Source organism: Catharus ustulatus, chromosome 4 (assembly GCF_009819885.2).
Source record: "Catharus ustulatus isolate bCatUst1 chromosome 4, bCatUst1.pri.v2, whole genome shotgun sequence".
Taxonomy (NCBI): domain Eukaryota; kingdom Metazoa; phylum Chordata; class Aves; order Passeriformes; family Turdidae; genus Catharus; species Catharus ustulatus.
In genome coordinates, this window is record NC_046224.1 from 76582695 (window position 1) to 76704590 (window position 121896).

The 121896-nt window shown below is 52.5% G+C and overlaps 9 protein-coding genes and 1 long non-coding RNA gene across 16 annotated transcripts; 8 read left to right on the forward strand and 2 right to left on the reverse strand.

Annotated features, from left to right (window-relative positions):
* Nucleotides 1-18643: 18643 nt before the first annotated feature.
* LOC116994871 (adenosine deaminase 2-like) lies at nucleotides 18644-39917 on the forward strand. Of its 3 annotated transcripts, none has more exons than XM_033056817.1 (11): nucleotides 18644-18785; nucleotides 19738-20063; nucleotides 22315-22537; nucleotides 28957-29167; nucleotides 33036-33163; nucleotides 34176-34266; nucleotides 34567-34675; nucleotides 35625-35782; nucleotides 36440-36642; nucleotides 37299-38140; nucleotides 39054-39917. In XM_033056817.1, exons 2-10 carry the CDS (start codon nucleotides 19751-19753, stop codon nucleotides 37405-37407), a joined length of 1545 nt encoding a protein of 514 aa, XP_032912708.1. In that variant the 5' UTR covers nucleotides 18644-18785; nucleotides 19738-19750; the 3' UTR covers nucleotides 37408-38140; nucleotides 39054-39917. The 3 variants fall into 3 exon arrangements, with proteins under 3 accessions (XP_032912708.1, XP_032912707.1, XP_032912709.1); XM_033056816.1 differs by having other exon boundaries at nucleotides 18644-18781; XM_033056818.1 differs by having other exon boundaries at nucleotides 18644-18781; nucleotides 19825-20063.
* A 3407-nt stretch (nucleotides 39918-43324) lies between these two features.
* LOC116995644 (haloacid dehalogenase-like hydrolase domain-containing 5) lies at nucleotides 43325-52031 on the forward strand. The gene is made up of 8 exons (XM_033058500.1): nucleotides 43325-43405; nucleotides 43487-43687; nucleotides 43843-43955; nucleotides 44530-44623; nucleotides 45091-45124; nucleotides 45484-45658; nucleotides 45949-46137; nucleotides 46696-52031. The coding sequence occupies exons 1-8, from the start codon at nucleotides 43325-43327 to the stop codon at nucleotides 47051-47053; spliced, it is 1245 nt and encodes a 414-aa protein (XP_032914391.1). The 3' UTR covers nucleotides 47054-52031.
* Nucleotides 52032-55142: 3111 nt separating this feature from the next.
* Nucleotides 55143-58719, forward strand: LOC116995645 (transmembrane protein 121B-like). The gene is made up of 2 exons (XM_033058501.2): nucleotides 55143-55304; nucleotides 55599-58719. The coding sequence occupies exons 1-2, from the start codon at nucleotides 55143-55145 to the stop codon at nucleotides 56664-56666; spliced, it is 1230 nt and encodes a 409-aa protein (XP_032914392.1). The 3' UTR covers nucleotides 56667-58719.
* A 6861-nt stretch (nucleotides 58720-65580) lies between these two features.
* LOC116996010 lies at nucleotides 65581-69970 on the reverse strand. Of its 3 annotated transcripts, none has more exons than XR_004417853.2 (3): nucleotides 69881-69970; nucleotides 66499-66607; nucleotides 65581-65820 (listed from the first exon to the last, which is right to left on the reverse strand). It is a non-coding gene; the product is annotated as an uncharacterized LOC116996010 (long non-coding RNA). The 3 variants fall into 3 exon arrangements; XR_004417852.2 differs by lacking the exon at nucleotides 69881-69970 and adding an exon at nucleotides 68233-68374; XR_004417854.2 differs by lacking the exon at nucleotides 69881-69970 and adding an exon at nucleotides 68032-68207.
* A 275-nt stretch (nucleotides 69971-70245) lies between these two features.
* Nucleotides 70246-73020, reverse strand: LOC116995647 (mutS protein homolog 4-like). The gene is made up of 3 exons (XM_033058502.1): nucleotides 72897-73020; nucleotides 71929-72059; nucleotides 70246-70954 (listed from the first exon to the last, which is right to left on the reverse strand). The coding sequence occupies exons 1-3, from the start codon at nucleotides 73018-73020 to the stop codon at nucleotides 70814-70816; spliced, it is 396 nt and encodes a 131-aa protein (XP_032914393.1). The 3' UTR covers nucleotides 70246-70813.
* An 11541-nt stretch (nucleotides 73021-84561) lies between these two features.
* Nucleotides 84562-87126, forward strand: LOC116994932 (serine/threonine-protein kinase pim-1-like). The gene is given in 10 exon segments (XM_033056932.1): nucleotides 84562-84675; nucleotides 84801-85022; nucleotides 85123-85226; nucleotides 85321-85371; nucleotides 85704-85763; nucleotides 85766-85870; nucleotides 85872-85913; nucleotides 85915-86074; nucleotides 86480-86656; nucleotides 86945-87126. Coding segments are annotated over 10 exon segments (1116 nt in total). The 5' UTR covers nucleotides 84562-84584; the 3' UTR covers nucleotides 87049-87126.
* A 2701-nt stretch (nucleotides 87127-89827) lies between these two features.
* On the forward strand, nucleotides 89828-93588 carry LOC116995508 (calcium-dependent protein kinase 27-like). 2 transcript variants are annotated; one of them, XM_033058299.1, is made up of 7 exons: nucleotides 89828-90921; nucleotides 91051-91272; nucleotides 91373-91476; nucleotides 91590-91640; nucleotides 91961-92327; nucleotides 92734-92910; nucleotides 93200-93588. In XM_033058299.1, exons 1-7 carry the CDS (start codon nucleotides 89943-89945, stop codon nucleotides 93301-93303), a joined length of 2004 nt encoding a protein of 667 aa, XP_032914190.1. In that variant the 5' UTR covers nucleotides 89828-89942; the 3' UTR covers nucleotides 93304-93588. The 2 variants fall into 2 exon arrangements, with proteins under 2 accessions (XP_032914190.1, XP_032914191.1); XM_033058300.1 differs by lacking the exon at nucleotides 91590-91640.
* Nucleotides 93589-94348: 760 nt separating this feature from the next.
* Nucleotides 94349-100034, forward strand: LOC116995648 (serine/threonine-protein kinase pim-1-like). Its single transcript, XM_033058503.1, has 9 exons — nucleotides 94349-94669; nucleotides 95329-95382; nucleotides 95535-95634; nucleotides 97330-97551; nucleotides 97652-97755; nucleotides 97869-97919; nucleotides 98241-98607; nucleotides 99013-99189; nucleotides 99478-100034. Exons 1-9 carry the CDS (start codon nucleotides 94349-94351, stop codon nucleotides 99579-99581), a joined length of 1500 nt encoding a protein of 499 aa, XP_032914394.1. The 3' UTR covers nucleotides 99582-100034.
* A 2486-nt stretch (nucleotides 100035-102520) lies between these two features.
* LOC116995649 (calcium-dependent protein kinase 27-like) lies at nucleotides 102521-112498 on the forward strand. Its single transcript, XM_033058504.1, is given in 11 exon segments — nucleotides 102521-103481; nucleotides 103611-103832; nucleotides 103933-104036; nucleotides 104150-104200; nucleotides 104535-104594; nucleotides 104596-104772; nucleotides 104774-104857; nucleotides 104859-104907; nucleotides 105315-105361; nucleotides 105363-105492; nucleotides 111918-112498. Coding segments are annotated over 11 exon segments (1989 nt in total). The 3' UTR covers nucleotides 112022-112498.
* Nucleotides 112499-115302: 2804 nt separating this feature from the next.
* On the forward strand, nucleotides 115303-119715 carry LOC116994925 (serine/threonine-protein kinase pim-1-like). 2 transcript variants are annotated; one of them, XM_033056910.1, is made up of 7 exons: nucleotides 115303-115743; nucleotides 115869-116090; nucleotides 116192-116295; nucleotides 116388-116438; nucleotides 116763-117129; nucleotides 117517-117693; nucleotides 117982-119715. In XM_033056910.1, exons 1-7 carry the CDS (start codon nucleotides 115506-115508, stop codon nucleotides 118083-118085), a joined length of 1263 nt encoding a protein of 420 aa, XP_032912801.1. In that variant the 5' UTR covers nucleotides 115303-115505; the 3' UTR covers nucleotides 118086-119715. The 2 variants fall into 2 exon arrangements, with proteins under 2 accessions (XP_032912801.1, XP_032912800.1); XM_033056909.1 differs by lacking the exons at nucleotides 117517-117693; nucleotides 117982-119715 and having other exon boundaries at nucleotides 116763-117500.
* The last annotated feature ends 2181 nt before the right edge of the window (nucleotides 119716-121896 follow it).

Consider the following 121896-nt stretch of genomic DNA (forward strand, 5'->3'; position numbering starts at 1 on the left):
GGTCATCCATGCTCACAGCTGCTGCTGGGTACATCTGGCAGAGAGATGACTCAAACACAGGCTGGCTTGGGCAGCCACAAAATAAGATGAGGAGCCAGTGATCTGCCCTGGAAACCTCGCTGGGAAGCAGAGTGGAGACACACAAACCCATCTACTTCCATGCCTCTCCAGCTCTGTTATCTCTGCTGCTGCTGTCCACAGCTATTCCACAGGCAGGCAGCAGTATTTCGGCACAAACAAAGAAATGTTTAATTGTTTCCAGACCAGCAGTGGTGTTGATATGTGTGCTGTGTGCTCCAGGAGTGGTTCCTGGAGACAGAGGCTCATTGGATTCACCCCTGAGCCTGAGCTGGGGGCTCAGGTGCCGTGTGCTGGGGAGTAAAACACTCCCAGCCAGAGAGAAGAGCCTCAGACAAAATGCAGGGGATGCTGCACAGCAGGGTAGTGCTCCATGCATAGAGGGTCCTCATCAGTCACTCCAGGAGAGATAGACTAGGTGCCTAGAGGGGAATTAAAACACCATTTTGCTTACAAGCCATGACAATTCAGTTCTCTGTTCAACACCACCTTAGATGGTGATTAGTGGTGTCTGAGCAGAGTGGCTGAAAGTTTCTTTGCTGTAACCAGCATTCTGTAGTCTGGACCTGAAGATGTGATGTGAGGGAAAGCTGTATTTCTCATCTTAAGCTGATCTCACACCCTGTGAGAAGTGCTGAGCACCGACTGCACAGAGCAAGATGATTGCTATTCAGTGCTGGGGGCCGTGCTGTGCTCCCCACCGAGGCTCCTGGGCCAGATGCAGTGTTGGTGTAAGCCACTAAGCCCCTACAGATTAAAAATACTCTGGCTGTGTGCACACCAATTCCTGCAGCTGTGGCAGGGTTGGAAAGGCAAAACCTTGGCGGTTTCAGCCAACACAGCCTCTCCAAAGCTTCACTTGACACCCACCTGCCAGTTGCTTTTCCTGCTCTGCTGCTCCCCACTTCTGTGGAGAGTGCAGCTCTCCAGTGCTAACTTGCTGTGACTTCACCAGCTCCTGTTTCCAACATCACCAATACCTCTGTTCCTTGCTGCTGCATTTGGCCAGAGAGGTATTCAAATCCCATTCCTAACACAGCAGCCAGAAGAAATTGAAAGTGATTGATCTCTAAATCCTGCAAAGAATGGGATACCAGGTTGTGCTGATGCATGGATATAGAAACAAGGCAGAGTCTCACAGAGGGCTGAGCAGCCACCAGTCATTAGCAGGATTGAGTCATGGTTCTAGCTCTTTCACTGAATTGCTCTATGACTGTGAGTAAATCAATTCATATTTTTCTCATCTATAAAATGGGAACAGTCATATTAAGATACCTCAGGGAAGTCGCAAGGCTTAATTAGTTAATGCTAGTGCCTTGTCAATTCTCATTACCACAGTATCCCTATGTTTATTGCTCTGAAATTGTAAAATGCTGCTTACATGCTAAACATTATTATTCTAGATGAGGTGGAGCAACTTAATCCAATTCCTCTGTAAATACCAAGGGCAGGGAGTTGACATTCCTAGTATTGGCTTTAGTGTGAGGTCTGCCTCACGTGTAGAAAAACCTTCCTGACATACAACAGAAATTATTTATTTCCAGATTCCTAATGTAGTTGCTCTTGAAACAATTAAGCTGCACTTTTACTGGTTTACTTAATTCAGTTTGTGTAATTAAACTCACCTGGGATAAACATAATTTAAACTGGTTTAGACACAGTGTTGCTTCCAGTGTAAGGGAAGCAGAACAAGGTCCATGAAAAACTTGTAAAACCTGGCAACTCACTTGGAGAAAAGCAACTGTAGGCAGCTTGAAATGGGGGATGGCTGGCAGATTCATGGACTAAAGGAATTTTAGGTGCCCAGCCTCAAAAAAAAAAAAAAAAAACCAAACCAAAAAACAACCCAAAAAAACCCCCAAACAAACAAAAAAAACCCCTAGTGACTAATGCAGTGAGTCATCTCCAGACCTTCCCTAGGGTGTTTTGAGATACTCAGCTTTTTCTCTCATGGGTTAAGAGAGATCCTAAACTCCCACAGAAGCCCAGCCTTGAGGTTAGGGGCTGCTAGAAAAGACATGAGATGCTCAAAGTGGGATGGGGGGCTGCCTGCCCCACTTCTCATCCTAGCCTCTCCAGCAACTGTGCCAGCTCAGGTGGGGGCCTGGAAAGCCAAGGTTCACTTTGAGCAGCTCTAACCAAACACCTGAGGCTCAGCTCCAGAGGTTCCCATGCTAGCAGGATATCAATACAAGCTGCTAGTGCTCCTTACAGTTAGGCAGGAAGGATGCTTCAGGCTCCTGAACAGAGATCTGATAAACAGATCACAGTCTTGGCCAGAAGAACATCTAGGTTCCTGTTGCCAGCTCCCCAAAGAGCTCTGCCAATGCACTTCTGCTTTCCCCAGAGTTCAAGATGAGCATCCTGCTGCAAACCACCTGCCTGTGGTGCAACGGTTGTGCCTGTGGAAGCACTGACTTGTTTTAAACCTGTGACCCAGTGAAAATACAAGTAAATAGGCAACAGAGAAAGGAGAAATTGGCAAGGAGAAGGGCCAGCTGATTTATTGCCTCTTCTGCACTTAATAGCTTTCAAGGTCTGGGTTTCCCACACCCAGCCTTCCTGGTTCACCTTGATGTCTAAGGCTCATTTTCCTGCTGGGAAGAGGGGGATGCATGCCAGCAGCTCTGTCTCTATGCCCCAGTCCCTAAGATATTGTCTGCCCTGCTAGATGGTGGCACCAGAAAAACCAACCACTCTGAGTTAATTGCCCAGACCAACAATTTGCCAAACTTGCCAAGTTCCCAGCACCCAACCAGCCTGCCAGTTATCTCAGTGGCCATCTTCCCCTTGCCTGTTCCCAGGGGCCACTCCCAGCAGGGCAGACAAAATGGGGTGACTTTGCTGGCAGCTGGATGATCCCACTTTATCCTCTCATGAGGCCACAATCTGCCCCCAAGCCCCAAAATGTGGCAGGAAGGCTTTGATTTATACATCCAGACAAAGCCCCATAGGGAATAGCCCAATGGAAATAAAACCAATTATGCTTTACAATTAGAGAGGGGAAAAACCTTAGGGTTAAAATATGAAGTGGCCAAGCTATTAACCTTCTCATTTGGAATGAATGGTCACTAAATTACAGGGCACATCTCCTCCCTCCTCCAAAGAACAGCCTCATGAGGCTGAGGGTGTTCAGCCTGGAGAAAAGGAGACTCAGTGGGGATCTTACCACTCTCTACAGCTACAGAAATGAAGTCATAGCAAGGTGAATGTTGGTCTCTTTTTCCAGGTAACAAATGATATAACAAGAGGAAATGGCCCCAAGTTGCACCTCAAGAGATTTAGATTGGATATTAGGAAAAATTCTTCACCAAAAGGGTTGTCAAACACTGGAACAGGCTGCCCAGAGGAGCGGCTGTGCCACCAGCACTGAAGATATTTAAGACATGTAGATGTGGCACTAGGGACATGGCTTGGAATGCTGGGAAATGCTTGGGCTTGATAATCATAAAGGTCTTTTCCAAAGAAAATCATACTGGTCTGTTACATGAACAAGCAATAAAGCATAATCAATCCTGCTCTGAAAATATGAACAAATACTAGCAGTGAGCCACAGCTGAGCCTGAGGGGGCTAAGAAACTTAAATCAGGGAACCAGCATATGGGGCAAATAGCAAATCCTCCCACCACCTCCTGTCACCACAAACACCCAGCTAGTGTTTGTGTTCCTACCAGTGACACAACATGTGCAACTTTACCTAGACTCCACGGGGGAAAGTTCATTTCTCACAGGACAAATATGTGTTTGGGGAGGGAAGGGAATGGTGTTTCCAGGGATCCTATCTTTTTCCTGTTTTTAGAAATGTTGTACACAGATTTTAGCCAGTCCTGGTGGTTAAAAACCTCCCTGGTAGTGGTTGGCACAGATGCTCCAGGATGTGTAACATGGTAGAGAAGTGCTCTCTCACCCACCCTGAGTGGGAGATTCATGGTGCAGGATTTATCAGTTCTCTTTCTGATGCAGAGTCTCTGAACAAACATCACAACTCCACCCTCATCTTTCCAAAGCAAGTGCTTTGTTAAACTGATTTTTCTTTCCCATGAGAGAGGGCTACCATTTGTCTGAAGCAGCATCACAGAAATCAAGTTGAAAGCAAAACCAAGCAAAAATTCACATAGCAAAACATCCAGGTACTGTTACAACAGTGCTATTAAATACAAATCAAACTGACAACCCAAATTCCCCTGCAGCCTTTCCAACCCCAACCTTGAAGACCATTCTGGGGAAGATGAACAAACAGAAAGAAAAGCAAAGATGATGTGAAATAAAAGAGAAACCAGCCAAACCAATTCCTTTCATGCAGCTGAGAAAAAAATACAGGCGGGAAAGAACTAGTAAGAAAAAAAAGTTGTTGTTTTTTTAGTGCTGTTAGTATCAGTGATCATTCTGCCTCAAGATGCCACTTCTGACAGGGGTGTCCTTCAAGCCAGGTTCCACCACTGGCCTTCTCTGCTCCCAGTTTCCTCTCACCCGTGGGGTGGGGGACACAGGAAAGCAGAACTCCGCAGCCCCAATATTCAATTGCAATCAATAAGTATTTTAGGCACTTCCCATCCTTTTCCTGATGCTGGGTGCTCTGCCCTGTGCTATTTCTTTGTATCAGAGAGGTAGATTTTCTTTTCAGGACTTACCACCACTCAGTGTTCTTCACCATCTCCTATCTCCAGGCAGAGCAGTTATTCCCATCCTTCTCTTGTCCTTTCCTAAGTGAAGGCCATCTATGGTTTAGCACCATAGATGAAAATCTACAAAAATAATGAAGAACTTACAGTAATTTCATGAACATAAGGCACACCGGACTATAAGGCGCACCCCCCCGAATTCGGCAAAATTCGCAACTTTGTAGATCAGATTAGGCGCACCGGACTATAAGGTGCACTTTTTTTTGCAGCGAGGCTCCGCCCCCAGGTCACCCCGCATGGTTGCTGGCTGAGGCCCTGCCTCAACCCGGCAGCCATTGGCCCCCCGGCCCGCCTCCACCCGGCAGGGGCAGTGCCGCGAGCCACTGGGCCACCCTGGACCCGGCAGCCATGGGCCCCGGGGACTGCCTGGACCCAGGAAGGGGGGTGCCACGGACCCCTGGACGGCATTCACCCGGCAGCCATGGGCTCCTGGGACTGCCTGGACCGGAGAGGGGCGGTGCTGCGGGCCCCCAGGCCCGCCTCCACGCGGCAGGGGTGGTGCCATGGGCCACCGGGCCCGCCCCCAGCCGGCTGCCGTGGCACTACCGGCTCCCCCCACAGCTCACACTTCTGGTTTGGCAAATTTCGCAGCTTTGTACATCAGATAAGGCGCACTGGACTATAAGGCGCACTTCCAGGTTCGAGGGAAAATTTTAGTCAAAAGGGTGCACCTTATAGTCGTGAAATTACTGTAAATAATAAAGAACTAAAATAATAAAGAACTTAATTGAACAAGGAAGAGCCAAACCATTACTTCTACGTTAAAACTTACTCCACTGGCCCATTTTGGGTAAATCCAGCCTGTAAGAGCCTTTACTTAAAGGCTACAAACAGTCTGATTGATTTGTGTCACATGTATGTGTTTTACCCATCACCTTGGGCTCTACACTGGGGTTTGATGCACAACCACAGCTGAAAAAAGAACCAGCTGATCTGAGAAAAACCTTGATCTGGAAGGACAGAAATAGCTGTGTGGTAGCACAGGGAATAGTTTTGGCATTCATTTACCCCTCTTACACCATAACATCAGAAAAAATATACAACAAATTTTTAAAATTAAGCTAGCAGCTGGATTTGCTTAGCTGTTTCTGAAATTATGGCTGTTAAACAGCAGATGAGTGTCAAGCCAAACTCTGTCACTGCAGCCATTCCCACCATGCCAGAGCCTCCCTCTCTCCCCACAGAGATCTACCCTAGAACACACCACCAGCAAGGCACTCACAGCACAAGGACAGCTAATATTGCAGCAAATTAAAAAATATTTGACCCTCCAAATCTGAGCTGACAGCACCTCCCCAGCAGACTGGGCTCTGCAGCAGAGCAGTATCAGCACTGTCACCCTCCCTGCAGGACATCCCTGCCAGCACCACCACTGTCACCACCCAAAGGCACTCAGGGCCAGGCAGGCTGGCACAGGGAAAAAAAAAAAAAAAGAGCATTTCCCCAGTTTATTCTGGAGCCATGTGGGGGTTAAGGCTCCCTTTCCCACTTGCAGAGTGACCCAGGTGGAGCTAATGAGTGCTTGCCTTGCTTGGCTAATTAGAGGCACTGAGAGCAGCAGGCTGCAGTTATGGGCTGGGGCACTTGCAGAGGAAATATAGAGAGTGTGGGGTTTATTCCTTGCTTTTTCCCCCCGTTATGGTCAAGTTAAAAACCTCTGGCAGGATAGCACAGCACAGATGGGACAGAGCAGAGGGAGAAACTCCAACAGTGCCCTTCTCACCCACCCTCTTCTAATCTACATTGTTCTGTGCTATGAGAAGGAGTTAGGAGTACAGGATAAGGCTGAACCATTTATTCCCATTCAAAGACAGATTTTCAATGTGTGATCTAAACCCTCCAAAGGCCAGCCTCAGCCTCCCCTGTTCCACACCTCACCCCTCTGAAGCTGCCCACGATCTCAGTGGAGGGTAGCAGTACACCCTGCCCAGGGGCATGTGGAGCTCACATTCTGTGGGACACTTATAGACCCCAAAGCCCGCTGCAGGGACTTCACACTCCCTCCCCATGCATCTTCCTCACCAGTGGGGCTGCCCAAGGAGAGCCTTCCCCTGTTGCAGTTAATATGTAGAGAGGGACACTGCTGGTATCACCACCAGGCCTTTAGTAGCAAACTGTCCTGGTTTGGAGGACAGGTGTTTGCTAAGAAGAGCAGGACCCTTTTTTGAAATGGGGAATGTAAACCCCCTCTCTCCAAATTACTATAATTTAGAAACTAAGGGGCTTTCAGGCAAACACACAGGAAATAGGAATAACAGTTCTTTATTAGGAAAATTAAGAGAAATACAGTATTACAAAGAGCAGACCCAAAAGCACTCACAGAGTCAGAAAACAACCTGACACCCCATCAGTCAGGGTGTTGGTAGCAGTTCCCCTGGCTAGAGCATCTCCCAATGGATTGATGTAGCTTTATCAGTCCTGCAGTGGGACTCAACAGCTATTAACAGCCAATAGTTTCCTGGAGAAAGGATGGGTTGTGGAAAAGATAAAGATCACTACCCCACCTGGATTTTAGCAGATAGTGATAGAATACATACTTCAGGTCGCATGCTGCATTACAACCTAAGACACCAACTCTACACACCTTTTTCTCTTACCTGACTTTTTTCCTCTTAACTCTCACTCCTTCTTTCATAGGCTTCTCTCAGGTAACTCTGACTCCTTTTCTTAAAGGCAGCTCCTCACAGCATAGACTCCTCTCTTCCCTCCATGACTGGCTAAACCCAACCTATCCCTTACCCAGCCACCTAACCCTGTCTATCCCTCACACAACATCTTCTTACCTTGTGTGTCCCTTGCACAACCACCTAGCCTTCATCTTCACAGCACAGCCAGCAGATTCCATCCCAAACAGTAGCACACTCTAAATCTCAAGCTCCAACTCAGACTATAAGTGTCCTGCTAACCCACTCTTTTATATCCCCCAAACTGATTGGGCAGGCACAGATGTTTCCACTCTTCAGTGATCAGTACAGCTGTAATTCATTGGGAAAGATTCCCTCCTGCACTATCCTTTCAGCCTAGTTACCCACATTCCCCAGCAGAAATATTGATAGAAACTGAGGAAGCCCAATTATGGCTGCAGGGCTGGGCAGTGTTGCCCTGGCCCCTCCAGTTTGCACATCCCTGAGGTTTTTTGCCATTGGGGCACAAGACTACAGACAGACAGATTGACATCATGCATTGCCTGCTCTTCCCACCCAGCAGCAGCAGGGCAGAAACTGGGAGTGGGTGGCAGCACTGGTGGGAGGTTCTGAGGATGGACCCTGCCTCCCAAAGCTGAAATCACCTCCTTGGGAAAGTTTGGGGTGCAGCAGCCCAGGTTAGGGGTGATGCCTGTCAGGGAGGGGATGGCCAGAGCTGCTCAGGCTGCTCCTAGCTGTCCCACGTGTGGCAGTGGGCTGGCCAGCACGACAACTCCAAGGGATCTGGGTTTTATTACATCACATCTATCATAACACACCCAAAGAAGCCTCTCAGCTGCTCTGTGCTTGCAGGCTTGACCTCAAAAAGTTGTGGTCTGAGCTCTCTTTTCCTTGCCTGCCCAGCCCTTTATGTACAAATTTCAGCTGCTGCCGGAAGGTGCTTCTTTTTTCACCTCACTCTTGCAAGCTGCATTTCCCTTGCTGCTTTCTAGCTGTTATTTAGTTCCCTTCATGTTGTTTTCCCCTGGCTTTTTCTTTGTTTCTTTCATAGGAAGCAGCACATCATTATGGCTGGTCTTTCTCTAGAGCTCTCCTAGCCGAGGTCATTACTTAGCTGGGGAGATCCAAGGAGGTGGTTGTTTGTGTGGCTGTGAGACCTGTGAAAAAGCAGCTAATCAATTCAGAAAATCATCTGGGTGGTAACCCCACTGTCAGCTTATTTTCTTCCCTTCCACTTAGACATCAAACTGGCTGAAGAGGACTCTGGGGAATGAGGCAGGCACTGAGAGCTCCTCCTCTGCAGACACATCTGTGTCTTTCATCAGCAGGGCTCAGGGAATACCACTAACTGGAGAGGGGAAAAATCTCTTTGGTGCTGTGAGGCTCTCAGTCTCCATCTCCTTGCTCTGAAGAGACCCTGCCCAATGGGGAAGCAATCATTTGAAAAGTGGCTGATGCACTGTTTGGCAGAAGCTGTCACCTAACAGGCAGAACTGGGGAAGGACAGAGACAAAACACAGCAAAGAGGCTGACTGGTTAAGCTGTGCCAGTGAGCAGACCCTGGTAGTCACAACAGCCTGCAGTGGCCAAGGGGATCAGCAATTGCAATAGGACATTCAAATGACCTTCTGGTCAATGATCTTACTGACTGCTGCACTTTGCTTTCACTCAGTCTTCTTCTGGTTTCTGTCTTTGGGGACTGTATCAGAACAGGGAGCACTCAGAGCCATAAATCCTTTACCCTGGCCAGTTTTAGTCATTAGAAATAGAGGTGCACAGCACCTCGTACTCTGGGACTCTGTGGAGTCCTTCAGGAAACGTAAGTCATATCAGAAGGGCATTATCTATCAGGGCAGCTAGCCCTCTGAAGGGGGAGAGTGCATGTGCTTGCACGTGTCATAGAGTCACAGAATGGTTTGAGCTGGGAGGGACCTTTAAAGGTTTTTAGCGCCAAATCTCTATTTAGCTCCAAATAGCATTGCACTGCCCTGCAGTGAGAAGGGAGACCTTCAGCTACATCATATTTAGAGCACATTGCTCTGAATGTTTGCAGAGATGGGGAATCCACAACTTCTATGTGCAACCTGTTCCAGTGTTTCACCACCCTTACCATAAAAAATTTGTCCTTATTATCTAGTCTAAATCTAGTCTCTCTTAGTTTAAAACCAGCACTGCTTATCCTATCACAACATACCCCACTAAAAAATGTGTCCTGTCTTTATCTTTCTTATAAAAACCTATTTCAGCATTAAAAGGCTATAATAACTTCTTCCCAGAGCCTTCTCCAGGCTGAATAATCCCACTTCAGTCTTTCCTCAGAGGAGGGGAGTTCTGTCCTGCTGGTCATCTTAATCTCAGGGTATGGGACTCATTCCCCAAGTCTCACTGCCATCAATAGCCCCACTCTGGGAATGGCCAAAATTTCCATCCCAAGGCATTGCCAACCACAGCACCCATCAGCCACCCCCAGCCCCCCAAATATTTTCCATCCTAAGGGGGATTGGGGAGGGTGTTGGGGGCAGAGTGGGACAAATTCCATCCTGGGGGACCCCAATCAGAGGGCCAGAACCAGCACCCTCAGAGTCCTTAGCAGATGTCATAAGGTCCAATCCTCCATTGTGTATCCACAAGGATTTTGTCCCCACATCCTAAGAAAGGTGGGGAGGGAAGAATGGGATTTTATACTCCTTTGGACTGAAATAATTGTAATCAGGTTGTTGTTCTGTTTTACTTACATGCAAGATGTCATTTAAGCAAATGTCTTTTCCATAAAGCAAGGAACACTCACACATAGCCAGGCTTCCCCTATTTTCCATGCACAATACAGTGGTTCTGTACTTACTTAGCAACATTACTGAGCTCTCTGCAAAGGTTTTGGTGAAAGTTCAGAATGGAAGGACAGCCTGAATTTGAGATGTCCTTCCTTTCTGCAAGGTTAAGTCACATCCTTAGGTCTCCTTTTAGAAAGCTAACAAAGCATGTTAGAAGAAAGAGAAAAATCTTTAATGGAGAAGCCTTGCACTCAAAAGAACACACAACATTGACCCAGGCCACAGTTCAGTTCTTGGGTTCATTTTCTGCAGTGACACAGACAAGACAACTGCACTTTTTTCCTGTTAGAAGCAAACTCTGGTGCTCTTCACAGGCAGACAACTTTGTCAAAGGATCTCAGAGATAAATGAAAGGCTTTAATGTTTGTGAAGAGTGAATTAGTGAAAATTTCTTGAAACCATTGAATTTAAAAAACCCACCTCAAATAGAGAGAAAAGGCAGGAAGCTCAACTACCTTTAAAGACAATGCCTTCCTACAGAGCAACTCTGTATAAAATCTAGATGTGTATTTGATTCCTTTGGTGTCTCCAGCACTTAAAATAAAATAAAGCTTTTATCCTATTATATTTTGAACCATGACTGACAGCAGAAAAACAGTTTCTTGCCTTATTTCCTCTATTTTACCAACATGAAATGTTCTACCCATGGATTTGGCCAGCAGTCTGGAAAATGTCAAGGTTAGGAAAGGCTGAGCTTCATTTGCTTTTCACAGATCTGAGTAATGAATTCTTCATTTCAAAGTATTGTTCTAACTTGAAAAGCAAGTCTGTAGTGCTGGCATCATAGGGTTCCACATCTGTCTCTCAGTTCCTCTGGACTATGTTTGCTCAATTTATTAAATGGGGAGGAGTTTTTTATGTTTTGCAGCCCTGCAAACTAAACAGGAGGCCTCAGGCTTTTCCTCTAGTGGGGTTTTCCTCTTTATATGCACTTATCAACCTGGCAGATTTTGCTTGCTACCACTTTAGATCAATCTCCTACATTGATGTTGCTATTGCAAGAAAACTGGGCAAACCCAAAGCGCAGGAAAGGTAAGAGCATCAAGAACTTGCTTTTGACACTAGACAGAGTACTTGCTTATAATTCTGAATGCAAATAGGAAGCAGAACCCCACAGTAAAAACAAAAGCAGAATCCCCAGACAGAGTTCAGTGAAAGTCATTGTGGTTGCAGCTTGATAAAACTCTATGAAAGAATGAGCAGCTCAAAAAGATTCACTGGAAACTCATCTCTGTGTTCCATTGTGTGAAAACCAGAGATATTCAATTACATTAGAAATCATATGAGGGCAATTGGAGGCAATCCCTTTTCACACTGTGCACATTTACCTATGGAATGTGCTTCTGCCATGTGTGATGGAGCCCAGGGGTCTCAGCAGTATTCAGAAAAGATTTCAGCAGGTCTCAAACATTTTTATAGGCAATATTAAAAGCTATAATTAAAGTAACAAAGGCTGCTAGTGATGTAAGTCCCGCTTACCAAAGCTGAATTCAACCTTTCCTAGTGGAGTTTGGGAAGTGTTTCATCAGCAGGGATGTTCTGCTTGAACCTACTGAAGATTTTTGTGTTCCTGGGAGTTTTGAGCTTCCTGTGCTTTCTGGCACTGACCCGCAAAAGAACACTGCTTTTGACTTGAGGCCTTGGAGAAGGCTTCCAAATTTGGGTGATGGAGTTAGAGACACAGGTGTGCAGTTCAAATAGAAGTGTGTGATTTCATATGGTGAAGGATTTGGAATTTTAGGTTTTTAGTATATAGTAATAGGTATGGGACAATATGGAGGTTTTTGGGTGTTGTCCCTCTGTCTTCTTCCTTCTTCTTCACGATTTCAGGTAGTGATTTTTGGTTGGATGGTTAGTGCTGCACTGCAGGTCATAGGAGTTTGGTTATTGGGTCAAAAGGATAAATAATATAGGTGTTAATTCTCTGCTGGACTGTTTAGCTTTAAAACACCTTGTAAGTAGCAAAATTCAGCTCCATTTTGCTCGCTTTTAGATGGTAGCTAGAAGTGTTGCAGAACTCTCTGTGCTTTAGATAAGATCTAATAAACAACCAAGTCAGAACACGAGAAAATTCATCTTCTTCGTGTTTTTAATCCTGACTCTGAATGAAGACAGAAGAAAATGAAGACAAGCCACTAATTAGGTGGTACAGTTAACCCATTTACAACTGCACACAGCTCGAGTGGCTGCTGTGGGGCTGGAGCCTTGCAGAAGGCGGGTGCAGCATCCCTGGGGAGACTGTGCCTGGGATTTGCAGGGGGATGTGTTGGAGGTGGGGAGCAGGTGGCACAGTGCTGAGCTGCTCAGCTGTCGTATGGCTGGGTGAGGGAAGGGAAGAGCTCAAGGTCTGGCAGTCTTTCTGCTTTACAGGTCTGCAGCAGGCAAAGGAGCAGCAGAAAGCAATGCAGCTGGGATGCAGAGCCCTGTGAGGTTTTGATCCCGGGAGGGGTAGTGCCACGCAGCCCCCTGGAAGGTGAGATGTGTGCACACAGGGTCTGTGACAGCCTCACACTGCTTTGTGCTGGGGTGATACCCTGCTGGCACACAGCAGGGGCCTTGGCAGTGCTCTCTGGGGCATAGATTTATATCTGCTCATGCAAATAACCTGGAAGTGTCCCCCGGAGTGGGACAGCTGGTCCCCGGCAGCGCTTCTGGGAGCGTTCTTTATGTGCCCACGTAAGTACCCTGGCAATCTCTTTTGGGGCTCGCCAGCAGGGGCCCTGGCAGAGGCCAGGAGGCAGAGTCTCTGTGGCTGAAGCCATGCCAGCTGAAGCTTTCCAGCAGCACTTTCTTCTGCTCCGAACAAAGAACCAATGTGGCCAGCGTCATTGATTGGTTTCGTGACTCGCTGCTTTCAGCGTGGCAGGAAAAGACCAAGAGGAGTTTCAATTTGTCCAAATGGTTTTAGACAAGGTTAATAAAACTCATCAATAAATGGCGCTTTTCATTAAGTTTTAATTACAGTGTCACTTCAACAGGCTGGACGTGCATAGTGGTGGTGTTTGGTTTTTTAATTTAAGGTGCCTCCTAAGCAAAAGCTTGTTTTTTTCATTTAAAGCGCACTTCCCTGAGTTCAGTGGTTAATCTCTTGGGGAGATGCAGCAATTTAGCCAAAGGTGAGATTGTACCTACCACTACCTGCAGGGCAGGGTTGGGAGGTGCCAGAGGACAAAGTGTGTTGGGCCGAAATGCCTCTGAGGAACAGGATGAACAAGTCTAGGCATGCCAGAAATGCCCTGAGCTTTGTCTGTGATGATCAAAAGTGGCTGGGCTCAGCTGCTCGGTGTGTACCCTGGGTAGGTGCCTGGTGCTGGGATGAGCACCCTTCACCTCGCTTTAAACCCTGTTGCTCAGGTGTTGCCAGAGCTGAGAGCAATACAAATCCCTGCAGAGCACAGCTCTGCCTAAGGAGCTTAGGGGAATGAGGTTTTGCTGGCAGGGCTGCTAGTGCTGACTGGCTTGAAGCCAGTGTCTGCATTTGCAGCATGGTATATGGAGGTACCTCTAAAGGGAACTGTGCAGAAGCCTTGTTTTGACATCTCAAGGCTTTAATAAAATTTGGAGGTTTGCCTAGGCAGGATGAAGCTTGGCTACAACACAGGCACTTTTGGCCAGTCATGTTTTAACCCAAATGCTCCTCACTACTGTTAATTTTTTTGGTATAAACCCATTCTAAATGCTGACTTGCTTGTCTCATGCACAGAAGGAAAAGAAGCCATACAGAGTGGAGTGACTTCTGAGCAGCTGAAGGTCAGGTGTATCTGCTGATGTGCTCCCCAGCCTTTGCTATCCTCTCTTCCAAAGCATTCCTGGAGCCTTCGAGTCCATAGCTCTGGGATGCAGTGTAGGATGTCTCTTCTGGTGAGACTTCCATGAGAAGCTGTGGTCAGAGGGAGAGAGAAACAGTGTCACTGCAAGGCCTCGTCATTTTTACTGTTTGGATTTGAGGTCTGTGTGATGGTGGAGCTGTGTGCACACAGAAATGGAGGGGCAGTGAGATGGGGAGGTGGTTGACTTGGAGACACAGGATGTCCTGGCAGAGGTCACAGCTGCAGAGTGACCATGGATGAACTCAGATCCTCTGTGTCAAGGTATGATGGACCCCAGGGGCAGAGGTGGAAGGATTTGGACAGAGACATAGTTGGCTTTTGGTTCTATTTGGGGAAATCAGGTGGGTGGAGTAGGAGGCTGGGAGTGGGGAGGATGTTTGTATGGAATACAGCTCCTAGGGACAGGAATTTTGCCTGCTTTCATGCTAGGACAAATCCTTCCAAAACCACACTAACCCCTGTGAGTCAGCACAGCCTAGGGATGGATAGACACCATAGGTCGTGCAGGAAACCCGTCATGACTAATGCAAAAAGCAAAACATGGTAGCACTGGGCTTCTACCCTCCCTAAAGCCATCCCCAGAGAGAGACAGTCAAGTACACTTGCTAATCCAGGATGTTTTGGTTGCCTAGTTTGCTCTCATTTTTGTCGCTGTGCATAGGAGAGGAAGAGAATACAAGAATACAAATAATAAACTTGAGGTTCTGGGAGTCTTTGCACAGAAGGCTTGGTGACAGCTTGGGACCTGCCCTGGATGGCACTGAGCCCCTTTCCCAAACACCCAAGGCTCTCAGCTCATGCCCCAGGAGCCCTTGGCAGGCTGCTGTTTGCTCCCAAAGCAATGGCGTGTTAATACACACCGGCTCCCTTGGTTTTGTACTTCCCCCTCCCAGACCTCCAGGGTGAGGTGACAGCAGCAGGGAATTGGGGTGGGCACGGGTGAAGGATTGCCAGGGAGTGATGCAGTTTCACTTCTTTATTTGCATGTTAAGCTCCAGCAGCGGGGCAGTGACAGCTGGGTGTGTGTGCTGGCTGCTGAGACCCTCTTGTTAGAATGCTGATGGAGTTTGGCTCCTGGAGCTCCAAGCCCTGCTACTATGAGCAAGATTTGAACTTTTGCAGGTGTGCTGGGAATAGCCCAAAGCACCTTGTCTCGGTTGCTGGTCAGAGGAATTCATGGCTATTATATTTGGGAACCAGGCAATGATTACAAATCAATGACTCCACTCACAGAGTGATTCATCATTAACCTGGGAATTTAGCCCTTTCCCTGGCTCTCTCCATCAGCAGCTCCCCCTCCTGTAGCATCTCAAGTATCTTATTTATTTTAAATCATTGGATAGTTACGGAGGTAGCTGAGGAGGAGTGGAAGGACAGAAGCACTGAGACATGGTCAGGCAGCTGAGGGAAGGGAGGGTTTTGGAGGGGCATGGGGCACCTTGAGGGTGAGCGGAGCTTGGCTGTAATGTGGGGAGCTATGTTGCCAGCAAGACCCAGGGCACACCAATGTTCTCTCTGCTGCAGGGCTCCCACTGAAGTCCCTGTTGGGCTGGGAAATGGTCCATGTTTTTGCCTGGCTGGGAACAAAGTGGGATGGAAAGAAATAAAAATACCAACCTATGCCCAGCCAGACCAAAGCAGGGGCTATGTAGCGGTCCAGTGGGGAGTTTAATGGTCCCAAACATCCCAGAACAGTCTATTCTTAATAATAATTTATAGCACTTAGCGCTGTTACGTGTTCTTAGCATTTTGTAGGCATTAACCAGAGACTGGGACTGCTTCAGAGCAGGGACTGGCACTGTGGTCTCACCTGGGCCAAGCAGAGAGGCAGGGACTCACAGCCTGCCCTAACTCACCTGTGCACCTGCCCACCTCTGGCTGTTTTCTTGTCCCACCTCATGGTTTCCCTCTCCAAACTAGACTATATCTCTTATGCAGACTTGCTTTACAACAGCTCCTGGCCCAGGGACCATGACTATTGCACCAGCAAATACAGCAAATAACCATCACAGCTAGGCAGGGAATTGGTTCAATTTCACAAATGAGGCAGCTGGCACAGAAAGAATAGTTAACTGGTGAGCTAGGAACACATTTCCCAGTTCCAGTCTTCTCTTCCCAGCCTTACAGTGATATTTCCAGAGAACAGTTTGGATTATAACATGTTCAGAGAGGCTAGGAATCTAAAAGGCATCCCTACCCTCTGTGCTCTCAGAAATGCTCCTTGGTTTGAGTTTGGCTTACACAAAAAAGAAACAGAAAACACAGCCAGGTCTGCATCACCCCTAAGTCTTACCTCTGCTGGATTTATCACTGTAGCTTTTGCTGTCACCTACATAGGTTTTAACTGGGGCTGGGAGCTGCAGTGGCCCATGGCAAGCTGACCCTCCACACAGCAGGATGGGCTCTGCAGGATGCTGAGCTGAAACATGGAGTGAGGAACACCCATCTGCAAGCCTGCTGCTGCTGCCTGTGTGGTTCTTCCCCCTTCCTGCACCTCCAGAGCTGCCCACTGTGCAAGGACCAGGGTGCTGGGAACTGGCACAGCTGTGGCCACAGCGCGGGAGGTGCAGGAGAGAGAGGTGGGGAAACCTTCTGGGAACGGTATCCAGAAGGTCAAAAGGTTTGAAGGAAAGCAGTTCACATATGGAACTGAAACTGAAGCAGGGGGAACTCGCTGTGAGCACTCAGTGCTGGTCACCAGCTATTTAAAGATTCAGTTGAGTCTGAGGTGCAGCTGGGCACAGAGAAGTGGCACATCCAGGACAGGGGCTTTGGAACACTGCTAGGAACCACCCCAGAAAACAAGGAAAAGCTGGGCTGTTTGATGCAGGAGCAGGGCATGCCTGGTGCCCCTATCACCTTTGGGACCAGAGCCAGGGAGATGAAGACTATTCCAGGGGCCACACAAGACTGGACAGGAACTGCAATCATGCTCCTGTGGACAGACACAGAGCTATTGCAAAACCTCCAAACAGGCTGCTTGGTTCTCAAGAAGAATTCAAACAAGCTGGGAGATGTGTTGGTGTAGAAATGACAACTGTAACATTCCTTGTTAGTCCTTGAGACAGGGCAAGGCTTCCTACACCATGCCTCAGTTTCCAGGGAAGGCTGAAGCCCAGATGGGGCTCCTGGTTGTCCTCTTCTCCCCCTTTCCACCTTTCATATCCAGACAGATCCCACCTAAAAGCAGATGTGGTCCTATTTCACGGGGATTTTTTATTTTCAGAGCATGCACCACATTTTAATAGAGAGCAAAGCATCTCAAACACCTGCTTATTTCCTGGTCCAACCCTTGCAACATCTGTACAAAACTCCCCTGCCAATGTCTGCAATTGTTTATATGGAAAAGTCCCATCAAAGAAGTGTTTGAGCACTGGACTTTGGTTTTGTTTTTCAAATGTGATTTGAAAGGATGAACCACTACAAATCTCTGAGGCCCTCTGACAGGCATTTCCAAGACCCCTGCTTGGCTGTGAGCTATTTGAGATCCCTCAAACAGCATTTTAACCCCCTTCAGTGCTCCACAGTGGGAACCTGTCTCTAGCACCCAATTGCTCACTACAGAGCCAGTTTTCCAACTGCCTGGGCTGAATTTGGTTTTATGGAACTAATGCTAGGCTTTACTACTACAAGAAAATTAAAGCAATTCCCTTCCTTCACTGATATTGTTCCCTTGAAGGTATTTGGAGGCGGAATTTTTGTTCCTACTGAACCATCCTTTTTCACTCCATGCACTTCCCTCCTCACACCTCCCATTCTCATGTTGCTTTCATCAACCAAGAGCTGCTTCTGAGCATATTTGGGTCATCTTTGCACTTCACTTTTTGGGAGCAGGATCATCTAGAGACTCAAGGAATACTCATCCTGCTGAGGAGCAGGCAAGGGGACACAGCACATGCTGCCCTGGACAGGGGCTAAGGATATTTGGGATCCCTGACTGATCCCTGCATGGATGCTGGGACTGATCTTAGTGACAGCAGAGAGTGAAGGGACCAGGAGAGGAGGAAAAACTGGCAGGTGTAGTGCCAGCTAATGAAATTTAACGTATTATTGATCAGACCTTATTGTCTCTGCCTCAAAAACAATCTTTGTGACTGCTGTGGGTTGTTTTCAACAGTTCTTAACTTACAATTTTTTTTTTTTTTAGTATTTAAAGTGATTAAATTTTTGGACTTAATTTAAACCAAATGGACTTTGTTCTCCCCTGGAAGCTGTTTATGCAACATCTGTTTTAAGTAGCTTGAAACTCAGCCTGTTGAACCGTGTGAAATAAAATGCTGAAATTACTGCATTTATCATGATTTTTTTGTTTTGTTTTGTTTTTTAAATAAGTCCACCTCCCCTCCACCTGACTTGTTCCCAGGCTGGAGCTTAGCCCTGCGTGTCTCAGAGATGCCTGTGCAGGACCATCTCAAGGAGCTCGTACAAATTGCTGTTTTCTTTGTGAAAAGAGAAAAAAAGCTTCCCCACAACCTCCCCTGCCTCCTCCTCCTCCTTATATATTCATGAAGCTGTGCAGCTGGGGTGAAATAAAAGCTGGGTGAGCAGCACAGGAAGAGGAACTCCGTGTGCCTCGCTCTGCACTGCCGGACCCTGCTGTTTATCTTTATTTTTATCTCTGTCCGTGCTGGGACAGAGCTGGAGACAGAGGCGCTTCCCGCTCTCTCGGGCAGCAGCTGCGTGAGCTCTGGATGCCAGGAGGAGCAGAGTTAACAGTAAGTGAGTCAGTCTCCCCACAGATGAGATAACACTTTCTTTGGGATGTTTTCTAAGCTCAGAGCCAGGCCTGGTATGGCGCTGCATCCAACCCTGCTCTGTTTGCTCCCCCTGGGACCCACTAAAGGGACTGGGCAGCCTTCCTGGACCCACAGGTGGAGGAGAGGCTGGAAGCAGAAGTCTTTCTATGTCATTCACATTGGCTTATTTCAAAATATCGAGCCCTTCTCCAGCCTGTTCTGCTCTGGAGAGATTGGCACGGAGGGCTCACTAAGCCTGGTGTTGAAGGATTATATTGCAGTTGTGCTTTTTGGGGAGAGGGAGAGCTCTCGGAGTTCACATGTGCCTGTCTCCTGTGATACTCCCATGGTCTTACTTCCACCCCCTTTCTTCTGGGATTGCAAGGAAAGGACACACCTCTGTTAGTGCAGAGGAATCCTCGGGGTTTCCTGCCCATAAATTAACTCCAGATAGCTAAAAGGGTGCAACAAGATCTTCTCTCAACTGGAGAGAATCAGGATCTGCTTAGCTCAAGCCAAGCCCCTTACCTGGACATTATTAGCACAGCCAGCACCTTGGCACCCCTTATTCAATGAGGGCTCCATCCCAGCTTGCAAGCAGCATCCTGATTCCACCAATCCCTCATTCCAGGGCTGGGTTTTGGCTACCTGCAGGCACTGGATGAACCCTCTGCCTTACTGTGTGGTGTGCTGCCAATCTGATCCAAGAAGCAATATCTCTTTGCCCTGCCCAGCCTTGCTGTGTGCAATCAGCAGCCATAGGGAGTGTGCTGATCCATTAGCCCCTAAATTTAGGCAATATCTGGTGCTCCTGCCAGTACTGAGCATCCCATTACCCCACTGCTCCTGCAGGGTGGGCCAACAACTTCACATCCCATTGCTGAGGTGCCACCTTCTGACCTCTGCTAATGCTTCAGCCTTTTCTCCCTGTCAAGGTGCAGCTCTGAGATGAAACCTCCATGTGGGCAAGGCTTAAGGCTGGCACACCTTCTCCTGAGTCTGGCTTCCCTCTGCCTTCCCAGCCCTCTCTGGAAGGACCGGGACTCCCTGATGCAGGAGGAGAAATCCCATCAGACAGGAGGCAACTTGGTGCTGAGCAGGCAGGAGCAGCAGCTCAGCACAAAGCTGGTAAACCTCAAGAAGAAGGAAGTGGAAAGAGCCATAACTACAGGACAGTTTCCTCCAAGCATGCATTTCTTCCGGGCAAAAAGCCTCATTGATCAGAGCGCGGTGTTCAGCATCTTAAAGCGCATGCCAAAAGGTAGGCTTGGCTTACGGAGTCTCATCTTACTCATCCTTTCTCATCTTTTGCTTTCTGAGCTGGGACAAAACACAGGATGTGGGAGACAAGCTTATGAGAGCTGAAAATTGTGCTCATTGGGTTCCAGGAAAAGCCCTGACTGAGCTCAGGGATGGGGCAGGGGAGAGAGGAAGAGGGGGATGGATTGGATGAACACACATTTCCAGCAATTGTGGCATTTGGTTTAACTTACAATATGGATCCTTAAGTCTTTCAAGACTGGAGAAGGGGCTAAAGGAAGCAAAGACAACAAGAAGTAACAGACCTCCCCATTTTCTCAGCATGCTCCAGCCAGGGCCTCTCTTTTTCCCACATACACATTCCAGAAACAGGCTACCAACCTTGTCTTACTCTGCATCTTAGCCAAAAGCATTGCATCCCCCAAAAAGTGTTTTTGCAGGTGGTTCAATAGCAGACCTGGAAGTCTGCTGGAAAGTCTGGGGCACTAGAGGAGGAAGGGGATACCTCTAACACTGAAATCTTGTTTTTCTTTGTTTGTTATGTACAAGTCAAAGCCTGTGCATTTCCAGCACTTAAAGTGAGCGAGAGCAACTTTTTACACGGGCAGCTAGTGACAGGATCAGGGGGAACAGTATTGAATTAAAAGAGGAGAGATTTAGATTAGATATTAGTAAAAGTCTTTACTCAGAGGGTAGTGAGGCACTGGAACAGGTTTTCCAGAGAAGTTGTGGCTGCCCCATCCCTGGAAGTGTTCATGGCCAGATGGGATGTGGCCCTGAGCAATCTTCCCAACTTCTCTCCTCCCAATCTCCACTGTGGGATGTGGATCCCAGTCTTGCAGCATCCTAATCTGGTACCATAAACAATTAGTATGTCAGAAATGTCATTATCCTTTCATGGCTGAATTGAACAGTTAGGAATTTAAAGTACTCCCCTCTTCACCTCCAGTATCATTAATACTGAGTGGGAGTCAAATAATTAACACTTTTCAATTCAGGCCATGTTTAAATGGGTTCTTGGAATCTTTGCAAGGGCTGTAAGCTTTTAGGGACAAGATCACATCCTTGTAGCTGTTTGAGTAGGACTTGATCAGAGCCCCTGGGAGTTCCTGTTGTTTCAAGCACTGTTGCAATGTCTCACATAGGAAAGAAGGTGACATTGCCGGCCAGAGGAGGGTCAGACAGATGAAGCATGCCCACTCTGGTGCCCCAGCTCTGCTGAGAGCAGCAGCCACAGCTCCTCAGCATCTTTACAGCCAGACCCTCTGAAGTGGCAGATCTTAGGCATTAAAGTCTGTATTAGGTTAGTCCATATAAATTGTAGTCTGGAACTTAATCTAATGTCAGAAACATGCCAGTCTTGTGTCTTGTTCTTGCTACTCATGTTCTCCCTTTACCCTTAATGGCATCAAAGCTACTTTGACTGAGAGGTCTCCCCTAGACTAATAAAATACATATCAAAGACTTCAGCTCTCACAGGATCTTCCCTTTACAAAGATGAGGCTTGATTCAAGTACCAATAACACCAGGAGTCTTTGGAAAACGAGAGATTTCAGCAGAATGAAATGATAAGGAAGGTGAGCATACAGAGGATGCTTCCTGTGCCAGAAAGACTGGCATTTGCCAACATACTGCACAATAACAGAGTGCCCCAGAGGCCCTTCGTGCTGGCCAGCAGCAGATGTACAGTGTAAGCAAGCATGCTTTTGATAAGGCATAGAAGTAAATTGTACGTCTGCATCTGAGTGCAATTCCCCAGAGTAATGTGGTCTGGGATTTTGGTTCTACAGAGCTGAAAGAAGAGACATGGACTACACAAAAAAATTGAAGCTGGGATCCAAACAGCTTAGACACTGAGCTTTGCTTCAAGTGTGCTTCAGCTAGCATGCCTTGTAAACTGCTGCCTCCTGTGCGAGTTTCTCTTTAAATCAGTGGGGCCTGAGCCAGCTCACAGCAAAGTCTGTCTGAAAGACCTTTAATAACTCGGAGCATTTTCCATCCCAGTGGAGAAGCAGAGCTCCCTATTGATTTCCCTCCTCCCTGTGCTCCCAGGGAGCTGTCACGCTCTGCCTGCCCAGTGTCTGATGTGGAGGGGGCACATCCTCCAGCCTGGGGGAGGCAGAGTAGCTGGGAGAATTCACCCTCAGCCTTCTAGAAGCATTTCCAGACACCCTTGGACAGACAAACAAACTGTTATCACATTAAACCTCCTACCCAGCTGAGCTCATCAGGATGTCCTTATCCCCCACCAGGTGCTGTGCTCCACCTGCATGACTTTGCCATGCTGAGTGTAGGCTGGCTAGTATACAATGCCTCCTACTTGCCCGACTGCTACATCTGCTTCACCCACACGGGCTCCGTCCGCTTCCGCTTCTCCCGCCCGCGCCCTTCCCACCTGCCAGCCCAGTGCTCTCAGTGGGAGCTGCTGGAGACCTACCGGGGACGGCTGAGCGACGTGGCCGAGTTTGACAGAGGGTGAGTGAAGATATGAACCTGTTGGTGCTCCTGTTGGCAGTGTTGTGTAGCCAGCAGTGTTGTTTCTGGTGCAGCTTTCCAGTTTGCTCGCTGCTCTGGAAGTGAGGAGCTCCATTTAGGGCTGTGGAAAAGAAAATAGCAATATAAGTGCTTGAAGGCAGGTGCATAAGCTAGAATGAGGGATCATAAAAATTGAATTTTCTGTGCAGACATGCTGAGGACAGTAGCTGAAGTAGTTTTATCAGACCTCTCCTCAGCACCCAGGCTGAATGGGCACTCCATGTGGGACAGGGCTGCATGGTGCCTCATCCAGTGAGGTATTCAAAAACTGGATGAGGAAGCCAGGTAGCTGATGAACAGGCTCTCCCCAACAGCAGAAAAGTCCTTTGTGAAGTCATCGTTTTGATTCAGAGCAAGAAGTTGGGCAAACTATTTATGTTAATTATTGAACTAGCAAAAACCCTTAAACTTCCCAAAATAAAACCTAACCAAACTCTCCAAACACCAGACTTGTTTTCTGAGGCCTGAACCTCCATAAGAGAGAGATGGTGGATGCCCTGGAGAGTCAGACCCCTCTACCTCATTGCTGGTTTTGGGGAGGGAAGACATGCCACGAATCTGGCATCCACCTGGAAGCATGAGCTGCTTGTTCCCAACAAGCCCCTCAGGCACCAGGAGTGTGGCTCACTGTTCTGGGCACTGGCTGAGCCAAGGAAGGCCACACCCAGAAGCCCTGCCTGATTTTGGGGCTCCTTCCCCTCAAACACCCTCCTGCTAGCAGAGCTTCTGTTCTTATAGGCAAGGCTCCTGCAGCTGTCCAGCTGCTCACACCTGAGCTGGCTCCCCAGGGCATCACACCCTCCTGCAGGAGCTTCCCTCCCTGCAGGCAACTCCTGCCTTTACTGCTGGCAGCCTTCTATCAGGTCAGGGCTGCTCTGAACCACTTGGCATTTATTCACTTAGAGGTGGCTGGGAAGAGCCTGGCTCCCCCTCCAGCCAGTGGTGATGGCAAGACAGAATCCTATCTCCCCATCCAGGGGCTATTGATCCCGGGACAAAGCCCTGCTGAAAAGGCCAAGAGGAAGCATGCAGTTCTGCTGTGGTGTGTGGGGGGCTGGAGAGAGCACGCTAAATAATGCATGAAGTCAGACACTGAGCGATGAGGACAAAGGAAAATATTGAGTAGCCATCCATTCAGAGGGCACTGCTGTCCCTGGCGTTCCAGGGGCTGGGGTCTGCAGGAAAAAAAAGAGTGTGGGGTGTCATGTAATGACAGACAGTATTGCCATGCCAACACACAAGGAGAGGGATGGATTAAGGCAATGCTGATGACCCTAATTCCAGCATTTCCAAAGTGAAACTTGGTGGGTGTTAACTGCAGTGCTCGACAGTGAGGTTGTGTGCTCTTAAATAGAGACCTTTTAACTCTTAGTGAGCTGGTATCCCCTCCACGTGGAAGCTGTCTGGGCTCTGTGCCCTGCAGATCTGGAAAGGAAGTCAGGTTGGGAAGCTGAGGAGCTCCCAGACTTGTGGCATGGCATTGCCTTCCCTCCCCAAAACCAGTAATGGGCAGAGGGGTCTGACTCTCCAGAGCATCCACCATCCCTCTCTTATGGAGAAGGGAAGGAGAAAGTGATGCCAGACCCTGGGTTCTTGACCTTTTATATTCTGAGGCTCAACTGCCCTGACAGGATGGACGAAATAAGATCCAGTGAGAAATCACTTATCTCTGCCTTCCAGAGAGAAAACTGGTTCCCCATTAGCTCCTTTCCATTTCTGCTGGGAGTGATGAGGAAGGAAAGATGACAGCACCACCCCTCTTCAACCACACGAGGACACCCACAAATAATGTGCAAGGGATTGGATTTTAAAACAGTTTCACTTCCTTAAAGACTAAGCAATTGCACTGGGCATTTAGAAGTGCCTCAGGAGCAACAAGCACTGGACTTGTTTTTAGTTGTGTTTCCAAGGCATGATGCCACTTTCTGGCAGAGGTTAAAGGGCAGGGCATTCTGTACACCCTGTACACCTGGGTTACTGGGGCTGTGCATTGTGTAGTTCCCCCTGTTCCTGTGTGGAAACAGTTTTCTTCAGAGGCACTATTGCCACATTTCTCTTCTTTTGCGTTGGTCTGACAGTGTTTAGTGGCCACAAGTCAGAGCAGGACTTCAGAGTAGCAAGCACTGCACAGGGACACAATACAGAGTCTTGCTGCAAGGGTCTCCCCAAAAGTGGAGGGGAAACCGAGGCAGAGGCCACTGAAGTGATTTTCCTCAGCAAACACGTGCCTGAGCCAAGGACAAACTTGCATCTCTGGCATCCTGGGTGCTCACTTATCCATTTGAGTATGTTGTCCTTCATTTCTTGCCTTTCCATGCTCATCGCCACAAAATCACAGAGGAGTCGTTATGCATAATGTGCAAACACACCAACAACAGCCACATTGAGGCACTTCCCCTTCTATTTTCATCTAATCCCTGGGCACTAGTCTAGGGGTTAGGAATGTTTTTGGCCGTCTGGAAATAGGTCTCTAGCCAGAAATAGGCCCCAATCTGTTCTGCTTCTCAGTTTCTGGAAACTCTCCCAGTCTCTTGAACATGTGCATCCCAGGCTACCTCTCTCCTGCACTCCTCTTTGCCCTTGAGCACTGACAAGCTGAGAGAAAGCAGATGTCAGAGGAAAGAACGGATGGATAGTTGGGTGGTTTCAAGGAAGTGTCCAGGGATTATGGCAGCAAGGAAGGGCTCTCATGCAAGACAGGGTGGATCAGCAAATGTGAAGGAACAATGGAAATGTTTCTGACAAGCTGCACCTCTTTCACCATACAGCATTTCAGACCAGGAAGGTGTGAAAGAAAGGGGAATCTGCTTGATTTTTGTGGTTTGCATTTTCAGGCATATATACCTGTGTGTGTGTGTGTGTGTGTGTGTGTGTGTGCGCGCTCTTTGGAAGGGACTCCTTTTGTTTCCCTCAAGAGAAGGTCTAATCATTCCTATTCAAAACACACATCTCCTGAGCCAAGACCCCTGAGTATTGTGTTGCTGGTAAGCTTCCAAAAGGATGCTGTTGGGAGAGCCAGGAGACCATGGGCCAAGGGACAGTGAAAGGAAGGGAATTTTGCTTTCATACTTGAAAGGAAAAACAATCCTCGCTTATTTTCTTCACAATCAACTGTGATACAGGAGAATGTCGTTCTTTCCCTCATGGCTGCCATCTCCGAGGCAAGAGCATGCCCCCAGATATTTAGGGAAGGAGCATTGACATTCCAGATATTTGTAAAATACCACACACCCCCCCAGCAGCAGCCCAAGGATTGAGGCTGTGCCCAGCAGAGCTCTCTATCACCAGGATGAAGTCATTTGTGAGGGAGCTGACACCACGGCTGAGGCTTCAGGGACAACTCCCCTGGGTGCTGGCGGCTGCCCGGGCTGCCATCACCTTCCTCTCCCTGTCCTCTGACTGCCTTATCTCACAGAAAAATAGGGCAGCATGGGGGGGGGAAAGGAATAAAAATCCACTACAGAAACAAAGCACTCTGCTCCCTCTACAAGTCTCCCCTTGGGGAGAAGAGGGGATGAGAGAGAGCGAGAGAAAGGGAATGAACCACATGTGACAGATGTTAGTCACACTATTTAATGCACCACTGGAAGACATTTAGATACTACAGTGAGCAGAGGGGCATAATTACCCATCAAGAACAGAAAAAGGAGCAGGAAAAAGAACCCCTTTAAAAACAAGGCAACAAAACCTTTCACTTCTATATTATATAGCACAGGGAAGGAAAATGGGGAAAAAACCTGGGGAAAGAGAAAGCAAACCCACAGTTGAAAATAAATAATCCTTGGCTGGTCATTTTAGCTGTGCCCCTTTGGGCATATGCATTGCAATAGCATTGTTCAGTGCATATATGACATGACATGGAAGGCTATTTGTAGTCTGCACCTGATCACTGGCCAAAGTCCATTCCAGAAAAGAAGCAAAAAAAAAAAGTATTTATGAATGTATTTGCTTCATCTGCATGAGCTACTGACAGCAAAAGCCTGAAACCCTTAGGAGATTATCTGGTTATCAAGCATGGATCACTATTATGCAATAAATCTTCAACAGTTGTAAGGATCAATAATCAGTCTCAAAGGGGAGGGGGATTATAAAGAGAAGTACAATTTGATTTATGTGCTTTTAGGAGCAGGGTGGTGTGGGGATTTATTGCCGTTCCTAGCACAAGAGCACAGGCTAAATAAACAACCATGAGTTTGCACAGCCAGATTTAAAGGCAGCGAGCAGAGCCCCGCGTGTGCGCTCATCGCCGGAGGAGCCGAGTTCTCACAGGGCAGGGGGAGAAAGTGCTGGGAGCCCGAATATCATCCATCCTTATCTGAACCAGAGTGGCGAGATGGGGCTTGCACAGCTTTTTTGATCCATGGGGAGGTTTTTCCCTGGGCGCTGGGAACAGCCGTGCTCGGCTCCCGGCTCCGGGCAGGTGCCGAGCTGGAGGGGAGCTGCCTTCGGCCACGAGAAAAGGGGGAAAGTCTCTTTTCCCCAGCTCTTCCCACATAAAACCTCCTTGCTGAGCAGCAGCACACTCCTTCTGCCGGCGGATCCTCCCTGGAGCAGGTGGATCAGCGCCTTCAGGATGCTCCAGACTCCTGCATCCCTGGTTCCGACATCCCTGGTGTCTCCCGCTGCTGCCTGTGGTCCAGCTCGGTCTCCTCTGCTCGCATGGACTCTGCTCGCATGGTTTGCTGAACAGTAGCTGGGGTTGCCCAGTGTCCTGTGATAATGGCACCAGGGCCCCTATTGTAATGCATGGGAGGGCAGAGCCCAAGTTGCTGTGGAAACCTTAACTCTGAATTTTCCTGGCTATTGAGCATTGAAAGTCTCATCCTTAACAGTAGTAGCATCTCTTTTACCCACAGGTTTGCTCCTAAAATTGTTTCTGGCAAAGAAATTACCAGAGTGAGGAAGAAATGAAACTGCAGCCCCTGGAAGAGAATCCTTAGAGAGTGAACCATCAGGCAAATCCCAGGGGAACAGGCTATGTTTCATGGGCAGGATGAAGGGATTCAAAAGGCATATCTGTCTGGGATGTCTTAGCTGATGAATTTGGACCAGATCACATTTTACATCTGTAGGGGTGCTGTGGGAGTTTAATTCCATCCACAGAAGTGTCCTGGATGAAGATAATAAGATCACAAATCAAAGCCACGCCTCCCATATAACAGAGCAGAGCACTGCATGAGGATGGGGACCAAGACATCAAACATTGCTAAAGATCAGTAGCTAGTTATTGAGGGGAAACAATATACTCAGATGAAAGCTGGAGCATAGCTGAAGGTATTTCTGTCTGAAACTACTTAGCCCCTGGCACAAGATGAGCACTGGGCCAGCACGGAAAGATCTGTAGGTTTTTGTGATTGCTTCCATTTGTCCACCCAGGAATAAAGTTACTCACCCTTGCATCCCCATTTAGACTTTGCCCACTGGTAGGAGAAATTTATTATGAACGACTCTTCAGGTGGAAGAAGGAGGGCTGTTTGCCAGAGCCAGGGTTTCAGGTGGGATGAAGGCTATCAGCTTGGCAGAGGATGGTGGTGTGGCACAGATGCTCACCCTGTCCTAAATGCAAGCTGTCACCCACAATTAGATAATCTTGCAATTTACTGGCTCCCTTAAACTCTGATAAAACTACCCACTGTCTCTCTGGATTTCTGAAAGAGGCTTACATGCCAGCTGAGTGTATGGAGGAAATAAATACATTTCCATCACACAAAGGAAAAGCCAGGACTTTTCATTTGTAGCAGATTCTTATCAGCTGTTTCTCTGAAGTAGATATCAGCAAGACAGGCAGGGCATTAGGTTTGTTCTCAATGGTGAGGAAAAATTATTTCTGAGTCAGAATTTTCTTCCCCTTGCATTTTTTTTTAAGATGGCATATTTTGACAATACAAAGGCACCAGGAAAACTTAGAGGCTCAGCAAGGAGGTTGGTGGTGGCCAGTACATGGCATCTCTGAGACTCAGTCTGCTTTTTAAGTGCTGAACAGAGGGCCAAGTGTTGTGGCCCCTGATGTGTGCTGAAGATCCTTGGGAAAACATATTGTCTGCAGGAGTAATGTGCATGCCTACTTTCAGATTAGGAATACCCTGGGTAGCAGAGTACAATTGATATAAAAGCACCGTGCTTGCTTTCATGAATCTGCTCCTTGAAAAAGGGAGGGGCAGGTTTTAAGCACCTACTCCTACCCTTCTTACAAATGTATCACACAAAATCTGTGCCAGACATTAGAGAAGTAAATCCAGGTGGCAGAAAAATGACCTGAATGCTTCCTAGCTGCAGCAGTTGCTGTTATGCCTGTTGTACTGCAGTGCCAACAGGCTCTGTTTGTTCTCCTCATTCCTTCTCTTCTCCCTTTTCTATAGCTTGCTGAGAAACCTGACCCTGGTGACAGATGCCCCTGAGCTGGCCTACCCCTCTCAGACTTTCATTTGGAAAAGATTTGAAGAAATCTTTCTCACTGCCTCTGGACTTATCTGCTATGCACCTGTGTTCAAGGCCTATTTCTACCAGGGGCTGCTGGAGCTCTATGAAGATAACATACAGTATGTTGAGATAAGAGCTATCCTGCCTGCGGTACGTGGGGTTTGGCTTCTCTACTAGTCTTTTAAATCCTTATTTCTCCATTACTTTTCTCAAGCCCTATCTTGAATTTAGTTTTTGGGTGTGTGCATACCTGTCCTTCTAAGGATGCAGGAAAACCTTGATCATATTCAAATGTCTTTCTTGGAGATTTGCATAGGCAAGAGCTTGAAAGTGAAAGATTCTTTGTTCTTAATGGCCAAGGGAGATACCTGCTGTGACATAGGTACAAAACTACATTGTACAGTCACACTGGGAGCTGTGTCAAAATCTTGCTCATTGGTAAGATGTAACTCAGTTTTGTCTGCAGCAGAATCACCTATTCTGTGTCAGCCACTCTGAACAAATTTCCTGTCTTGAATAGAGACTTATTCTGTAATAGTTATGTTATCTTAAATCCTCAGCTTATTTCAGAATGATTACAGTAATTTCACAATTACAAGTCACACTGACTAGAAGCTGCATCTCCGGGTGTCGGCAACATTTCTTTCTTTGTCCATAAATTAGCCGCACCTGATTATAAGCCGCTCTGTCGTTCGCAGCAAGGACCCACGTGCAACAAAGTTGCCAAATAGTAACAGAATCACGGGATCGCGGGGTTTACTGGCTCGGCTCGGGCCATGCGGGCTCGGCCCGCTCGGGGCTGCCAACGGGGCCGGATGGCCCAGCTCAGTGGGGCCGCTCGGCGGGGCCGCTTGGGGCCAGCTGCCGCTGCCGCTGGGCTTGCTCACCCCAGACCGGCGCTGCCCCGTGGTGGCAGGCGGGGACAGAGCTCGCTGGCACCTGTGACAGTGGCAGCAGGCGGGGATGGAGCCCGCCTGCTCCTGCCACGGTGGCGGTGGCAGGAGGGAAAGGTGCCCCCACTGCTCCCGCTCCCACGGCGGCAGGCAGGAGGGGAAGGAGACCCCCGCTCCCGCGGCGGCAGGCGAGGGTGGAGCCTGCCTGCTCCTGCAGCAGCAGGCGGGGGCGGGAGCCCTTGCTTCCCCCCTGGTCTGCAGTGATGGCAGCACAGAGCCCCTGCCTCTTTCCCCCCCGCGCTGCTGGCACGGAGCCCCTGGCCTTTGCCCCAGGCCACGGGGACGGCAGCACGGAGCCCCCCGCCTCCCTTCTCACCCCCGCGCTGCCGGCACGAAGCCGGCCCCACCCACCGCACAACACAGTAACCAATTTGTAACAATTGCATAATGCCGGGTTTTACTGGCAGGTGCTCGGCTGGGCACTTTGGCTGCACTTCTGGGGTTGGAAATTTCAGAAAATTTTTCACATATTAGGCGCTCCTGAGTGTAAGCCGCATTTCCGGAGTGGGAGCAAAATTTTAGTCAAAATGGTGTGGCTTATAATAGTGAAATGACTGTACTCCGAATAGGTGAATTGGCAAAACACAACTTTCCACAATTTGCAGACAACTTAAATTTTTGGCTGTGTGTATGAAGTATGAACTGCTCCTTTCGTTGCTACTTACACCAAAACCTGGTGTTAAAAGCCTTTCTCCCTGCATTCACCTAGAGCTGGTCAGATTGTCCTAGAAACCCACTTTGCCATAATTCCTCCCCAAGCATCAGCAGACCACACCACCCTATGTGTTCCCACTTTCCCAGAGACAATTTTGTCACTGCAGGTACACCTTTCCCATACAATTCTCCAGCCCAGCTCCATGCAGGATTCCGTGGGGGTGAGAGTTCTGTCAATCTATCGTGCCTGAGAGAAGGATGTATTGCAAAGGGGGGGAAAAAAAGGGATATGGAGAAGTCCACAAAGCTTACATGCATCTTACTTCCCTGGGGTTGCTCTGAATTCAGCCACCACTTGTTTCACGATTATAAGCCGCACCATTTTGACTAAAATTTTGCTCCCACACCGGAAATGCAGCTTACACTCAGGAGCGGCTAATATGTGAAAAATTTTCTGAAATTTCCAACCCCAGAAGTGCAGCCAAAGTGCCCAGCCGAGCACCTTCCAGTAAAACCCGGCATCACACAATTGTTACAAATTGGTTACTGTGTTGCATGGCAGGTGGGGCTGGTTCCGTGCCGGCAGCGCGGGGGTGGGGAGGGAGGCGGAGGGCTCCATGCTGCCGTCCCCATGGCTCGAGGGAGAGGTGGGGGCTCCATGCTTCCATCCCTGCGGCCCGGGGGGGAAGCGGGAGCTCCCGCCCCTGCCTGCCGCCGCAGGAGCAGGCGGGCTCCATCCCCACCTGCCGCCACCGCTGCGGGTGCCAGCGGCCTCCGTCCCCGCCTGCCACCACGGGGCAGCGCCGGTCCATGGCGAGTGAGCCTGGCAGCAGCGGCGGCCAGCCCCAAGCGGCCCCGCTGAGCGGGTCCACCCAGCCCCGTCGGCAGCCCCTAGTGGGCTGAGCCCACACAGCCTGAGCTGAGCAAGTAAACCCCACAATCCCGCTACTCTGTTACTATTTGGCAACTTTGTTGCATGCGGGTCCTCGCTGCGAACGACAGAGCGGCTTATAATCACGTGCGGCTAATTTATGGACAAAGAAAGAAATGTTGCCGACACCCGGAGATGCAGCTTCTAGTCAGTGTGACTTGTAATCGTGAAATTATTGTACTTAGAAAGAGAAGATAACAGCAATGTCAAAATGTCACTATGTCAAAAAAACCACACAGGGAATGCCAGGAGCTGCAGCTGTGCTGAGATGGAGGGCAGAGAAGGGACAGCCAGGCTGAAACTGGGGTAAGAAGGCAGGGAAATGCTTCATGGGGAAATTCAAGGGGAGCAGGGTGTGACAGGAATAGCAAGATGCTCGTGTGGCTGGAGATCCTCTACGGGGCTTGGACAGCAGAGCTGACACTGCAAAAGCTCTCCTTGCAGCAAAGCCTGCCAGAAGCAGCCCCTGAGGTAAAGTAAATGAAAACTGGGATTTAGTGTGAAACAGCAAATACTGTGGAAAAGCCCCTCTAAGCCCAGCTGTGTTTGCAGATTCAGCTGTGTAAAGTCTCACATTCCCATGGGCTGCAGCTGGGGAAAATTCCCTCTGAGCATCTGCAGCTGCCCCACAGGTGCTGGTGACTGCAAGGGGGACACCACATTGTCATGGGGTGTGGGGCTTTGTGAGGGGGGCATCCCTGCAAGGGACAGTACCAGAGAGGGAGTTAGGGGGTGAAGCGCAGCAGCTGAAGGCTGGAGGAGAAAGGTGACAGAGAAAAAAATGGTGAGAAGGGTGAGAGGAGAAGTGATACTGCTGTCTGTGAATGACTCCAGGCAGGGCCTTTGTGGGATAGTATCAATGGGGCATCCAGGGTCTCCACGCCTCCTGAAATCAGGGCAAAATCCCCAAGAACAGCCCCAGTAGTGACGAACCTCCAGAGCAAGTTGATGAGACAGAGCATGCCAAAAGGATTATTTTTCCCAGTTTGCAGCCAGGGACCTGGGAAAGCATGGCAGGACTAAATGACTGACTCAAGGTTATGAAGCAAACCGCTGGCACAGGGTAGCTTGTGGAGCTCAGCCATTGCGTGCCTTGGGGCTGCCTCAGCTGACAGACTGCCACTGCAAGGCACAGAGCATGTGTAAGCCTCCAGACAGCTGGACAGACCATTTCTGCATTGGATGCAGACAGGAGGAAGAGGTCACGGTCTCCTCTGGGTTTTCAAGGGCGTTTGCTTGCCATGCCTGAGCATGGACAAACTTGTACCACATAGGAAGCAGGAAACCCGCTCCTTGGTTCTTGTCAGCTGGTAAAGGCTTGAAGAAGAAAATATCCTGCATGGGTTTTACTGCTTTTTGTGTTCTTGCCCTGTTCTCACAGCCCTCTGCTTCTCCCAGGGTTTTTGTCACTTCATTTCTCCCACCTTCCAGTAAAACACCTCTTGTAACTACTGCTTCTCACGTGCTTTTCACGCTGCAGGTGTATGAACTGGATGGCACCCAGCACAATAAATCATGGTCTGTGGCAACCTACCGGGAAGTGACCAGGCAGTTCGTGAAGGAGCACCCAGACTTTGTTGGAGCCAAGATTATATTTGCAGCACACAGGTAGAGGCTGAGCAGGGCTAAGATCTGCTGTGCTGTGTTGGAGGCGGGCAGAGGGCTGGGAGAAGCAATGCCAAGGGCTGGGCTAGAGTGCCAAAGTTGGCTGGCAATGTCCACACGTGTTGCTAGAGCCGGGATGCTGACTCCTGAAACATTCCCTGGCACGTGTAAAAGGCTGAGGGTGAGAACTCATCTATATAAATCTGCGTACGTGCGAAGCGAGCGCGGCGATGCATCCGTGAGCCTGGGAGAGGGAATGAGCCCAGGCAGGGCTGTCTGTGTGCATGCCCAAGCCGTGCCTGCTCTCCTCCTGAGCCTGGATGCATTCCCCCTCCCTGCAGAGACTGAAGCAGTGGCAGTGAGAATGGGCATTTGGTGTGGTCCCCAGCAGCCTGTGTACAGTATGTTCGTGCAGGTGGGCACAAGGCTGCTCTCCAAGTCAGCCAGATGCCATGAAGTCATGTGAGGTAATCCTCAGCAAGTAGAGCAAACCCCTCAGCAGCACTGATTTGGCACAATGCCCTCTCCAGTTCAGAGCTGGCTTGCCTCTCTGGCCAGTTTGAGTATGGACACAGCCTGCAAAATGCACTGAGAAGTTTAAGTTTGATAGGCAGGAAGAAACCTAAATGTAAAACTCCCTGGAAATGAAGTTACTGCCTCATCTCCCAACAAAACAGCTGGGAAGAAAGAAAAAAATTAAACATTTTCTCTCCACACTGTTGTGTTCCCTTCCCTGCTCAGTAAATAGGAAAGCCAGTGAGTTAGACAAGCATGCCTCAACTCAAGTGACAGGAGGGTCTAGCCAGGCATTTCCTGGTCATTCATGGGTTTCCTTTCATAATATCAATTTTCTACTGCTGTTCCTCTAGAGACCTGAAGTTGGTTGACAGATTCAGGAGCAACTTGCATTTTGGAAATACCCCTGGGGGCCCCATTTCAGAACTCAAACACCGAGAAGGCAGCCCCCATGGGAGTCAGCTTCTGCAGTGCTTCCTCTCTTCCTCTCTCTTTTTAGGATGCTGAATGTTTCCCAGATTAAAGAAGCCATCCTCACTGCCATGGCACTCAGAGCTCGCTTCCCAGACACCCTGGCAGGCTTTGACCTGGTAACTGTATTTCTTCTGAGGCTTCCTATTAACCTCTGGTGATACAACCACATCTATACCGCGGCATATGTTGTATACCAGAGCCAGAACCTCCGCTGCTGTACTGAAATCAGTGTTAATGAATTGCAAATCCTCCAGCTAAGGATTTTGTTCAGGGTAATTGACAAAATCCCCTGAAAGAATCAGCTCCCAACCCCACAGCATTGTAATTTCAGCACAGCTGGCACCTCATTTATAAAGAGCTCTAAGTCCCACCATCTTCCCAAGGGTGCTCAAAAACACCTCTCTGCTTTCCCCCAGGTTGGTGATGAGGATGAAGGTCATTCTTTATGGGACCTGAAGGATGCTCTGACCATCCCATATTCCATGGGGGTCAACTTGCCATACTTCTTCCATGCTGGGGAGACTGGTGAGGACTCAAGGCTTGTTACTGCTTACAGAGGCAAGACTGAAATTGTGCAAAGAGCAGAAGCAGAAAGCCTGGCTGGCTGGCTGGCTGGCTGGCTGTGTCAAGAGGATGTGTGTGCATGCATGTGCACATAACCAATTTCCCCAGTGCTTCTCCCCACACAGTTTGGAGCTGTGGCATTCTCATATGACTCCTCCCTTACCTGCTCCCTGTTTTTGACTGTAGGTGTCACATTGCTCAGCATCTTTGACCTGGTGTGACAAGGAGTGACATGTAGGAGTTACTGCTGGTAGCCATTTCCCCCTTGGAACAGCACTCACTTCCCATCCACAATAGCAGCAGAGTCCCCCAACCATCATTTTAAGTTTTAAGGTGAAAAATGTTTGAACCAGACTTGAGTTTCAACTGAACAGCCTCATCAAAGTAATGGATGTACCCTCCACTCCTGGGGCAATGTATTATTATTGGCAATATATTATTCAGTCTGTACGGGTGTGATTTATCCTAACCATGAGAGTCCTGTGTAACTTGTGTGTTGCATGTTGACATCTCCAGAAGAAGTGTGGTTACCCTGTGGCTGAGCTCCCTTTACAGCCACAGGCAGGAACAAGCATTTCTAAGCCAGCACACATCTCATTCTAATGTACAGGATACTCCCCAATAATTGTTACTTCTCTCCATTGACAATTAATGGAGTCCAGCCTAATTAGCTCAGCTGCAAGAGCAATACTGTAAACATCTAAAGCCAGGTGAGATGAGTGGGTATCTCTATGCTGGGCAATATCCTGTGCAGATTTAGATCCCTGTTCCACTGAAAATGCAAGTGGAAACTCTGAGTATGAGCAAACCTCTCACCTCACAACTGGGACGTACTAACAAAATAACCCAGCAGTTTGAGAAGCTTTATTTCCTCACAGCACTGCAGTGACTCTTATCTGTCTCTGCTCAGACTGGCAGGGCACCTCTGTAGACAATAATGTGCTGGATGCATTGCTACTGAATACCAGCAGGATTGGCCATGGACTTGCTCTCACTAAACACCCAGTAGCCAAAAGTTTGTCTCTGAAGATGGATATTCCTGTGGAAGTCTGCCCCATCTCCAACCAGGTATGTTGTTATGTGGCAGGGTTACGGAAGGGAGTTTGCCAGAGCTGTGAGGGTCAGCTGGGGGACAGCTACAAGTTTTGATGCACAAAGGCTGGTTTAGTTTCCTTTGTACTGCCTTATACTGCACTTTGCTACGTAGATGTACACTGTGAATATATATAAGGTTTGTAATGCCAATCAGAAAAAAAAAAATTAAAAAAAAAAAATTAAATTCCTATCCAGAGTAACTTGGGAAGACAGTCCTCCCTTGTGGAGGTGAGGCCCAGGGCCACAGAGATGCCTTAAGAGACAAAATTGAAAATACTTCAAAGCCAGGAGGGCCAGAGGCTGAGAAACTGGGATTGTAACTGGAAGTCCTTGGTTTTGCAGAATTCATAACCAGTGGGAAGACTTTTGCAGCACATTAGCATGGTGCCATTGTCCCCTGGGTGCAGCAGAAAGGATACTTTGGGGTGGAGATTTACTGGTGTGAACCTTAAGGGAGAGAACCATGATACCACCTCCAGATGCCTCAAGCTGAGCACCACAGCAAATGTGCAACCAAAACACTGCTCCTGAATTGCTTACAGCCAAATTGTTCTAAATAAGAAACAAGTTATTCACCCCGCTGTCCTTGATTAAGGTGGTTTATTGAAGAAATGAATCTTCCCCACCCAGGTCCTGCTGCTGGTAGCTGACCTGAGGAGTCACCCTGCAGCTGACCTCATGGCTGAGGGGCACCCCATTGTGATCAGCCCCGATGACCCTCCCATTTTTGGGGCAAAAGGAGTCTCCTATGACTTCTATGAGGTATTCATAGCCATTGGAGGGATGAATGCTGACCTGAGGACCCTAAAACAACTTGCACTCAACTCCATAAAGTAAGTTCACTATTACTATTCACTATCACTATTACTTGTCATAGTAATCATGAGGAGACTGTCAGCTTGCCCCTCTTGCTTGCATTTGGGTTTTGGCCCCACAGTCTCCTCTGCCACACGAGCTGAGCTTCTGTTAATCCAAAATCTCCTCTGTGTGTCTCCTTCAAAGGCAGGACACACAGGGAGCCCAGAGGCTCCTCTGCCTGTGTTCTCAAGTGACTTTCCCTGACTCTGTGCCTCAGTGTATTCTTCCTTTTCCATTCTTTGTGAACTTGCCTCCACCACCTGGTTCTAGGTTTGGGAGAAATATGTGTATCACTTGTCTTTTTCTGCCAAAATTTGACTTGCTGCAGTATTTGCCATGACTCATCTGGGAAACACAGGAAAACAACTAGCATTTAGTTTGGGTGTGTTCAGCCTCTTTTTCTATTAACTGGACAGTCCTGAATGTCCAAAAATAGTTTGGATATGATGCCCAGAGTCTTCCTGCACATTCCTCAGCTCCTGCCTCTTTTACACCACATTACTCTGTGTGATTCAGGCATGTCCTGCAAGGGTTAATCTCTAGCTGCCTCCTGCCTTTTTATTTCAGTGCTGCTCTTGAAATAGCTGCCCCCTTGTCTCCTGCCTGATACTGACTTTCCTCCTCCTCACAGATACAGTGCCATGCTACCGGATGAGAAAGCCAAGGCCAAAGAGATCTGGCAAAAAAAATGGGACCAATTTGTGGCTGACCTCTCTGATAGCTTTCTGAGGGAGCTGTAGAGACGACAAGGCTCATCTCAGAAGACATTTGGCAAGCTGGGGCAAGCCAGAGTGATTGCTAAGAGGGAGGCTGCTTCTTCCATGTGACCTGAGCAGATGAATAGATGTCAAAGTCTCACCTGGCAGTGGGTGATTCTGCTAAGCCAGGCTTAATGGGCTTAAAGCTAAGAAAGAACTGCACTATCTTGTGAAACTCATGGACTGTAGGTAAAAGGGAGCAGTGATCCTTTAGAGCAACCACAAGAAAGCACCCTGCTCAAAAGAGTCAAAACGATTAAAAACTGCCAATGACCAAATCCTGACATCCTTACTCAGGAAAAACTTGCTTTTCAATTAGAGGCAGCAGAAGATTGCCAGCATGAGGATCTCTGAATTTTGCCTTATCATTATAAAATGCAGACCTTGTCCAGAAACAGCTAAGACAAACATCCAACCATTTGGGCCACTGACCTTCAACAGAGCAAGGACTGAAAATGACTCTTGTTATGTTTAACCCTGGGCCTGCTGCCAAAATAGCACTGCTAGGTCGAAGAACCAGTCATAGGTCTGATGTCTGCTATTTCAGGACCTACCATGGCTGGAAACAAGCTGGTGGAACTTGCTCCCAGAACATTTAAACCTGGTTGCCCAATGATCATCAAGCCAGAAGAGAGGTGCCTCAGTTGCCAGCAGTTTTTTTACTACCAAGTCTTATCCTGACCTCTGGTCAAAAGGAAGACAAAACACATTTCAGGTTAAGTCAAAAACATCCTGGTTTCCCAGACCCAGCTTGATTAAAACTATCCCCCTGCACAAGGCTGTGTTAACACAGACATTTATAAGAAACACTTTTTGGTTTCAGGGAGTTGTGCCAGCCTTTGCTGCTTAACTCATCGTGCAAATGTGGCTTTATTCAGCCTGTCAGAGAGATTTTCACCTTGGTAGAAACTTCAGTGGATATCCATAGTGGGCAAAAAAAATCTTAATCATGTTTTTAAATAAATTCAGAAAAATAAAAATCCTCCAGCACATATATGTCAAGCATGCAGCCTGGATCAAAGAGCATCTTTCCCTGACTTCAGTACAATGATGCTGGATTGCATCAGTCAAGGGAGAATTGACAAAAGTTCCTACTGAAAGATGTCTCCCTCCTCTGAACCACAGACTTACAAAGGCTGTTGTTTCCTAATCTGACCAGCCTGGGCCAATTGGCTCTCTTTATGCTTTCTGTTAATTGTCTCAAGCTGCCTGCCATAGTGTTTATTTCCAGTGACCTTGGTTGGAACACCTTAGCAGGAGGCAAACACACTTATTACAGAAGTGGATCAAGCTGCACAGCCTGTGTGCCCTGCGTTAAATTGCCCACAGTTCACAGGCTGCAACTTCATCTCCGGTTATCCCAGAGAAAATACAAAACAACCAAACCAAACACACTGCAGATCCCATCACAGAACACAAATAAAATCACAACAAACTGCAGGGGTGTGCATTGCAGAAGGCAGCAACACAAACCACAGAAATGAAAAAGTGAGAACCCAGTCACACCCCTTGCTAACTAGGGGGGTTGAAGTGCCTCATACCCCCCGCCCTTTCCAGCTACAGCTATCTCTACTCCAGCTCTCTTTGCCAACATCTTCCTCTGAAGCATCCTGATGCTTTTTTTGCAGACTGACCTCTCCTTGGCCTTGATGCAGATTTGGTCCTGGGAAGGAGTTTCCCACTGGAGGAGTAGCCAGAGCAGAGCCACTCTCCCTTCTCCTGCATGGATGTTGCACACAGAGCTCAGACTAAAGTCCCCAGAGTGGGCTTTGGTCATGGCCAGGTTATAAATGCTGACTTGGGAAGTGCCTTACTTGTGATGCTGCTGAGCAGAACCACTGCAAACTGCTGACCAGCGACCCAAAGCCCTCTCAGCAAACTGATCTTTCAGCTTTGCTATATGTCGATGGATGGATGAAGATCTTTATTTGCCATGGGTTGATTCTCTCTTAAATAAGCCTCTTTGTTGCCAAGGTGAAGCTAATCATTACAGAGCCCTTGTGGAAGGACCTGAGCTCCTCAAAGCACAGGGCCCTTCCTTTTCTACCACAGCAGAAAGCTTTCAGCTCTTCCTGCACAGGTCCTGAATCACTTTTTGGTTACCTGTGGTCCTCCTTTCTCCTCATTACCTACAGTAGTTGCAGGGCTAGATCTTCCATTTGCCAAATGCTTGCTGGAACCCGTTTACCTGTTGTGTCCAATTTGTTCTTGGTGTCCTAGGAAAAGCCTGTTGTGCTCATGGCCGTTTACCTACTTCAAAACTGGGTTTAAATGTGAACCTGAACCACAATTTAGGCTGGACCACAGCAGTTATAAAAGATCAATCCATTCAGCTCCATTCAAGCTTTGGGTAAATTTGGCTGCAGGGCTTCATTGAGACTTGGCTTTTAGCATCAATATTCCAAGGGTTTTGCTGCCAGTCTATTCCCTTCTCTCCAGTACCTTGGCTCCCTGCTCACATTTGTTGGCGAATGCATCACATATAATGCTCTCTTGCTTGTCTTTTCAGACATAGTGTATAATTAAATTTTTAAACCTGTTTTAATCGTGGGGGTTATTTTTCCTCCTCCTCCTTCTTCTATTTTTTTTGTCTCCTTGTTAAAGAAAGGGGGATACCTGGATTTGATGGGAGGTTTTAATCTGGAACGTGCAGTGGAGGGGGATGTCTCACATTAGCCTGGAGTGATCAGGGAGTCTGAAATATCTTCACAGCATGCTGCACAGGGCAACTTCATCTGTGGAGCTAACACAGCCTGAGTCTCCTGGCCAAGACACTCCACAGGTCCCCTGTTCCTCCTTGCCCAAGCCCCACAGAAGCTGCATCCAGCTCAGCGCTGTGTTTTGATACAGAGACCACCTGACAGATAGGATTTGCTCATGCTGCCTCTCCTCCCACCACAGTTTTGTACCATCTCTGTGGTGGTTACAGCACAGGAAAGTAAAGGAATGACTGAAGGTCATTTAACCTCCTCTCAGCATCATTTTAGGAAGGGAATAGAGGGAAACAAGGAGAAGATTAAATAATCAGCCCATTCTTTTCAAAGAAAGTGAATTATTTTCAAAGAAAGCTAATTCTTTCCAAATAAAGTGAATTATTTTCAAAGAATTGCCTTGTGGAGCACCAGGTGACTACAGGGCACAACGTGAGGCTCTTTGCCCAAAATACTGCTGGTGGGCACGGGAAGAGAGTGCAGCTTGAGAGAGCTTCAATATCTGAGATGAAAGAGGAGGAGGCAGCCTCAAGGGTGGTGGAAGGCTGAGTAAGGCAGACAAAGAGCCAAAAAGAACCTGCTTTAGTCTCCATCCAGACTCAGGAGCAAGGAAGGAGAGTAGAAATTTCCTGGAAGTTTCTGTTACAATTACTTCAAGCAGCCACAGCAATACCTAAAGCCTTATGCCTGTTATCTCCCCCATCTGTCACTCCCTCTTCAGCTTCAATTTGTCTAAATGGGAGGTGGATGGAGCTTTGTTTGCAGCACAAGTGTTTGCTGCAGAGCATCTTTTACTGCCTTTGGGGCAATTTAGAGGATGAAATGTTTGCCTCCTGGTCTCTCACTGCCAGGAAATGGCTGATCCAGCACTAGTGGTTGCTGTCGAAAATCATGCCAATAAAAACATAGGAGCAAAGTGAGTGGTTGAAAACAGACAGGCCCAAGCAAGCAGCTGGATCTATCTGTTCTGTGAACCTCCATCACTTCAGCGGGACTATGCAGGTACCAGATGCTAAGCAAAGCCCTCTGGGCCATAAAACACAGGGCTGCAGATGTGTTTTCCACCAGCTCCAAATGATCAGCCTGCTTCAGGTTTTCTTCCTATGTGAGTCTTTGAATTAGCCTCTTCACAGGTAACAGAAGGCCATTTCCTTGGTCAGAAACCTGTGGCTCTAATTGGCTGAGTCCTTAATTCCTTTCTTTCCAGGCTTGCAGTTGCAATCACAGTAGGTCTATCAAGTGTTTTCTGTGCACTGAGGGACAGGCAGGTGAAGGGGCTGGCTCTCAGTTCTCCTGGCTTGTCATTTTTATCAGGTTGTGTCCTCCCCCTCGGTCATTACAGGATAAGAAAGGCATTTTACTGTATTTTCTCAACCTTTAGCTTGTCCATCATTCCATGAGCAGGCTGCAGCATGTGGAAGAGGAGAGATAAACTGTGGGGGGAGGGTTGGTTCGGGCCGTAAGGAAAGAGATGGAAGGTAGGGCTGCTTTCCAGGGGGATGAGAAGGTCAGGAAGAGGGGGGTGATGACAGGGCTGTGAGTCCAGGGAAAACAGAGCTGCAGGGTTTACACAGGGACCCACGGGAGAAGGCTGTGGGCAAGTGCCTGTTCTGCTTGTCTTTATAGTGAGCTCCGCAAGGGGGTGGGAGACACATCCAAGCACGGTGTGGACAGGGGTAGAAGAGGGAATCTCCTGTGGGTGGTGTGAGAAGGGCACACAGATGATTCCCAGAGGTATTTGGGGTACAGCTGTTGCAGAGGAATTCCCTTCCCTTCCCTTTTCTTCTCTACATTCCCCCTTCCCTTATCAGCCGGGGCCATGGAGCGGGAGCTCCTCCCGCAGAGATGCGCCGGGGTAACAACCCGCATCAAGGATGGAGGGATAAAGCCCTCTCCTCCAAAACCCCCAGCCCCAAAACCCCTCCCTCCCCAGAACTCCTGGATATTTAATACACTTTTTTTTTTTTTTTAAACAATCAAATCGTCTCTGCAAAAGGGAACAGGCTGGATGTCTCTCCCAGCTCTTCTTCAAGCCTCAGGAATGGGAAGAAAGGGGCAAAAGACATCCCTATATTTAAAATAAAAGAGACTGACAAACGCCCACAATGCAGTTCAGTGTAGAGGCACTGAAACCCGCAGCCAAAACAATCCAACCTGCAAGTGGCTGCACCATTAAAAGGCCATAAATCCACCCTAGCAAATACCCTAAGCAGAAATCACAGCAAATCAATCACATTTTCACTCTTCCAGCAGGGACCACCTTGGTGGACGGGTGAGAAGTGCTCGAGACAAGGCTCCTGTGTTTGTCGTTAGTTCCAGAAAGTGTTTGACTATTTTTGATCAACAGCCAGGGAAGGCGCGGGTTGGAGGGCTCTGGTTTGTTCATAGTTGAGAAGGCACACTCCAGAGCAGCTGTAGTTGGCTTCCTCGAGCTGGTGGAAGTAGGTTGAAGCCCTTCAGGGAGCTAAATATTTTAACTAATGTCTCCAAGGCCAGCATAAATTTTGCCAGAGCAGGATGAGCTGCAAACACTTCTGAGAAATTAAAGTGAAATCACAAAAAACAAAGAGCAGGTGATTCAGTTAAGGCAAAAGCACTTAAGGAGGAATAACCATCTGTACAAATGTCTCGCTGAGTTGTGTATCTCTCAGTGCTTTAACAGCTCTGCAAATAGGTGTTAAAGTGGATCAAAAACAAATTAAGGTTGGTTTTCATGGAAATGGAAGCGTAAAAACGAACAATTACAGTGTGTAATTGACGCTAAAGTCATAGTTGCTAAACCTGCCCTGTTGAGAGACTCAGGAGATCCCAAGCCCAGTCAGAAAACAAACAAACATTGTTTTATCTCCACGGATGTGAAATAGACCTTTTACTTTCCCAAGGTATGGAAGGGCTTCCGCTGAATTCAGCATCAAGACTTCTATTCCATGCTGCAGGAAAGAGGCACTCAGTCTGTCAAAAGAGTAAAAAAAGGTGGCTATTTATTTGTAGGTAAAAAGGGTTTGCATAGAAACCAGCATGCCCGGGGTGTAAGGGGCAGATGGGAGTTGTAGTTCGGGAGCGGCGCTGTGCCCCCGATGACAAGGGCGGATGGGAGTTGTAGTTCGGGAGCGGCGCTGTGCCCCCGATGACAAGGGCGGATGGGAGTTGTAGTTCGGGAGCGGCGCCGTGCCCGGTGACAAGGGCGGATGGCGCTGCGCGGCTCGCTGCGGGCCGGCCGGGCGCTGCTGCGCTGCCCGGGGCCGCCCTCCCGCGGGCTCTGCAGCCGGGTGCGTGCTCAGGGGTCGCGGGGCGGTGGCGGGGCGGGCGGGGAGGCTCCGGGCTGACCGTGCCCTCCGCTCGCCTTGCAGCCGCCGGCCTTCGGGTTCCTGTTCGATGTGGACGGCGTGCTGGTGCGGGGCAGCCAGCCCCTGCCCGCCGCCCGCCGCGCCTTCCAGAGGCTGGCGGACGGCGACGGGCGGCTGCGGGTGCCCGTCGTGTTCCTGACCAACGCCGGGAACTGCCTGCCCTCGGCCAAGGCCCGAGAGCTGTCGCAGGCGCTGGAGCTGCAGGTAATGGTGGCGGGGCAGCTGCTGTGGGAGCAGCGGCAGGAGGGACCCCGCGCCATCCCCGGGAGGGAAAAGCGCCAGGAGTGCGCGGCTCGGCCCCGGCCCGAGGCGCTGGATCCTCCCTGCGGGTCCCAGCCAGGCTCTCCTCCGTCCCGCAGGTGTCTCCGGAGCAGGTGATCCTGTCCCACAGCCCCCTGCAGCTTTTCAGCCAGTTCCACCAGAGGTGCATGTTGGTGGACGGGCAGGGACCCGTGGAGGAGAACGCCCGCAAGTATCCTTTGTGCCTCTGTGCATCCTCATCCCAGCTAAAGGCGGCTGCTCCTGCCCTGCCCCTCGCTTGCTCAGCTTCTGGAGCACGAGGAGACACAAAGATCATGGGGTTTACCTTATGGTCAGGCTCAGGTGCTGTTGATCTCCATGCTGGTCGCCTCCTGGTTCCCCTGTTCAGTGTTTGGCCTCTCACGCTCATGACTTCCGTGATTGCTGTTCTGTTGGTGGGATGTGACCATGAGGACATGCTTTAGGTGTCTTTCACTTTTGAGATGAAGTTGTGCTCCTCCTATTCTTCCATGGCAAAGCCCATTAGAGATCACTCCCATCTGTCCCACGGATGAGGTTTTCACCAGAATCTCACAGCAGTTGAAGGAATTCAAATATGATGGGGCTTTGAGCAGTCTGGTCTAGTGGAAGGTGTCCCTATCTGGCTGCCAGCATCGAGATTGTGCTCTAGGACTGGCATTCCTTAATCCTATAGATGCTTCTGCAAGTAACTTAAAAACTGTCACTTAAAAAAACAAAAACCAAATAAGCCAGTCTGCAGAACATTCCTTGATGGTCTGAACTAGCCTGGGGTTCAAGCATGTGGTCACCATAGAGGCCCTGAGGAAGGCGTATCCCCTGTTAGACATGGTGGACCTGAGCCGGAGGCCGAAAGAACTGGTAATTTCCTGAAGGGAATTAGAATCTGAAGGGGTGTTCTGGTGCAGAGGTGTTCACAGCACACAGCAAAGGGACAGGGCAACTGGCCACTGGCCCCTTAGCAAGAGCCTGGCACTGACACTGAGCAACCAGCACCTCTGCTCTTCCCAGTGTTGGCTCCTGCAGGAAAGGCAGTGACTCCCTTTTCCTTTCTCATGCCACACCTGCCTTCCATTGCTGTTCCTTGCAGTGAGGGGTAAGATGGTTTGGTTGACATCTCCAGCTCTGAGACAGGAGTGCAAGATCTGTGAAATCCCATCTGGAATGGGGGAGGGTGAAAAAAAAAATTCCTTCAGGATTCCAGGTGGCTTTGTCCTGCCTTGTTATGGAGCTGCCTTGGCAAGTTCAAAGGAGGGCATTTTTAGTTTTGTTTTGGAGATGGCATTAGGTTTTGCATTACTAATCCAGCCTTCCTTTTTTTCTGTCAGCCTCCTCCAGCTACTGGCTTCCCCACTATAGAAGGTAAGCAGTGACCTGTGTTTACATATGAGCAGCAAGCCGAGCTAGGAGCAAGGCAGGCCAGCTGGGATGGGAGCTGATGGTGTGCTGTCAGCTCACTCCTATCTATGGGCAGCATATTCAGAGGGTACAGCCAGGAGGCAACCTCACTGCTGCAAAAAGCTGGATAAAAGCAGCTTTTCTCTGTGCCAATATCTGGGAGCAGTGATGCACATGGTGCAGTGATGTGCAGACTGGAGCCCAGGCACCAGCCATGTTCCACTGGTAGCTGTACTTGCCAGGGCAGCCCACAGAGGAGCGGTTTTGTTAGCAGGTGGCTTTTGCATGCTGTGAGTTTCCAAACAGCTCTCAAAATCTTGCAGGGGTGATTCTGTTTGGTGAGCCAGTGAGGTGGGAGACAAGCCTGCAACTCATTACTGATGTCCTCCTGAGCAATGGGAACCCTGGGGAAGAGCTGCAAGATGTACCATACCCTCATCTGCCTATCCTTGCCTGCAACATGGACCTCTTGTGGATGGCTGAAGCCAAGATGCCCAGGTGAAAAGCACATGTGCTATTTGGTTTAGCCTATGTCATACTCTTCTCGTGCAGGTGATCTTTTCCTACTGTTTTTGAATGTTTTAAGAGCTTGATTGTGTGATGTAATTAGCAGCAGAGACATGAAAGCTGCAAGAGAAATAAAGACTAAAACTTGGGGAGGAGCGAAAGCCAGACCACTGCCTGTGGAGGTGTGTGTGGACACCGTATCCAAAACAGGCAATAACCAAGGAGTACTTGCTGCTTCAGTGGTGTTACTGGGGATGCTGATGACCTCCTTTCTGGGGCAGGCTTGGCCATGGCACTTTCCTTCTCTGCTTGGAGAGCATCTACAAGAAGGTGACAGGCAGGGAGCTGAAGTATGAGGCCTTGATTGGCAAACCCAGCCCAGTCACCTACCGCTATGCCCAGTACTTGATCCAACAGCAGGCAGAGAAGCAGGGCTGGAAGGCTCCCATCCGACACCTCTATGCAGTTGGGTAAGAGACTTTTTCCTGCTGGTTTCCTTAGGGAGTTGCATACTGACTGGTCTTTAGTGGGTTGTTTGTTTTTTTGGAGTTTTTTTTTTTCTTACTTGCCTTTCCGTTTTTCCCCTCTGGGTATTTCTGAAGTTAATACCAAAATTCCCATGGTATTTCTGGAGTCTCACATCCTGGAACAGAGGCTTGCTTGCTTTTTGTACCCTGCACAGCTAAGCTGTGGACTCTAGGATGCAGAGTGCACATAGGGTGACTCAAAGACAAAATTAAGAGACCCTGATGCAGTACTGTTAGCTCAGTTTGGCCAAACACTTTGGGAATGTAGGGAATGTAATCCAGTAATGGCTGTAATTGCTGTGGGTGCTTGGGGTGTGCACATGTCCTGAGGGACTCACTTGTGGGTGGACTCACTCGCCCACTGCAGCTGCTCCTCTTGATGTTAGCAACTATGTCACACCCCTTCCTCCTTCAGTGCTGTCTTAATCTCAGTGCCCCAGAGCCAGAGAGAGATGCATGGGCTTGTTTCTCATTTCTGTTTCACACTGTGACCTTATCCAGGGATAACCCCATGTCTGACATCTATGGGGCAAACCTCTACAACAACTACCTCAAGGCAGCTCAGCAGAACCAGGTCCAGGCTGGGCTGAAGAGGAGCCCACAGGCAGCCAGCCCCCAGGCTGAGGTTTCCCTGGAGCTGAGGCATGACTGCAACAATTCAGTGGAGTGCTGCCAGTCGATTCTGGTCTGCACTGGGGTCTACCGCCACAACAGTGATGTTCCCAAGAAGACAGCACAGACAGTGTTCCATGGACATCGGGACTTCTGCTTCGACCCCAGCCTGGTGGAGGCATCCTACGTGGTGCAGGATGTGGATCATGCTGTGCAACTTGCTTTTAAAAAAGAAAACTGGAGCTAGGGGTTAAGACAGGTGTGCCTAAAGAGCTGCTGTAAGGGGTTTTATGTACTGGAAAGGGAAGAGGGGAAAAATGGGGAGGGACCTGGGGTGATTTTCTAATCAAGCTAACGTTAAAGAAAACTCCCTGTTGCAGCACTAAAAGCCTCTTAATTTTACTGATACTCATCTGCCATCCTTACAGCTGACAGACTTTCAACTGTGACCATACATTGCTGCCAGCTGTAATTGAGCCATAATGGAAACAGGGTATAAGGAGTAGGCTTGTCCCAACAATCCCAGTTTTGTTCAGCTCTCACAGCTCATTCTTTTCCACACTTTGTGTGCAAAGATCAGGGGAGCCCACCCTCCTCTTTGTGAGGTGTTTGAGGGCAAAGCTCTTCCCCACACAAGGAGCCACCATCAGCCATTTGTACAATGTGCTGTTTGTCCAGGCTGTGACTGCAGCACACCAGAAGCTGGGCTGTGGTGGCACCGTTCCAAGAGGAGGCTTTTAAGTCTTAACATTCTCCTTGTGAAGAATAAGTGCCTACAGACTTTAACAAATTCTCTTTGCCTGGGCATTTGTCACTGCATCACTGTCAGTCTGAAACAAAGTTCTGTTTTGCAGTCATCTGGCAGCTGTAGAAAGGCAGGGCCCCTCAAAAGAAGCCAGAGCAACTTACTGCAGGGCTGAGGTGAAAGTTATATTGTTCCCTCCCCACTATTTAGCATTCTGTAAACACCCCTGCCTTTTCCCACCAGGGAGCCAGCAGCCTGCTCTCTGTAGCAGAGGAAACCACCACAGAGTTTGAATTGGCAGAGTTGTCTTTGCCCAGAACTCAGTGCTGCAGCAAGAGGCTCTTTTGGCACCCACTCTGATCCCAGCTATTGCAAGGAACATTCACCTGCTCCAGCTGGCGCAGCTTCCAAGAGGGGCCCATCTTTGTAACAAGGGCCAAACAAAAAGAGTCACAGTCCACCTTTGCTCCTTCCTGGCATACAAGGATTCAAAGAGAAGATCATCAGACTAGTATGGTACCAGAGCCCAGATCCCCAGGTCTGATTTTTTAGAATACAAATGTCTGTGTCTTCCAGTTCTTTTGTTCCTCTCATCCTTCATGTGGTTTACAGCTCAGGGATACCCCATACAGTCTGACCTCTGGTCCCTCCTCTTTCTTTAACATGCAGGTGGAATCCCCCTAACATGAGAACTAGCAACTGGGACTTGCCTGCCCAGGAATATTTCCCTAACAACATGCACCTTCTATTGCCTCTTCTAGCTCAGGCTATCCATAGAAAGACAAGACTTGTGTCTCTATGGACATTCCAAAGAAGATAAGCAAGTTTGAGTGAGAAATTAATGTGAAAGATTTGGCTTAGTGAGGAATGTCTTAATTCCAGAGGAGCACTATGATTTTAGAAGCACACATCTGCCTGTGTATATGATGAAAAGCCTTGGAGCCAGCACAACTGAATTGGTTTTCCTAATTACAGTCAGCTCACACCACACTGAAGTATCAGAATCAGGTCTGCTCTGCTTCTTCTTTCCTTTTTCCTGCTTTACTAGACAGCTTCATACACAGGGTGCAAACAGGATGTTCTGCACAGAAGTTTGAGTTCTTAATTCAAATCTCAGCATCTGTGTACACTGAAATTCTACTCCAGCAGCTCTCCATCCTCTCAAAAACTGATGTATCTTCCTAGGAAGGTCACTACAGTGTAGGCTCTGTTCTTAAGTTGTGCCAGGCTCTGCGTGAAGCAGACCAAGTTGCTCTTTCAGTTACCCAGGCAAGAGAGTTCCTTCTCTGTTTTTCTGTCCTTCATTAATAGGAGCAGAAAAATACCTCCTTGCACGTGTTTCCCTCCTGTGAAATCCACAGTGAGAAGCAGTTTCTTCCTCTCTTACCGCTGCCTGGGGTTCTTCTTTTTCTCATCCGGAGAAGAATTGCTTGGCTGCTTCTAAAAGCAACTGCAGTGGGAGGAACACAGATTTGAATCCTTTTCATTTCACTGGAGAGAGAAGGAAATTGCCATTTCATCTTGTTGCACAAGACAAAACCTTGTCTGCAGTTCCCAGAGGAGCAGGCACAGGGAAGGACTTGGGATATCAGACAGGGAAGGTCCTTTAGCTGCAGCACCTCTCCACAGTCACAGTTACGCTGCGCACTCAGCATGCAAAGCCTGAAACTGGAGCCCAAACAAACCCCATTTATTCACAGGGTAGCTCCAGTGTCCCTCAGCCTCACTTTTCAGGTGTGCCATCCACTGCAGAAAGAGGAACACTCCCATTGCTTGCAGTACTTGCTGACTTGGGTGGTAACTTCCACAGGATTCCTTGGAATGGTCCTCAAGGATAGATCTCAGGGAGCTGCTTGCTGGCAGGAAAAAAGAGCTACAACTTCAGTGTGTGGGTGCTGACTGCAGAAATGCTGAGGTCTGTCCATCTGCAGCCAGCCTTTGGCAGAGCTCTGTTCTTGTTAAGTGTGGTGCCAGTTCCTCAGAGAAAAGGTGCTGCTGAACCACCATGCCCTGAGGGCTGTGGCACCTCTTCCAGGGAAGGAAGAGGTTTGAATTTGCACAGGGAAGGAGCCAGGCATCTCCATCTTTGGAATAGCAGTACAGGTGAGCTGACTGATGTGAATCTGCTTCAGATGCTAAATCTGCTTTTAGCTCTGGATTTTTTTTTTCACCAGTGTTCTGTGAGTCTTAAAAATTCATAGGAGGAACTTCAGTGATAAGGAATTTTAAAAAATGCTTTGCTTGCGAGTTAAAATTGAACAGAAGGGAGAAGAAGGAATCTAGAAGTATCTTGTACCCTTTCCCTGATTCATACCAAGTAAGGTTGCATAAAAATTTCTGCTTTGTTGATCTCTGCACTAATTAGCCAGATGGACTGCCCTTGGTCTGAGCAATGCAAAGACCTTTCTCCTCATTCCCTTCTCAGCTCCTTGAAACAGTGCACTTTGTCCAAGTCCCTGCCTGGGAATTGCATGGACCCACTGGATGGAGTAGGAAATCTGGCTCCTCCAGCTGCTGTTGGACACTGGCTTGATTCTGAAAGGTTTCTGTTAATGAAATTGCTTGGCAAGTGTCCTGTGTTCCCTGAGTTGTGCTAGAGTGCTGTACTGGCTTGTAGCTTATCTCCAGTTCATTTATGGGCACGTGTTACTGCCAGAATTCAGTGAAATCCTTTTTCCTTGGAACTGTGGCTTCCTGGAATTAGTTTCCAGCATGGCTGGAACAAAACTCTTCCTTTGTCTCATGTATTGCTCTGAATTGGTGCCTCTGAAACAGTATTTCTGTCCTTTGGAGCAGTCATCCTTCTTTGCAGATTGTGGGACTAAGCAGGAGAGGGGACTTCACTGCTCATCCAATACCTTAATATTCACATGGTACACTGCCCTGTACAACGAACAGGACAAAGACCTGATCCTAACAACTCCATCTTCCAAAGATAAACAGGATTTAGTCAAGCCAGAAGGGAGTTTGCAACTGAGAAAAGCAGGAAAGAACCAAGGGATAGGCCTTGTTTTGGATCTGAAGTTAAGAGCTTTTATGGCATGCAATAACATGTTGGCCAAAAAAGTCAATTCTTTTATTCCACAGGACACATGCAACTACTAACCTGGCATTCAGGGCACCAGGTAACACTGGTGTCCCCTCCCTTCCCATCCTAATCCTGCCATGTCTTTCCCCCTCCAGTAAATGGTAATGTTTCAGATTATGTCTTGTGCACTACAGAAGAGTGATTCTATATCAAACAGAGAAATGACAAACTGTGATTATTTTAGATTTCATATTAATTTCAATGCAGTTACAGAGTTGCTGCTTTGTTCAAGCACATATGTAAAATAATAACAAAAGTTCAAGCACATATGAAAATAATAAAAGGTGTTTTCTTTGAAATAAATTTTAACTTCCTGTGTGTACATTTAATGGGTATTATCTCGCTCTCTTTCACATCTTTACCCTAAAAGATGATCAGGGCAAATTCTCTTTGCTTTTTCTTTTTTTTTCTGTTCTTCAAGCTGTTATCAGATTTTCTTGAGGGAACCATCCTGAAAGATAACCCTTCAGCAATTAACTAGCAAACTTTCAGACCAGAATCAAAATCTTCTGATTTCAACAGAAAATTAAAGATCCTGCTAGGAGAAACCACCATCTTTAATAATCTAGAAAGAGCCAATTCACTTGCATTGTTCTTACATTTTTTTAGAAAGTTTCCCATCTACAAAGTTCACAGCTCAGAGGAGACACATTAGACAGCAAAACAAGTGTGATGCAAAGTCCTGAGAATTAGGGTTAAGATGTCCCTTGTAGGAGAGTCTGAGCTGGAAGTTAGAGTCCCACAGTGATCCTTACCCAGCCTAAGGTACAGAGTTAAACACTGGCAGTTGTGAAACACTGAGGAACCAGCTTGAACAAAAGGACTGAGAGCCCTGGAAGAGTTTTGTCCCAGGGGAATGCTGTGAGATATGCCTGCCAGGGTAACCTTTGTGAAGTGCTTGGTCCCTGCTCCCCCTGGTAACTTTAGGGGCCTGCCCAAACCCTTCCATTGCCAGGCCTTCCTAACCCCAATTATAAAAGCACAAATCTTTATGTTCTTTTTTTTTTTACTGCCACAGTCAGTTTGATGAACACTTCATAGATCCAGTCTGCAGCAGTTTGAAACCCCACACCAGCAAGGCAGCTACATGTTCTCTAGGAACCAAACCGCCACCAAGAAAACACTTCTCTTAACTCACTGAAATAAACCTACTATTCGGTTATTTAAACAATGAAGAACTTTCTCCTCAAGGTCGGATCTTTGCGGCAAAAAAAAAAGTGCGCCTTATAGTCCGGTGCACCTTATGGTCGCGAAATTACTGTAACTACAAAATACCAAAAGCAAACCCCAAGCCCACTCTCCAAGCTTCTACCCTGCTACAAGCATGAAAAGAAATGTCTTGGCATTTTCTGCTGGTATTGAAAGCTCTTTGAACTGAAATGTAATTACAAGCAATAGACTGTTAACACTTCTGTATCCTTTTGAAGAGGATCTGCATTCCCTGAACCATAACACAGGATCAGCAGTTTAGTTACAAAGACTGTCTTCAGAAGCCAAGGCACTGTTGAATTTGGTGCTGGCCAGGTGAAACTTTTTTACACTTACCTGTAACTTCAGCCCTGACCATTTGAATAGGTTAGATAAGTGCAGTGCAAAGCGTGGGTCAGAGAATCCCAGAAGCTTCCTTTCCCACACAAAAGGCATTTTAAGTACGGTTGGAGCAGATTATGCTCCAACTCCCTGAGATCAGCTTTGCCTCCTTCCCTCCCACTGCTGCCAGTTTCTGACAGCTTACTGCAGGGTATAATTAGGTATCTAGTTTCTGGTCTTTCTTTCAGGCATATGTCTGCCTCTTTTTCTTTCTTTTTTTTTCCTTCTTCATTCCCCCAAGAAATTGACTCATTATTTTATTTCTTGCCAAGTTCAGCCCTCAAGAAAGTTTTGCCTTACCCCAGCAGGGGTATTTTTGAGGGCACACTTGTTTCCACTTGTGGTGTAAGCTAAAAATGGTAGCATTTTAGATATTTGGTATGACTATTGCACAAAACTCTGCTGTTTGCCTTTAAATATATGTATGCACACACATCTCCATGCATACACATCAACACATAAAGAAGCCAAAAACATCGCTTGGGAGCTGCTGAAGAGTAGAAGCTATTTATAGTTTAGCTTTTTAATGTTTTAACAGTAATGGTTAAGCACTAACACATGCAAGGACTGCACATTGCATTAAATAACTGGATCACATGGGAAGCATCAGCTTGTCATGTCTCATCCTACAGTGTGCTACAAAAAGCTCTTCAGTGCTTTCTCGAGTAGAAGTCATTTCTCCCTCATCCCCATTTTGAAGCAGAGGCACAATTTCTGCTTCCTTTCCTACAAATAAGCTCCTTTCTTATCCTCACCTCTTTGTTTGGGTTCTGTTTGCACTGTTGGAGCCCATGCTCAGCCCAAGAAAGGCCTTGAGCTTCCACTCTCCTTCCTGGTATTCTCCAATTCCTTGTCATAGCTCCTCTTGCCATGCAACCACAGATCCTCCCTGTTCCCACCGGTGTACCTTGGATGCAGGTCCCTTCACAGCTCCAGCAGGTATCCTATGGTGTCTGGAGAGTCATTTCCACGAGTCTGCTCTTGCACTGCTCTCACAGCCTCAGCTCAGCAGACCTACTGAGCATCCAGCTCCCTCCCCACATCACCCAGGGGCAGGGTCAGAGCCCATTTCCCAGGCCTGCACAGAGCTGTGGGTGACATCCCTTCCAAAGCCAGGGATCCCCCAAATCCCCTCTACCCCAGCAGGTGGGACGCCAGACAGCCACCCAAAGCTTTGGGGAATGTTTTTATGAAATGAGTGCCTGGATCAAAAGCAGAGATGTGAGTGTCTGTGCAGGCTGCCAGAGCAGCTGAGTGTGTCCAGCCAATTGCATTCTCAGGAAATCAGCCAAGAAGGCAAAGGTGTCACTGTCTGCTGCCCAGGTAGGGCAGGACCAGCCCTCCCTGCATGAGGGCTGCTGCCCTGAGTGGCCCAGGTGAATGAGCAAGACCAATTTAGTTGATGCTGAGGGTTGACCACACAGGAATCATGCCAGTGACAAGTATTGGCTTACCCTGAGAAGAGTTAGGTGAAGGCGCCCACCCACCTTGGATAAAAGCTAGGATCCAGAACACAAGAATGTAGTTTTACTCTCTACCATGGGCCACACAGACTTACACTGCCATCTAACCCAGCTTTTCTGTGGTAACCAAATTCAGAGGCACAGCTTGATGTCATTCACACCACTCTGAGCTATCCTGAGCTGGGCAACTCCCAACACCTGCCAAGCAACATGAAAGAGCAACACAGAGAGCAATCATCTTCCTTGTGCCCAAAGAAATCTTTATGTCAATCCAGCCCCGAGTTCTCCTTTTCCCTTACTCAGTTATCTCTTTGCTTCCAGTTTAAGCATGAATTCTCCTAGAGCCCCGGAATGATTTCTCCTTGTTGCCAAGAGCAGCCAGGGACACTGACTGGAGCAGGGCTCCTGAGGGAGCCTGCATCAACACGTATTAGATGGTTGTCACTGCTGTCCTGGATGTCCTTTGCCAGCACTAAGCAACATTTGCTCTGTCCCATGCGTTGATGTAGCAACATGTTCAAAACATGAAGCTATTTTGGATCTTTATCGCAAAGTGTAGTTAATACAGACATTAGTGGAGATGGTTCATTTGATGTGCTTCACATCATGGTCAGGCAGCAGCTGGCTCATCGCTGGTGAGCACAGGTACAAATGAGAAACTGGTGGTGCTGAGCATCAAGCCACTTTGGGACATGATGTGCCAAGCCATTAGTGATGGTGATGATCCAGCCTGCTATTAAGCTCAATTCGAGGCCATTAATAGTGGGTCAATAGAGGTGCCGATTGTTGCTTTCAGTAGAAGTAAGAACTCATATGAATTTAAACGCTATGTCCCATCATGGCAAGCTGGGCAGGGCCCTCAGCATGTGGATTGGCTCAGCTCAGAAAATTGGTGGGATTAAAGACTTCTATGAACAAGCACAACAGACCAAATGTAGGGTGAGCACAGATGAGCCACAAACGAGTGCTTCACTGTAGGCTTTGTGCCAGGCCAACTGGTCTTTGTCTTGGCCAGCCTAGAGAGATCGGGGGCACTGAAGCAGTTTGCGATGTGGGTGCAGTGGCATGTCTATGGGCGACCGGTCCAGGCGCGGGGGTCCTGCGGGGCAGGAGGCAGGAGGCAGGATGCTCCCCGAGCTGTGGAAGAGAAGCATCCTCGGGGACAGGGCGGGAGCGCCTTCCTCCCCCTCCTCTTCTCCTTCTCGCCCCCTCCTCCCCTCCCCCGGCAGCCCCAGCCCACCCACCCTCCCGGCTCCGGCAGCTGCTGCGGCTGCTGCTGGGCGCCGCCCCTGGGCTCCCCCGCCGGCTGCCGCCCGCTCGGGCGCTCCGCACCGCTGCCGCTGCCGGGCCCGGGGCCGGTGCGGCGGCGCGGGGGGCGGGTCGGGGGCGGGCCGGGGGCCGCGGCGGGGCCGTCGGGCCCGGCGCGCCGGCTCGGGGGCCGGGGAGGACCATGCACCGTGCTGCCTCCAACCAGCGCTCGGTCTCCTCCTCCTCGGGCTCCTTCCAGCCGCCGCCGCCGCCGCCGCCGCTGCCTCCGCACGCCGCCGACCGGCAGCCCCTCTTCCCGGGGGGCTCCAGCAGCGGCGGCAGCCGGCGGGGCTCGGGCTCGAGCGTGGGCTCGGCGCGGGCCCGCCGCCCTCGCAGCCCCCGCAGCAGCACCGAGCAAGAGGAGGAGGAGGAGGAGGAGGAGGAAGAGGAGGAGGACAGCAGCAGCATCAGCAAGCCCCTGGTGCCGCCGCCCGCCACCCCGCTGCCCGCCGCCGCCTCGTCGCTCCCCAGCAGCAGCAGCAGCAGCGGCGGCGGCGGGGGCAGCCCGGGCCGCAGCATGACGGCGGCGGAGCTGTACGGGGCGGCGGCGGCGGGCGGCGGGGCGGGGGGCGGCGGGGCGGCGGCGGGGGCGCTGCTGGGGCCCGGCGGGGCGGGGGGAGGGCGGCGCTGGGGCTTCCAGGCGCTGTCCCTGGTGCTGCTGCTGGGGCAAGGAGCGCTGCTGGACCTCTACCTGATCGCCGTCACCGACCTGTACTGGTGCAGCTGGATCGCCACCGACCTGGTGCTGGCGGCCGGCTGGGGCATCTTCTTCTGTCGCAACAGCCGGGCGCGCCGGCGGGAGCGGCCCCCGCCGCCCCCCGGGCCGCCGCCGCCGCACCCGCTGCTGCTGCACGGCCCCCCCGGCGGCCGCGGGGCCGGGGGTCGCGGGGCCGGGGTCCCCCCGCGCGGCGGCGACTTCGCCTACGCGCACCTCGCCTGGCTCATCTACTCCATCGCCTTCACGCCCAAGGCGGCGCTGATCCTGGGCACCTCCATCCTGGAGCTGATCGAGCTGCGCCTGCCGCTGGGCACCACTGGCTTCCGCATCACGCTGGCGCTGTCTGCGCCGCTGCTGTACTGCCTGCTGCGGGCCATCGGCACCGAGGGAGCCGGGCAGCTGCTCCTGCCGCCGCAGCCGCCGCCACAGCACCGCGCCGCCGCCGCCTTCCTCGCCACCTGCCTCGACCTGCTCGACAGCTTCTCCTTGCTGGAGCTGGTGCTGCAGCCCGGCCGGCCGGCGCCGCTGCCCGCCCCGCTGCGCTACCTGCTCATCGCCGTCTATTTCCTCTGCCTGGCCTCGCCGGTGCTGTGGTTGTACGAGCTCAGTGCCGCTAGCCCGCCCGGCGCCGCCCGGCTCGCCCTGCACCTCCTGCTGCCCGCTGGGCTGCTGGACGCGCCGCTGCTGGCGCTGCGCTGCCTGCTGCTCCTGCGCTACCAGCAGCCGCTATCTCTCTTCATGCTGAAGAACCTCTTCTTCCTGACCTGTCGCGGTCTGGAGGCGCTGGAGACCTGCTGCCTCCTCCGCCCCGCCGCCGCCCCTCCGCCCGCCAAGTACGGCCCGGCCGCCGCCGCCCCCGCCGCCGCCCCGCTGGCCCACGGGCTCTCCGATGTGGACGTGGGGCCCCACGGGTACGTGAACGCCTTGGCCGTCACCGCCCAGGGCTGAGCCCCTCTGGCCGCCCCCGGAGGAGCTCCCGCCGCCTCCGGGCCCGCTCCCGGCAGAGTCTCTGTCTCTGTGTTCTGCTCAGGTTCCCTCCGCCGTGGCCGAGCAGGGGAAGGGGACGTGGGCTTCCCTGTCAGACTCCCGCTCCCCTCCTCTCTTCCTCATGGACACATCCAGCAGCGGAAGCTCCGCACAAACCCGACTACCTGCAGGAGCCTACAGGTGATACTGGTCACCAGAAAATGCACCTGTCCTTTGTGACAAGACTTCTTCTAGTGCTTCTGCCTCTCCACTGTCTGGAGGGTCCCACCCTTCCACTCCGTCCCAGGACATTGTGTTCCTTTGTAACCATAAAGGTTTCGTTTTTCCTTTTCGTCCTAAACAAGGACCAGTGCATTTTGTCTCCTCCTTTAAGAACTCCTGCTGACCACAATAATGAGATGCAAGAGGGGCCTGACCAGCAGATGTTGCCTCCAGAAGGACAGAAGGAAGCATGCTTTGGTTTCCCTGGGTCTTGCAAAGCTGCTGCCTGTGTTTCCCAGGCCTTTTTGTACCAGCTAAGGAACCTCTGGAAGCACGCTGGCCTCTCGGTCACTTAAGCCCATGAGCCACCTTCTCATAGCCAAAATGTCTACCTCTGTGCTTCAACCTTTTGCATCTTACATTGACTTCACATGCTAAGAAACCAATCCAGCATGGACATAAAACAGGGCTTAGGTCCTGTTTCATAACCACCAAGACATTTATTTCTGGTGAGAACAGGGTTTACAGCAGCCTACTGCTGGCATCCCCAGATGCTGGGGCTCCCATTTCTCTGTGAATATGCATGTTTACGGGATCAGCGTTTGTTTTCTTTTGCACAGAGCATAGGGTCTTCCTTTACACAGCCAGAAAGGCTGAAAAATTTTCTCTGGCCTCCTTCCATGCCTGCTTGAGAGAGCAGAGATGGGGCTAAGCCTGCAAAGTGCCAGAGGACACTGGCACTGCTCGGGATGGGCTCCATGCTCAGTGAACCTCACTTTTCAGCACAGAAAGAAAAGTGCTGCAGGAGCCTTTGAGGCAGAGGGGCTCTCGAGCTTTGGTGAAAGCCCATGTATCAGCACCCTGTTCTCTGTGTGCATGTGGTTTAGGGTAGGTGGGGAAAAATTGTTAGTAACCTCTCATAGGAACACAGTTTTCTTTGGTTTTAAGCTCCATGAATGTTGGGTGGAGTTAAGGCCTGCTCTTCTGCCTGGCTGCAGCTGTTCCTTAAACCAGCCCCATGGAAGCAGCACACAGGCCACGTTTGGAGGAAGGACTTTGCCCCTCCCAGGCTTATATTTTGTTATCTGGGCAAGGCTGCAATAATTGTGACAAACAACAGTTTGCTGTTGCAAGGTTTCTTTCTTTTTTTTTTTTCTCCTTTTCTTTTCAAGCTGTCCTGATGGGTAGGGGAAATAAAGCACAACCAACTGCTCCCCATGGCAGGACTGCAGGTGCAGCCCAGACTTCTTCTGCACACACATTCATTCTTTCCTTCAGGGCTTGGGCTTCAGAGCCTCTGTCCCAGCTTCCTTTTCACAGAGTGGGATCAACTGCCTGCTCTGGTGGACTGCTACAACAAAATGTTTACAGTCTGGTAACTTCCAGCTCCCGGAGGCAGAAGTGGGGCTGCCATGGGGCTGTCCTCCCCCAGCTCTCGGTGGCTGATGGGTTTTGAGGGGCTGGAAAAGCCCCTAGAAAAGATGGGTCAATTGTGCTGTTCTGTTCAGATGTGCAGCTAGGATGGGTGACTTGCTGCTCTCCTCACACTAAATGGAGAGTTGGCAAAGCTAGGCTTAACTTTCCCACCAGTGCTTTATTTTTAACCTGAGCCCTTACATGGGCAGTTGTGTGAATTTTGGCCAGTGGCCTTTCTCTTCGCTAACTTCTTCTTATCTGGACAATCTTGGTGCTGTGAGTGACTGTGATTGTAAAACTTGGTACTGTGAACTTTTACTATGTGATGTGAAATGTGTCGAGGGGATGCTAAGTTCCTGGCCAAAGGAGGTGTAATTACAGATATATTATGCTTGTACAGGTATTTGTTTCTTTGCACCTTCCTTTTTCGGCATTAAATAGGTAGTAGAAGCTCAGAAATAATTATTGAAGAGAGAATAAGGTGATACCTGAACCTAGGTCTACTCCATTCTTTAATCAAACAGCTAAAGAAAAAAAAAAATTAATACCCAACCAACCAACTTTGCCAAAAACAAGCTGAAGGAAAAAACCAAGATTTTCATCACCAACTGTGTTTGGCTGCTCCTATGGCCAAGTTCCCAATAGCACCAAAGTGCTAATCCCTAATACACTGAAGCGTGAGCATAGTTGAGACATCAAAAGAATCACAGCACAATTATTAATGAGTCTGACTCCATTACCCCTTCATAGCCCATAACAAAGTTGCTGTTTCAACAGTGAGTGCCTTTTTCCACTTAGGATGTTATTGAGAAAAATGGTATATTTGAAATTTATCTGGCCATGGCATATTTAACCCATTGGTGGTGAACTCACAGTTCAGATTTTTCCATGAATGAAAAGGTTGCCTGGGACAGATGACCCTGCAAAATGACACTTGTGTTGCATAGAATTCCTTTGTAGAAAAAGTTGTGCTTTGTGGTGCCATGGTTTCTAGGTTGTTAGGAAATGTGCTGTTTGGAGAGTGTAAAGCCCTTATAGTTGGCTATACAGAAGACCCCTTGCAACTAAAAGGGCAGCTCTGCTGTTCCTGCAATTGCTTACTACAAAAAAAAAAAACCATTTAAAGATGTTCAATGCCTTGTTTATAAACGTGCTCCTCCTTTTGAATTCCCTCCTCTTTGAGCTCTTGCTTCCACTTAAACCTTTCTGTTTGGAGAAGAGAGATGGTGGTACCATCCAAGTGCAAGCAATACCTCTCCTGATGCACCTTACACAACTCCTGTACATTGTGCAAACATTAAATTACTGGTCCGGGTCAGTAACACTTGTCTGAATGAATTTGTGCCATACTAAGACACAGGTCCCTTGGGATTCTGTTACACAACTCAGTTATTTAGCATTTTATTGCTCTATCTAGCATTTTATTAGGGCCACCATGAGGGCTTTGAAATCCAGATAAACCCCAAATCCCACACTGTGATTAATCCATATAAAGACCTCCATTGTTGTCATCAAAAGCTCATAACTCTGTTAAGAATTCTATGACAACAAGGTAAGGGGATTCCCAGGAACCTCATTAATGCTCTTCGTTTCATTTTTATGTATTTAAAATCCCTCATTGGGCAGCTTGTAAAACTTATCCTGGAATTCAGAAGTCAAGCAGGGTTGGCTTTGGATTGACCTTCACCTCTGGTCCCTCTTTGTGCAAACACAGCTTGTGCCAGGGTGAGTGAACTCATCACCTCAGCTTTTCCCTCCAAAACATCCCCTCCTTATTTCTCTGTAGATGAGCTCAGACCCACTCCTCACCTCCATTTTCATCCAAGTGTCCATTCTGTTTCCCACAGGCCCTGGTGACCCCAGGGAGGTCCCTTTGCCTTTCTCCTGCCCCTCTCCAGCCCGAGGCCGCTCCTCTGCTCGCTCTCTCCAGCCTCATCCCGCACAGAGCCTCTCCTCCCTTCCTCACGGGCTGCTGCCAAGGAAGGAGCACACAGAGAGTCCCGAGTGCTGAACCCTCCCTGCTACCCCTGGAGAGCCCAGGCTGCGCTCCACAGGGGGCTCGGCTTTCCCAGAGAAATTGTCTGCTGGGCTCCCTTCCGTTACTTCAGCAGTCCTCTCAAAAATGCCACCTCACTCCCCTTGACGCCCCCTCACATCTTCCTACACAAACAGTACTTGTGTTCCCTCTAAAATACCCTCTCCGGAAGCCTTTTAGCCGGGACCTAGGCACGAGAGAGGGTGGGAGAAAGGGGATGGGGGTCTCGGGAGCGGGACCCAGCGGGACACAGCGCAGCCGCGGACCCTCTGAGCAGCCCTGGCCCCGCCCGGCTGAGCGCCCCGCGCTGCCGCCGGCTGCAGCCTCGCAGCTTCCAAGCCCCGCCAATCCCGGCCCGCCTTTCTCCGCCCTGTCCAATCACAGCCGCCCTTTCATTCCGGGGCGGCCCCGCCGCGCTCAGCCTCATCAGTCGCGGCCCCGTCCCGCGTTCGCCGTAGACGCTGTTCCCGCAGCCGCCGCCGCTTTGGAGACGGCGGAGCCGTGTCCCCGCTGCCGCAGCCTCGGCAGGTCATGTTGGGGCTTGGGAAGGGCGGGTGGGAGCTCTCCGTTCCGGTCGCGGCCGGGAGTTGTACCAGGGAAACGGGAAGACGGCGGGCAGCGGGCGGAATCACGGCAGCGGGGCTTGAGGGGACTGCGGGGGACGCGGGCCGAGCGCGGCGGGAAAAGGGCGGGCTGCGATTGGCCGGGCCGGCGCTGCCTCGGGTTGTGATTGGCTGGACTGGCCGGCCCTGGAGCATAAATAGCGTGCGGTGGCGTCCAGTAGTTCGACGGCACGGCGACGGGAGCCGCGGCGACGAGCGGCGGCGGCGGGTGCGCCATCCCAGGAGCGCCGCAGCGCCAGGATGGGGCCCGCGCGGATGCCGGTCTGGGGAGCGCTGCTGGGCACGGACACGGCTCCCGCGTCTGCCGGGGCCGGCGGAGACCTGGGGCGGCGGTGCCCAGTTCTTTATTCTGCGCCTTGCACGGCATGGGCGGCCAGTAGGAACCCTGGAGCGGCGCAGGGCGACTGGCTGCTGTTATTGGGGCCTGGGAGCAGCTGCTGTGTGGTTTTTGGGTATAAAAGAATGATGACAATACCAAAAATAAATTTTGCTTTTTGCATTTATGTTATTTTATTTAGCTTTCATTTGCAATAATCACAGTTGTTTTCTGTATTAAATTACAGTAGTTTCACGAATACAAGCCGCACGGATTATAAGCCGCACCCCCGGTGCCTCGACAATGTTGCTGTCTTTGTCAATAGATAAGCCGCACCCCGAATATTAGCCGCACTTTCGTTCGTCGCGAGAATCCGTGCGCAGCTTTCACAAATTGGCCAATTAGTAACAGGATCGCGGCATAGCGGGCTTTACTGGCTCGGGGCGGGGCCAGGCAGGCTCGGCCCGCTCATGGTTGCCGACGGGGCCGGGTGGCCCAGCTCAGCGCCACGGCTCGGCGGGGCTGGCCGGGTGGTGCTGCCGCCGCCGCCGGGCTCGCTGGCCCCCCTCTCCCGTCAGCACCGCCCCGCTGCCGCGTTCCCTAGCCCTGCCGGCGGGCTGCCGCCGCCGGGCTCGCCGCCCGCACCGCTGCCGCTTTCGCTCGCCCCGCGCCGCGCCTCGCGAGCGCCGCGCCCGCCCCGCGGCGCTTTCGCGGCTCGCGGTTCGCGGCTCGCGGTTCGCGGCTCGCGGTTCGCGGCTCGCGGTTCGCGGCTCGCGACGGCGCTTTCGCGGCTCGCGGTTCGCGGCTCGCGGTTCGCGGCTCGCGGTTCGCGGCTCGCGGCTCGCGGTTCGCGGCTCGCGGCTCGCGGCTCGCGGCTCGCGGCTCGCGGTTCGCGGCTCGCGGTTCGCGGCTCGCGACGGCGCTTTCGCGGCTCGCGGTTCGCGGCTCGCGGTTCGCGGCTCGCGGTTCGCGGCTCGCGGTTCGCGGCTCGCGGCTCGCGGCTCGCGGTTCGCGGCTCGCGGCTCGCGGCTCGCGGTTCGCGGCTCGCGGCTCGCGGTTCGCGGCTCGCGACGGCGCTTTCGCGGCTCGCGGTTCGCGGCTCGCGGTTCGCGGCTCGCGGCTCGCGGTTCGCGGCTCGCGACGGCGCTTTCGCGGCTCGCGGTTCGCGGCTCGCGGTTCGCGGCTCGCGGCTCGCGGCTCGCGGCTCGCGGTTCGCGGTTCGCGGCTCGCGGCGGCGCTTTCGCGAGCGCCGCTTTCGCTCGCCCCGCCGGCAGGGCTGCCGCCGCCGCCACCAGGCTCGCCGGCCGCCCCCTCCCGTCTGCACCGCCGCCGCGTTTCCTCGCCCTGGCCGGCACTGCAGGCCCCCGCACCGCCGGGCTCCCCCACGCTGCTGGCCCCGATTCTGCTGGGCTTCCCCCGCTGCCAGGCAGCCCCACCCGCCGGCCTTCCTGCTTCTGCCATGCTCCCCTGCGCTGCTAGCCCCAGTTCTCCCGGGCTCCCCCGCCCTGCTGGCTCAGGCTCTGCCGCCCGCCCCCCACATTGCAGGCCCCGCCTCTGCCAGGCTTTCCCACCTCTGCCGGGGCCGGCCGGGCTCCAGCTTGGCTTGGGGCTGCCGCGGGCTGTCACTTCCGTGTTGGCAGCTTTTAGAATTTTGTTAATAGATTAGCCGCCCCGGAATATTAGCCGCACTTCCGGGTTTCCACCAAAATTTTGGTCAAATTGGTGCGGCTTGTATTCGTGGAATTACTGTACTTCATTATTTTGATCTTTTTATTATGTTTTTTATTAAGCTTTTTTTTTACTGGCTATCTGGTTTTAATTCAATAAAGATTCTAAAGATGGGGCTGAAACATGGGCTACCAGGGGGAGGTGTGGGGGTCTTTGGGCAGTTGTGGGGCTGATGCCTGGGGTGAGGGGGTGGGAAGGTACCTGCTGGGCATCAGGCTCCAAGTGTCCCCAGAACTGGGTTCTTGTTAAGGCACATAGGACAATTCCTAGTGATACTGAAGTGATGATGACAATCACTGATTTCTGTACTTATCAAAAACCCCAGGCCGCAGTGAGAAGCAGGAGCAGCTTTTAGCTGCTGGCAGTGAGAAGCTAAAGAGCTGGAGCTGAGCAAGCAGAGCTGGAGGAGACGATGGGATAGGGAATATGGTGTCAAGATGTGAACTGTGTGTCTGGAGATGAAACCATGAAGGGATGGTATAGGCAATGTAAAGCTCTTAGTCTAGTAAGAATTGTCAGATGGGGGCTAAAAACATGGGATCAGGAGCAGAGCTAAAACCATACACACCTAGAAGTAAAACAAAGGCCCTGCCATGGGAAGAAGAGTTGTTAGGTGGCATGGCAGAGAAGACGTGGATCCAGAAGAGCTGGCAGTGCAATAAAGCTTGTGGGCTGACCAAGAGCTGAAATCACTGGGGCCAGTGAAAAAGGGGGAGTCTGAAATCACTGAGGCTGGGGAAAAGGAGGAGTATGAAATCCTTGGGGTTGGGTTAAAACCTGCAAGTGAGGTAGATGATGCAAGGGCTGACATGGGGGCTGTGAGATCCGTGTGCTGGTGTCACTGGAGGCCTGGGCTGTTGATGCTGGGGCTGGTGCCTGAGCAGGGAATGGGACGGGCAGTGCTGAGAAGGGCACTTCAGGATTGTTTGTGCCTGAGAACCCGGCCGTGCAGGCATGTGGCCCGCCTGTGCGACACCCACTGTGGGGGCTGGAGCTGGAAGTCAGCATGTGTGTGTGTGGCTGGGAAATGGGAAGTGGGGCAGAGATTGTGAGTGGAATGGGAAGGAAATCGTGGAGCTGAGAGAGGGACTGCGTGACTGAAGGTGATACCATTGTGGGACTGGTCTAGAGGCTTTGCAGCTGGCATGGGGACAGTAGGGCCGGAGGTGAAATCACTCTGGGGCTGGCATACTGACCGTGGGTGGGCTTCAAGGCTCTGGGGCAGGAGCTGAATCGCTGCAAAGCTGGAGCCAAGACGGACATGCTGCCCTTGGAAGCTGCAGAAGAGTGCGCTGGCAGAGATGGAGAAGGGCGCAGCTGGAGCTGGAGGAGCAGTGCTGGCAGTTGAATAAAACTTATGGGCTGACCAAGAGCTGAAATCTCTGGGGCTGGGGAAACAGGGAGACTCTGAAGTCACAGAGGCCAGGGAAAAAGGGTTCTCTGAAATCACTGGGGCTGGGATAAAAGCTGCAAGTGGGATAGACGCTGCAAGGGCTGACATGGGGGCTGTGGGATCGGGTGTGCTGGCATTGCTGGAAGCCTGGGATGTTGATGCTGGTGCCTTAGCAGATGACGGCATGGGCAGTGCTGGGTAGGACATTTAAGCATTGCTTGCGCCTGAAAGCCCGGCCGTGCCGGCATGTGGCCCGCCTGTGCGAGTGCCACTGCAGGGGTGGAGCTGCAATTCAGTGTGTCTCTGTGTGTGTGTGTGTGCTTGGAAAATGGGAAGCGGGGCTGGGATTGTGAGTGGGAGGGAGAAGGAAAGTGGAGCTCAGAGAGGGACTTTACGGCCGAAGGTGAAACCACTGTGGGGATGGCCTAGAGGCTCTGCAGCTGGACAGGATGCATATATGAGGAACACATTCCTTCTGCTGCCAGCTGCACACTGGTAGCAGCTGGTACAACACCAACACTTCAAAGGCACCCAACCCAAGTCACCCCCAGTGTAATAATGTGAGGTCTCCAAATCCATGCTCTAGAACATGGCAGGGAACAAGGCATGTGGACAGATCAATCATCTCCAGAGGAGTGCTCTGAGCTGCTTTGCCACATGCCTTGAACCCTGTCCCCTTCACCTAGTGCAATGTTCAAACCAGCCCTGGTCACTGTGCTGGTCACAACACAGCAGCCTGTCTTCCCCAAATCCCAGCTTTCCATGGCTTTGGTGGCCTGAAACCTTCTCTACATGGATCCTCAGCCCACCTCACTCGCACTGCTCCAAGGCACTTACCCCTCAGGCAGTGGGCACTGGCTGAGGCATGGCTGGCTGTTCTGCTTTGCCACCTTGCTGCTCTGAAATGGGGGTGGTGGGCAAAATCTCTTCTTTGGGTTCCACAATGCCTGACAAAAACCCCGGAACTGGGACTGTCCACCACCAAACTTTGGTGATGAACGGCACCCCATCAGCTGGGTCCGAGAAAAAACAAACCAGCTGAGGGCAAAAAACCCAACCCATTGGCTGGGGACTTTTTATTCTCAATTTAAAAATGAGTTAAAACACCTGAAAGGCAAAAATCCTGCTCACAAGGCTAGAAGCAGTCAGCACACACACTCGCACAGGCAGACATGAGCAGCAGCAGACAGACACAAACTCTCACAGACACACACGGACACTCACACGCTCCCACTGTCACACACTCCTCAGCTGACATGCTGACTACAACCCCTGCTTGAAACACTACACCGAAGAGGATGCTTCAACACATCTTCCAGCTGCTGCTCTTCAACATCAAATGGTAGACTCCAGGAAAATTGGTAGCATCGGTGACTGCAGAGATAGGAACCCACCTCAGGGACCTGCGAGACAACAGGAGGTGGTCAGCAAGTGCCTCCCTGACAGCTAGAGGTCATCCCCACACGTTTTCTACCCCAAACCCCATAGAACAGAGATGAACAATTAAGTTTTGTAACTGTTCTACCTACCCGTGACCACGTGCCAGAGCAGGGGCAGCACTGAGTGTCAGTAGCACAACAAAGGTGCGTGCAGGATAGGTACATACGGTATAGATACGTACAAGACAGGCACACCCAGTACAGGTACCTACAGTATAAGCCAAGGGAGGTACATACAGGATAAGTGAGGACTGGAGATAACGCTCTGGAGGATCAAGTCTCAAGCCCAATACTCTTTGAAAAGACAGAACCTAGGGAACTATTGAAGGCACATAAGGAGGGTCTAACACACTCCCTATAGAAGGCCAAGAGAATGGCACGTGAAAAGAAGGCACTAGCAAAGCTGAGGTGGAAAATGGATGAAAACATATTGTGTACTTCTTTCTGTCTCTAAGAGCAAAAAGGTAAAGATGCCAGAATCAGCCCAATGCAGGAAAGCACATGAGTGGAGTCTGGCCAGCATGGCCTGGAATGATGCTGATAAAGCATCGAGATGTGACAAAGGCGACACACAAGACAATGGACACAAACGACAGAACACAGACACAGACTACATAAGAGACACAAGTTATGCAGCAAGACCTGGAAGGAACTGGAGCAGCCATCAACTGGAACATCTCAGAGCCAGAGCTGGAACAAAGAACATGCCATGGTCAGAGCTGGAGGTTCAGCAAGCTGGACTGGGAAACACCTGCAAGTGAAACAAGCAGAAGGAACAGAAATCACCTGGGCCCTCAAATATCCTGAGCACTAAGTGACTGGGGGGCCAGGAGCAGGAGAACCAGGAACAGCTCTTGTGAAGAGGGTTAACTGCATATATCCTCCGATTAAACTCTCCATCATGAATCGCATTTTCTTAAGGAAATTGGCTCTGCTAAGATAACAAAAATAAATTCAGGTGACCTGGGGCAAACCCCTCAACAGACATGTGTTTTCATTCCTGTAACCTAAATGAGAATCTTTTCAGGGGAATCTAAAACATCTCTGGATCTGACTTGCTTAGCAAAGAAATTGCAGTCAGTATCCTAATGACCTTAGGAAACAAAGCTTCATTTAAATTTAAAAGTATCAGCTACAATTAAAGCCCTGCTTCATTTTGCTAGATTCTGTTTAAATCATTGCCAGGCAAATCATAACAGAGGCCACTGACCTTATGTTTCTAACAAGCAATTAACTCTAGCAAGCTTCCAAAAAATTTAGTCCTCTAGTACATTAGGGGAAAAAAACCCCAACAAACCAAATCAAAACAAAACAAAACAAAACACACCTCCAATAGGTGAGTCTGAGCAGGTTCATTCCAGAGCACCATCTTCCGTTATTATTAATTCCACTGAAATAATTACAACCACCTTCTACCCAACCCTCATCCCCCAAAACCAAGAACTTTGATGGGATTTTTAAAGCAGGTTCCTCTTCCTTCACACATCAGCTTTTAGGTCAAAAATTAAAAAAAAAAATCAGGGGTTCCAGGTTAACAACAGCAAAACCTGATGTTTAGGACAACAGCTGTTGTTCCAGGACCTGACAGAAATGCCCTCCCCCCAAGCTTTACTGTCTTGTGGTTCAACTCCTTCTCCCTCTCGGGCAGTCTCACACTTGTGAGCTCCACAAGGCCCTGCCCCTGATGAGCTCCAAGGAGGCACCTGAAGGCCTCAGGGACATGTGGAGGGTCAGAGATTTTACAGATCCTGTCCTCAGCTCAGCCTTTCAGCAGGGAGAGTCTGCAGGGAGAGGGAAGACAGCCTACATCCAGAAGGGCAGAAGCTTTTCTAAGAGAAACGGTGCCTACCAATGGGGAAGAAAGGGGAAATTCATGCCAAGTTTTTGGAGAAAACTTTGAAACTCACAGTAGCAAAGTTAAATAGTGTTGTTGGGTAACAAAAAGAAAGAAATAAAAACCCCGAAGCCAAATGCAACAGAAAACCCGAACCACTTGTTGAGATGATTCTTGCTTTGTACCACAATTGCTTGCTTTGAGTGGAAAACACTCACTAGGAGGAACACTCCTACTGTATGAGAAACACTGACAGCGAGTCAAATGCACAGAAAAACAAACACAACCAAAAGCAGCATTAACACAAAAAGCCCTGATGAAATACTTGCTCAAATATATACCAAGCCTCGCTGAAAGGAGCGTCACCGTCACCGTCAGCCTGGTTTGGTTTTCTCCCTTTGAACTGGTAAAACAACTGACCGTCAACACCTCATGCAAGAGCATTTATCTTATGCTACAAAAAAAGCCTTTTCTGACACACCCTATTTAGCAGGCAAGTCAGGAGAGAAATGCTTTGCTTTCAGAGACAAAAAGCCGCCGACCTCTGCGGGGCTTGCTGCGGAGACCGTGCGGGTTTGTTTATGCTGTTTGAATGACTCGGTTCGGCTGAACCCGGCTCGGTTCGGCTGCTGCGCTGGGCGGAGCCGGGCAGGGTTCGTGTAACCTCGGCAACCTTCGGAACTTGGGCTAAACTCGGCTTTTGTCGGCTCTACTCGTCTACCGTGGACTTCGGCTAAACTCGGCTTTCTTCGGCTCCTCTCGCTACACTGGCACTTCGGATTTTATCGGCTACAGTCGGCTGCGTTCGGGTTGCCTGGCTACGCCCCCCAGGGCCCGGCTCGGCTCCCGGAGGGCGGCGCGGGCCGGGCCGAGGCGCCGCGCGGGGGAAGGCGGAGCCGCCTCGCCTTAAACGCGCAGAGCTCGGTGTGTTCCTGCCGCCGAGTCCCGCGGGCGGCCCGGCCATCGCACGGGCACGGACGGGAGCGCGGGGCCGGGCAGGAGCTCGCTGGGCAGGGCCTGCACCCGCGCTAATTAACGGCCACCGACAGCACCGCTGGGCTCGGCCGGGCTGGGCTGCGGGGTGGCTGCAGTACCGCGCTGTGTCCACACGGCGGCGACACTGCCACACAGCTCAGCCCGGGCTTGCGGGGCAGAGGAGGCAAAAAGCAACGAATTTAATAATCCCTTCCAAAAATCCTCCCAAATGAATGCCCCAAAAGACGGCCGACCAAAACTAAAAACATCTCTGCCTCTAACCAAATAAAACCAAAAATAACCCTTGAAATATAATATATATATATATATATATATTTGTTCTTATTTAATTTATATTCATAATCTATACATATTTATAGATTAGTTCTATTCTAACATATATACAATATTATTTCTAGTATTTATTATACAGAAAATCTTTCTATTACTAATATTGAATTCTATTTTACGTATATCTATATCTTTATGTATTACATATTCGTATCTTCATATTTTTAAATATTATTTATTTAAAAACTCTGCCCCTCACCAAGTAGAAAGAAAAAAACCCCTTTATTTCAAACAATATTTAAATATATTTTTCTCTTTATATTTTTCATATTTATATCTGTAATTTATATATCTATCTATTATGGATAGAAGAATATATCCTATTAGTTATATCCTGCATATATATGTACTTTTATTTTATATTTATATATGCATATATATTTATATTACTAATTTTACAAGTCTGTATATATTTATTGTATCTTTATATTTTTGATTACATTACTTATAAAAAACCCTGCCTCTAACCAAATAACACCAATAAAACATTTAAACTGTATCTTCATATTTCTATTCTCATTCTTATATGTATTCCTTATATATTATGCTATTTGCATTATTATACAGTATATATTTCATAGAAATTTGTTACTTGTATTTGTTAATATGTTATATTCTACAAATATATTGATATTTTTATATTTTCATTTTCCTATTATTTATAGCTCATATTTATACTAGCTATATAACACCCCACCAATGAAATAAAAGCGAATAAAATATTCCTGTAAAGCACTATTTAAGTGCTTTTATATTGATATTTTCCGTGTATTCTACACCCACCCCTTCCTGTGCAGGCTCTGGCACCCTCGGGTCCCTCTGCGGGAGGGCTCCCAGCGCCACCCACCCCCCACTGCCACTCACCTGCTCCTGCCTGGGACTCATCAGTTAACATCCGTCTCCGTAAAGCCCCTGACAAAACATGAGGTGAAAGCCGAATGGTTGATGTGCTCCAGCTTTGGTCCTGCTCAACCCTAATCCCAGCCTGTACTGCCAGGGAGCGCCCTCATCTCCAAACCTTTTCTCAGGGAAATTTCACCTCTGTCTGTTCCCTTCCCCTCCCAGTATCTCTGTGTGATTGGAATGCACACGATGAGAGGCTTCTCTGTCATCTCTTTGGAAATCCTACAGTGACTTGAAGACTGAGCAAAAGGACTATGAGAAAACTCGGAACCTTTATTGCCAATGACATCAAACTGCTTGCTCTGGAGAAGAGAGAACAGCCTGTTTTCACACATCCAAATTCTTTACAGTTGCTTTGAGCCTCACCTGTTTCCTGGCACTGGGAGAAGTGACAAGTGTTGAGCACAGCACAATGATTAGAACGGTCTCATTTTCAGAAGACACAACTGAACGACAACAGGCAGCAACACTGCTACTTTGAGCCGATTTGGGCACGTTTCCCTTTCTGCAATCTGAGCTTTCTTCTGTGTCACACGTGAAATTCTGAGTTCCTTAGTACTCTGGCCCAGTTCTTCCCTATCCTCTCAGCACTGCTCTAAAATGATGAAAATTATACAGTTTATCATCCAAATGAATTGTGTTTCACATAGAAGGCAAATGCTTTCATTCCAGTTATGCTGGGGGAGCGGGGGGGGGACACCCATAAAGGATATGATCTTCCATCACTGAGTGTAATTTGCACTATGAATTAAAAATATAACACCACGTGAAAAGACAGCACTAACACTGTGGGAAAAACCAGAATCATCATGCAGTCGTAAAAACTAGAGCAGCAGCCTCTGTTACATGTTACTGTTGCTCATCATTTTTTCCAGGTGTGGGACAACTGGCTACCTACTTTCTCTTCAGAGCTTTCCAATGTCCACGCCAACTGCCAGGGTCCAGCTGAGAATTGCTGGCAGTCTGAACCAAGCTCGTTGCTAACTGGTGCGCAGCTCTCTGCTTCATCATCTCCGGAGCGCTCTTCCGCCTGTGCTGCTCTTAAAAATACACATGCATTAAAATACGAACTAAATCACGTTCTATTATAAAAATACTAGCGTTAGCTATTTCCCAGCCTGGTTTTGATCTCAGCATTCTTGGTTTGCATACCAACATTACATCCAGCGTTCCCTTACCCTAAGGGCCATTTCGCGCTGTCAGCCAACAGTGTGACCTTCAGCGTCACCTTTCAGAAGCGGTTTCAGAAATACAGTCTAATGAAATCTGTTTGCACTAAAACATAGGCAGTGCTCATCCTGTATCCTTCCAGAAACTGAAAATACATTTGAATTGCATAAAAACTGTGTATTCAGCATCATAATTTTCTACCGCACACCAAAATTTGTTTTGCAACCTGATTTGTGATTTCCTTCGCATCCAAAACGATGCATGGTGGTAGGGAGGCTAATTCTGCAGCTTTTAGTCCTAAACATATAAAACACAAATCAGGATTTTCTTAATGTAATTTTTATCTCTGCCTTTCATTTTATGTCTTCCAATATTAACTTAGCCTGCTCTTCTAAGGGGTAAAGATTTAATTTTCATTAAAATAATTTTGGTATATTTTCCTCTTTGCATGGTTTTTTGTTTGTTTGGAGGTTTTTTGTTTTCATTTTGGTTTTTTGTTTGGTTTGGATTTTTTTTTGTTAATAAACAGTAAGCTTCAGAGAGTTACAAAATAAAACATTTACTTGGTTTTAATTCTCTCTCCGGAATACACCTCAACATCAAGTTGCTGCTGGCAATACTGTAAATGGGTAGAATGAGACACATTAGGGGGCTAAGAGGAAAAAAATGGTTACATAATGTTATTTCTGGAAGCTAAATCATTCAACTTGGTAAATATTTTTAACCAGGAAAAAAAATGTGCTACGGAAGAGGATTAATGTTGTACACTCTTACTCACCAATCTGTGCCATCATTTGGCAGAGAGCAATCTGTTTCAGGCATGTCGATTTTCCACTCACCTTTGGTCCTGTAACAATGACAAGACCGTTGACCTCTGTCAGGGATGTGTTGCTAGCCACAGGTTTTGCCAGAGCTGTCTTTTCAAGAATGGGATGCCAGCCCTGCTTGATCGCTAAAGTATCGGTAAATTCTGGACAAATGAGAAAAAAAGATGCCAAACACTGAGGAGTTAGTGTGGGAACCTTCACATAATTAAACTGCCATGTCTGGAAATAAAGTAAATTCTTCCAGAGCAGAGCTCTTGGGAAGAATTACCGGCCACTTTCAGGTACAGGTTATGGATACCATGCAAGCCTTCCTGATTGATGACTGCAAAAAGAAACCCTTAACTGAACCTTTATTTCTAAATTCCGTGGCTTTGTTGCCTAGTAAGTTGGGCTGGACTCCAGTAACAAAAACGCAAAGAGCTGGAGCATTTTTATAAAGTACAAGGGCCGTGGACTCCTGTTACTTTTACATGTGCACCCAGGATTTGCGTGGTAAACAAGACAGTAGCATTCCTTCTGTTTCTGTTGTATGTTACCATACTGATTCTTTGGGAATGTACCATGCCTACAAAGATCCACTGGATGCTGGAACTATCTCTGTGGATTTCTGTCAGAACACAGCTCTTTTCTGAACTGATGACATGTGGCTCCTCTTCACGTACCAGCATTAATGGAACAGAAAAAAGCGCAAACAGAGAATGGCCACACCCTTTGTGCATTTGAATAGCGTACGTTTAAACTGTCTGTTTTGAGGAGAGTGCCTGGGAAGGCTTACAGCAGCTAACCAGCAGAATTTAATTTCCATGAATGGCAGCAGAAAGCACAGCAGCAGACAAGTGGCAAAGGCAGACCAGAGACACTCACCTACAGACTATGGAGACACAGAAAAAGAAATGGAACCGGACAAAACAGCTTGGTTATTCTCCATCAGAAGGGTCTTTCTCTGGCCCCTAAGAGAATCAAAGAAGAAACAAACTTACCACAATCAGAAAGGGCGCAGGCGTGGGCAAATGAAAGCAGCAGATCCAGCACAGACACAACGTCAGACAGCTTGCACAGGCAACGCACGCGTTCACAGATCTCATTCTGTAGCTGACACGCCATTCTGAAAGAAGTCACTGCTTGAGCTTGTTGCACAGCACATCTGTCACTTCACACCACTTACCGAAATACAGGAACTCTCATGTTCATAGTGCATACAGTGGGATAAAAGGTCTCTCATAAAACCCAATCACGTCTACCAGATACAAGCAAATTTATACATTTCTTGGAAGTCATTTCTTGGCTGACAGAATCAACGCCCACAGCAGCCCCGGCAAGAAAAACATGGGATTTTGGGGAAACGAGGAATGGAGCTGTCCTGTCCCAGCTCTGCCTCTTCTGCCAGCAGCAGGGGAGATGCAGCTCTCCGTCAGGAGATCACTTCAGTTCAACCTCCCAGAATCATCTGGCAACGCTTACTATGAACCCCAAGGTCCCAGTGCACCATCTATGTGCTATCCCAGGAAGTTCAGTTGGTCTTTGTGGGAAAAAACCTCTTGTGGGCCCAAGACTCTGATCTTGGTTACCTGAACCGTCCAGCTGTAGGATCAGTGTTCTAAACAAACATTGGATCCTTAAAGGCAGAGTCTGTCACCCTCTGTAAAACCCAAGGGGAGAGCAAGGCTCCAAAGGCAGCCTCTGATGCTGCCTCCAGCCCCTGCTGCTGCAAACATTGCCCAGGACTTGGTACAGATGGGATCGAGCCTCTGCACAGTGGGACAGAGGGTGGTAAACCCAAGAGATTGATGGAAATAAAACAAATGATTGATTCGAATGGACGCTGATGAGGCTGAAAGCCCCACCCCAGAACTGTTCCCTGCTCAGCTCAGGAGCTGGAACTGCTGGTGCAGGGCACAAGGTCTGAAGGAACACTGCAGCTGTGACATGAAAGCCAGGCTTAAAAAATGAGCAAATAAAAACCAAAGCAAAGCAGAGAAAGGGATTTTTCCATGAGTACGGTAGGCTAAACATCAAAACTCCCTGCCTTTCTCTATCTGTGATATTTTGTAAAATATGAAGTGAGGTTTATTTTGGGAAACAAACCAGCTGTGCAGATGTAGGCACAAAGCTTTGCATGACATTCTTCCTAAAGCCTCTAATTTCAAGGTGAGGCAAAGCCAGGATAGAGTGAGACAAGAGGGGTGAAGCAAGTGGTGCTTAACTTATTACAGAGAACAGTGGCTATGGTTGATATGTCACTCTTGAGGGTGTGACAGACCTGGAGATGGCAGATGTTCCAGGTGGCTGAGGTTGTCCTGCTCCATTTGCTGCCAAGCTGTTTGCAGCATTTGCCCCAGCAGTGCTTATTGCAAAATGGCAAAGGTGGTATCTTCATGGGATGAAAAAACAAAGCTACCATTTGTAAATATACCAGGGAATAGATCAAAAAATATTTACTAGAAAAATCTGAGTAAGGCTATCTCTGAGGATCAAGGGGGGATCTGTCTGCAAATCAACAAGTAACTGTCAGTGGAAGAAAAAGTTGTTTTATCTCAGTGTCAGTCTCCAAGACCAAGAACACTATTCACCATCCAGCTGACCCTCACATGAGGAGACAACTCATCAGTGTTTATTCTGCCTCAGATATATATATGTGTAAGAGTTTGATTTTAAAAGCCAGGAAAAAACACTAAGCAGACACTGGGCTTGGGGTGGTTGTTTTGTGGTGATGATTTGTTGAGGTTTTATGTAATATTTTTACCTTCCTGTGTAGTTTTTTTACATGCAGGTCTTTGCATCTGTGTATTTTCCTTTGTTTCTAATTAAAGGAATGTCAGCTATATTAATCTTTTATGTTACCTGAATGATAGCTTGACAAGTAACAAATAGTTCTAACATTCTGGTGTTTTGTTATTTGTATGACTTGTGGTGGTTATATGTATTGGGTTTGTGTGGCAAAGTTTTGGAAGGGGAGGGAGAGCAGGGAGTTTTCTCTGGAGAAGCTGCCAGAAGCTTTTGACTGTCCAGGATGGACCAAACACTGGCCAAGGCCAAGCCCATCAGTGACATTGGTATTGCCTCTGGGATAATGTATTTAAGAAAGGCAAGATAGTACTGGACAACAGCAATTGTGGCTGGAGAGAGGAGTGAGAACATGAGAACAACTTTGCAGACACCCAGGGTAGCATTTTTTTGCCTGTTTAGCTAGGACCTCTCTTTGCCATGTACTTAGCACCTGGAAATCACTGGGGAAGGGGAGGTTGGTTTGTTCCTGTTTTCTTTGTTCATTTTGGCTGATGCTACATGGTGTTGGATGATTATTCATCCAAAAGTTCTAGTTAAATACTGCAGGAAGATCATCATGTTCAGATTAGGAGCAGCAAACTCTGAACCCTAAATATAAAAGCTCTGTGTTCCTGCTGAACTTCCTATAGCTAAAGAGCCTATATGGCCAAATTTTGTACAAAAGCCTTGCTCAGACTGAGGCATTGGAATTGGTTCTCTGTTGGAGTCTATGTTGCTTTAGTCCTTTTGTAGAGTTCTCAGTCTCCCTAATTTAGCATCTGTCCAGTATATCCCAGGAATATCTCTCACACACTCTGTGTGCAGGCATATCTGCTTTGGGTTTCTCTTGGATTCTGAGGACTCCAGCAGTGGGATTTAAATTTGCTTCAAGAGGCAGAATCACCATTAAATACATTCAAAGAAAATAGAGAACTAGAAAACATTCAAAATTCTGGGCAAATATTTGTATTTGAGCAAATGGAAATATTCATATGTTAATGAAATTTCCACTTTGCAACTAAGACGTTTCCATATATGAAGCTTTTCTTGTGATGTCAGCTGTACAGAGAAGACAGTTGCTTTAAAATACCAACTTCATGGTAAATTAATGACAAATGACATCACATTTTACTGTGATTAAAAAAAAACCCCAGCAAGTCTGCTTTTAAGTGCAGTGCAGTAATGCTAATTTATAGCTTATTTTCCCAGGACATTGTGACCCCTTTTTTCTAAAAAACTTTTTTCAGGCATATGCCTACATCAGTGGAAAACAGTAATTCTATAGAGAAGTACCAGAATTAGGTAGTAGACCAGCTAAAAACTGAATAAAAACTACCTCAAGCTCTCCAGCTACAGGCAGTATTTAGGGAACATTCCTGAGTTTAAGAAGCTCTTTGCCACCGTACTTTTTCTTATTAATAGCCAGCTCTGAACTGGAGAATCAACCATGAATATTTAAATTTGCTGATAATCTAGAAATAAAACTCCAGACTTGATAACACTCAAGCAGGCATAGAGAGATACTTAAACTTTTTAATACAGGAATCTCTTGGCTTCAATAGGAATTTCACCTGAATAGAAGTCTTAGGATCTGGTGCAACTGAATTAGGTGACATGAATAATAAATGGCTCTAGTGAAATAAAAGAGCATCTAGAGTGGGGTTTTTGTGTGGAACAATCTGTGTAAGGAAACTGCTAATGATGAATATGCCATTTCTAAACTCTTTAATCAAACTAGCTAATGTAGCAGTAAGATCCTGTTCAAACTGAATAGGGAACTCAGTCTCTTAAGAAAATGTGTACAACCCTGAGAATTTTACTGTGTGGAGCTACGTTTCTGCTGAAGTTCAAAACAGCAAATGCTAACATATTTCTTGAGTGATCTCATTGTGGTTAATCAAAGTAGTGAGCGAAAATGTGCATCATTCATCAAAACCACCGTAAGAAACCAATTTCTTTTTGAGAATACTCTGACAAGTGAAGGGACAGGAAAAAACCACATGAGAAAAACATGCTGATATTGTGCCACTTATTGTGTGTTTAATTCTGACAAAAAATCAGTTTTCCTACATTTTTTCTTTTTTAATGTAAGATTTTTTCCCCTGAAAAAATGACAGTACAAGAATGCTTTAAGCAAAGGAAGTAAATTTAACCAGCAATTTGGCACTGAGTGCAGGAGGTCACTGGGATCCCGTGCCCTGTCCACAGACTCTCCCAGCTCTTTGTGAGTGGCTGACACTCAGCTCAGCCCTCTGTGGCTGTGCAGCTCACCTGGACCAGCTGGACCCTGATGCCCAAAGCCATGCCAAGCATCCTCTCAGGACAGGCTGACCCACTTGGAGTGGCAGAATCCTGTGGGAATTCGGCTCTCTGGGTGTCCTCTCTGCTTTTAGCTGTTCCCAGTGTCCTTGTCCAACAGACCCTGGCTCTGACAAGCACCACCAGCTTATCTGGATGCTGAAGGGTGTCCAGTAGGGGAGGCACAGTGGTGTGAGGGACAGTGATCTTCCGTTTGGGATTGCTGAGGACAACTTGGACCAGAACAATATCCATGAGACTGTGGCTTTGGATGGGATTCATCCCAATATGTCCCAGCAGGAAGCCCCTAAATCATCTACCCAAGCTCCTGAAAGAAAAGACGTCCATGCTGGCTCAGCTGTATCCAACTGGAAAGGAAGGGCTTGGACTTTCCAGGAAACTCCAGCCCTGTTAATCTCATCTTGATAGCAGGAAAAATGGTGGAGAAGGTCATACTTGGCTCTACTGGGAAGTGATGGAAGGACGGTGCTAGCAGCAGCCATGGGCAGCATGAGATAAAAGAGGGAAATTCCTGTTTATCCTGCTGATAAGAGGCCACTCATATGGATAATGGGAAGGCAATGCAGGTACTGTTTCAGATTTTAAGAGGAGTTTTCATCCTATCCCTCACAGAATACTTCTGGGGCAGGTGTCCAGGTGTGAGATGAGCAGGGAGAGGATGTGCTGGATGAACTGGCTGATGTACTGGTTCTCAATGGGATGGGATCCATTTTCTTCCCAGTAAGTAGCATATATTTGTGCTTACTAGATGGGTTTGGATTCAGGATGGGAATGTGCTGGATAGCACACAGATGGTTTGGATGGTGCTGAGCAGGGGTTACCTTCCTCTGGGTTCTGGAGGGTTCCATGTGATAATCCATGTTTTTCACTGGGAAGGGAGGGATGAGTGTTGAAGACAGAGACAAAAAATTCATTGAATACCTGTGCCATGCCTCAGTCCCTGTTTCTAAGGTGAGCATCCACATCCTGGAAGAGGACAATGTTATTCCTGCAATGTTTTTATTTTTAAGTGATGTATTTTAGGACACTCTTTCTATTGTGCCCCGCAATTATGGCCACCTTCATCTCCGCGTGAGCTTTCTCCACACCAGCTTTCCCCCCACAGTGGCAAGTGGCAAGAAGCATCTGTGTGTTCTTCTCCTGACCTGGATTCCACAGGGCACACAGCTTCCTTTTCCATGCTCTTTTCCAGAGAAGTCGCCTGTTTAGGCATGGCAGCCTTGTGCCTCGCCTGCTTGGCTTTCGACGTGTGGGAAAGGCCGGCTCGTGTGCCCTCAGGAGGTGATGTTTCAAAAGAGAGCAGCACTGATGGAGCCCAGCACCATCCAACACATTTTCCCTGAGGACCTTGCAGACTGAAGCCTTCTCTCCTCAGGGCCCGAGGTGAGGTTTTGCTGGCCCTTTTACTCTTGTCAGAGGTGTGAACCTCAAAGGATTTGTTGTCGCTGTGGCCGGGATGGCCGCCAATCCCCACCTGGCTCAGGGCACGTGGGGCTCAGGCAGCGGCCTGCCTCTGGTGGGGGCTGAGCTGGTGAGTCCTGGGCTGGGGGGGAGCTCCCCCCTTACTGTGAGGAGGCTCCCTGGGGAGGAAGAAGGGTCTGCCATGAGCCACGAGGCCCCTGGCTGGGGACGGTAGTGGGAGACCTGTCTGTCGCAGATGCTGTCTGTGAGGAGCTGTGGGAAGTTGTGGGTGTTGGACTGAGGGAGTTCCCCCATCTCATCAAGTAGAGCACCCCTGGCACACAGCAGGATCCGAGTTTCAGGTTACCATGAACAGCCCCTCCCTCAGTAGTGCTCCCAGCCCCCCAGCAAAGGCTGGTTATCATCATGGGTCAAGGACTCTTCCCTCAGGAATAGGGCTGGACAGCTTAAAAAGGGGCATCAGCACCCCAGGGGAAAGCCAGTTCATGGCAGAATGAGTGGGATGAATGTGAGAGGGCCACCTCTATCCCTCCTGTCCTGCACCAGGGAGCAGGAACCTTCCTGGGACAGATCCAGGAGGATATTCAGGACCATCCTTGCCTGAGATGGGGAGGATCCAGGAGGGCAAGGAGGCTAGGAAGGATCAGTGCCCAGCTCTTTGTCCTAGGACACCCTGTGCTGTTCTCCCCAGTGCAGCAATTTTCAGGAAGGCTCCAGGGGAGCTTCCTGGGCATAGATGGATTTTTTCTTCCAGAATCTCGCTGTCGAGATTGTTTCTATTTTTATCCTCTTTCTGAGCTCTTGTAAACATGGCATGGAGCCGGAAGGGGTGGGACAGTGGGGATAACACTCAGCTGGGGAACTCTTTAGTGGTTCTGTGTCTTTGGCACCCTGCTTTTCTCCTCTGCCTTTCGTGGCGGTGTCGGCTGGGATGGACGATCTTTCCTGCGGGATAACGGTGCCCTGGATCCCTGCCCTGCATGATGGGGAAATACTGGGCATCTTTGCCCTGCAAAGATGCAGCCAGGGTGTCCCACTGAGCTCCTTCAAACCCCTGCTCTCGGCCGCCAAGGGGTTAATTAGTGAGCTATTAAGGGAGGAGGAACCAAGGGCGTTAATTAGGGAGGGGAGGCCGGAGAGCCGTCCCAGCTGTGGGCGTGGCCAGGTCTGTGGGCGTGGCCACGTTCTCAGCGCTGCCCTGGGGGCGTGGCAGGGGCGGGGCCAGCGCTGAGGGGGAAAGGGCGGGAAGGGCTCGGGTGTGCTGAGGGGAAGGGGCGGGGAGGAGGGACTGAGGGCTGTTGGTGGGGAAAAGGGAAACAAAACAGCTCTTAAGGACCTGGAATCACTAATGATGGCCAGGGAAAGCTCAGCACACTCCTCCTGTGTATCTGTATCCCTTCCATAGGGGAAACCCTGGCTAAAATCCAGGGAAATCTCAACACACTCCTCCTGTGTATCTGTATCCCTTCCATAGGGGAAGCCCTGGCTAAAATCCAGGAAAAACAGTGCTGTGGTTCCCAGGCATCAGAACCAGATCTGTGTGGAGAGTGTCCCTCACGGGAGGTGCAGGAATCGAACTGAGCAAGGCTGGGGCAGGAGGGTCAGAGCAAGCAGAGAAGGGGCACCCTCTGTCCATGGCAAGGCCCAGGGTGTTGGAGCTCCCCTGCTCAGGAGAGGAGCTCGGTTTGGGCTTTGCACCAGTGCCTGCCTGCCCAGAAAGAGGCCACTCCTTGGGGATGGCTGACCCCCACATCAGGGAAAAGGTCCATGAAACTGGAACTTCTCTGGTGGAAAAGATGTAGGTCACAGGAGTGTGAGCTGTAGGCTGTAAAAATGATTCTACAAAACCAGTAAGAACTGGGAATGCCTCTGTGAAATTTGTTGCATCAGTCTAAATTTCAGTTAGTTCTAAATTACTGATTATTCATCAATCTAGTTCTAAATTAGGACAGATTAAAGATGACTCAGAGATCTTAGGCCCACACAATTTCACAGTGGCTCTTTTTTATTATTACTTTATTTGAAAGGAATAAAGAGATGTACTTGAAGCGGCAAAGTTTTTATTATTCATATTTTTCCATGATTTAATTGTATTAAACATATGCCAGATTAATGGAAATATTTGGAGACAGATCTACTCCTCTTCCCAGCACCTTCTCACTGCTAACTCCTTCACATATTAAAAAAAAAATTAGAATAAAATCAAGACAATCATTAGAACAGTTCTTTCATTTCCTTTTGGAAAGCCATAAAGCCTATTATTTTTAGGCAAAATATTATTTTTCTAAAACAGTAGTGATAAAAAGCACTGGTTTCTATGGTTATTTTAACTGTTGTGATGCTTTGGCACGTCACGAGTCTTCTGGGCTTAGCCATCAGTATTGCCACACTAGTGAAGTACTTCTGGCAGCGACCATAATACTGCACTTCTGAAGTCCTTGCTACACTTTTCCCTATGTTAATGTATAGGAAGGCTTTTCCAAGCTCTCAAAATAGCTAGAATATTTGCGAACCTGATAATAATTTGGAAATTAATTTTACATTATGTGGGAAGAAGGGTGGAAAAGGTGGCCCTCAGGACACACAGCTGGACACTGATGCCTTCTGGATCTCCTTGGCACCCCTATCCTGGGCAAGGATGGTCCTGAATATCCTCCTGGATCTGTACCAAGAAGGTTCCTGCTCCCTGGTGCAGGACAGGAGGGATAGAGGTGGCCCTCTCACATTCATCCCACTCATTCTGTCATGCACTGGCTTTCCCCTGGGTTGTTGATGCCCCTTTTTAAGCTGTCCAGCCCTATTCCTGAGGGAAGAGTCCTTGACCCATGATGATAACCAGCCTTTGCTGGGGGGCTGGGAGCACTACTGAGGGAGGGGCTGTTCGTGGTAACCTGAAACTCGGATCCTGCTGTGTGCCAGGGGTGCTCTACTTGATGAGATGGGGGAACTCCCTCAGTCCAACACCCACAACTTCCCACAGCTCCTCAAAGACAGCATCTGCGACAGACAAGTCTCCCACTACGGTCCCCAGCCAGGGGCCTCGTGGCTCATGGCAGACCCTTCTTCCTCCCCAGGGAGCCTCCTCACAGTAAGGGGGGAGCTCCCCCCCAGCCCAGGACTCACCAGCTCAGCCCCCACCAGAGCCAGGCCGCTGCCTGAGCCCCACGTGCCCTGAGCCAAGTGGGGATTGGCGGCCATCCCGGCCACAGCGACAACAAATCCTTTGAGGTTCACACCTCTGACAAGAGGAAAAGGGCCAGCAAAACCTCACCTCAGGCCCTGAGGAGAGAAGGCTTCAGTCTGCAAGGTCCTCAGGGAAAATGTATGGGAAGGTGCTGGGCTCCATCAGTGCTGCTCTCTTTTGAAACATCACCTCCTGAGGGCACACGAGCCGGCCTTTCCCACATGTCGGAAGCCAAGCAGGCGAGGCACAAGGCTGCCGTGCCTAAACAGGCGACTTCTCTGGAAAAGAGCATGGAAAAGGAAGCTGTGTGCCCCGAGGAATCCAGGTCAGGAGAAGAACACACAGATGCTTCTTGCCACTTGCCACTGTGGGGGGAAAGCTGGTGTGGTGAAAGCTCAACTGGAGATGCAGGCGGCCAGAAATAAAAAGAGGGGGGGCACAATCAAAAGAGTCAAAAGAGTGTTTTGAAACACCTTAATGAGAAAAAACATTGGAGAAATAACATCATCCCCTCGCAGGATGTGGATGATCACTTGACAAACAGGGACAGAGACATGGTACGGGTGTTTCATGCCCTCTTTGCCTTTGCCTTCAACACTCATCCCTCCCTTTGATGCCTTCAGTTTTACTTTTCATATTTTTCAAGTTTTGTACTGCCTTTCTGTGTAACTCTGGACTTCATCTAAAGATCTCTTCACAGTTTTGTAGGACAAAACAGTCCTTTTCCAGCCTGAGAACCAAGGACACCCTTGGCAGCTTCCGGCCCAAAAGTGTAACCAAGGGCGAACTGAAGAAAGCAATCTGGGAGGAGGGAACATCATAACCTGAAGTTGTAATAGGACAATTAACCCCGAAAATGGCAATGAACCAAAACTTACCAACATGTGAAAACCTGTGACGGGTCGTCCATCTTACGTCCATCTTGGCTAGAGCCACGACCAGGCTCTTGTGCTGCCCCAAGGTGTATCCTTTGAAGGCCTTTGAATAAAGACCAACTTGATTCCTTTAACGCTGTCCAGCCTCTGTTGCAGGCAGCCTCTCCGAGGCTCCACCTTCCCAGTGGAAAACATTGCACTGTACCAAGGGACACTGCAAGGCCCTTGAAGAGAGCAAGCCCTGCTCAGCAGAAAGCAAAGCACCCCCTGTGTTTGATGCACAGCATTCCCACGCAAACACAACACGTGCCAGCTCTTGGGAAGAAAGAAACCTTCTGGCAGACAAAACCAGAGCAGTGGAGGCACCATGAGTGCTCTTTAGCAAAGCCTGATGTATTTAGAGCAGAGGCACTGCAGAGGCCAGTGAGCTTCTAACAAAAATCTCTCTCTGCCCTCGACAGCCAGCTCAGGAGAGCTCCCCAGAGACAGAGAAACTTCAACTGCCTTTGTCTCTGGAGCATCTGCTCAGGCACAGAGTGCTGGGGTGTTTCCAGTTGGGAACGCTGCAGCGTCCTGGGAGCCGTGGGCTCGGCACTGCTGGCAGCAGCGCTCCTCCTGATATGCCACTTGCTCCAGGGGACGATTCACTGCCAACAGGCTTGTCGCATTTTGGGGCTACGTGAGCGGTGTGAGGAATGCAACAATAAGTTCCTTCGTGTAACGGAGAGGGAAAAAGCCCTTTATTGAAAGAAACACTACACTTTTTATATAATGGTTCATGGAGCGAGGATAAACATGATCTGATTGGTTTGAGGAAGGCAACATCTCTTGAAAACATGCTTTTATGAAAAACATCACGTCTCCAGCAGGTGTTTAATCACTGTTATCCTTTCTTGTCCTTGAGAATCCTGAGAACAGGCTGCTTTCTGGATTCCCAGCAGTATCCTAAATGACGCGGGCTGAGCTCCCAGTCTTACTTCCAGGCTCCTTGCTTCCACGCTTTCTCTGGCCACGTGCATCTTCAGCCATGAGCCGGTTCCGCTGATCCCTGAGGCGGGGCGGGGCGGTTGTGACGGCACAAAGGGGCTGAGCGCTGGCGTGAGGCGGGGCTGTGATGTCCTGGCCGCAGCACTGTGACATCACCGCACTGCCGCTATAGAAGCCAGGCTAGCAGCCGCAGCTGCCAGTGCAGTCGAGATGGGACGCGCCGGAGCCATGAGTGACGGTGACGTGCCAATGATTGCGCTTGTCCTGCTGCTGGCCACCGTGGCTGTCTGCTGGGCCCTTGGCCACTGGCAACCGTGGAGGTGGCAGACACGGAGACGGAAGCGCATCAAGCACCCCCGCGGTCAGGCCCAGAGGCTCCCGGAGGAAGCCAGGAGCCCGTGTGGCTCCCGGGTCCTCCAGGCCTCGGGCCGCCCCTCGCAAGCGGCCACGTGCTCCCGCGAACCCCCTGGGCAGCCCCTGCAGCTGCGGCCCCTTGGTGGCCGTGGCCCAGGAGCTGCAGGATCCTGATGCTGCTGCTGCTCAGGGATCGGCAATGGGGCACGTGCGCCGCTCTACTCATGGGATGTGGCAGGCCTTGTGGAGGGAACTGGAGGAGCTGGTGAAGCGAGGCCACCTGGGCCCGCTGTGGCTCAGTCCGGCTCCCTCAGGAAGGCCCCCATCCCTGTGAGAGGCCTCAGCTCCACGCACTGCGAGAGCCTCAGCCCTTGCAAGGATGGCACAGCAGCGGAGAGCCGCCATCCATGCAGGGGCCTCAGGCTGTCAGAGACCCTCCATCCTGTCCAGCAGCCTCTGCTATCTCTGACAGCCTCCATCCCCTTGCAGAGGCACAGGGAGACCTGTCAGCCTGTGGAAGGTGCAGAGCCCGGGGACAGGTCTCCCAGCTCCCTTGGACTCACGGGCGCAAGCCCTGACTGTTGACGTGGCCAGGGAAGGCCCACAAGTCCAAATGGGAGCCCAGCCCGAGGCAGGGGAGCCTTGTGAGGAGCAGCTGGTGGAGCAGCAAGCGTCCTGGAGCCAGCAGTTGCCGGCCCACTGCTGCCAGGACGCTGTGCCAGGTTGTGGCAGCTGGCAACAGCCCAAGCCTGGAGGTGGAGATGACCCTCGAGACACCAAGGGGGTTCCTCCATCTGCAGGAAGCTGCCCCAAGAGAGCCCTCGACCACCACAAAGGGCTCTCTAATAGCAGGTGAGATCTTCCCAGGAGCTGTCGGAGGCACCCCCGGGGCTCTTGAGGGGTATCCCCAGGCCAGGCCATGGCCCCTGAGAGCAGCCTGGTCTCCGCTGCTTCAAAAACCCCTGTCTGCTTTGCAGCTGCTCCTGGGATCCCCCTGGGCGAAGCCTCGGGCTGTAGCCCCGGCCGTCCCCAGCAGCAGAGGACAGCCCACGACGCCGGGGACAGCGACGGTGCCGCCCTGCTCCGCTGCTCAGCGGCTCCTGCAGCCACCTCTGGGCCCTGCCCTGCCCCAGCTGTGCCGCTGTCCAGCCCGACGGCTGCCAGGCGGCGGCCGCTGCCCGGCGCGCAGCAGGAAGCAGGTGAGAGCAGGGTGGCCCGCGGCGGCTCGGCCCGCCTGACTGGCGGGCACTTGGGAGGGGGGCCCTGGGCGCAAGGCTGATGGCTGGCTCTTGGCCGCAGGGCAAAAGAAGCAGCTGCAGGAGCTGTACCAGCTGGGCCCGCAGCTGGGCAGCGGCGGCTTCGGCACCGTTTTCTCGGGCATCCGCCTCTCCGACAGGAGCCCGGTGAGTGGCTGCGACGGCCGGGCGTGGCAGGAGGGGCAGGGGCGGGGAGAGGCCGGGCTTGAGCTCAACCCTCCTCTCTCTCCATGGCTTGCAGGTGGCCATCAAACGCGTGGCCCGGGAGAGCGTCCTGCAGTGGGACGAGCTGGTGCGTGAGCGGGGCCAGCAGGACAGAGCGGGGCCGGGGCGGGCAGGGATAAGGCCGGAAGCTTCGGCAGTGGCAGGCGGGGGATGGCGGGGGGAGCGGGCAGTGGGCTCAGCGTGCCAGCCGGGGCCATGGCGGGCCTGGCGATGCCAGAGACCGGTGGTGGGGCCGGGCAGGGGGCACCTCCCAGGCATCCCCTGGGGCTTGGCAGGTAAGCCCAAGCAGCAGCGGGGCTGCCCGGGGGCAGGGCACTGGGCCATTCCAGGCAGGGAGGGGGCAGCGCAGCCACGAGGGCAGCATCAGATCTGCTGGAGGCATTGTCTTCCTCCTCACAGCCCGACGGCACCCGTGTTCCAATGGAGATCGTGCTGATGGAGAAGGTGGGCTCTGGCTTGCCACTACAGTCATCCAGCTCCTCGACTGGTTTGAGCTGCCTGACAGCTTCGTACTGGTCATGGAGCGTCCAGTGGCATCACAGGATCTCCTGCAGTTCCTGCTGGAGCAGGAGCTTCCTGTGCGAGGAGATGGCGCGCTGGCTTTTCCTGCCAGGTGCTGGAGGCCGTGCGGCACTGCACTGCCTGCGGCGTCCTGCACCGTGACATCAAGCCGCAGAACCTCCTCGTGGACCCGGAGAGTGGCGACCTGAAACTCATTGATTTCGGTTGCGGCACCTTCCTCCAAGAGCGACCCTTCACACGATTTGCCGGTGAGCTCAGAGCCTGGGCCCTGCTCCCAGTGCCAGGCACTGCACGGCCCCATTCTCTCCTAGGCAGCGGGGCACGACCTTCAGCCGGCTGCCAGCTGCTGTGCGTTTGGCACAGGGCAGATGCCGTGCCCAGAGCCGGCAGCCGGCCCTGCCCAGACAGAGGGGGCTGCAAAAGCCGGGCCCCGGCCCCTGGGCTTGCCTGGCCCGCAAGGCTGTGGGCTGCTCCGCTGGCCTCCTTTTCCTTGCAGAATGGTTTCTTGGCTTTGGCCAGTTGTCTGCGGGACGTGGGGTGGCCTGCGGGGGAGGTCGGGGCCACCGGCACGGGCCTTGCCTCAGCCAGAAGGCTGGCACGAGGCTCTGCAAGGCAGCGGCCTGCGCCTGGACAGCACTGCCTGTCTCCCCTAGGAACGCACGCGTACAGCCCACCCGAGTGGATCGTCCTTGGCTGCTACCACGGCCATTCGGCAACCATCTGGTCCCTGGGCGTGCTGCTGTACGTCATGGTCTGCGGGAGTCTCCCCTTCTGGGACGACCGCGACATCGTGTCGGGGCAGCTCTTCTTCGAGCACCAGGTCTCTCCAGGTTGGTATCCAGCCTCAAGAAGGCAGGCTGCGGCAGATGGCAGCGTGCAGCCCGGCCTGGCTCTCACGCAGCTCGGCGGGACGTCCATGTGCCCTCAAGGGCCGGCCGCAGGAGGCAACCCATGCCGACGGGCTCAGTGCGGCACGCGTGGCTGAAGGAGGTGGCCGTGTCCCGCTCTGCCGCTCTCCCCCTCTCACGGGGCACAGCGGCTTGGGTCCCACGGGCGCTGGGGGCAGCTGGGCAGGAGCTTTCTGCCACTGACCAGCGCTTTCTGCCTTCTCTCCCTAGAGTGCAAACATCTGATCCGCTGGTGTTTGGCCAAGCACCCCGCGGACAGGCCAGAGCTGGAAGAGATCTTCTGCCACCCTTGGGTGCGGGGCAGGCGTTTCTGATGCCTTGCCAGAACCTGTGCAGCACCCAGTTACCACGTCCCACGCAGGACCCCAAAAATAAAACAAGCACAAACCCATTCTGGGCTGTCAAGTCTGGTTCTTGTCAGCAGCTTCAGCTAAAGAAAGCTCCTGGACAAAGGGGGAATCCCAGGGCTGCCTTCAATCTTCTTCAAGCTTCCCACGCCTTTCCTTCAGCATGGTAACTTTGTGTCTTCCAGCACAGGCCGAGGGGTAGCAGGGCCTTAAACAAGCCAAGAAATGCAACAGTGAAACAAGCGCTGTCCTTTCAAGCTGATGTGCCCACGCCCTGTCTCCTGAAGTGAAACAAGAGAGGCCTCTGGCTGCATTCCAAGGGCCAGCAGTTGCCAGGGGCAGAGGCATTTGCTCTGCTAGCAAAGCTGGGAGAAGAACCAGAAGCAACAAAAGGTCATTTCATGTTGAGCCCTGATGACTCCTTCCTTCCTTCCTTCCTTCCTTCCTTCCTTCCTTCCTTCCTTCCTTCCTTCCTTCCTTCCTTCCTTCCTTCCTTCCTTCCTTCCTTCCTTCCTTCCTTCCTTCCTTCCTTCCTTCCTTCCTTCCTTCCTTCCTTCCTTCCTTCCTTCCTTCCTTCCTTCCTCTCTTTCCTTCCTTCCTCTCTTTCCTTCTTTGCAGGCTTCTTGGCTCGTGGCAGGCCTTTCTTCCTCCCCTGGGAGCCTCCTCACAGTAAGGGGGAAGCCCCCCCACCCAGCCCAGGACTCACCAGCTCAGCCCCCCGCAAGAGGCAGGCCGCTGCCCGAGCCCCACGTGCCCTGTGCCAAGTGGGGATTGGCGACCGTCCTGGCCACAGCAACAACAAATCCATCGAGGTTCACACCTCTGACAAGAGGAAAAGGGCCAGCAGAACCTCAGCTTGGGCCGTGAGGAGAGCTGACTTCAGGCTGCAAGGTCCCCGGGGAAAATGTTTTGCAAGGTGCTGGGCTCCATCAGTGCTGCTCTCTTTTGAAACATCACCTCCTAAGGGCACACGAGCCGGCCATTTCCACATGTCGGAAGCCCAGCAGGCGAGGCAGAAGGCTGCCTTGCCTGAACAGGCAACTTCTCTGGGAAAAAGCATGGACAAGGAAGCTGTGTGCCCTGTGCAATCCAGGTCAGGAGAAGAATACACAGATGCTTCTTGCCACTGTGGGGGGAAAGCTGGTGTGGTGAAAGCTCAACTGGAGATGCAGGTGGCCAGAAATAAAAAGAGGGGGGGGGAACAACCAAAAGGATATTTTAAAACACGTTGATGGGAAAAAACGTTGTAGAAAGACCATCACCCCCTTGCAGGATGTGGATGGCCACTTGACCAACAGGGACAGAGACACGGTACAGGTGTTTCACAAATTCTTTGCCTTTGTTTCATGCCTTCTTTGCCTCCGTCTTCAACACTCATCCATCCCTCCCTTTGATGCCTTCAGTTTTAGCTTTCACATTTTTCAAGTTCTGTACTGCCTTTGTGTGTAGCTCTGAACTTCACCTAAAGCTCTCGTCACAGTTTTGTTAGACAAAACAGTCCTTTTCCAGCCTGAGAACCAAGGACACCCTTGCAGCTTCTGGCCCAAAAGTGTAAACAGTGGCCGACTGGAAGAAAGCAATCTGGGAGGAGGGAACTTCATAAGCTGAAGCTTGCAATTAGGACAATTAACCCCGAAGAATGGCAATAGAACCTAAACTTACAAAAGTGTGAAAACCTGTGATGGGTCAGTCCATCTTGCATCCATCTTGGCTTAGAGCCACAGCCAGGCTCTTGTGCTGGCCCAAGGTGTATCCTTTGAAGGCCTTTGAATAAAGACCGACTTGATTCCTTGAACAATGTCCAGCCTCTGTTGCAGGCAGCCTCTCCGAGGCTCCACCTTCCCAGTGGGAAAACATTGCACTGTACCAAGGGACACTGCAAGGCCCTTGAAGAGAGCAAGCCCTGCTCAGCAGAAAGCAAAGCAACCCCTATGTTTGATCCACAGCATTCCCACGCAAACGCAACACGTGCCAGCTCTTGGGAAGAAAGAAACCTTCTGGCAGACAAAACCAGAGCAGTGGAGGCACCAGTGAGTGCTCCTTAGCGAAAGTCTGATGTATTTAGAGCAGAGGCACTGCAGAGGTCAGTGAACCGCTAACAAAAATCTCTCCCTGCCCTCGACAGCCAGCTCAGGAGAGCTCCCAAGAGACAGAGAAACTTCAATTCCCTTTGTCTCTGCAGGATCTGCTCAGGCACAGAGTGCTGGGGTGTTTCCAGTTGGGAACGCTGCAGTGTCCTGGGAGCCGTGGGCTTGACACTGCTGGCAGCAGCACTCCTCCTGGTAAGCCACTTGCTCCAGGGAACGATTCATTGCCAACGGGCTTGTTGCATTTTGGGGCTACGCGAGTGGCGTGAGGAACACAACAATAAGTTCCTTTGTGTAATGGAGAAGGAAAAAGCCCTTTCTTGAAAGAAACACTGCACTTTTTATACAATGGTTCATGGAGCGAGGATAGACATGATCTGATTGGTTTGAGGAAGGCAACACCTCTTGAAAATGTGCTTTTATGGAAAACATCATGTCTCCAGCAGGTGTTTAATGACTGTTATCCTTTCTTGTCCTTGAGAATCCTGAGAACAGGCTGCTTTCTTGATTCCCAGCAGTATCCTAAATGACACGGGCTGAGCTCCCGTTCTTACTTCCAGGCTCCTTGCTTCCACGCTTTCTCTGGCCACGTGCATCTTCAGCCATGAGCCGGTTCCGCTGATCCCTGAGGCGGGGCGGGGCGGTTGTGACGGCACAAAGGGGCTGAGCGCTGGCGTGAGGCGGGGCTGTGATGTCCTGGCCGCAGCACTGTGACATCACCGCACTGCCGCTATAGAAGCCAGGCTAGCAGCCGCAGCTGCCAGTGCAGTCGAGATGGGACGCGCCGGAGCCATGAGTGACGGTGACGTGCCAATGATTGCGCTTGTCCTGCTGCTGGCCACCGTGGCTGTCTGCTGGGCCCTTGGCCACTGGCAACCGTGGAGGTGGCAGACACGGAGACGGAAGCGCATCAAGCGCCCCGCGGTCAGGCCCAGAGGCTCCCGGAGGAAGCCAGGAGCCCGTGTGGCTCCCGGGTCCTCCAGGCCTCGGGCCGCCCCTCGCAAGCGGCCACGTGCTCCCGCGAACCCCCTGGGCAGCCCCTGCAGCTGCGGCCCCTTGGTGGCCGTGGCCCAGGAGCTGCAGGATCTGATGCTGCTGCTCTGGGATCGCAATGGGGCACGTGCGCCGCTCTACTCTGGGATGTGGCAGGCCTTGTGGAGGGAACTGGAAGAGCTGGTAAAGCGAGGCCACCTGGCCCGCTGTGGCTCATCCGGCCCCTCAGGAAGCCCCCATCCCTTTGAGAGGCCTCAGTCCACGCCTGCGAGAGCCTCAGCCCTTGCAAGGATGGCACAGCAGCGGAGAGCCGCCATCCATGCAGGGGCCTCAGGCTGTCAGAGACCCTCCATCCTGCCAGCAGCCTCTGCTATCTCTGACAGCCTCCATCCCCCGCAGAGGCGCAGGGAGACCTGTCAGCCGGCGGAAGGTGCAGAGCCCGTGGACAGGTCTCCCAGCTCCCTTGGACTCACGGGCGCAACCCTGACTGTTGACGTGGCCAGGGAAGGCCCAGAAGTCCAAATGGGAGCCCAGCCCGAGCGAGGGGAGCCTTCTCAGGAGAAGCTGGCGGAGCAGCAAGCATGCTGGAGCCGGCAGTTGCCGGCCCACAGCTGCCAGGACGCTGTGCCGGTTGTGGCAGCTGGCAACAGCCCAAGCCTGGAGGTGGAGATGACCCTCGAGACACCAAGGGGGTTCCTCCATCTGCAGGAAGCTGGCCCAAGAGAGCCCTCGACCACCACAAAGGGCTCTCGAATAGCAGGTGAGATCTGCCCAGGAGCTGTCTGAGGCTCCCCCGGGGCTCTTGAGGGCCATTCCCAGGCCAGGCCAGGGCCCCTGAGAGCAGCCTAGTCTCTCTCGGCTGCTTCAAAAACCCCTGTCTGCTTTGCAGCTGCTCCTGGGACCCCCCTGTGCAAAGCCTCGGGCTGTAGCCCCGGCCGTCCTCAACAGCGGAGTGCAGCCCACAATGCCGGGGACAGCGATGGTGCCGCCCTGCTCCGCTGCTCATCGGCTCCTGCAGCCACCTCTGGGTGCTGCCCTGCCCCAGCTGTGCCGCCGGCCAGCCCGACGGCTGCCAGGCGGCAGCCACTGCCCGGCGCGCAGCAGGAAGCAGGTGAGAGCAAGGTGGCCCGCGGCGGCTTGGCCCGCCTGACTGGCGGGCGCTTGGGAGGAGGGCCCTGGGCACAAGGCTGATGGCTGGCTCTTGGCTGCAGGGCAAAAGAAGCAGCTGCAGGAGCTGTACCAGCTGGGCCCGCAGCTGGGCAGCGGCGGCTTCGGCACCGTTTTCTCGGGCATGCGCCTCTCCGACGGGAGCCCGGTGAGTGGCCGCGACGGCCGGGCGTGGCAGGAGGGGCAGGGGCGTGACAGGGGCAGGGAGGGGCAAGGAGGGGCAGGGCTTGAGCTCAACCCCCCTCTCTCAATGGCTTGCAGGTGGCCATCAAACGCGTGGCCCGGGAGAGCGTCCTGCAGTGGGACGAGCTGGTGCGTGAGCGGGGCCAGCAGGACAGAGCGGGCCGGGGCGGGCAGGGATAAGGCCAAAGCTTTGGCAGTGGCAGGCGGGGGATGGCGGGGGGAGCGGGCATGGGCTCAGCGTGCCAGCTGGGCCATGGCGGGCCTGGCGATGCCAGAGACCGGTGGTGGGGCCGGGCAGGGGGCACCTCCCAGGCATCCCCTGGGGCTTGGCAGGTAACCCAAGCAACAGCGGGGCTACCCGGGGGCAGGCACTGGGCCGTTCCAGGCAGGGGGCAGCGCAGCCACAGGGCAGCATCAGATCTGCTGGAGGCATTGTCTCCTCCTCACAGCCGGACGGCACCCGTGTTCCAATGGAAATCGTGCTGATGGAGAAGGTGGGCTCTGGCTGCCACTACATCATCCAGCTCCTCGACTGGTTTGAGCTGCCTGACAGCTTCGTGCTGGTCATGGAGCGTCCAGTGGCATCACAGGATCTCCTGCAGTTCCTGCTGGAGCAGGAGCTCCTGTGCGAGGAGATGGCGCGCTGGCTTTTCTGCCAGGTGCTGGAGGCCGTGCGGCACTGCACCGCCTGCGGCGTCCTGCACCGTGACATCAAGCCCGAGAACCTCCTCGTGGACCCGGAGAGTGGCGACCTGAAACTCATTGATTTCGGTTGCGGCACCTTCCTCCAAGAGCGACCCTTCACACGATTTGCCGGTGAGCTCAGAGCCTGGGCCCTGCTCCCAGTGCCAGGCACTGCACGGCCCCATTCTCTCCTAGGCAGCGGGGCACGACCTTCAGCCGGCTGCCAGCTGCTGTGCGTTTGGCACAGGGCAGATGCCGTGCCCAGAGCCGGCAGCCGGCCCTGCCCAGACAGAGGGGGCTGCAAAAGCCGGGCCCCGGCCCCTGGGCTTGCCTGGCCCGCAAGGCTGTGGGCTGCTCCGCTGGCCTCCTTTTCCTTGCAGAATGGTTTCTTGGCTTTGGCCAGTTGTCTGCGGGACGTGGGGTGGCCTGCGGGGGAAAGTCGGGGCCACCGGCACGGGCCTTGCCTCAGCCAGAAGGCTGGCACGAGGCTCTGCAAGGCAGCGGCCTGCGCCTGGACAGCACTGCCTGTCTCCCCTAGGAACGCACGCGTACAGCCCACCCGAGTGGATCGCCATTGGCTGCTACCATGGCCATTTGGCAACCATCTGGTCCCTGGGCGTGCTGTTGTACGTCATGGTCTGCGGGAGTCTCCCATTCTGGGACGATTGTGACACCGTGTCGGGGCAGCTCTTCTTTGGGCACCAGGTCTCTCCAGGTTGGTATCCAGCCTCAAGAAGGCAGGCTGCGGCAGATGGCAGCGTGCAGCCCGGCCTGGCTCTCACGCAGCTCGGCGGGACGTCCATGTGCCCTCAAGGGCCGGCCGCAGGAGGGCAACCCATGCCGACGGGCTCAGTGCGGCACGCGTGGCTGAAGGAGGTGGCCGTGTCCCGCTCTGCCGCTCTCCCCCTCTCACGGGGCACAGCGGCTTGGGTCCCACGGGCGCTGGGGGCAGCTGGGCAGGAGCTTTCTGCCACTGACCAGCGCTTTCTGCCTTCTCTCCCTAGCGTGTGAAGATCTGATCCGCTGGTGTTTGGCCAAGCACCCTGCGGACAGGCCGGAGCTGGAGGACATCTTGTGCCACCCTTGGGTGCGGGGCGGGCGTTTTTGATGCCTTGCCGGATCCTCTGCAGCACCCAGTTACCACGTCCCACGCAGGACCCAAATAATAAAACAACCACAAACCCATTGCGGGGTGTCAAGTCTGGTCCTTGTCAGCAGCTTCAGCTAAAGAAACCTCTTGGGAAAAGGGGTAGTCCAAGTGCTCCCTTCAGCCTTCTTCAAGCTTTCGACACCTTTCCTCAAGCATGGTGCCTTTGTGTCTTCGGGCACGGGCTGTAGTGCAGGTAGGAAGGGCTTTAACAAGCCAAAGAATGCAACAGTGAAACAACAGCTGTCCTTTCAAGCTGATGCGACCACTTGGGTGTCTCCTGAAGTGAAACAAGGGAGGGCTCTGTGTGCATTCCAATGGCCAGGAGGTGGCAGGGACAGAGACGTTGCTCTGCTAGCAAAGCTGGGAGAAGAACCAGAAGCAACAAAAGGTCATTTCATGTTGAGCCCTGATGACCCCTCCTTCCTTCCTTCCTTCCTTCCTTCCTTCCTTCCTTCCTTCCTTCCTTCCTTCCTTCCTTCCTTCCTTCCTTCCTTCCTTCCTTCCTTCCTTCCTTCCTTCCTTCCTTCCTTCCTTCCTTCCTTCCTTCCTTCCTTCCTTCCTTCCTTCCTTCCTTCCTTCCTTCCTTCCTTCCTTCCTCTCTTTCCTTCCTTCCTCTCTTTCCTTCTTTGCAGGCTTCTTGGCTCGTGGCAGGCCTTTCTTCCTCCCCTGGGAGCCTCCTCACAGTAAGGGGGAAGCCCCCCCACCCAGCCCAGGACTCACCAGCTCAGCCCCCCGCAAGAGGCAGGCCGCTGCCTGAGCCCCACGTGCCCTGTGCCAAGTGGGGATTGGCGACCGTCCTGGCCACAGCAACAACAAATCCATCGAGGTTCACACCTCTGACAAGAGGAAAAGGACCAGCAGAACCTCAGCTTGGGCCGTGAGGAGAGCTGACTTCAGGCTGCAAGGTCCCCAGGGAAAATGTTTTGCAAGGTGCTGGGCTCCATCAGTGCTGCTCTCTTTTGAAACATCGCCTCCTAAGGGCACACGAGCCGGCCATTTCCACATGTCGGAAGCCCAGCAGGCGAGGCAGAAGGCTGCCTTGCCTGAACAGGCAACTTCTCTGGGAAAAAGCATGGACAAGGAAGCTGTGTGCCCTGTGCAATCCAGGTCAGGAGAAGAATACACAGATGCTTCTTGCCACTGTGGGGGGAAAGCTGGTGTGGTGAAAGCTCAACTGGAGATGCAGGTGGCCAGAAATAAAAAGAGGGGGGGGAACAACCAAAAGGATATTTTAAAACACGTTGATGGGAAAAAACGTTGTAGAAAGACCATCACCCCCTTGCAGGATGTGGATGGCCACTTGACCAACAGGGACAGAGACACGGTACGGGTGTTTCACGAATTCTTTGCCTTTGTTTCATGCCTTCTTTGCCTCCGTCTTCAACACTCATCCATCCCTCCCTTTGATGCCTTCAGTTTTAGCTTTCATATTTTTCAAGTTTTGTACTGCCTTTGTGTGTAACTCTGAACTTCACCTAAAGCTCTCGTCACAGTTTTGTTAGACAAAACAGTCCTTTTCCAGCCTGAGAACCAAGAACACCCTTGCAGCTTCCGACCCAAAAGTGTAACCAAGGGTGAACTGAAGAAAGCAATCTGGGAGGAGGGAACATCATAACCTGAAGCTGTAATAGGACAATTAACCCCGAAGAATGGCAATGAACCTAAACTTACCAACAGTGTGAAAACCTGTGACGGGTCGTCCATCTTACATCCATCTTGGCTAGAGCCACAGCCAGGCTCTTGTGCTGGCCCAAGGTGTATCCTTTGAAGGCCTTTGAATAAAGACCAACTTGATTCCTTTAACGATGTCCAGCCTCTGTTGCAGGCAGCCTCTCCGAGGCTCCACCTTCCCAGTGGAAAACATTGCACTTGTACCAAGGGACACTGCAAGGCCCTTGAAGAGAGCAAGCCCTGCTCAGCACAAAGCAAAGCAACCCCTGGGTTTGATTCCCAGCATTCCCATGTAAACACAACACGTGCCAGCTCTTGGGAAGAAAGAAACCTTCTGGCAGACAAAACCAGAGCAGTGGAGGCACCGTGAGTGCTCCTTAGCGAAGTCTGATGTATTTAGAGCAGAGGCACTGCAGAGGTCAGTGAACCGCTAACAAAAATCTCTCCCTGCCCTCGACAGCCAGCTCAGGAGAGCTCCCAAGAGACAGAGAAACTTCAAGTTCCCTTTGTCTCTGCAGGATCTGCTCAGGCACAGAGTGCTGGGGTGTTTCCAGTTGGGAACGCTGCAGTGTCCTGGGAGCCGTGGGCTTGACACTGCTGGCAGCAGCACTCCTCCTGGTAAGCCACTTGCTCCAGGGAACGATTCATTGCCAACGGGCTTGTTGCATTTTGGGGCTACGCGAGTGGCGTGAGGAACACAACAATAAGTTCCTTTGTGTAATGGAGAAGGAAAAAGCCCTTTCTTGAAAGAAACACTGCACTTTTTATACAATGGTTCATGGAGCGAGGATAGACATGATCTGATTGGTTTGAGGAAGGCAACACCTCTTGAAAGCGTGCTTTTATGGAAAACATCATGTCTCCAGCAGGTGTTTAATCACTGTTATCCTTTCTTGTCCTTGAGAATCCTGAGAACAGGCTGCTTTCTTGATTCCCAGCAGTATCCTAAATGACACGGGCTGATCTCCCAGTCTTACTTCCAGGCTCCTTGCTTTCAGGCTTTCTCTGGTCATGTGCATCTTCAGCCATGAGCCGGTTCCGCTGATCCCTGAGGCAGGGCGGGGCTGTGACGGCACAAAGGGGCTGAGCGCTGGCGTGAGGCGGGGCTGTGATGTCCTGGCCGCAGCACTGTGACATCACTGCACTGCTGCTATAGAAAGCCAGGGCTAGCAGCCGCAGCTGCCAGTGCAGTCGAGATGGGACGCGCCGGAGCCATGCAGTGACGGTGACGTCGCAATGATTGCAGCTTGTCCTGCTGCTGACCACCGTGGCTGTCTGCTGGGCCCTTGGCCACTGGCAACCACGTGAGGTGGCAGACAAGGAGACCGAAAGCGCAGGCAAGCGCCCCTGCGGTCATGGCCCAGAGTCTCCCGGAGGAAGCCAGGAGCCCATGTGGCTCCCGGGTCCTCCAGGCCTCGGGCCGCCCCTCGCAAGCGGCCACGTGCTCCCGCGAACCCCCTGGGCAGCCCCTGCAGCTGCGGCCCCTTGGTGGCCGTGGCCCAGGAGCTGCAGGATCTGATGCTGCTGCTCTGGGATCGCAATGGGGCACGTGTGCCGCTCTACTCTGGGATGTGGCAGGCCTTGTGGAGGGAACTGGAAGAGCTGGTGAAGCGAGGCCACCTGGCCCGCTGTGGCTCGTCCAGCCCTACAGGAAGCCCCCATCCCTTTGAGAGGCCTCAGCTCCACGCCTGCGAGAGCCTCAGCCCTTGCAAGGATGGCACAGCAGCGGAGAGCCGCCATCCATGCAGGGGCCTCAGGCTGTCAGAGACCCTCCATCCTGCCAGCAGCCTCTGCTATCTCTGACAGCCTCCATCCCTCGCAGAGGCGCAGGGAGACCTGTCAGCCGGTGGAAGGTGCAGCGCCTGTGGACAGGTCTCCCAGCTCCCTTGGACTCACGGGCGCAACCCTGACTGTTGGCGTGGCCAGGGAAGGCCCAGAAGTCCAAATGGGAGCCCAGCCCGAGCCAGGGGAGCCTTCTCAGGAGAAGCTGGCGGAGCAGCAAGCATGCTGGAGCCGGCAGTTGCCGGCCCACAGCTGCCAGGACGCTGTGCCGGTTGTGGCAGCTGGCAACAGCCCAAGCCTGGAGGTGGAGATGACCCTCGAGACACCAAGGGGGTTCCTCCATCTGCAGGAAGCTGGCCCCAAGAGAGCCCTCGACCACCACAAAGGGCTCTCGAATAGCAGGTGAGATCTGCCCAGGAGCTGTCTGAGGCTCCCCCGGGGCTCTTGAGGGCCATTCCCAGGCCAGGCCAGGGCCCCTGAGAGCAGCCTAGTCTCTCTCGGCTGCTTCAAAAACCCCTGTCTGCTTTGCAGCTGCTCCTGGGACCCCCCTGTGCAAAGCCTCGGGCTGTAGCCCCGGCCGTCCTCAACAGCGGAGTGCAGCCCACAATGCCGGGGACAGCGATGGTGCCGCCCTGCTCCGCTGCTCATCGGCTCCTGCAGCCACCTCTGGGTGCTGCCCTGCCCCAGCTGTGCCGCCGGCCAGCCCGACGGCTGCCAGGCGGCAGCCACTGCCCGGCGCGCAGCAGGAAGCAGGTGAGAGCAAGGTGGCCCGCGGCGGCTTGGCCCGCCTGACTGGCGGGCGCTTGGGAGGAGGGCCCTGGGCACAAGGCTGATGGCTGGCTCTTGGCTGCAGGGCAAAAGAAGCAGCTGCAGGAGCTGTACCAGCTGGGCCCGCAGCTGGGCAGCGGCGGCTTCGGCACCGTTTTCTCGGGCATGCGCCTCTCCGACGGGAGCCCGGTGAGTGGCCGCGACGGCCGGGCGTGGCAGGAGGGGCAGGGGCGTGACAGGGGCAGGGAGGGGCAAGGAGGGGCAGGGCTTGAGCTCAACCCCCCTCTCTCAATGGCTTGCAGGTGGCCATCAAACGCGTGGCCCGGGAGAGCGTCCTGCAGTGGGACGAGCTGGTGCGTGAGCGGGGCCAGCTGGGCAGAGGGGGCGGGGGGGGGCTGGTATACGGCAAATGCTTTGGCTGTGGCCGGGGGGGGATGGCGGGGGGAGCGGGCATGGGCTCAGCGTGCCAGCTGGGCCATGGCGGGCCTGGCGATGCCAGAGACCGGTGGTGGGCCCGGGCAGGGGGCACCTCCCAGGCATCCCCTGGGGCTTGGCAGGTAACCCAAGCAACAGCGGGGCTACCCGGGGGCAGGCACTGGGCCGTTCCAGGCAGGGGGGCAGCGCAGCCACAGGGCAGCATCAGATCTGCTGGAGGCATTGTCTCCTCCTCACAGCCGGACGGCACCCGTGTTCCAATGGAAATCGTGCTGATGGAGAAGGTGGGCTCTGGCTGCCACTACATCATCCAGCTCCTCGACTGGTTTGAGCTGCCTGACAGCTTCGTGCTGGTCATGGAGCGTCCAGTGGCATCACAGGATCTCCTGCAGTTCCTGCTGGAGCAGGAGCTCCTGTGCGAGGAGATGGCGCGCTGGCTTTTCTGCCAGGTGCTGGAGGCCGTGCGGCACTGCACCGCCTGCGGCGTCCTGCACCGTGACATCAAGCCCGAGAACCTCCTCGTGGACCCGGAGAGTGGCGACCTGAAACTCATTGATTTCGGTTGCGGCACCTTCCTCCAAGAGCGACCCTTCACACGATTTGCCGGTGAGCTCAGAGCCTGGGCCCTGCTCCCAGTGCCAGGCACTGCACGGCCCCATTCTCTCCTAGGCAGCGGGGCACGACCTTCAGCCGGCTGCCAGCTGCTGTGCGTTTGGCACAGGGCAGATGCCGTGCCCAGAGCCAGCAGCCGGCCCTGCCCAGACAGAGGGGGCTGCAAAAGCCGGGCCCCGGCCCCTGGGCTTGCCTGGCCCGCAAGGCTGTGGGCTGCTCCGCTGGCCTCCTTTTCCTTGCAGAATGGTTTCTTGGCTTTGGCCAGTTGTCTGCGGGATGTGGGGTGGCCTGCAGGGAAAGTTGGGGCCACCGGCACGGGCCTTGCCTCAGCCAGAAGGCTGGCACGAGGCTCTGCAAGGCAGTGACCTGTGCCTGGACAGCACTGCCTATCTCCCCTAGGAATACACGGGTACAGCCCACCCGAGTGGATCGCCCTTGGCTGCTACCACGGCCATTCGGCAACCATCTGGTCCCTGGGCGTGCTGCTGTACGTCATGGTCTGCGGGAGTCTCCCCTTCTGGGACGACCGCGACATCGTGTCGGGGCAGCTCTTCTTCGAGCACCAGGTCTCTCCAGGTTGGTATCCAGCCTCAAGAAGGCAGGCTGCGGCAGATGGCAGCGTGCAGCCCGGCCTGGCTCTCACGCAGCTCGGCGGGACGTCCATGTGCCCTCAAGGGCCGGCCGCAGGAGGCAACCCATGCCGACGGGCTCAGTGCGGCACGCGTGGCTGAAGGAGGTGGCCGTGTCCCGCTGTGCCGCTCTCCCCCTCTCACGGGGCACAGCGGCTTGGGTCCCACGGGCGCTGGGGGCAGCTGGGCAGGAGCCTTCTGCCACTGACCGGCGCTTTCTGCCTTCTCTCCCCAGCGTGTGAAGATCTGATCCGCTGGTGTTTGGCCAAGCACCCTGCGGACAGGCCGGAGCTGGAGGACATCTTGTGCCACCCTTGGGTGCGGGGCGGGCATTTTTGATGCCTTGCCGGATCCTCTGCAGCACCCAGTTACCACGTCCCACGCAGGACCCAAATAATAAAACAACCACAAACCCATTGCGGGGTGTCAAGTCTGGTCCTTGTCAGCAGCTTCAGCTAAAGAAACCTCTTGGGAAAAGGGGTAGTCCAAGTGCTCCCTTCAGCCTTCTTCAAGCTTTCGACACCTTTCCTCAAGCATGGTGCCTTTGTGTCTTCGGGCACGGGCTGTAGTGCAGGTAGGAAGGGCTTTAACAAGCCAAAGAATGCAACAGTGAAACAACAGCTGTCCTTTCAAGCTGATGCGGCCACTTGGGTGTCTCCTGAAGTGAAACAAGGGAGGGCTCTGGCTGCATTCCAAGGGCCAGCAGTTGCCAGGGGCAGAGGCATTTGCTCTGCTAGCAAAGCTGGGAGAAGAACCAGAAGCAACAAAAGGTCATTTCATGTTGAGCCCTGATGACCCCTCCTTCCTTCCTTCCCGCCACCCTTCCTTCCTACCTTCCTTCCTTCCTCCCTTCCTTCTTCCTCCGTTCTTTCCTTGATTCTTTCCTTCCTTCCTTCCTTCCTTCCTTCCTTCCTTCCTTCCTTCCTTCCTTCCTTCCTTCCTTCCTTCCTTCCTTCCTTCCTTCCTTCCTTCCTTCCTTCCTTCCTTCCTTCCTTCCTCTCTTTCCTTCCTTCCTCTCTTTCCTTCTTTGCAGGCTTCTTGGCTCGTGGCAGGCCTTTCTTCCTCCCCTGGGAGCCTCCTCACAGTAAGGGGGAAGCCCCCCCACCCAGCCCAGGACTCACCAGTTCAGCCCCCCGCAAGAGGCAGGCCGCTGCCTGAGCCCCACGTGCCCTGAGCCAAGTGGGGATTGGCGACCGTCCTGGCCACAGCAACAACAAATCCATCGAGGTTCACACCTCTGACAAGAGGAAAAGGGCCAGCAGAACCTCAGCTTGGGCCGTGAGGAGAGCTGACTTCAGGCTGCAAGGTCCCCGGGGAAAATGTTTTGCAAGGTGCTGGGCTCCATCAGTGCTGCTCTCTTTTGAAACATCGCCTCCTAAGGGCACACGAGCCGGCCATTTCCACATGTCGGAAGCCCAGCAGGCGAGGCAGAAGGCTGCCTTGCCTGAACAGGCAACTTCTCTGGGAAAAAGCATGGACAAGGAAGCTGTGTGCCCTGTGCAATCCAGGTCAGGAGAAGAATACACAGATGCTTCTTGCCACTGTGGGGGGAAAGCTGGTGTGGTGAAAGCTCAACTGGAGATGCAGGTGGCCAGAAATAAAAAGAGGGGGGGGAACAACCAAAAGGATATTTTAAAACACGTTGATGGGAAAAAACGTTGTAGAAAGACCATCACCCCCTTGCAGGATGTGGATGGCCACTTGACCAACAGGGACAGAGACACGGTACAGGTGTTTCACAAATTCTTTGCCTTTGTTTCATGCCTTCTTTGCCTCCGTCTTCAACACTCATCCATCCCTCCCTTTGATGCCTTCAGTTTTAGCTTTCACATTTTTCAAGTTCTGTACTGCCTTTGTGTGTAGCTCTGAACTTCACCTAAAGCTCTCGTCACAGTTTTGTTAGACAAAACAGTCCTTTTCCAGCCTGAGAACCAAGGACACCCTTGCAGCTTCTGGCCCAAAAGTGTAAACAGTGGCCGAGGGAAGAAAGCAATCTGGGAGGAGGGAACTTCATAAGCTGAAGCTGCAATTGGACAATTAACCCCAAGAATGGCAATAGACCTAAACTTCAAAAGTGTGAAAACCTGTGATGGGTCATCCATCTTGCATCCATCTTGGTTAGAGCCACAGCCAGGCTCTTGTGCTGGCCAAGGTGTATCCTTTGAAGGCCTTTGAATAAACACCGACTTGATTCCTTGAACAATGTCCAGCCTCTGTTGCAGGCAGCCTCTCCGAGGCACCACCTTCCCAGTGGGAAACATTGCATTGTACCAAGGGACACTGCAAGGCCCTTGAAGAGAGCAAGCCCTGCTCAGCAGAAAGCAAAGCAACCCCTATGTTTGATCCACAGCATTCCCACGCAAACGCAACACGTGCCAGCTCTTGGGAAGAAAGAAACCTTCTGGCAGACAAAACCAGAGCAGTGGAGGCACCGTGAGTGCTCCTTAGCGAAGTCTGATGTATTTAGAGCAGAGGCACTGCAGAGGTCAGTGAACCGCTAACAAAAATCTCTCCCTGCCCTCGACAGCCAGCTCAGGAGAGCTCCCAAGAGACAGAGAAACTTCAATTGCCTTTGTCTCTGCAGGATCTGCTCAGGCACAGAGTGCTGGGGTGTTTCCAGTTGGGAACGCTGCAGTGTCCTGGGAGCCGTGGGCTTGACACTGCTGGCAGCAGCACTCCTCCTGGTAAGCCACTTGCTCCAGGGAACGATTCATTGCCAACGGGCTTGTTGCATTTTGGGACTATGTGAGCGACGTGAGAAATGCAACAATAAGTTCCTTCGTGTAATGGAGAAGGAAAAAGCCCTTTCTTGAAAGAAACACTGCACTTTTTATACAATGGTTCATGGAGCGAGGATAGACATGATCTGATTGGTTTGAGGAAGGCAACACCTCTTGAAAATGTGCTTTTATGGAAAACATCATGTCTCCAGCAGGTGTTTAATGACTGTTATCCTTTCTTGTCCTTGAGAATCCTGAGAACAGGCTGCTTTCTTGATTCCCAGCAGTATCCTAAATGACACGGGCTGAGCTCCCGTTCTTACTTCCAGGCTCCTTGCTTCCAGGCTTTCTCTGGCCACGTGCATCTTCAGCCATGAGCCGGTTCCGCTGATCCCTGAGGCGGGGCGGGGCTGTGACGGCACAAAGGGGCTGAGCGCTGGCGTGAGGCGGGGCTGTGATGTCCTGGCCGCAGCACTGTGACATCACCGCACTGCCGCTATAGAAGCCAGGCTAGCAGCCGCAGCTGCCAGTGCAGTCGAGATGGGACGCGCCGGAGCCATGAGTGACGGTGACGTCCTGATGATTGCGCTTGTCCTGCTGCTGGCCACCGTGGCTGTCTGCTGGGCCCTTGGCCACTGGCAACCACGGAGGCGGCAGACAGGGTCACCAAAGCGCAGGAAGCGCCCCGCAGTGCGCTCCAGAGGCTCCCGGAGGAAGGCAGGAGCCCCTGTGGCTCCCAGGTCCTCCAGGCCTCGGGCCGCCCCTCGCAAGCGGCCACGTGCTCCCGCGAGCCCCCTGGGCAGCCCCTGCAGCTGCGGCCCCTTGGTGGCCGTGGCCCAGGAGCTGCAGGATCTGATGCTGCTGCTCAGGGATGGCAATGGGGCATGCGCGCCGCTCTACTCAGGGATGTGGCAGGCCTTGTGGAGGGAACTGGCGGAGCTGGTGAAGCGAGGCCACCTGGGCCGCTGTGGCTCGTCCGGCTCCCCAGGAGGCCCCCATCCCTGTGAGAGGCCTCGCTCCACCACTGCGAGAGCCTCAGCCCTTGCAAGGATGGCACAGCAGCGGAGACCCGCCATCCATGCAGGGGCCTCAGGCTGTCAGAGACCCTCCATCCTGTCAGCAGCCTCTGCTATCTCTGACAGCCTCCATCCCTTGCAGAGGCACAGGGAGACCTGTCAGCCTGTGGAAGGGGCAGAGCCCGGGGACAGGTCTCCCAGCTCCCTTGGACTCACGGGCGCAGCCCTGACTGTTGACGTGGCCAGGGAAAGCCCACAAGTCCAAATGGGAGCCCAGCCCGAGGCAGGGGAGCCTTGTGAGGAGCAGCTGGTGGAGCAGCAAGCGTCCTGGAGCCAGCAGTTGCCGGCCCACTGCTGCCAGGACGCTGTGCCAGGTGTGGCAGCTGGCAACAGCCCAAGCCTGGAGGTGGAGATGACCCTCGAGACACCAAGGGGGTTCCTCCATCTGCAGGAAGCTGCCCCAAGAGAGCCCTCGACCACCACAAAGGGCTCTCTAATTGCAGGTGAGATCTGCCCAGGAGCTGTCGGAGGCACCCCCGGGGCTCTTGAGGGGCATTCCCCAGGCCAGGCCAGGGCCCCTGAGAGCAGCCTAGGTCTCTCCGCTGCTTCAAAAACCCCTGTCTTCTTTGCAGTTGCTCCTGGGATCCCCCTGGGTCAAGCCTCGGGCTGTAGCCCCGGCCGTCCTCAACAGCGGAGTGCAGCCCACGACACCGGGGACAGCGACGGTGCCGCCCTGCTCCACTGCTCAGCGGCTCCTGCAGCCACCTCTGGGCCCTGCCCTGCCCCAGCTGTGCCGCTGGCCAGCCCGACGGCTGCCAGGTGGCGGCTGCTGTCCGGCGCGCAGCAGGAAGCAGGTGAGAGCAAGGTGGCCCGCGGCGGCTCGGCCCGCCTGACTGGCGGGCGCTTGGGAGGAGGGCCCTGGGCACAAGGCTGATGGCTGGCTCTTGGCTGCAGGGCAAAAGAAGCAGCTGCAGGAGCTGTACCAGCTGGGCCCGCAGCTGGGTAGCGGCGGCTTCGGCACCGTTTTCTCGGGCATGCGCCTCTCCGACGGGAGCCCGGTGAGTGGCCGCGACGGCCGGGCGAGGCAGGAGGGGCAGGGGCGTGACAGGGGCAGGGAGGGGCAAGGAGGGGCCGGGCTTGAACTCAACCCCCCTCTCTCCATGGCTTGCAGGTGGCCATCAAAGGCGTGGCCCGGGAGAGCGTCCTGCAGTGGGACGAGCTGGTGCGTGAGCGGGGCCAGCAGGGACAGAGCGGGGCCGGGGCGGGCAGGGATAAGGCCGGAAGCTTCGGCAGTGGCAGGCGGGGGATGGCGGGGGGAGCGGGCAGTGGGCTCAGCGTGCCAGCCGGGGCATGGCGGGCCTGGCGATGCCAGAGACCGGTGGTGGGGCCGGGCAGGGGGCACCTCCCAGGCATCCCCTGGGGCTTGGCAGGTAAGCCCAAGCAAGCAGGGGGGCTGCCCGGGGGCAGGGCACTGGGCCATTCCCAGGCAGGGAGGGGGCAGCGCAGCCAGAGGGCAGCATCAGAGCCTGCTGGAGGCATTGTCTTCCTCCTCACAGCCCGACGGCACCCGTGTTCCCATGGAGATCGTGCTGATGGAGAAGGTGGGCTCTGGCTTGCCACTACGTCATCCAGCTCCTCGACTGGTTTGAGCTGCCTGACAGCTTCCGTGCTGGTCATGGAGCGTCCAGTAGGCATCACAGGGATCTCCTGCAGTTCCTGCTGGAGCAGGAGCTCCTGTGCGAGGAGATGGCGCGCTGGCTTTTCTGCCAGGTGCTGGAGGCCGTGCGGCACTGCACCTGCCTGCGGCGTCCTGCACCGTGACATCAAGCCCGAGAACCTCCTCGTGGACCCGGAGAGTGGCGACCTGAAACTCATTGACTTTCGGTTGCGGCACCTTCCTCCAAGAGCGACCCTTCACACGATTTGCCGGTGAGCTCAGAGCCTGGGCCCTGCTCCCAGTGCCAGGCACTGCACGGCCCCATTCTCTCCTAGGCAGCGGGGCACGACCTTCAGCCGGCTGCCAGCTGCCTGTGCGTTTGGCACAGGGCAGATGCCGTGCCCAGAGCCGGCAGCCGGCCCTGCCCAGACAGAGGGGGCTGCAAAAGCCGGGCCCGGCCCCTGGGCTTGCCTGGCCCGCAAGGCTGTGGGCTGCTCCGCTGGCCTCCTTTTCCTTGCAGGAATGGTTTCTTGGCTTTGGCCAGTTGTCTGGGGGAGGTGGGGTGGCCTGCGGGGGAAGTTGAGGCTGCCGGCCGTGGCCCCTGCCTCAGGCAGGAGGCTGGGCCAGAGCTCTGCAAGGCAGCGGCCTGCGCCTGGACATCACCGCCTGTCTCCCCTAGGAACACACGTGTACAGCCCACCCGAGTGGATCGTCCTTGGCTGCTACCTACGGCCATTCGGCAACCATCTGGTCCCTGGGTGTGCTGTTGCATGTCATGGTCTGCGGGAGCCTCCCATTCTGGAACGACTGTGACATCGTGTCGGGGCAGCTCTTCTTTGGGCACCAGGTCTCTCCAGGGTGGTATCCAGGCTCATGAAGGCAGGCTATGGCAGATGGCCGGGCGCAGCCCGGCGTGGCCCTCACGCAGCTCGGCGGGACGTCCGATGTGCCCTCAAGGGCCGGCCGCAGGAGGTGGCCCTGTGCCGACGGGCTCAGTGCAGCACGCGTGGCTGAAGGAGGTGGCCGTGTCCCGCTGTGCCGCTCTCCCCCTCTCACGGGGCACAGCGGCTTGGGTCCCACGGGCGCTGGGGGCAGCTGGGCAGGAGCTTTCTGCCACTGACCGGCGCTTTCTGCCTTCTCTCCCCAGAGTGCAAACATCTGATCCGCTGGTGTTTGGCCAAGCACCCCGCGGACAGGCCAGAGCTGGAAGAGATCTTCTGCCACCCTTGGGTGCGGGGCAGGCGTTTCTGATGCCTTGCCAGAACCTGTGCAGCACCCAGTTACCACGTCCCACGCAGGACCCCAAAAATAAAACAAGCACAAACCCATTCTGGGCTGTCAAGTCTGGTTCTTGTCAGCAGCTTCAGCTAAAGAAAGCTCCTGGACAAAGGGGGAATCCCAGGGCTGCCTTCAGCCTTCTTCAAGCTTCCCACGCCTTTCCTTCAGCATGGTAACTTTGTGTCTTCCAGCACAGGCCGAGGGGTAGCAGGGCCTTAAACAAGCCAAGAAATGCAACAGTGAAACAAGCGCTGTCCTTTCAAGCTGATGCGGCCACTTGGGTGTCTCCTGAAGTGAAACAAGGGAGGGCTCTGTGTGCATTCCAAGGGCCAGGAGGTGGCAGGGACAGAGACGTTGCTCTGCTACCAAAGCTGGGAGAAGAACCAGAAGCACCAAAAGGTCATTTTGCACTGAGCCCTGATGACCTCTTCCTCTTTCTTTCCCTCAAATCGGCGGCGACTGCAGGCAAATGCAGGCCAGGCCTCGTGGCTCATGGCAGACCCTTCTTCCTCCCCAGGGAGCCTCCTCACAGTAAGGGGGGAGCTCCCCCCCAGCCCAGGACTCACCAGCTCAGCCCCCACCAGAGGCAGGCCACTGCCTGAGCCCCACGTGCCCTGAGCCAAGTGGGGATTGGCGGCCGTCCTGGCCACAGCGACAACAAATCCTTTGAGGTTCACACCTCTGACAAGAGTAAAAGGGCCAGCAAAACCTCACCTCAGGCCCTGAGGAGAGAAGGCTTCAGTCTGCAAGGTCCCCGGGGAAAATGTTTTGCAAGGTGCTGGGCTCCATCAGTGCTGCTCTCTTTTGAAACATCACCTCCTAAGGGCACACGAGCCGGCCATTCCCACATGTCGGAAGCCCAGCAGGCGAGGCAGAAGGCTGCCTTGCCTGAACAGGCAACTTCTCTGGGAAAAAGCATGGAAAAGTAAGCTGTGTGCCCTGTGCAATCCAGGTCAGGAGAAGAATACACAGATGCTTCTTGCCACTGTGGGGGGAAAGCTGGTGTGGTGAAAGCTCAACTGGAGATGCAGGTGGCCAGAAATAAAAAGAGGGGGGGAACAACCAAAAGGGTGTTTTAAAACACGTTGATGGGAAAAAACGTTGTAGAAAGACCATCACCCCCTTGCAGGATGTGGATGGTCACTTGACAAACAGGGACAGAGACACGGTACGGGTGTTTCACGAATTCTTTGCCTTTGTTTCATGCCTTCTTTGCCTCTGTCTTCAACACTCATCCCTCCCTTTGATGCCTTCAGTTTTAGCTTTCATATTTTTCAAGTTCTGTACTGCCTTTGTGCGTAACTCTGCACTTCATCTAAAGCTCTCGTCACAGTTTTGTTAGACAAAACATTTCTTTTCCAACCTGAGAACCAAGGACACCTTTGCAGCTTCTGGCCCAAAAGTGTAAACAAGTGGCGAACTGAAGAAAGCAATCTGGGAGGAGGGAACATTCATAAGCCTGAAGCTGTAATTAGGACAATTAACCCCAAGAATGGCAATAGACCTAAACTTATCAACGTGTGAAAACCTGTGACTGGTCGTCCATTTTGGGTCCATCTGGGCTAGAGTCATGGCCAGGCTCTTGTGCTGGCCAAGGTGTATCCTTTGAAGGCTTTTGAATAAAGAACCAGTTGATTCCTTAAACACTGTCCAGCCTCTGTTGCAGGCAGCCTGTTGGAGGCATGGCTTCCCCAGCAGAAGACATTGCACTGTGCCAAGGGACACTGCAAAGTCCTTGAAGAGGGCAAGCCCTGCTCAGCACAAAGCAAAGCACCCCCTGTGTTTGATGCACAGCATTCCCACGCAAACACAACACGTGCCAGCTCTTGGGAAGAAAGAAACCTTCTGGCAGACAAAACCAGAGCAGTGGAGGCACCATGAGCGCTCTTTAGCAAAGCCTGATGTATTTAGAGCAGAGGCACTGCAGAGGCCAGTGAGCTTCTAACAAAAATCTCTCTCTGCCCTCGACAGCCAGCTCAGGAGAGCTCCCCAGAGACAGAGAAACTTCAACTGCCTTTGTCTCTGGAGGATCTGCTCAGGCACAGAGTGCTGGGGTGTTTCCAGTTGGGAACGCTGCAGCGTCCTGGGAGCCGTGGGCTCGGCACTGCTGGCAGCAGCGCTCCTCCTGATATGCCACTTGCTCCAGGGAACGATTCACTGCCAACAGGCTTGTCGCATTTTGGGGCTACGTGAGCGGTGTGAGGAATGCAACAATAAGTTCCTTCGTGTAACGGAGAGGGAAAAAGCCCTTTATTGAAAGAAACACTACACTTTTTCTATAATGGTTCATGGAGCGAGGATAAACATGATCTGATTGGTTTGAGGAAGGCAACATCTCTTGAAAACATGCTTTTATGAGAAACATCACGTCTCCAGCAGGTGTTTAATCACTGTTATCCTTTCTTGTCCTTGAGAATCCTGAGAACAGGCTGCTTTCTGGATTCCCAGCAGTATCCTAAATGACACGGGCTGAGCTCCCAGTCTTACTTCCAGGCTCCTTGCTTCCAGGCTTTCTCTGACCACGTGCATCTTCAGCCATGAGCCGGTTCCGCTGATCCCTGGGGCAGGGCGGGGCTGTGACGGCACAAAGGGGCTGAGCGCTGGCGTGAGGTGGGGCTGTGATGTCCTGGCCGCAGCACTGTGACATCAGTGTGCTGGTGCTAGAAAAGCCGGGCCAGCAGCCACAGCTGCCAGTGCAGTCGCGATGGGACGCGCCGGAGCCACCAGTGACGGTGACGTCGCAATGATTGCACTTGTCCTGCTGCTGACCACCGTGGCTGTCTGCTGGGCCCTTGGCCACTGGCAACCACGGAGGCGGCAGACAAGGACACCAAAACGCAGGAAGCGCCCTGCGGTCTGGCCCAGAGTCTCCCGGAGGAAGCCAGGAGCCCCTGTGGCTCCCAGGTCCTCCAGGCCTCGGGCCGCCCCTCGTAAGCGGCCACGTGCTCCCGCGAGCCCCCTGGGCAGCCCCTGCAGCTGCGGCCCCTTGGTGGCCGTGGCCCAGGAGCTGCAGGACCTGATGCTGCTGCTGCTCAGGGATGGCAAGGGGACGCGTGCGCCGCTCTACTCAGGGATGTGGCAGGCCTTGTGGAGGGAACTGGCGGAGCTGGTGAAGCGAGGCCACCTGGGCCGCTGTGGCTCGTCCGGCTCCCCAGGAGGCCCCCATCCCTGTGAGAGGCCTCGCTCCACCACTGCGAGAGCCTCAGCCCTTGCAAGGATGGCACAGCAGCGGAGACCCGCCATCCATGCAGGGGCCTCAGGCTGTCAGAGACCCTCCATCCTGTCAGCAGCCTCTGCTATCTCTGACAGCCTCCATCCCTTGCAGAGGCACAGGGAGACCTGTCAGCCTGTGGAAGGGGCAGAGCCCGGGGACAGGTCTCCCAGCTCCCTTGGACTCACGGGCGCAAGCCCTGACTGTTGACGTGGCCAGGGAAAGGCCCACAAGTCCAAATGGGAGCCCAGCCCGAGCGAGGGGAGCCTTGTCGAGGAGCAGCTGGTGGAGCAGCAAGCGTCCTGGAGCCAGGCAGTTGCCGGCCCACATGCTGCCAGGACGCTGTGCCAGGTGTGGCAGCTGGCAACAGCCCAAGCCTGGAGGTGGAGATGACCCTCGAGACACCAAGGGGGTTCCTCCATCTGCAGGAAGCTGCCCCAAGAGAGCCCTCGACCACCACAAAGGGCTCTCTAATAGCAGGTGAGATCTTCCCAGGAGCTGTCGGAGGCACCCCCGGGGCTCTTGAGGGGCATTCCCCAGGCCAGGCCAGGGCCCCTGAGAGCAGCCTAGTCTCTCTCGGCTGCTTCAAAAACCCCTGTCTGCTTTGCAGCTGCTCCTGGGACCCCCCTGGGCGAAAGCCTCGGGCTGTAGCCCCGGCCGTCCTCAAGCAGCGGAGTGACAGCCCACGACTGCCGGGGACAGCGATGGTGCCGCCCTGCTCCGCTGCTCATCGGCTCCTGCAGCCACCTCTGGGTGCCTGCCCTGCCCCAGCTGTGCCGCCTGTCCAGCCCGACGGCTGCCAGGCGGCAGGCCGCTGCCCGGCGCGCAGCAGGAAGCAGGTGAGAGCAAGGGTGGCCCGCGGCGGCTTCGGCCCGCCTGACTGGCGGGCAGCTTGGGAGGAGGGCCCTGGGCACAAGGCTGATGGCTGGCTCTTGGCCTGCAGGGCAAAAGAAGCAGCTGCAGGAGCTGTACCAGCTGGGCCCGCAGCTGGGCAGCGGCGGCTTCGGCACCGTTTTCTCGGGCATGCCGCCTCTCCGACAGGGAGCCCGGTGAGTGGCCTGCGACGGCCGGGCGTGGCAGGAGGGGCAGGGGCGTGACAGGGGCAGGGAGGGGCAAGGAGGGGCAGGGCTTGAGCTCAACCCCCCTCTCTCAATGGCTTGCAGGTGGCCATCAAACGCGTGGCCCGGGAGAGCGTCCTGCAGTGGGACGAGCTGGTGCGTGAGCGGGGCCAGCAGGGACAGAGCGGGCCGGGGCGGGCAGGGATAAGGCCAAAGCTTTGGCAGTGGCAGGCGGGGGATGGCGGGGGGAGCGGGCATGGGCTCAGCGTGCCAGCTGGGCCATGGCGGGCCTGGCGATGCCAGAGACCGGTGGTGGGGCCGGGCAGGGGGCACCTCCCAGGCATCCCCTGGGGCTTGGCAGGTAACCCAAGCAACAGCGGGGCTACCCGGGGGCAGGCACTGGGCCGTTCCAGGCAGGGGGGGCAGCGCAGCCACAGGGCAGCATCAGGCCTGTTGGAGGCATTGTCTCCTCCTCACAGCCCGACGGCACCCATGTTCCTCTGGAGATCGTGCTGATGGAGAAGGCAGGCTCTGGTTGCCACTACATCATCCAGCTCCTCGACTGGTTTGAGCTGCCTGACAGCTTCCTGCTGGTCATGGAGTGTCTGGAGGCATCGCAGGATCTCCTGCAGGTCCTGCTGGAGCAGGAGCTCCTGTGCGAGGAGATGGCGCGCTGGCTTTTCCTGCCAGGTGCTGGAGGCCGTGCGGCACTGCACCTGCCTGCGGCGTCCTGCACCGTGACATCAAGCCCGCAGAACCTCCTCGTGGACCCGGAGAGTGGCGACCTGAAGCTCATTCGACTTCGGTTGCGGCACCTTCCTCCAAGAGCGGACCCTTACACACGATTTGCCGGTGAGCTCAGAGCCTGGGCCCTGCTCCCAGTGCCAGGCACTGCACGGCCCCATTCTCTCCTAGGCATGCGGGGCACGGACCTTCAGCCGGCTGCCAGCTGCTGTGCGTTTGGCACAGGGCAGATGCCGTGCCCAGAGCCGGCATGCCGGCCCTGCCCAGACAGAGGGGGCTGCAAAAGCCGGGCCCGGCCCCTGGGCTTGCCTGGCCCGCAAGGCTGTGGGCTGCTCCGCTGGCCTCCTGTTTGCCTTGCAGAATGGTTTCTTGGCTTTGGCCAGTTGTCTGCGGGACGGTGGGGTGGCCTGCGGGGGAAGTCGGGGCCACCGGCACGGGCCCTTGCCTCAGGCCAGGAAGGCTGGCACGAGGCTCTGCAAGGCAGCGGCCTGCGCCTGGACAGCACTGCCTGTCTCCCCTAGGAACGCACGCGTACAGCCCACCCGAGTGGATCGTCCTTGGCTGCTACCTACGGCCATTCGGCAACCATCTGGTCCCTGGGCGTGCTTGCTGTACGTCATGGTCTGCGGGAGTCTCCCCTTCTGGGACGACCGCGACATCGTGTCGGGGCAGCTCTTCTTTCGAGCACCAGGTCTCTCCAGGTTGGTATCCAGCCTCAAGAAGGCAGGCTGCGGCAGATGGCAGCGTGCAGCCCGGCCTGGCTCTCACGCAGCTCGGCGGGACGTCCATGTGCCCTCAAGGGCCGGCCGCAGGAGGGCAACCCGTGCCGACGGGCTCAGTGCAGCACGCGTGGCTGAAGGAGGTGGCCGTGTCCCTGCTGTGCCGCTCTCCCACTCTCACGGGGCAGAGTGGTTCGTGTCCCACGGGCGCTGGGGGCAGCTGGGCAGGAGCCTTCTGCCACTGACCGGCGCTTTCTGCCTTCTCTCCCCAGCGTGTGAAGATCTGATCCGCTGGTGTTTGGCCAAGCACCCTGCGGACAGGCCGGAGCTGGAGGACATCTTGTGCCACCCTTGGGTGCGGGGCGGGCATTTTTGATGCCTTGCCGGATCCTCTGCAGCACCCAGTTACCACGTCCCACGCAGGACCCAAATAATAAAACAACCACAAACCCATTGCGGGGTGTCAAGTCTGGTCCTTGTCAGCAGCTTCAGCTAAAGAAACCTCTTGGGAAAAGGGGTAGTCCAAGTGCTCCCTTCAGCCTTCTTCAAGCTTTCGACACCTTTCCTCAAGCATGGTGCCTTTGTGTCTTCGGGCACGGGCTGTAGTGCAGGTAGGAAGGGCTTTAACAAGCCAAAGAATGCAACAGTGAAACAACAGCTGTCCTTTCAAGCTGATGCGGCCACTTGGGTGTCTCCTGAAGTGAAACAAGGGAGGGCTCTGTGTGCATTCCAAGGGCCAGGAGGTGGCAGGGACAGAGACGTTGCTCTGCTACCAAAGCTGGGAGAAGAACCAGAAGCACCAAAAGGTCATTTTGCACTGAGCCCTGATGACCTCTTCCTCTTTCTTTCCCTCAAATCGGCGGCAACTGCAGGCAAATGCAGGCCAGGCCTCGTGGCTCATGGCAGACCCTTCTTCCTCCCCAGGGAGCCTCCTCACAGTAAGGGGGGAGCTCCCCCCCAGCCCAGGACTCACCAGCTCAGCCCCCACCAGAGGCAGGCCACTGCCTGAGCCCCACGTGCCCTGAGCCAAGTGGGGATTGGCGGCCGTCCCGGCCACAGCGACAACAAATCCTTTGAGGTTCACACCTCTGACAAGAGTAAAAGGGCCAGCAAAACCTCACCTCAGGCCCTGAGGAGAGAAGGCTTCAGTCTGCAAGGTCCTCAGGGAAAATGTATGGGAAAGTGCTGGGCTCCATCAGTGCTGCTCTCTTTTGAAACATCACCTCCTGAGGGCACACGAGCCGGCCTTTCCCACATGTCGGAAGCCAAGCAGGCGAGGCACAAGGCTGCCGTGCCTAAACAGGCGACTTCTCTGGAAAAGAGCATGGAAAAGGAAGCTGTGTGCCCCGAGGAATCCAGGTCAGGAGAAGAACACACAGATGCTTCTTGCCACTTGCCACTGTGGGGGGAAAGCTGGTGTGGTGAAAGCTCAACTGGAGATGCAGGCGGCCAGAAATAAAAAGAGGGGGGGCACAATCAAAAGAGTCAAAAGAGTGTTTTGAAACACCTTAATGAGAAAAAACATTGGAGAAATAACATCATCCCCTCGCAGGATGTGGATGATCACTTGACAAACAGGGACAGAGACATGGTACGGGTGTTTCATGCCCTCTTTGCCTTTGCCTTCAACACTCATCCCTCCCTTTGATGCCTTCAGTTTTACTTTTCATATTTTTCAAGTTTTGTACTGCCTTTCTGTGTAACTCTGGACTTCATCTAAAGATCTCTTCACAGTTTTGTAGGACAAAACAGTCCTTTTCCAGCCTGAGAACCAAGGACACCCTTGGCAGCTTCCGGCCCAAAAGTGTAACCAAGGGCGAACTGAAGAAAGCAATCTGGGAGGAGGGAACATCATAACCTGAAGTTGTAATAGGACAATTAACCCCGAAAATGGCAATGAACCAAAACTTACCAACAGTGTGAAAACCTGTGACGGGTCGTCCATCTTACGTCCATCTTGGCTAGAGCCACGACCAGGCTCTTGTGCTGCCCCAAGGTGTATCCTTTGAAGGCCTTTGAATAAAGACCAACTTGATTCCTTTAACGCTGTCCAGCCTCTGTTGCAGGCAGCCTCTCCGAGGCTCCACCTTCCCAGTGGAAAACATTGCACTTGTACCAAGGGACACTGCAAGGCCCTTGAAGAGAGCAAGCCCTGCTCAGCAGAAAGCAAAGCAACCCCTATGTTTGATGCACAGCATTCCCACGCAAACACAACACGTGCCAGCTCTTGGGAAGAAAGAAACCTTCTGGCAGACAAAACCAGAGCAGTGGAGGCACCAGTGAGTGCTCCTTAGCGAAAGTCCTGATGTATTTAGAGCAGAGGCACTGCAGAGGTCAGTGAAGCTCTAACAAAAATCTCTCCTCTGCCCTCGACAGCCAGCTCAGGAGAGCTCCCCAGAGACAGAGAAACTTCAACTGCCTTTGTCTCTGCAGGATCTGCTCAGGCACAGAGTGCTGGGGTGTTTCCAGTTGGGAACGCTGCAGTGTCCTGGGAGCCGTGGGCTCGGACACTGCTGGCAGCAGCACTCCTCCTGATAATGCCACTTGCTCCAGGGAACGATTCACTTGCCAACAGGCTTGTTCGCATTTTGGGGCTACGCTGAGTGGCGTGAGGAATGCAACAATAAGTTCCTTCGTGTAACGGAGAGGGAAAAAGCCCTTTATTGAAAGAAACACTACACTTTTTATACAATGGTTCATGGAGCGAGGATAAACATGATCTGATTGGTTTGAGGAAGGCAACATCTCTTGAAAACATGCTTTTATGAGAAACATCACGTCTCCAGCAGGTGTTTAATCACTGTTATCCTTTCTTGTCCTTGAGAATCCTGAGAACAGGCTGCTTTCTGGATTCCCAGCAGTATCCTAAATGACGCGGGCTGAGCTCCCAGTCTTACTTCCAGGCTCCTTGCTTCCAGGCTTTCTCTGACCACGTGCATCTTCAGCCATGAGCCGGTTCCGCTGATCCCTGGGGCAGGGCGGGGCTGTGACGGCACAAAGGGGCTGAGCGCTGGCGTGAGGTGGGGCTGTGATGTCCTGGCCGCAGCACTGTGACATCAGTGTGCTGGTGCTAGAAAAGCCGGGCCAGCAGCCACAGCTGCCAGTGCAGTCGAGATGGGACGCGCCGGAGCCATGAGTGACGGTGACGTCCTGATGATTGCGCTTGTCCTGCTGCTGGCCACCGTGGCTGTCTGCTGGGCCCTTGGCCACTGGCAACCATGGAGGCGGTAGACACGGACGCCGAAGCGCATCAAGCGCCCCCCAGTCTGGCCCAGAGGCTCCCGGAGGAAGCCAGGAGCCCCTGTGGCTCCCGGGTCCTCCAGGCCTCGGGCCGCCCCTCGCAAGCGGCCACGTGCTCCCGCGAGCCCCCTGGGCAGCCCCTGCAGCTGCGGCCCCTTGGTGGTTGTGGCCCAGGAGCTGCAGGATCTGATGCTGCTGCTCTAGGGATCGCAATGGGGCACGTGCGCCGCTCTACTCTGGGATGTGGCAGGCCTTGTGGAGGGAACTGGAAGAGCTGGTAAAGCGAGGCCACCTGGGCCCGCTGTGGCTCATCCGGCTCCCTCAGGAAGGCCCCCATCCCTTTGAGAGGCCTCAGCTCCACGCCTGCGAGAGCCTCAGCCCTTGCAAGGATGGCACAGCAGCGGAGACCCGCCATCCATGCAGGGGCCTCAGGCTGTCAGAGACCCTCCATCCTGTCAGCAGCCTCTGCTATCTCTGACAGCCTCCATCCCTTGCAGAGGCACAGGGAGACCTGTCAGCCTGTGGAAGGGGCAGAGCCCGGGGACAGGTCTCCCAGCTCCCTTGGACTCACGGGCGCAGCCCTGACTGTTGACGTGGCCAGGGAAAGCCCACAAGTCCAAATGGGAGCCCAGCCCGAGGCAGGGGAGCCTTGTGAGGAGCAGCTGGTGGAGCAGCAAGCGTCCTGGAGCCAGCAGTTGCCGGCCCACTGCTGCCAGGACGCTGTGCCAGGTGTGGCAGCTGGCAACAGCCCAAGCCTGGAGGTGGAGATGACCCTCGAGACACCAAGGGGGTTCCTCCATCTGCAGGAAGCTGCCCCAAGAGAGCCCTCGACCACCACAAAGGGCTCTCTAATAGCAGGTGAGATCTTCCCAGGAGCTGTCGGAGGCACCCCCGGGGCTCTTGAGGGGAATCCCCAGGCCAGGCCAGGGCCCCTGAGAGCAGCCTGGTCTCCGCTGCTTCAAAAACCCCTGTCTGCTTTGCAGCTGCTCCTGGGATCCCCCTGGGCGAAGCCTCGGGCTGTAGCCCCGGCCGTCCCCAGCAGCAGAGGACAGCCCACGACGCCGGGGACAGCGACGGTGCCGCCCTGCTCCGCTGCTCAGCGGCTCCTGCAGCCACCTCTGGGCCCTGCCCTGCCCCAGCTGTGCCGCTGTCCAGCCCGACGGCTGCCAGGCGGCGGCCGCTGCCCGGCGCGCAGCAGGAAGCAGGTGAGAGCAGGGTGGCCCGCGGCGGCTCGGCCCGCCTGACTGGCGGGCACTTGGGAGGGGGGGCCCTGGGCGCAAGGCTGATGGCTGGCTCTTGGCCGCAGGGCAAAAGAAGCAGCTGCAGGAGCTGTACCAGCTGGGCCCGCAGCTGGGCAGCGGCGGCTTCGGCACCGTTTTCTCGGGCATCCGCCTCTCCGACAGGAGCCCGGTGAGTGGCTGCGACGGCCGGGCGTGGCAGGAGGGGCAGGGGCGGGGAGGGGCCGGGCTTGAGCTCAACCCTCCTCTCTCCATGGCTTGCAGGTGGCCATCAAACGCGTGGCCCGGGAGAGCGTCCTGCAGTGGGACGAGCTGGTGCGTGAGCGGGGCCAGCGGGACAGAGCGGGGCGGGGCGGGCAGGGATAAGGCCGGAGCTTCGGCAGTGGCAGGCGGGGGATGGCGGGGGGAGCGGGCGTGGGCTCAGCGTGCCAGCCGGGGCATGGCGGGCCTGGCGATGCCAGAGACCGGTGGTGGGGCCGGGCAGGGGGCACCTCCCAGGCATCCCCTGGGGCTTGGCAGGAAGCCCAAGCAGCAGGGGGGCTGCCCGGGGGCGGGCACTGGGCCATCCCAGGCAGGGAGGGGGCAGCGCAGCCAGAGGGCAGCATCAGGCCTGCTGGAGGCATTGTCTTCTCCTCACAGCCCGACGGCACCCGTGTTCCCATGGAGATCGTGCTGATGGAGAAGGTGGGCTCTGGTTGCCACTACGTCATCCAGCTCCTCGACTGGTTTGAGCTGCCTGACAGCTTCCTGCTGGTCATGGAGCGTCCGGAGGCATCGCGGGATCTCCTGCAGTTGCTGCTGGAGCAGGAGTTCCTGTGCGAGGAGATGGCGCGCTGGCTTTTCCGCCAGGTGCTGGAGGCCGTGCGGCACTGCACTGCCTGCGGCGTCCTGCACCGTGACATCAAGCCGCAGAACCTCCTCGTGGACCCGGAGAGTGGCGACCTGAAGCTCATCGACTTCGGTTGCGGCACCTTCCTCCAGGAGCGGCCCTACACACAATTTGCCGGTGAGCCCAGAGCCCGGGCCCTGCTCCCAGTGCCAGGCACTGCACGGCCCCATTCCCTCCTAGGCTGCGGGGCGCGGCCTTCAGCCGGCTGCCGGCTGCCGTGCATTTGGCACAGGGCAGATGCCGTGCCCAGAGCCGGCTGCCGGCCCTGCCCAGACAGAGGGGGCTGCAAAAGCCGGGCCCCGGCCCGCAAGGCCGTGGGCTGCTCCGCTGGCCTTGTTTGCCTTGCAGGATGGTTTCTTGGCTTTGGCCAGTTGTCTGGGGGAGGTGGGGTGGCCTGCGGGGGAAGTTGAGGCTGCCGGCGTGGCCCCTGCCTCAGGCAGGAGGCTGGCGCCAGACTCTGCAAGGCAGCGGCTGCGCCTGGACATCACCGCCTGTCTCCCCTAGGAACACACGTGTACAGCCCACCCGAGTGGATCGCCTTTGGCTGCTACTACGGCCATTCGGCAACCATCTGGTCCCTGGGTGTGTTGCTGTACGTCATGGTCTGCGGGAGCCTCCCCTTCTGGAACGACCGTGACATCGTGTCGGGGCAGCTCTTCTTTGGGCACCAGGTCTCTCCAGGTTGGTATCCAGCCCCAAGAAGGCAGGCTTCGGCAGATGGCAGCGTGCAGCCCGGCGTGGCCCTCACGCAGCTCGGCGGGACGTCGATGTGCCCTCAAGGGCCGGCCGCAGGAGGTGGCCTGTGCCGACGGGCTCAGTGCAGCACGCGTGGCTGAAGGAGGTGGCCGTGTCCTGCTGTGCCGCTCTCCCACTCTCACGGGGCAGAGTGGTTCGTGTCCCACGGGCGCTGGGGGCAGCTGGGCAGGAGCCTTCTGCCACTGACCGGCGCTTTCTGCCTTCTCTCCCCAGCGTGTGAAGATCTGATCCGCTGGTGTTTGGCCAAGCACCCTGCGGACAGGCCGGAGCTGGAGGACATCTTGTGCCACCCTTGGGTGCGGGGCGGGCATTTTTGATGCCTTGCCGGATCCTCTGCAGCACCCAGTTACCACGTCCCACGCAGGACCCAAATAATAAAACAACCACAAACCCATTGCAGGGTGTCAAGTCTGGTCCTTGTCAGCAGCTTCAGCTAAAGAAACCTCTTGGGAAAAGGGGTAGTCCAAGTGCTCCCTTCAGCCTTCTTCAAGCTTTCGACACCTTTCCTCAAGCATGGTGCCTTTGTGTCTTCGGGCACGGGCTGTAGTGCAGGTAGGAAGGGCTTTAACAAGCCAAAGAATGCAACAGTGAAACAACAGCTGTCCTTTCAAGCTGATGCGGCCACTTGGGTGTCTCCTGAAGTGAAACAAGGGAGGGCTCTGTGTGCATTCCAAGGGCCAGGAGGTGGCAGGGACAGAGACGTTGCTCTGCTACCAAAGCTGGGAGAAGAACCAGAAGCACCAAAAGGTCATTTTGCACTGAGCCCTGATGACCTCTTCCTCTTTCTTTCCCTCAAATCGGCGGCGACTGCAGGCAAATGCAGGCCAGGCCTCGTGGCTCATGGCAGACCCTTCTTCCTCCCCAGGGAGCCTCCTCACAGTAAGGGGGGAGCTCCCCCCCAGCCCAGGACTCACCAGCTCAGCCCCCACCAGAGGCAGGCCACTGCCTGAGCCCCACGTGCCCTGAGCCAAGTGGGGATTGGCGGCCGTCCCGGCCACAGCGACAACAAATCCTTTGAGGTTCACACCTCTGACAAGAGTAAAAGGGCCAGCAAAACCTCACCTCAGGCCCTGAGGAGAGAAGGCTTCAGTCTGCAAGGTCCTCAGGGAAAATGTATGGGAAAGTGCTGGGCTCCATCAGTGCTGCTCTCTTTTGAAACATCACCTCCTGAGGGCACACGAGCCGGCCTTTCCCACATGTCGGAAGCCAAGCAGGCGAGGCACAAGGCTGCCGTGCCTAAACAGGCGACTTCTCTGGAAAAGAGCATGGAAAAGGAAGCTGTGTGCCCCGAGGAATCCAGGTCAGGAGAAGAACACACAGATGCTTCTTGCCACTTGCCACTGTGGGGGGAAAGCTGGTGTGGTGAAAGCTCAACTGGAGATGCAGGCGGCCAGAAATAAAAAGAGGGGGGGCACAATCAAAAGAGTCAAAAGAGTGTTTTGAAACACCTTAATGAGAAAAAACATTGGAGAAATAACATCATCCCCTCGCAGGATGTGGATGATCACTTGACAAACAGGGACAGAGACATGGTACGGGTGTTTCATGCCCTCTTTGCCTTTGCCTTCAACACTCATCCCTCCCTTTGATGCCTTCAGTTTTACTTTTCATATTTTTCAAGTTTTGTACTGCCTTTCTGTGTAACTCTGGACTTCATCTAAAGATCTCTTCACAGTTTTGTAGGACAAAACAGTCCTTTTCCAGCCTGAGAACCAAGGACACCCTTGGCAGCTTCCGGCCCAAAAGTGTAACCAAGGGCGAACTGAAGAAAGCAATCTGGGAGGAGGGAACATCATAACCTGAAGTTGTAATAGGACAATTAACCCCGAAAATGGCAATGAACCAAAACTTACCAACATGTGAAAACCTGTGACGGGTCGTCCATCTTACGTCCATCTTGGCTAGAGCCACGACCAGGCTCTTGTGCTGCCCCAAGGTGTATCCTTTGAAAGTCTTTAATTCTATGATTCTATGAAGATCTGGGCCTTGTTAACTCTGGAAGTAGAAACATGTCTGTTGCATGCTGCCTGTGAAGGGGTAGTGAAGCCACGTGCTGTCTACACACTTGAGCAGCTGAGCTTGCTACCACAACAACCATATTGATGCCAGAATGATTTTTGTGTTTATATTTTTTATATATATTTTAATATATATTTTATACTAATATGTATTTCATTCTATTTTTTATATTTCCTACATATATATTCTTAGCTCTATTGTTGTTGAGTTCTATAGTTCCTAGCTGGCCAAAGTGCTTGTCCCTACCCTGATGGGTAGAAAGACAAAACACATACCAGAGGCTCCAAGCTGGTGCGTCCAAGGTGCCTATCCTATCTTGATTCTTCCTGGGAGCCTAGTTTGAAGCCAGCTCTTTGAGAAACGTTTTACAAGCACGGTTTATTTGCTATCTAAATGGAGGCTACACTGAGAGGTGGAACCAAAAGAGGGAGTTACGTCACTGTTTATGTCTCTAATTGGGATTTTTGTCAATTATGCTAATTTTCTAAATATAAAACTGTATTTACCCCATGCGGGGGTGTATGCATTTTCCATATCTGCCCCTTCGTGGCCCCCAATGAAGACCAGCTTTTATATTGTCTCCTACAGAAATATTGTCTGCAAAGTGGGTTGTTTTATTTCTAAGTCTTTAAGGTATCAATATTTAGTCTGCATCCAGAGGCTCAGCAGGGCCTGTAACTGAGTAATAGTATTCAGACTGAGTAATAAAGGACAGCAACATTCTTAGTTGTGCCTGGTTTGTCCCCTCTGTTGGCACAAGTATACCTTGCATTTGAGTGCTTTATCATCTCTATGCTGATGGATGATGGAGCCCAACATTGACCATCCAGTGCTGCTACCAAACTGGAATAGACCTGTCCAGACTCTGCACTCCGAACATTTTCATTTAGCGCTCGTAGCGTATGCCTATTCTGGACCTCTGAGGTCTCCTAAGGTCTGCTGTGAGCACAGGGCTATGCCCAAGGATCATGGATGCACATTGAATCTACAGAACAGCTTTGGGCTGGAGCTCAGGCTCAGGATGTACTCAAACATAAATCCCACCAGACTGCAGAAGCATCAATGAACTCTTCAATAGCAGGTGAAGGAAAAACAACCAATCTGAATTTCACCACCTGTTCACAGAATCGAATATCCAGAGAGGGCTTGAAGTACAACATCTGAGAAGATTTTGTGAGGAAAGCACAACATCTACTTGCAAATGCTAGTAAAGCATTCCCATCCATTTGATGATATCTGATACTCTAAAAATGTTTCAAGTCTGATGCTCACAGAAGTGGTTCTGTTTTTTGTAAGAACAAGAGAAATAATCTGTGGTTTTTTTCTGTGTTATTCCAAATAATTTTAAAACGACGTAGCACTTTTTCATGCTTAATCCTGTCTGAATTTTGTTACGCTTTGACTTTTAGCAAAATTAGCTTTGTGATAATACTGAGGGGTTTTTTTTTTGTTTGTTTTCTAAAACCAATTTTAATGTACTCGTTTTCTTCAGAGCCTCATAAAATGAATTACTAAACAAATTAAATCTCTCACTCGGTGTCTGATCTAGTTTGGAACTGTCCATGGTATGGGAGTTAGTGAAGTGACCCACTTGAGAGCTAGCTTCTCATTAGCTGGTTATGAGGGAAAGGAGCCTCCCCAGGAAGTATGAAGAGTCTTGGGAGGGTATGTCTTTTGGTTTGATGATTCCACTTGCACTATTCTTATCCCTGAGGCACACCAAGATTGTAAGGGGCATACCCTATTTTTCAGAGTTCCATAGGAAAATGTTCACAACTGCAGTCTAATATTGGACCTCAATACTTTCTTCTGGATATTCTGGAATAACATCTGATTTCTCCTGATACATGGAAGGAACAGCAGATTATGTACAGCTGCTTCATGCCCAGAATGCTCCCAAGTAGCTCAGAGAATAGTTGACAAAAACTACATAGAACTAGTCTATTTTTTCACGTGGGAAATTAGCACTCAAGTTCATATATAGCTGATGTCATGTGACTTGTGTTTGTTAATAATATAATAATTATGTTGCAAAGAAAAGGAGAAGTTCTCCAAGTGTGAATCACTCTTACATTGGATGTTAATAAGAAACTGGTAGTGTAAAACACC

Coding starts and splice junctions, on each gene's coding strand:
- LOC116994871 (XM_033056817.1), top strand. CDS start 19,751: ATGAAACCTCCATGTGGGCAAGGCTTAAGGCTGGCACACCTTCTCCTG. Junction 20,064..22,314: donor CTTAAAGCGCATGCCAAAAG/GTAGGCTTGGCT, acceptor ATCCCCCACCAG/GTGCTGTGCTCCACCTGCAT. Junction 36,643..37,298: donor CTTGCACTCAACTCCATAAA/GTAAGTTCACTA, acceptor TCCTCCTCACAG/ATACAGTGCCATGCTACCGG.
- LOC116995644 (XM_033058500.1), top strand. CDS start 43,325: ATGGCGCTGCGCGGCTCGCTGCGGGCCGGCCGGGCGCTGCTGCGCTGC. Junction 44,624..45,090: donor GCCGGAGGCCGAAAGAACTG/GTAATTTCCTGA, acceptor TTTTTCTGTCAG/CCTCCTCCAGCTACTGGCTT. Junction 45,659..45,948: donor GCTGAAGCCAAGATGCCCAG/GTGAAAAGCACA, acceptor TTTCTGGGGCAG/GCTTGGCCATGGCACTTTCC.
- LOC116995645 (XM_033058501.2), top strand. CDS start 55,143: ATGCACCGTGCTGCCTCCAACCAGCGCTCGGTCTCCTCCTCCTCGGGC. Junction 55,305..55,598: donor GGCGGGGCTCGGGCTCGAGC/GTGGGCTCGGCG, acceptor GGGGCGCTGCTG/GGGCCCGGCGGGGCGGGGGG.
- LOC116995647 (XM_033058502.1), bottom strand. CDS start 73,020: ATGGCGTGTCAGCTACAGAATGAGATCTGTGAACGCGTGCGTTGCCTG. Junction 72,060..72,896: donor CTGCGCCCTTTCTGATTGTG/GTAAGTTTGTTT, acceptor TCATTTGTCCAG/AATTTACCGATACTTTAGCG. Junction 70,955..71,928: donor TCATTGTTACAGGACCAAAG/GTGAGTGGAAAA, acceptor TTTTAAGAGCAG/CACAGGCGGAAGAGCGCTCC.
- LOC116995508 (XM_033058299.1), top strand. CDS start 89,943: ATGGGACGCGCCGGAGCCATGAGTGACGGTGACGTGCCAATGATTGCG. Junction 91,273..91,372: donor CGGCGCGCAGCAGGAAGCAG/GTGAGAGCAAGG, acceptor TCTTGGCTGCAG/GGCAAAAGAAGCAGCTGCAG. Junction 91,641..91,960: donor TCCTGCAGTGGGACGAGCTG/GTGCGTGAGCGG, acceptor TCCTCCTCACAG/CCGGACGGCACCCGTGTTCC.
- LOC116995648 (XM_033058503.1), top strand. CDS start 94,349: ATGTCGGAAGCCCAGCAGGCGAGGCAGAAGGCTGCCTTGCCTGAACAG. Junction 97,552..97,651: donor CGGCGCGCAGCAGGAAGCAG/GTGAGAGCAAGG, acceptor TCTTGGCTGCAG/GGCAAAAGAAGCAGCTGCAG. Junction 97,756..97,868: donor GCCTCTCCGACGGGAGCCCG/GTGAGTGGCCGC, acceptor AATGGCTTGCAG/GTGGCCATCAAACGCGTGGC.
- LOC116994925 (XM_033056909.1), top strand. CDS start 115,506: ATGGGAGCCCAGCCCGAGGCAGGGGAGCCTTGTGAGGAGCAGCTGGTG. Junction 115,744..115,868: donor AAAGGGCTCTCTAATAGCAG/GTGAGATCTTCC, acceptor TCTGCTTTGCAG/CTGCTCCTGGGATCCCCCTG. Junction 116,439..116,762: donor TCCTGCAGTGGGACGAGCTG/GTGCGTGAGCGG, acceptor TTCTCCTCACAG/CCCGACGGCACCCGTGTTCC.